Here is a 144,179-nt window from a genome sequence, read left to right as displayed (position 1 = left end):
ACCAGCCACAGCAAAGCTGTGATGTGAGTGGGGTTCAGATGGACTTGTTATCTGACACTTTCCCAAACACAAATGCTTTTCCCTTTCCTGCACTGAGAATATATGCTTTTGTAACCCTAAGATGTATCATATCTTTAAAACTTGGCATTAGCAAACAGGGTTTTTTTCATCAGCCATAATAATTTTTTTTTAATTCTGTTTTTTGTTGGGGTTTTTTTGTTTTTTTAATCCAAGTATGGTTCTCATGGTGTAGTAAATGACATTAGGCTTTTGTAAATTCTTGCAGAATATAACAGATCATTGATTTTATAACACAGTCACTGCTTTTGCATTCTGATGAGATTATTAGTAGCAGCCTAGAATACAACATCCCTGCATACTGTTAGTTAAAAAAAATAAAAGTTTACTAAATGGTCTCTTGTCAACTGTATCTGAAAATCATTATAGTTTCTCTAGTTTCCTTTACATGGAGGGCTTCTTCTGTGAGCTGTTGGGTTACATCAGTATGAAGTTACAGATTATTGCAGGGATGCTGTTTATTTCTCTTTAGTTGTTTGTTTTTCTTCAGAAAACCAGTTTTTTAAAGTATTTGTAAATTGATTGTAAAAATTGTTCACGTGTTCAAGACATGCAATATTGTATCTGAGCTCAGTAAACATATTTTTCCTTTCATACTTTAACTGAAATTACATTAGACATTTTTATCTCATGTCAAAGCAAAAACAAATCAAGCCATATTCTGATCTTTTCACACATCCTGTGTTGTAGCCTTCATTTGTCAATGAAGACATGAACCACCTGATTTTTTCAGGCCAAATTCCCTGTCTTCCACCCTGCATTGCAGCTCCCTGTTGTATATCCAGTGTGTACCTGCCCCCAGCTGTGTGCTGGTGACCCACACGTAACACCTACACAGGGCTATGCTTCAAATCCTGCTCACTGGGCTCAGAGGAAGGAAGGACTTAAGCTTGGATATATTTTTAACAGGTTAAAATGCTGGAATTAAAATCCAGCTACTGGCATGCAGCATTTTCTCTGCTTCCATACTGTTATTAACATACATCTGTATTAACACCATGACAGTCCACCCTACAAATTGATACAATACCAAATAAAGAGCCTGCACTGTGCACTGTAATGACTCTACAGGAGCCATTACATCTGATGTAGTCAATATTATACATTTTTTAAAAATGTATGAATGCATATTTAACTGAGAGATCTGATCTGCTCCAGCAGTTCTGGTCTATCAGAAACATAATATGCATTTTAAAAACTGCTTGCATACATTTTACGTTTTTACCTGAGAAGCTGAATGCAGGGATGTATTTTATTTTCTGTGTCTGCCCATGACATGTTTGTTTCAAAGCAGAACAAAAAGAAGCGGAAAAGCTGATGTAGACTGGGCTTTGTTGCCTCATAGTGCCACCTCCAGTGTCCCCATTCCCTTTGCATCTCTCTCCAGCAGGTTTGCTCCATGTCCCCGTGGGTACATTTGCTGTTTGAACAGGTGTGAGCATCTCAGCGGAGCACCAGTGAGCCTCTGCTGTTTTACCCCACTGCAGCTGGAGGCTGTGCCACCAGCCCAGGGTGGCACCCACATACCTGCGCACTGGCAGCAGGGTGTGTTGGGGTGCCACCAGCACTCACAGGCCACCTGAGCTGCTCGGGGAGAGGGTCAGAGGGAGGGGACCTCAGCTGTAAAATCCTGGTGGATACACCACTCTCTTGAATGGGGTCATACCCCATGTTTTGCAGACAGACCAAATGCTGCCATGGCCCCACATTCATGGAGCAGGAGCAAACTGACCTGGGGAGCTGATTTTAGGATGCCACAAACATCAGCCCAGGTTGGGGTCTGGGCTTGAGCACAGGGCCACTGGAGGTTTCCCCTCTGTTCTGCAGACATTGCTTGAGGGAGGCATTGAACAACCCCAGCTCTTCTGAGCGTGCTGCAGTTCCCTCCTGCAGCTGCTGGCCCTGCCTGACCTGTTTTGTGTGTTGGGACCAGAGGATACACAGATTCAGCCATGCTCACCATGAGACACGGAGTGCAAAGAAGGCAAGAGAAAAGACACCTACATATTTCTATTTTTGAAAAGTGACCTTTGCTCTCATCACTATCATGCAAATATTTACATATTAAAAAAAACAAGCAAGCAGCCTCATTGTCTTTCCCAGCTGTGTCTGCATGAATAGGTGCCCCCATACCCTCACCAGGCTAATGCAGAACAGGACTGAAGTCTGAGAATTCCTGGGGACTTGCAGGCACTCTTTGTCACCAGAAAACATTTCCCCTCTCTCACCGTTGCAGCTCTCTTTGACTTCCTCCTTTACACCTTTACAGAGCTCTGACATTCACACACACGTGCATGAAAGAACTAAGTAGTGCAATCCATAGAGGAGAATACCTTATTAATTACTCCTATTCATCCATGGAGAGGAATGTAGTTTTGAGGCTAAATATAGCTTGCCCACATAGCGAGGATTTGGACTGCAATGTCACCAACGCCTCCAGCCCTGTGGCAAATCTTGCTCGTAGATTTTCCCTGGAAACATTCATTCCTGGATTTGGGTGGTGATGTGAGCAGATACGGCTTCTAAACAAAAGCTGGTTTCTGTCACATGCATCTGTAGTTTGAAAACATGTAGCTGAAAGGCTCTGGCATTGCAGTATTTGGAGTCAGATCTGCTTAGTTGTGTCTGTAGTTGTGGTTCTTTTATCAGGCATCGTGTGGAGGGGTGCAAGTGCACACTTTAAGGGACATGTGGAAGCCAAGTGTATGCTGTGGGCAAAGTAGGTTGGGTACCAAGCCTGGAGAGCAAAGGCAGCTCTAAGTGTTTCAGAGACTGTGGGTAAATCTGGATTTCAGGGAAGCAATCAGTGACAGTAGGGGGTTTGGGACAGTTTTAAGTGGAAAGGCAGTTTCTTGTACCCTGCACTTCTTTGCTTCTTGGGTGAGAGGGCCTGGGTGTAGAGTACTGTTAATAATGTCCTACGTTAATAATAAAATTTAAAAGTACTGAGCGCTTGCTCAGTGCTGTTTAGGACTAAAATACGATTACCCTTCACTGAGAGAACTTCAGCTTGGAGATGAACATTAGCTTAAACAAGCAAAAATTCAGGACAGCACGGAAGAAAAATATTTTACAAACAGTCCCTGACCTTAGAGTTATCTTCCTTTCTCTTATCAGAAGGGAAATTCACTGTGCAAATATTATTAAAAAAGAAATGTATGAAATAATGAGGAATCATTTCTGTCAAATGGATATAAGATGCTAATTGGTGATATGCTGAATCCCAGAGATGCTTGACATTCAAAAAGTGAGTGAAGTACGGCAGAGCATTTGTATAGGCCATCTGGAGATGTACACCATACTCTACACTTGATGAGAAAGTGGCATCAAACTGAAATTGCTGATTCCAAGACCTAAATATGCATCAATCCAGGCTTCAAATTTCATAGATTGCTGGGAAGATCACGGATAAACAGCAATCTGGCACATTTCTGACTAGAACGAGAAAAATGCTTTCTGCTTCCCTCCTTTCAAAATTATTAAAGCTTTAGATGCAAAAAAGTTTGGAGATCATATTCCCATTTACATATATTTCTGTCTCTTGGGGTACAGAGATATCCAAAACTCCATGTCAGCAAACAACGGCACTGTTACAGAAGAAATATCAGGCACAGCACAGTCAGCAACATCACATGAACCCACATGGTGATGCCCTCCAAGTTTTTCCAAGACTTCAGGATTTCTCTGAATAGAGAACAAAACCAATGTAAAAATAGGTAGTAGCAGTAGCTGCTGAACATCCCCTTCTCTGTTTTTTGTCCCTAACACAGGGCACTAAAGAATTTTTTTTCTTGCTACAAGTAGTTGTTATAAGGCACTTATACAGCTTATTAAAGCTTAAGATAATCCAGATGGTAGTGTCAGAGACATTACTTTGCAGAAGCATACATTGCTACTTATTTCACACATTTCCATCAGATCTTAGCAGTGCTGGCAGCCCTACAGGCTATATATGTCCTGAACCCAGGGTGTTTGATGCTGCCCCAACAGAGAGCTATGAGTGAATCACAGCCCAGAGAGCCTGCAAGCCAAGAAGAGAGAGTCAGCACATGGCTGGAGGGTGCATAGAGGGGGGCTTTCAGATACAGGCAAGGCAGGGCACTCAGCACAGCACCTGTAGAACCGGTGCCAATTTTTATAGGTACCTGGGAAGGAAAAAAAACAACAAAAAAAAAAAAAACCCAACAAAAAAAACCCCAAAAAACACCAAAAAACAAAACAGAACAACTTAAAGAAAACAAAGTGAGTCTGTGGATGTTGTCATAACTCTCTCCCCACTCTTGAAGAATAGCAACAGAGAAAGTGAGGTAGAGATTGCTCAGATGGGGCAGCTGGGTGGGTGGAGCTCCTCTGATGGGCCAGAGACCAGTCAACATCTCACAGGGCCAGGGACATACAGGACGTCGTGGCATTTTTTGGGAAGCAGAAATTTTGAGAAAATTACGTGAATACAATTTTAGATATGGCATTGGTACATATAAAAAGAGCTATGTCAAAGCTGGCCCAGGCCATAATGACCAACATTTTGATGATGGTGTAGATAAAAAGCAGAGAAAGCAGGAAGGCATTTGAAGGAAACAATATGACCACTGTTTTTGTCATCTGAGCCTTGAACTGGTGGCTAGTTATCCTTAAGGAGACAGCGAAAGAGCAGGCAGTATGAAGGATCTGGCATAGAGATGTATGAAGGACTGAAAGACAAATTTGTTTGGGCAGGAAAGTGATCATCTGAGAGGGACAATGAACTTTTAGATGACGTCTGGAAGAAGAAAGAGAGCAAAGGCAAAGGAGACTGCAATGAAAGCAGAGGAGATGAAGGAGAATTCAGGATAGTGCAGTTAAAACTGCTGCCTGAAAATGGGACCAAAATCTCCTTATTTACTTATTATTTTGGTTACTTCCTAGCCAAAATAATCTTGTCTCTCCACATCCAACAGTCTGTCATGCTGGCTGGGGAACAGTGTGGGCTTTCACCCTTTGTGCACTCTTGCTGCCCTCACTGTGGCACAGGGGTCATGTCAACTCACAGGGGTGAGGTGTGGGACTAGACAATAAAAGGCTGGGGAAGGAACAGACCTTAAGCAGCTTAATCAAGTTACTTCTTTCAGCTGTAAATAACTACTGTAAGTAACAGAGTATAGAGTATGTATATGAAACTATAAGTAATAGAGCACAGCTGTCAGTAAAACAATCTTGCGCAAGGTAAGAGTAAACAATATAAACACACAGCAGACAGAATGTGCTATTTTCAGGTTTATCTGAAGTTGCTCCAGAGTGTTCCTGCTTAGCCAATCACCCTTTCACTGTCCCCTCTCATTGTCTTGCAAGCTTCCTCAGCAAGGTCTGTATCTTAGATGCATTCTGCCTTACAGAATGGCTTTGCACGAGATGAAGATACAGAAAAAAATAATTTGCACCATTTGCACTGATTCCCAGGGACAGAAATCCAACATTCCAGCACAGTCTTAGATAAACATATTAAAAACATGGCATGAGACCTTTGTTAGTCCATGCAGATCTCTAGAAGCAATATGCAGAAAGGACAGTGTATTTCTTTTCTAGCTTAGCTGGTAGCCCAGGACAAAGTGCTCAGGTCTTTTCACTTGTGTTTAGGCATGCTGGGGATCTTTGCCTCACAGGCTAGAAGTACTTTTCCTGGTATATATTGAATACATATATATTCTGGGTATGTACGAAATGATTAGTACATCAGCAGCAGAACGCTGCACACTCCCCCCTAAGGCTCTGGTACTGTCCATGTGTTGATGATGTCCAGCTCTCTCCCAGTTTGCTAGATCAAGGTCCTTTTCTACACACAGGTCTGCTATTTGCCAGGTCTGTAGGAGCACAGCTGCAGACATCACCTTGCCTGTTCCTCTGACACAACCAGAAAAAAAAATCAGAAAATTTTCCTGACCTCTTCTTTAAAATTCTTCAGTGGCAGCAACTCCATAATTTACTTGAACAATTTGTGAGCACATTTCACTGCTCTTGTTTCCAGAAAGATTTTTCCCAATGTCTCAATATAGTTGTTATTAATACCTGTTGAATTTAACACTTCCTGTCCTACCAATTAGGCTATACCCTTAGCAATAGGCTTTGATCATTTATTGTTAACACAGATTTCAATGGATTTATAGAGTTGTCAGACACGGTATTCGTGAACAGCTTTCAATTGGGTAATTAATCATTGCCTCTGTTTTCTGTTATTGTGATTCCAATTCTGCATGTGTATACATGATTGATTTTTAGACACACAAATGGTGCCATTAAAGACAATGACACTTGTGGATTTACAGCTGAGCACGTACTTATAATTTTGCAGACTCAGGATATGGTAGTAACCATGTTGTTCCATAAAAATCCTCTAATTTCAGTCCTGGAATTCAGTTATCTCAGGTCATAGGTAGTCCTTAAAACTAGAAGTGCTAGAAAGTCACTATTGTCATTCACTGCCTTTCAAAGTCTGTAACTGGCTTATGGCTACACCATAATTATTATAGTGAAGATATTGTCTTGACAGACCATGTTGTTATACCCAGGATAGCATGTGCAAAAATAACTTGCAAAGTATTTGTACCTCTAAATTATTTTTTATAAATATTATCTAGTAGAGATTTTAAATATTGTTTCATAGTAATTGCAAATTATAGTAATTTTTTTGAAAATAAATATATTAATAAAGACTGGTTTGACCAAGACACATACAATATTAGGTTACGACCTGAAATTAGCACTTCAAAGTGTTTGACTTAGAAATATGCATTATTTTGCCCATTCCATGGGTTTTATTTAAGAAATATTCAGGTTATTTAGGTGTTGCTGAGAGAAGTTATTATAAAACCATTCTCTTGCTGTTTGAGCAAAGACTACTGCCCTATAATGAAATTGCACTAACTGAATAATCTATTTATTATCCTTTGTTAAAATCTGATCAGAAATTTTTAATTTCCTAAGAATCCTTAAGTTCTTATTTCTGGTGAAATTTGTTTAATTTAAAATTTTGTGATGGATGCTATGAATACTTACAAGATTAGACGAGGGGCAGATCCCTTGCTCCTAGCATGAGGATATAAGGGTTAAACTCCATAGGGGAAAATAAAATCCTGGAGAACAGTGGGCATGTACCCGAAAACAGCCCTGATTATCCTTGTAGTGGGCTCAGTGACTCCTCAGAAAATGCAGACCCTCAGATTAGAAAATTGGTAGAAAGGTCAAAGAACTGTTGATCTGAAGGCTGGTTTATGCAGAACTTGGGAGATAACTCAGAAGTTCAATGAGTGAAGATGTCTGCCAGTACAGACAAGAAGCTACAAGAATTTGTGCTTCTGCTGCTTTTCACTTCTCTGGTTTAAAATTCGGGAGAAACCCTTGCCAGCAAGAAGGGGCAACACCACAGCGTGCAGCAAAGTGCCAGATCAGGTTAGTGAGGTGAGAGCACATGGTTCAGTGTTGTTTTCTCCACTTTAAGGATGGGCAGCTGCAGTGGCTCTTGTGCTGAGGAGCTGCTCTCTTCTGCTCAGCCTCAGCTCCCAGGAAGCCAAGGGCACCAGGCAAAAGGTACTGTGCATTTCCCTGATTTTCAGGATGTATCTCTGCTGGTGCACTGACATGTGTGTGTGTGTGCCTGTGCTTTAGAAAGCTCACTAACAGACTTTGCTATTTGTCTCTCGGAGCCCCAGTGCACAGCAGCATCATGGCACAAAAGCACCTCACTACTCTCCTGCAGCTCCAGGATGCTCCCACCAGGCAAAAATGCCACAGCCCTTAGCTATGAATGGGGTTAAATATATCACTGAGGCTAAGGAACTAGAAGGACTGACTGCTGCCCTCCTCTTTGTGCAGCACTGACGATGGCTGCAGGACATGCTGAATCTGCTGCAGTGTAGCTTGGGCTGAGCTCTTCACTTTCCTGACAATTAGACTGGAAACCATACTATGCTGATCATCTGCTCCCCTGATTACCTCACTGCAGGAAAGAGCTGAGGTGTGAGGGAGAAAATGCCATTTTTCTGTGGCCCTTCTCTACCCCAGAGGTACTCCGTGACTTCTCACCACTGTCAGGCAGGAGAGGATACTGCCCTGCCAAGTTGATCTACCCATGCAAAATACTAAAGAAAGGCCATGTTTGCTTCTGTACCACCTTAGCACTAAATGCTCTTGTTCTGGCCGAATGACTTCGCTCTTGTAAGCCTCTGGTGCTACTTGGAGGTTGCAGCATCTTAGGTTTCCTTCTGAGCTCAGTAGAACCACAAGCAATGATTCTCCATGCTCTTACAAGCCTAAAGGAGTGAAATAACACGATGTGTTGCACAGTGTTTGGTAGAGCCTGTGTCCTCCCATGGGCTGTCTGCCAGTGGGGAGTGGGTCTGCCAGCATCTCCCAGCTCACCAGCTCAGCTGCAGGACTCTGCTTCCACCACAATCACTGCACAAAATCACATGGGATGCACAAATGCCATGGGGGCTGCTAAGTACAATAGAAGTCCCTCGACTGTCCCCTGCATCCAGGAAAGCACTGCCCCAGCAGCACTGAAAGTACCTGCCAGTCCTGTCTGCTCTGCAGCAATGCCAACCCCATGGGAATATCCCTTGCACTGCTTGCCAGAGAGATGTCCTAATCCCACTCTGACATTTGCTATCTTGCATTTATCCATAACTTTCAATGATGAGGTGGCCATGACTGCTGCCTCTGTCTCCCTCAGCAACATGCCATCTTAGCTTTCCATAGTCTGATGCTGAGCTAACATCTCCCTGTGAAAGAGGGGTAAGGCTTGGGGGAAAAAGCAGGCATGAAATGGAGAAGGATAACTGGTATTGCCTATTAAGAAGGATAACATGCAAAACTACATGAATGCAACACTGAAGGTGTGAATGAAAAAGGGTAGGTAGTATGGAAGTTAGACCCCTCACTTTTAAACAAGCAATAAATAATGAATTAATTTGCAGAGTGGTGATACAAAATATTCTGTGTGACATAACTTCATTTCATGGGTTACTTTGGTACTCGTAGTTGGGGCCAGAAAGAAAATCACTTGGAGATCTCTGTTAAAATGTCTTCTTTTTTCACCATTGCTTTATCTGCTTTTACTCTGATGTCATTTATACCTGTCTATTTCTGGGCTATAGTGACACATCATCCATACAAGGCGCAAAAGCAAAACAGTCTCCCAACTTTAGATACCAATGCTCACTAATAAACAGCAGAGATTTTTAAAGTGAGTTTCACAGTACTGTGTGCTTCATTTGGATATGTTGGATCCAATCTTGCTTTGGTTAAAAAGGTGTTTAATTAAAAGGACAACATGTTAGCAATTCAGTAAATAGCACATTAATTTAAAATCATGTCATTACTAAATGTGCATTAATGAAAGATTCATAAATTGCACTCATAGTTGTTATTTTAAAGATTGCTTAGCTCTTATGAATGATTATGCAGTGGTTACAGCTTTTCTTACTTTGCAGAGGCTGCCCTGCTCAATAGCAGCCATCACAGTGCAGCATCTGGGGCACAGCAGCCCCTCCACTCAGGCTGCCATTTACACCTGGGCACTGCAGTGCTGCCGTGCTTCCTGCAGCATTCCCAGGCAGCCTGCAGGACCCTCCCGAGCGCGCCAGCCGCACTCCCGGTGCTCCCAGCATTGTGGAGACAGTGTTGTGAGCAGTGGAAATGGCTGCTGGTGAGGACAGGATCCTGAAGATGCTAGGAGTGGCATCACAAAGAGTGTGAGGCACTTATATATGGGTTTCTTAATGCTGCTCTTCTGGAAAAATCTGATATAGTGATGCCTCTGTCCACACGGCATTTACATCACCCTATGACATCTTAGAAGAAGTGTGAGCTATAAATGCTGCTTGGTTCAATAGGTTAGCTCTTCAGTTCTCCAAAATTTAAATCATTCTCTAGTAAATCCCATCTGTTATTCAGGACAATTTTTTTGAATCCCATTGGTTTCACCCCTATTATCTTCTCCAAGTTCCACTGCTCATGGTGAGTCAGCATGGTGTAAAAGGCTGAGTGCGAAGAGCCAGAAATGAGACATTTTTCCAGGAGGAAAAGTACATAAGCAGGATGTCCTTTCCAGATGCTGAGTTAAGGAATTTCATCTCACTTAGCTAAATTCCCTTTGCAGTTTCTGGTAGGTGCAAAATTTTTCTTTATGTTCTGTCATAAACTCCTCTTCTGTTCTGCACTGCTGAGTACTTACCTCCAGCTCCAGGTTGCATTTCAGTGGCAAGCAGAGTCCTACTGGTTTCTGTTTCTTTGTGTTTGTAAATGCTTGGAGGTCGCTGTCCATAAAAGGTGCTGCATAAAGTGTAAACTATATTTTAGTATTATGAGCACCATCACTTGCAGGGGAAGCTCTAAATATATTTCACACTCGTTGTAGCCTATCAAATTAATGTAATGATGAACATTAAGGCCTTTTAGAAATCAGCTGAAGGATGTAATTTTTTTTCTAAAATTCTTAGAGAATGGAGTAAATCCATATGCAGAGATAGCCCAAAAAGCCCCATCTTTGTCTCCCGAAGATCTCTCTCGAAGATTTGTGTTGCTTTTTTAAAATTTTCCTTACAAAGTATGAACAGAAAGGTAGCTGTGCTACTAGATTTACACTGTGGCAAGGTTGATAGCAGAAAAAGTAATCTCTGGAATTCCTCAGTACAGTTTTCAAAGGTGGAGACATGGTGTTGGGCTTGGGGGAGGCAGTGATGTTTGTAAACTGGTTTTTTTGAAGTCTATACAATTTGGATAAAAAAGCGATCTCATCATTCATACATTAAGAAGATGGAGCTGGTCTCTTATATCAGTGCACGGGGAGAGAGCAAGAGAAAATAGGTTGAAAATATGACATTGTCGCACTGATACAAGGAGGAGAATTTCCAGAGGAACACACTGAGGCAGTGCCACAGGCTGCCCAGGGGGCTTGTACAGTTCCCATTCTTGGAGCTTTGCAAGATTTGGCAACAGAAATCTCCAAGCAGCTGATCTGAGCAGCTGAGTCTGCTTGAGGATGGTTGAGTGAGGACCATGCTGAGGTCCATTCTGAACTGAATTATCCTGTGACTAAGTAGAAATCCTCCTGGCAGAAGTAGCAGCAACTGCATTAATAGTTATGGCTAAACAGACTGCCACATCACATTTACAAAAAAATATTTCCTGGGATTGGGAAGATTTCTGAATACAGTAATTTCATGATTATAAGCCGCACTGAGTATAAGTCACACTTCCTGGTGCCAGCAACTTTTCCTTCCTTGTCCATACATAAGCCACACCTGATAATAGGCCGCACATTACAATACAGAGTGTGATAAAAGGTATCTATTCTATCACCATCTGTTGAGGGTGGGGGCAGTGATCCTTATCTCAACGGCAGATATTCGGCTAATGGGCCATCCATTGAAACCAGGAAGGGCATTGTTCTTTATCTTTTCACAACCCATCCTTCCTCCAGCGAGTCATTTTCTGCTAATGGCCCATTGAGTCCCAGTGATAAAATTACTGCATCCCACTGGGAGTTGCTCCAGCCAGGGGGAAGAGCCCAACATTTCTTACAAGATAAAAACAGAGGTTTCGGGACACTAAGGTAACCCTTTCTCCACTGGACTCCAGAGGAAAACTGGATTTCTCCACATCACCACTGGACCTTGGGAGGGAAAATGCACCTTCTACAGGAGCACTGCTTCAACTGAGCCACATCTGTCTCTGCAAGGGGACTGCAACCACCATTTAATGGGACTGTTACCAACACCCTGCCTGATGGGGTGTCAGGTTGTACTCTGATTTTGTCAGGGTTTGGAGTTTGTTTCTTTGTAGTACGGTATTTCTATTTTAATTTCCCTAGTAAAGAACTGTTATTCCTAATTCCCATATTTTTGCCTGAAAACCCCTTGATTTCAAAATTATAATAATTTGGAGGGAAGGGGTTTACATTCTCCATTTCAAAGAGAAGTTCCTGTCTTTCTCAGCAGACACCTGTCCTCCAAACTAAAACAGCAACTTTTCATTCTTTGTCCATATATAAGCCGCACCTGATTATAAGACGCACTTTGGGTTCGGACCAAAATTTTAGTCAAAATGGTGTGGCTTATAATCGTGAAATTACTGTAATTTTATTTCTAAAATTCTTTGCTGCAACTTGTCCAAACTTGCTAAGAAAAAAAGTTTTCTTATGGTCTGAAAAAGAAACTGTTAGGAAATTGGTTTGCATCGAAAGAGGGGGGCAGCTAGAAGAAAATCAAACATCGGGTGCTCAGCAGGTACTAATTGGGTGGTTAGTTGTGAAGAAACTGTTTCCCTCAGGTACTGAGATAAGGCAGCACACAAATGACTTGAAATATGGATGTGACCCAATACCTCCCTTTTAATTCAATCTTTTTCCAGCCCATCGCTGGAATTTACACAACGTTTTATTGACTATGGTATCAGAAGCTATCAATTTGCTGCAGCCTCATAAAAATAAAATAGTGATACAGAAGAGAAACTGCTGTGTCAGACACACTTCAGCTATTCCCAGCTTTCCTCACCCCTTCATCTACCCTCTCATCATAAACATCACTATTCTGTTTGCCTCTTGCTTCTTCTAACCATTAAAACAGGGAACCAAAACCACAACCCATAGGCTGTTAACATAAGATCCAGAAATGTGTCAAATATTTGGTGTCTGAAATATTTCTTGGCTCCAACCAGTAGAAAGGAGCAAACAAGAAAGCAAATAGCATAAAATCAGGTGTGTCTGTGGGCAAGACAGAGATAAAAGCAGGGCTATATATTTAGAATGGAGCAAGAGTGTTTTCTCACACCATGATTGCTATGGTAATTACCCATTTTAACGCATATTAGTGCAAACAGCTGTGCAAAATTCATATAAGTGGTGGAACATAAGTAATACTCTTTAATTAAAAAATTACAAGGGTTGGTTTTTTTTTTCAATGAGTTAAATGCATTTTGCTTATTCTGCTTGATCCCTTTTGACATTAATATTTTCCAGGATGCACAGTAATAATCCACCTCTTGATTTAATTCCATGCGTATGAAAAATACCTTTGTTTGGTGAATTCAGCAGTAATTTTTTTTAATTAATGCCTTTGTTTTGGTCCTGAAAATCATATACTTTCAGCAATATTGATGCTGTTTACTGCACATCATGCATGGTCACACGTCAAAGACAGAGCATTTAATAAAAAAGTAAGATGGTTTGGGGTAGTTATAGTGCTTCTGTTGTGGCTCTGATAAAATATATCTAGTAGCAGGAGCTGTGGGTATTTGGACAAAAATTATGGCCCTGTGTGTCTTGAAGCCACGAGGAACCACGACATATTGTTTTCCATAAAGAGACAAAATGTTTAGGACAAAACACAAGATGAGATCCTAAAACTGCAATCTTCCCCAGGAAGTTTCAAGTCATTCACTATGGCATTTGCTGACAAGAATTGTTGCCATAAGTATATGCCCAAAGAGATAAACTTTATGCTGTATGCCAACTTTATGATGTGATAAAAGTTTGTGTTTGAGGCACCTTACTGATTATCTATTAGGTGGAAGAAAAAGAATAAAACAACCAATTAAACAGTAGCTCTTATATCTGTATCTTAGCTAACCTGGTAATTGAAAAACAGCCCAAATTTTTTTCCCTCCCCCACCCATTTCCATGTAGCATTTCAAGAACTCTGTCCAAGAATATCACTATATGGAAAAAAAACCATCATCTCAAAATTATTAAAATCTCTGTGGGAATTCATGATTAATTTTAAGGCCTGGCAGATTAAAATACATTATTATGTACACTCTAGTGCATCCTTTCAGATATTTTCAGAATCTGATTTTGCTCTCTTGATACACACCAATGATTCTACATGTATCTAGTAGATTGCAAGGAATAGATTAGCATTAAAGAGGCAGTATTGTGTTGTTAGGTTGTTATGTGTAACTTGTGCTCATACATTAAGAAAAATGTAGCTGGCATTCCCTTGGACATGACCAGACCCCTTAAAAAAAGGAGAGAATTATTAGTAGTTGGTTGTAATGCATTTGTAGAGCACTTCTGAAATTCTGACCTTTAGTACATTAACTGGCTGTTTTTACCCAACTCCAGGCAGAGTAAGATCTACAGTACCCTTTTTAGGGAATGGAAATAATGGATTTATTAGTAGGATTTGATAAAATTTCGATTCCTGAACATTCTACCTTTAGCTCTGGAATAGCTTTCCAATGATTCTATTGTACTAAACAGCAAAATCAAAAGCATTCAGCATCAAGAAGACAGAAGGAGGTGGGTTTTATTTGGGACAGACTGTTTGCTCATTAGTGCAAAGCCATTCATTCACAGTTTAGCTTCATGAATGTTAAGGTTCCCTCTTTGGCGCCCGCAGCTGTTGTATTTCTGACTAGAAATCTGAAGATCCATTTAGCATCAATGTTCCATCATTCAGAGACATCTTTTTCTACCATCCTGGCCAGGTAAGTAGAAGTTATCTCATGTAATTCTAATGTAATTATCTTTGATACTCTTCCACATTCCACCTACAGCTTGGCCTCAACCTGTGTGAGTTGTGGGCACATAGACAGGACAAAAGACTCTGACAGCCTTGTGGCTGACACTGCAGTCTCCTGTTTATATGCTCAGACATCACACAGGATTCAGGATCAGACCAGCTGACTTGTCATCACAATTCCCATCTTTTTCCCTAGCTCTGTCATGAAGATATTCCCTCCCTTTCAAGTATTTCCCCCCTAGGTACTGCATATATGGTTTTGCTGAAATTACTGGTGTTTTGCACCCATTGTCCCATCAATCAGACCCTCCTGCAGCAGAGATCTCTGCAGGTCATTATTTAACATGGCCACAAATGTCACGCCATCTGCAAACCCTTTCGTAATGATTTTATCTTTTCTTCCATGTCACTGATAATGTTAAAGGATAGACAGCCAAGAACCAATACCTGCAGAACCCTACTAGCAACCACAAACACAGGCAGTGGTGATTGTTCTTTATAACTACATATTGAGACATATCTTTTAACTAGCTTTAATGCACTTAACATGAGCCACACTAGTTTTCTGTTGCTGTACTGCATTACTTTGAATAAACAAGTGAAATACTTTACAAAACTTCATGTATACTACCTCAATATAATTATCAATTAAATTAGCAATCTCATAAACATCTTAGGAAGTTAATTTTACAAGAAGAGTTCTCTATAAAACCATGTTAATTGTCACTAGTTAAACTACATTATCCATCAATCAAATTTTCTGTCAATAGTCCCATTTCAGAACTCAGGACTAACATCAGACTGAGAGGCCTGGAGATAATGGGACCACAGTATCTTCTCTTCTTTAGACACTGGCAAAATGCTGTCTTTCTATTTCTCCTCTTCAACCTCTGTCTTGTTTCAAAAATTACTGAAAATCAATCTAAAGGAACAAATCTAAATAAAACAACTAAATAATCTACATAAAACATCTGATGATTTTAAATATTTAGCTTTCAGAATGCCTGTGTATCATGTGTTACACATTGCTGGGAATGCTGGAAAACAGTTCAGCAACAGTTTCCTATCATTTGGATATAGATCCATTTTTTTCCCCCTAAATGATAAAGAGACAACTTTTGAATGTTCCCACCATTTTGTATGATAAGTGTTTATTCTAATAGTTTAATCTTCATTACAAACACCCTTCAATCAAAATGATTTTTATTCTTTTCAGTGTAAAAAGATTCTTCTTTTGTTTTTCTTTGAATTTTTTCACTAGTTTGGATTCTGGAGTTTTTTAAGTTTTCTGCTTAATGTATGTTCATTAATATTGGCATCTCATTTTATAACTTTTTCCTTTTTGTTTCAGTGTTTATAGTGCTTATATTTCCATGCTTTCTTAACTCATATAGCCTTTTTTTCTGGACTTATGTGAATTTGGTGAGATAACGATTTCTCAAACAGTTCACATATTTTTCTGCTTAAATTACACAGCTCAGATATTTTAGGCTGTGTAAAATACACCTTTTCTAAAGCAATAAACAGATGTATTGGGGGGTTGGGCTGTATTCTGTTTTCACATAACAAACACAGCCAATTTACAATCCTGAGCAGTTGTCAGATTTTATTTCAGACATAAATTTCTCTTCTTCTATTAGATGAATTCCGGTATGACTTTCACCATGTTGGATACAACCAACATAGGGTTTTTTGTTTATCCGGAAGTTATGAAGCTGTCATCTATGCTTTTAAAAAATTCCAAGTATATTTTAGTTCTAGCAGCCAGATACTTCCTGCACATGTCAGTCACATTGAGGTCTGTACACGTAATACAGCTTTTTTCCTCCTATATCTTATATAAAGAAAGATGTTTAAAGGAATGGTGATCCTCTTTCCATGTGTGATTTGGAAGCCCAAAGAAGTTGTCAATTGTCACTTCATCTTATTCCTCATCTGCTATACTTTTGATCATAAGCATTTGAGATAATTTCCTTCAGAGCTGCCAATGACTCAGAAGCAAGTAGTGGTGTAGTTGATGCAGAGTGCTTTTCTTCCTGTTTCTTTGCTCATCTGGTTCTTCCTAGAAAACAAACAAACCAAAAAATACCCCAACAAACCAAACCAAAACACCACGAAAGAATTTGAACAACAACACAAACAAACAAACAAACAAACAAACAAACAAACAAAACTGAAACAAACAAAAACAACCAAAAAAACCTACCAAAAAAATCCTTATCAAACCAGGCAGGATTTTTTTGTTTTTTATTTCATAATAAACACTCTGTCAAATAAAAAAGTTATTCAGGTTTAAAAATCTCAGTTGCTTTATTGATTCACAGAAACATTTTTAGATAGCATTACTTATAAAGCCAGGACATTCCCAAGCCAGGGGACTGTCTAACTTGTGCTTTCATCTCACTGCAGAAAGACATAAGCAATAGGAAAATTCAAGACAGTGCAGAATCAGGCTAAAATGCGGGTAAATTACACCCACCGTTGTTTTCGAAGGTGGCTCCCTCTCCAAGTGCCTGAGCAACATGAGAGCATCTGCACTACCAGAGGCACCACACATCCCATTCCTACTGTAACTTGCTAAGATCTCTGGAGTTCATTCCCTCGTCTTTCAGCCTTAGGTGCCTCTGAGGTAGAAGTCAAGCATTGGCCATGTGGGCTGCTCCTCCAGTTCCTACTCATGAGCCCAAATTAGATAGTGTTTTTGCTGGTGTGGCTATTTTCTTCCCTACACTTCAAGGCACCTGCTTCTATGATACAGAAATGGTTAGAATAGTGGGTGTGGAGAGAAAATTCTGTGAGGGCTCGGACACCCTAAGGGACATAAGCTGTAAAAACATGATTATGGAAAATGCTTCTGCAGCTCCAGTGGTACCTTCTGAAGAATGTATTGTGTTGCTTGCTGTGAAGGTCAGGAGCACTGATGAAACTTAGCATCTTGTAGGCACTGATCTATTGTCAAATATTACTTGTTTTTTGTTTCTTAGTTAGTGCAGCTCTGAAGAAAACCTCTCCTTCTTCCACCACTTTTCTTGTTGCCTGAATCTCAGAGTTCAGTTGGGCAGCCTCAGGATTTCCAACAATCCCCACAGCTAAGAAGGCAGAGCAACTTTATGTCCTGTCACCCTCCATAATGACTGGGATGGCTGCATGGACAGAGGGAAATAACATGCACCTCCTCAATCAGAGAAAAATTGCATGTATCTTTAAATAAGAGTTGGAGAAACTATTCTGCAAGGCATCAGATATTGGGTTAGAACAAATTTGTGACACTTGCTCACTGCTCAATCCGAGACTTGCATCCCTACTACAGCTGTTAAATTAAAAACTAAAGAGCAGGTTGATGGGCTGGTGCAGTATCTTGCACCACAGGGCTCATCTCTTCACCAGCAACCTCAGGAGAAATAGAGAATGAGGAAAAACAATGAAATTGCGGAGCGGTTATAAAAGATCAGTCTAGACACAGGAGGGAAAATAAAATCAACAGAGATAGTGGTCACTTCCTGACATGAATCTGAAGGTCTGTTTTGGAGGTAAACTTCAAAATAACTGGAAAGCTCTTCCCTTTCTTTTTATTTTCTTGGTTATGTGAGTCAGAGACTGAAGAAATGCATACAAGAAAGCAAGGCAAAACTGAATGCAATTAGTCACAAAATGGATATGAAGATTTAGAAAATAATCATGTGAGAATGAGTCAATAATGTTTAAAATCACTTTAATTTCTAAAAAACCCCTGGTATTGGTGCGTATTTTACTGCCTTTGACACGCTTTTTGGCTACAAAAATCAGAAAAAACCCCTACAAGAACTCAGGCAATTTGCAGTCTGCATTCTTTCCTCAACAATATAAATGGCAGACTTTTTCCTGTGTAGAAAAACCCAAACCATCTCACTGCACCATATCTGTCCACTGTACCTCAACAGCAGGACTATCTCCATTTCAGAGAGACCTCCTCTTCCTGCCAAACACGTGAGACCACAGCTTCTCCACCAAGCTGTCCATACCTGGGTGGGAGGTACCATTACTTTGTGCTGCTGCTTTGCACCAAAACTGAACCTCATTTTTGTCTGCCAGGTGGGAAGAAGATTAAACATACAGCATCTGCAGTGACTCAATGGGCACATTTAGTGCTTAGCAGCTTAAATATCTCCACAAGGAGTTTCATCCTGGGTACTTACCTGCCAGTGACCCAAATGGCCTAAGGAGGAGGAACTTGGGCATGGAAGTCAGGGTGTGGAAGTACTCATGTCGGAAGGTGATCAGAAAGCTGATGCTGTGCACTTTCCTACTCCTCAGTGAACTGATTCACTCTGAATGGTTCATTTATTTATGTGACCATCTAGGGGGAAAAAGTCTTTAATTGCAGGCTCCATAATGTGTTCTTCACATTAAATTCCAAAGTGCTGATTTCAGTGGATTCTGTTTAGAGGTCCATATAGTTTTGTTGGTGAACTGTGCTCATTCTTTAACTCTCTTGGTTTTGTTGACATTATATTTTTTATAACATTATAAATCATTGGAAGGCAGCTGACAGTTACTAGCCCCTTTGTGCAGAGGAAGAACAAGTTATGACACTAAAACCCGTAACATACATTTGCCCCAGTGCAATCCATGTAGGGATAAAGTATACCTAAATGTAGAAATGAGAAGTGAATTCCATATTTTGAAGTAAAGACCACCTTCTTAAACCCTAGGGTTCATATTTTGGTAAAGGTAGATGTATTTCTTTCGCTCAGCTCTCTTTCAGCCTTTCAGCAAGTTGGATTTTTTGCCTCCAAAGACATTATCTTTCCATGTCTTCTGACTGCTTTTGTAGCTGTCCTTACAATAAACAGAAACAACAGTGCAAAAAAAAGGCCATCCAAATGTTTACTGTCTTTCACTGCATCCAGAGATCAGGCTCAAGAGTGCAGACACCTTCATGAGGCCTAAAACAAGAAGATCAGTCTTGGAAGTCAGCTTTTTCAAATGTTAGAGATTAGTTCCTCAGGAAATAAAGTCCTGCCAATGATTTCTCTGACAAAAGTGTGTTCATTAAATTAAGTAAATTTGCTCACATCTCTTTTCCAGAAATCTGGGTGTTGTGTATGACACACGACTCATCCTCTAGGTTGTGAACTACATTTTAACCCTCTTTCAGAGAGGCTAAACTCAAGGATGATGCTGAAAAACACTAAGGTGAACTTGCCTTGCAGCCAAGATTTTAAAAGCATAATAACTCTACTTTTTAGATAGTCAGAACTTAGTGAACCATTGAAAGTGACCCAGTTCATTGAGCACAGCCCAACAGATGGAATTCCAGCCTTGCCATGCTTGGGTGACTGTCTGAACAATACAAAATCTTCCTTCAAATCTGTCTCCACCAAACTTCCTGCCTCATGCACATAATATTTGGGTATGTTTTGGTCACTTTGCTTTGGGATAGAGTAGGTGACAAATTATTGGCCTATTTTTGGGTTTTTTTTCCTTAGAGCTTCTAAAAATTTTGGCTGTTTTGTTTCAGGCTTTAAAAAATAAACAGCAAAAGGATCCTGTAGCATGGTCTTTGCTGGAAAATGTCTCACCAGGTTCTGGTCCCTGAAATGCAGTGGCTATTTTCCCTTTTTTAGTTTGACTTTCCTACCACTGAATGCTGACAAAACATATTTACTGCACTTTTGTGATTTACAGCAAGCTCCCTGCTCAGCAGCTCTAAAGGACATGGTGGCCCTGTGGCCACCAAAGAAAAACCACCAGTACTACCTGTGAGCTACCTGCTGCAGCAGGGAATGAGGGGGAAGATAGAGTAATTATGGCAAAAATAAGCATAAATACAGTCAGAAGGCTGCCATCACTTCCTATGGGGCAAGAGCAGACAAAGATGAAGGATGGAAGGCTTAGGGTAAAGTGCTGATTTGCTAAATCAGTGCTGAGCATGGAAGAGAGCTTCTCCTGGAGCCTGAATATTGTTTATTTTCCTAAGAGCAAACTGTCCAGGGCTCTAGTGCTCATGGGCTGACAGCAATGAGCAAGCCTGAGTGAGGTGGGCTTCAAGCTAACTGCAGGAACCTGTGCTCAGAAGTACTGTGGGGTATAAATCTTCCACCATGTCTGAACACCTTAGAAAAAGATCCCCATTTCAATTTCATTTAAAAGTATCTTTAGCAAGCTCCCTACTCCTCTTGCTCAAAAAAAGTAGTAGAATCTCAGTGTTTGTTTCTTTTATGGTGAACTGGGAGTTGATTGAATAGATACTGCTTGGTGTCCTGGTTTTGTCTGGGATAGAGTTTCTTTTTTCTCAGTAGCTGGTACAGTGATCTGTTTAGAATTCAGTATGATAATAATGCTGATGTTTTAGTTGTGGTTAAGTAGTGCTTACCTTAAGCACTTAGTTACCAGTTGGGGTTAAACCATGAAACTTGGGAAAAGGACCCATACTAGTACATCAAAGGGTGACTAAAAAAAAACAGTCTGCTGGAGGCATTCAGCCTGGGCTGTATCAGATCACACAGCTGCAGCATGAATAGGGAAATACTCATCCACTGTGCAAGGAAAAGGCATCATCTGAAAGAGAGAGGTGACTAAAACGCGAGAAAAGGAACATGGTCTGGGCAGGCACAGAGAAGGGCTGGAAGGCTCAGGGGAATGAAGATCTCTTTCCATGCGAGACCACAGGGTATTTATTTTGTGTAAAAAACAAAGCCTTTGCAGAGACATTTCCCCTCTTCCCCATAAGGCAAGTAAAAACATAAACACGGGGATGGAGAAGAGTCTACAGGACAGTGTAGGCAGAAGCACACACATGGGTACAGGCTGATTAGGACGGCTTCTACTCCGCTAGGAGATGGCTCTGAAACACCTGAAGAAAGCTCACTGGCTTCCTGCTAAACTAGGGTAAGCAAGACCAAGCAGAGCTCAGTGGCTATGTCTGGCATAGCTTCATGTAAGGAGGGGCTCCCCAACCCAGGGGTCATTTCCTCAAGTAAAGATGCCTGAACCTGTAACTAGCACCTGGTATTTATCCTAGGAGAGACATCTATCATATTTAAAGACAAAATCTTTCCTATTTTCCAGATTGGTGTGATGATCCTCTCCCAAGGCAATGTTGCCAGGTTTGTCATCTACCTTTGCTATAGCCATTTAGCAAATGAAGGGCTGTTATTCAAATGCTTTCCACCTGCACCTTGTTCACTGTCTTTTCTTTAAGAACACATCCCTGAAGCCTCTCTGTGTGGTAATGGGGGGCCAGTAGAGACACCTGTAATCTATTAACCCCAGCAACAATAACAATGGCCATAACATGGTCCTTGGCATGTGGGCAAGTCTCTATCTTCCTGAAAGGTTTTAACCAACTGGTACAAGCACCTCCCTCTTCTGTTCTTCTGTGTGTGTGTACACCAGTTACCTAACTGGTTACAGATAGCTCTGCTGCATGCAAATGGCTGCAGCCCCACCTGTGATGGCCCTGTTCAACACAGCCTTGGTCAGCAGCCCCTCCTCAGCCATCCAGTGCTGAGTCATGAGCACATCTGCTCCTTTTCAGGGAGCTGGCACAGATACCTGCTGTATTACCTCCTGGGTGAACCAAGAAGGGAAATAAAATGCAAAGAACTTACCGATCATCAAAAATAGCAACTCACAGGAGTTCTTCTCTGGTAGCGGTCACCTCAGGCTATAAAATGCATGAGGATGCTCCAGTGGCTGGGTGAGGTTTATATCCATCCCCTGAATTCTCCAAGTACTCCTGTTTGGGGTACTCTGGGGTTTACTAACACTAGGTGAGCCACACCACAGCCCTGAGGTAGGCAAAGATCACACAGGTTTGTCACCATACATGGACCAGGTGGGATGCTGGGGTAGCCTGACTATTGCCTCACAGAACCATTTTCTATCCTGTCTCAACTGGGGCAATTGCTAGCAGGCTCTCCTGGCTCCATGCAGCCCCTGAACCTTGCAGCAGGTAGCCTGGAGTCCAGGGGCAGCCATCCCCTGGCCCCCCACCATCAGCACAGAGGGGTTTGACTCACTGGCTCATAATGCCTTTGATGGCACTGCCAACCCCCCTGGTCTGGAGCACCTTCCCCTCTTGGTAGGGTGCATATTCTCTGCTGAAGGCAAATAATCTTTGTTAAGCCTCTGCCCTAGCCACAGTGGCATCCATTTAACCCATAGAGAGAGGCAAAAAGCAATAATCTTGTGTGATCCAGCGGGAAGCTGGACAAGGAGAAACTATTCACAGTATATTAATGCCTGGCTTGAGCCTAGTAAGTGTTATAATTAGGTGGCATTAATTAGTGCTGGAAAAGACTGTCACATTTTATACCAAACCTTCGTCTAAAAGATAGGAGCAGAATACTTTTATCGAAAAACATTCCATGTATATTTTCTTGTTTTACTAGTAGGGATTTTTAATCAGTTGAATGAACTTGTATGTACTAGTTAACTTTGCTGGAGTTTAGTGGTTGTATTTAAAGCAGATTTTATCCTAGAATGATATTAATTTGATAGGATCCCTGATCTGTAAAACCATTGGTTATCTTGGTCTCTCCTGATAAGAAAAAAAAAAGTGCCGAGGTTTTCCAGTTGGTGAGCACATTTGGGCAGAATCTTTCACACGTCACAAATTGCAGATGGGAGGCAGTGATCTCGAACATGCAGTCACATTGCGTGACCATCTGACACCTTCCATTTAGAAAAATAATACTTTCCTCACAGCATACGCTCCCTGCTGCAACCAGCACCAAAAATTATGCCTGGGAGAGCTGTTCCTCCTAGACTAAGGTCTTAAATATTTCTTAGGCTGCTTTTAAAAGATTCATGCAGCAGCACCACCTCACTCACATCCTGCTAAACCAGAGAAAATACTGAAATTCTTCCCCAGATGGTGTTAATCACAAAATAGCTGAAAAGAACAAAAGGGGGGGAAAAGACAGCAGGAAAATTATATACTCACACTAGCAGAGTGAACAATGGAAGGCTCTTGTTGTACGTGTAATTCAAACATGTCCATGTAAAACACCGCATGGAGTTACTTCCTATTGCTACCCGTTTCTCAGCTGCATAAAATCCCATCACTTTGTGGAAGTTCAGCTTTCAAATGCCCTGGTTTTGTGGATAATTCCTTTTGACAATGTGGTGTACTGATGTTCATTCATTTGAAACAGCAATGACCATTTCAGGGTGTCCTTTGCTATATATTGAGGTGTCAGTAGTGATAAAAAAAATCTTTACTGTGTAAGGACAAAGCCCTGGGAATTTAAAGGGTGACATCTCACACTAGCCTATTGTGTCCTCTTTGTTACAATGTCCCAGCAAAAAACAAGAATAAAAATTAACCAACACTCATTCTTTCTACCCAAATTACAAGGGTGGCTAGGAACACATATATTAACCCATGTTATTATCAGCTGTAGCTTGGTGTGACCTGAACCAGGAGACAGCTCCTTCTGTTCTGCCTGAAGAGTATAATCTTAAGGACTTGACCATGTTTTCCTATTCATCTGCCTAGCAGATGTGCCCCATAGCCACACCAGCCAAGTACTTCATTTCTGCAGTGTGTTTCTTCCTCATCACACCATCTCCATTTCAGTCTCTGAGTGCCACCAAGATCTGTGAAGAGAAGGGTGCCTGTTTAGCTGTCAAAATGCTGGTGTTTTCCTAGAAGGAGGGGCACTGGTTGTTGTACTGGTGATATTTACCAAATTGATAGGAGGGCAAACATCTCACCTTGTTTTGTACAGGCATATGTCACTCTGACTGCTGTGCATGTAATGTGAGCCACAGAAAATCCCTGCAAGGACCTCTCACATCTACCTAGCAGGCTGAGTCAGGACTCAGCAGGAACTCCTCCAGCCTCCAGCAGTTTTATTGGTAGTTTTGTGTCACTGCAGATTTTTGGCTGTTTTGGCCATCCTGAATCCCCCATGTAGAAATATGGGTGTTGCAAACACCCATCATGCAGAAATAACCATCAGTGTCTGCCACCATGGGCCAAGTGAGAATTCATGGACCAGAGAAGAAAGGCTCTGTCTTCTTTCCTGTCTTCTGGAAGGTGTGCCAGCAGCACTGGTGAGGCCACACCTCGGCACTGAGGTCAGGTTGCACCTTGAGGGCTCTCTCCAGATGTGGGTGCTCACTACAGAAAGGTCAGTGATGTGTTGGAGTGTGTCCAGAGAAGGGCAGTGAAGCTGGTGAAGGGTCTAGAGAGTGTCATGTGAGAGAGATGGGGTTGTTTATCCTGGAGAAAAGGATGCTCAGGGGAGACTTTCCTGCTCTCTACCTCAGCCTGAAAGGAGGCTGTAGTTGGGGGGGATCAGTCTCATCCCACTGCAAGCAACAGGTTGAGAGGACATAGCCTCACACTGGACCAGCATGGGCTCAGGTTGAACATCAGGAAAGGGTGGTTAAGCACTACAATGGGCAGTGTAGGCAGTTGGAGTCACCATCCCTGGAAGCTGTCAAGAAATAACAGGATATGGCATTTAGTGCTGTGGTTTAGTTAGCATGGTCGTGTTCAATCAAAGGCTGGACTCGATCTTGGAGATCTTTTCCAACCTTAATGGTTCTATGACTCCACGATCTTTTCAATGCCCCAAGCCCTAAACTGGCTCTTTGAGAGCCTGTATGAAACATTAAATTCTCCAAGCTCCTATCTTGTACTTTCCAGCTCTGGCCTCCACAGACTTCCTCCTTCCCACAGCATCCTCTCCTGCAAGCTCTTCCTTGCTATGCTGCAGCCATGTGAAGGCTCTGTGCTGCTTTCACAAGGCACACATGACTTCTGGTCATAGCGTTAGCCACTGCCTCTCTCCTGGAAGAAGAAGGTTACTCCATCTGCCCATGTGGTCAGGGTCTGCCTTGTACAGTGTTATGGAGAGAAGGGGTTGCAGTTTTAGGGTGTTGCAGGACTGGTTCATTTTGGGTACAAAGACAATTTTTCCCCTTGGACCAAAAAAATATCTGATTATGAAGTATCTCCCTCTTGGGATTATTTAAGCAGATTATGGACTTAAACCTTGCATTTTAGCATTTTATAGGCACCTATATATGTCACCACAAACTGTGAATGTTGCCTTGTAAGAAACACAAGTCTCAGGTTCTCTTCCCAAAAGCAAAGATCAAGTGGTGGTTCTAATGTCCATCAGAGGAAGAAAAAAAACCTCATGACTTTCCAGAATAAACTCTCCTCTCCAGTGGTAGTACTGCCTGCAGGGTGAAGCCTGGGTGTGCTCAGAATGGGAGCCAAGCTCTCCCTGTAGCTCAGGACAGCCTACATTATTTTGGGGCAGACGGCTGGATACCCACAGCCCAGACTTTTCTGCCTTGAATCCCATTTTTCTGACCTATTAGATTAAAAGTTGCGACCTGCCTCTTATATCTCATCCTTGTGCCTGCCAGGAGTCATCACTGTGTGGATCAGTAAGGCTGAGCCAACTGGTGAACTTGTCTCATTATCTCCTTGCCGAAAACTTACAAGCGTTACTTATTCTTGGATACTTGTAATTTTTATGCTTTTCCTACCCAGAAGATTAGCTCAGGCATAGCAGAGCTCAGAGCACAAACCCATCTTTTGGCATTAACTTATCCTGGGCTGGCTGTCATTTTACAGTACTTGCACAAAAAGACTAACTAGCAACAGCACTTACAAATCATAGATTATATTGTATTGGTTTAGCTCATATTGTTTGCCTTAAATTTATATTGTGCTTTAAATGTCACCCATTAAAATTATTAGGGCAAGGTTTGCCCTCAGTTTACAGCCCCTCTCCCCAGCAGCTCATAAGAAAAGCTGCTGCACAGTTGTCCTCACCTCATTTTAATCGTGCTGTAGAAGTCAGAGAGGGTGTCCAGAGAGTTGTAACACAGCTTTGAGCTGTTTCACTCCCAGAGATTTCAGTTTGTAAACCCAGGTACCAAACTAGGCAAAGTGTCTTAGAAAGATGCATTTCCTTTCATTTGCCCCCACCCTAAATTCTTGACTTCTGTTTGGGTGCAGTAATGCAAAAGTGAACAAGGGACCAAAAAACCCCACCTTGCCTTTGCCAACAGGTTTTTCTGAGTTCCCATCTAAGCCTAAGGAAGGCCATTTCTTTTTTAGGAGAACACTTTAATCAATGTATTCCTTCTGACTGTTGTTATTCTGTCTCGTGTTGCTTTGCATTTTTCTGTCTGTCCTCATGTTTCCTCTAAAACACAGTTCTTAAATAGCTTCAGCCATGCATACAGAACTTTCCGTGGATGTTCTTAATCTGTGAAAACGAGATCTGTAGCAGAGACAGTAATGCAGCCCTAAGCACAGAGATGCCAGTGACACTTCTTCAGTGCCTTCAGACTGGTGAATGTGATCTTATTTTGGCTAGTGACAAATCCCAGTGATGAAATGTCAGCAGTGTTTACACAGAAGTCAGACAGTGCAAAATTAACCCTTTCCAACATTGCTTTCAGGGCAGAACAAAGCTCTCGTTTCCTTCTGTGAGGATGAGGCTGGCAGGAAATAAAGAAACTGGTATGGAAGAATTGCCAAAGGCCAGTCTGGAGGGTTAGCAGAAACCATGCAAGCTGGCCATGCTCAGTGTGACAAACTGAACAAGCCATGAATTTCTTTTGAGTTGTCCTGGGCAGGGTTTTCCTGACACAATTTATGAGAGCAACATCACAATTTGTGGAGATTTTCTGATGGGAGTTTGAACCAAAATCACAGCTATCTTCCAAGATCACTTTTCCCATTACATACATGATGCCCTGGTCTCTCAGCTTTTGTAGGATGCTTTAGATGTGATACAAAGGTAGACAAAGTTTAAGTGAGAAACTGGAAATATCTTGCCCTGTAACCCTACGATTGCTCATTAACAGCATAGGTAAAGCCTTGTGCAAACCTGATGTTTTATTGTTGCTAACCAAAATAGCTGTAAAGCTGAACTGAAGGAATAGGTCAACTTTGAATTTATGTGCACAGCAATACACAAAAGATTATAAACTGTTGCTTTCTTGTTTGCTTTGTTTGGAGCAAAGAGTAGTGCTAGCTGTGCCTGAGAATCTGTAGGGTTCCCAGCACTGGTAAGGGAGCAAAGTGAGGAAAAAATTATTTAGTCAGAGCTATTAACCTGTCTCTTTCAGAGATTTTATTACAGCAGCAACACCTTTCTTCTTCCAGATGTGCTGAGCAATTCTACTTCCCCTGGAAGTTAGGTAGGTGCTTTGGAAATTATATTGTGTCATACTCCCCCTGTGAGCTCAATCCTTAAAATGCTGCTTGGAAGCAACTACCCTATGGCTCTTGATTCTGAAATGTAAGCTGAATTAAACATAATCATCAAAGGACAGACTTACTATGGCCTTTGTCTCAACTCATGCTTCGGCAAAATGCAGGCACCTCTTACACACAGACAAGTAAGATTAGGCATAAATCCTCACATCTGATGTGATATACACTGAAAAGCCAAAAAACAGTGAGAAGAAAGAAAAATAGCAGGAGGGGTCTGAATGTTTGCTTCCTGGCATAGTTTTCTCTTTTAAGGAATTTGATTTAGGTTTCAAATGCCCCTTACAGAGAAGGAAATGGCAGTCTTGCTCCCAAGGCTTTAGAGTAGCCAGACTCCTCTCTCCTTTCTTTTTGGTCATTGGTTGTGCTCCTCAGAGTGCATTTCATCATGTTGTAAGGTAAGACAAGAGTGTGACCCAGATTCTGTTCTCTTGGGTGCTGTGGCTCAGCTGTATATACTAATGTTGCTTGGGGTTTCACTGTTTCCACCCTTCCTACTGTTCAGGTAAATTTGATTTCCCACTGCAACACATAAAGAGCAACAATACATGCTCCAAGGCATCATCTCACACCTCTTTGTCCTCAGCCATGAGAAAAAGTCCCTTTTAAAGGCACTTTGCTTGCATTCATCTGGCTTCTGCTCTTCTTTATATTATGTAATATTTTCATTGTGTTTTCCTATGATTCTTTCCCCAAGATCTTAGATAAACCGCAGAACACTAAACAGACTTGCAGTTACTTCCCAGAGCAATAAAAGCCAAGGGTCAAATGAAGGAGAAAACATGACTTCAAGGTAGGCCTATAAAACCTCATTCATTTCAGGGGCAGCATGGGAGTCTGCAGAAGAAATGTCTGCCTAACAGCTGGTTCTCATGTCCTACAAACACTTTTTCTGCTGGAAACACATTGAAGGCATTTTAAGAGCAGTTCCAGTTAAGGAGAGTCAGCTCAAAAATCAGCATGGAAAGATCATTGGAGTCCTGAGTGCAGAATAATTCCCAAAGCATCCTTTTATATTTCATGTGACATAGTATTCTTCAGAGTTTCATAGTGCCTTAATCAAACAACTCCTGTGCATGTGGTGGTGTTCCTTTTTCACTGGCTCCTCAGAGGCTCCTCCCTGTCCCTCTAGACTTGGCAAACAACTGGAATCACATATGCCTCACACTTGTCAACTGAAAGAACACATTATTGACTGCACCTCTTGCTGGTTACTTATGGAATGGGGAGAATAAAACAAGCACGGCTTGAGAGGAAAACCCCCCTCTTTGGAGATGTGGCCAACTTACTTATTGTGATGAAAGACAATAACAACACTAAAAATAAAACAAATGTAGTGCTGACAACTTTGTTCCTGAGAAAGGGATAAAGGGTTTGAAAAGATTCTGAAGTATTTTCCAAAGAGATCACTTTGCCCATGACAGAAAAGACAGAAACAGAGATGGTAGCACACTAGAGCTGGGGAATAACAGCTCACTGCTTAATTCTGGTGTCTGAAAGGGGCACAGGATCATCTCATGCCATTTCAGCAAATCATCTTCTATCCGAAGCTTGTGCCTGTTTGTTGTTCCTTTCTTAGCAGCAGAAGAGATGCTTCTGAATGTGCGCGTCTGCCCTACACTAGTATTTTTTAAAGGCTTTAAGTTCTACGCTTGACATCGTCTCTGTGTGAAGTCCCTTTCTTCAGACAACTCAAGAATACTTTGCAAATATTTTTTTTATTGTGATTCTGGTGGCCACAGCATAGGGAGCATTCAGAAGGATTCAGCTCAGTGGACTGGAGCAATGGGGAGGGTGGAATTCAGCCCCCTGCACGCTCCACCAGGCTGTGCCCTGCCAAGCTTTCTCCTGCCTTGCCTCCTTGGAGCTGCCCTGTGCTGGTGAGTTAAAAGAAAACTGCAGCCATATCATGGGGGCCAACAACGTGGAGCTACAGTGTGAGAAGCACTTGTCACCATGAATAAACATTGAAACGTATTTTTTTTAAAGTTGCTAATTCCGCTTGGCATTTCTGAGCCCGGCACTGAAAGCATCCATCTTGTTAAAAGTGATGTCATTTGTGACAGTAGTAGTATTAGAAGAGACTGCAAACGAGTTTCCAACCCACTTTAATAATGATTTAACAACCAGGAAAGTAATCAATAGTTTAGGGATAAAATTTCTACTGTGCCTTTAGTAGACTCCATTTTTGCCCATACAGAATCGTGTCTACAGATCTGCTGGGGAAAATATCTGAGTGTATGTGTCAAAAATGTACACGGGAAATAATACACCTGCAACACTTACAGCCCAGCACTGAGTTTATCCTGGGAATTCATAAAGTGAATTTAAAATCCCTTTGTCTTTACCCAGTGTCTGATAAAACCAATCCTATCTATCTCTCTGATGAATCTATAAAATTAATTTTATCCCTGTTTTCTCTTAAATATTCTCATGTTTAAAAGCAGCCCAAAAAAGCTGGGGAGTTTTGATACAGTGCAATGTCTAGTACAAGGTACCAAAATGTCATTTACTGATAGAATTGGATGACATTTGAATTTCACATCCTGGTCACAAAATGAGATTATGGCATTCTAAAGTGCTTGGGTAATTGATGCGCAGATGCTTTTTTTTAAAAAATTGGATTATCCAAACTGAATGGTTTATATAGGGGGAAAAAAAAAGGTAAGAAGCTCAGTTTTCTTTGTTTTTAATGCTGATTCATTCTGTAGCTATGCTACTAAAACCAGAAGCATTTCAAATGGCTTTGGGGTCTTGTTTGTTTGCTTGTTTTGGCTGAGTGAATTGTTTTTACACAATTTCACTCCTACATAAGAAATATTCTTATAAGACTATTTAATCAGAGAGAAAGTTCCTGAAAAGGTAGGTGTGAAATCTATATCCTCCCTTCTTGTGAGAAATAGACTAATATTTTCTGGACTAGGTAATAATTAGATTAGTTAGTCTTAAATTAGTCAATATTTTAACTGAAAATGCTCTGAAGTTTCTAAACCTGAGTCACTCAAAATTACTAAAAAATATTGAAGCAAAATTCTCTGTATGGCCCCATTTCCCTGAGGTTCTTTTTAATATATTCCCAAGATAGATAAATGTTCACATTATTATTTATAGTAAGTCATACTAATGCTAATAGTAGCATAATGAACTTTGGTTGGTTTATAAGAAGCTTAAAAAGAAGCTAAGATGATCTTTTAGATAATTAGAAAATAATTAGACACAGAATATCCAAAGGGTTGGTTTCTTGTTTCATGTATGTTCAATTCATTAAGTCACATTCCCACTTTGAAGTTAATGGGCGTCTTTTTCCCTACAGCACCAAAGGATTTGACCCAAGGTCATGGATGCCACTATACTGATAAATAATTTTTCCAGCTTTTTCTCACAAATAAAATCCTTGTGGATATTTGGCCAGTGAATGACTTGTGGTGACAATGTTTAAAATTTTGTTTATGTCTAGCAAGAATAATAACTACAGTAATTTCACAATTACAAGCCGCACTGACTATAAGCCGCATCTCCGGGTGTCGGCAACATTTCGTTCTTTGTCCATACATAAGCCGCACCTGATTATAAACCGCTCTGTCGTTCGCAGCAAGGACCCGTGTGCAACAAAGTTGCCAAATAGTAATAGAATCACGGGATCACAGGGTTTACTGGCTCGGCTTGGGCCGTGTGGGCTCGGCCCGCTCAGGGCTGGCCGCTGCTGTTGCTGGGCTCGCTCGCCCCGGCCCGGCACCACCCCGCGGTGGCAGGCGGGCACGGAGCCCACCAGCACACACACTGGCAGCAGGAGGTGATGGAGCCCCCTCGCTCCCAAGGCAGCAGGTGGAGGCAGGAGCCTCCCGCCTCCCTCCCCAGGCCACAGGGATGGCAGCACGGAGCCCCCCCGCCTCTCCCCAGGCTGCGCTGCCTGAAGGAGGGAGCCCCCCACCTCCCCCACACGGACCTCGCCTCCACCCGCCGCGCAACAGAGTAACCAATTTGTAACTATCACGCAATCTTGGGTTTTACTGGCAGGTGCTTGGCTCGGCATCTCAGCTGCACTTCTGGGGTTGGAAATTTCAGAAAATTTTTCACATATTAGCTGCTCCTGAGTGTAAGCCACATTTCCGGGGTGGGAGCAAAATTTTAGTCAAAATGGTGCGGTTTATAATCGTGAAATTACTGTACATTTTCATTTTAGAGCACATGTGATAAACACACCTTTGGAAACCATGCTCAGCTCACCTGGAGCTGGATTCGGGTCTATTTTCAGTGCCAAGGCCATTGGATTATTCCATGCACGGGATGGTCTGAACCTCAAAACTTGACATCATGCACAATTTTACAAGTGTAAAAGAACCAAATTACTTCTCCTTTTTATTTTAATTCAGACATTTTCAATCTAGAGGTGGCCCAGCTGTCATAGAATACAACATGGGAAGCCAAGACAGCAGGGATGGGTTTATGTTGTGGAGACTGGGAGGGCAGGGACAGGATGGGAGAACTGCTGGAGTCCCCACCTGAGCAGAAAGGCTGGCCCAGAGACCAAACTGCAGGTGTGCAGTCCTGGGTCAGGTGTGATGGAAAGTGCTGCATGTGACAGGAAAGGGATGTGGCTGTGCGTGGTGCTGTGCACCCCTGCTACTGCATGGTGCTCAGCTCTGTGAGGGGAGAAGGGGGTCCCTCACCTGCAGGACAGATGTCAGGTGGAGCAGCATTTCCTAGCAAGTGGCAGGAATTACTAGGGAGGTGGTGAACAGCTGTGGATAGAGCACAACATGAAATGGAGTCACATCGCAAGGGACAAAAAGGGAAAACTGGGAATTCCCAACACTGGCACGTTTTGCTTAAATGATATGCTGTGAGGGATCTGAGATGGAAGTTGACATCAAGAGTCCCAGAAAGCTGAACATTTCCTTTCCTCTGGTCTTTACCCTAAACTTATCTCAGATTTGACTAGAAACTACACCTCTATGAAAAAGACAATCCATTTTTTTACTACCATTCACTAATCTTCATAGAACAATGGCTATGACCTTACTAGTCATTCCAGATATTACTGACTTGGAGGATCTGTGTGTCCATAAAAGCATATGCACTTGTGTAAGAAGGATGCACTTGTGTAAGAAGGTATGTGAGTTTTTACTCCCATCTCCAGTGCAAAAAGCACCAGCTCAAGATTTCTTAGCTGATCAACTCTGAAATCTGTGAACTAGAGGAAATACTTCTTTGGGCATGGTGCAGAGAGACCCTTTTGGGAAGTAGAAAGGTTTAGGCAGGATGACACAGATATGAAGACAAATGTTTCAGTTGTCTATATGAGTATATTTTGAGTAATTTGAGTGAGTGTCTATGTGTACTTGCAAAATAAAGCCTTCAGTGAAGCAGACAATGGTACTTGCACCTTTCAAAGAGGATGGTGCAGCTTCTGGGAGGTGCAAAAAGTCCGTGCAGGCTTCAGCGTGGTGTATTTTTCTCCTACCAATCAGTCAGGCTCAGCAGCCAAGCAGGTGCAGCAGTGCATCCCAGGGCATCCATGCTGGGAAGTGAGATGGCTTGGGAAGCCTTGGTCATCTGTGATGCTGAGGAAGCTCCAGCTTCCCACTGAGTGGGAGAGCAATGCCAGGCATAAGGTGTTGCACTGGTGAGTCATTTAGGAAACAAAAGGGAAAAGAGAATGAAATCTTGACTCTCCATACTGGGCTGGTGTGGCTATCCAGTAAACTTAACAATGGAGGTATGAGGTTCCAGTCGGCTGGAGTCTTATTCTTCCCCTGAAAAGCCCTGGAAAAAAGTTATATTGAAATAAACCTTACCAGATCATATGCTAGAAAGGGTTTCCACTGGAATATATTACTCCTATGACTTGATATCTTCTTACAAAAAATATCCTAGAGGTTTTCACTAGCTTCCCCACTTTATTTTCTGAACATGTGAACCCAGATCCTCCCAAAACTATCCATTTGCCCATGTTCTCTCAGTCTACCAAGCAAAACATTTGCAAAGAACTTTGCTAAACTGAAATTTTAACAAATTTCTCTTCTGTCTGAAATGAAACAACACAATCCTACACCCAAGCAAGCACACTAGTTTGGAAATTTTAATTTTTATTTTGAATAGGAAATATTTTGAATATGTAAGGAAGCAAACAAAGATATTTCAAATGTTTCTATTAGTAACATTTCTACCATGTGTGTGTTCTTAGACAGGAAGAGGAGTGGGTACAAAGAGAAGTATCCTCACACAGACCTAGGGGGTCACTGAAGGGCGAAGAGCACTGTGAAGAGGAGAGAGCCACAGGACTATACAAACATACACCATTAATTACAGGCTGCAACATTCATGATGGGTTCCTGTTTGATTTTGTGGAAGGTATGCTCAGCCTTTGAAAGCCTGAAAAGTGCAGGAGCAGGGGGTGACAAGTGGATTAACAATTACAGGATGGTACAACCACGTCACATACTCTTGGTCCTTGGTCTGACCCAACTCCTGACCTGTTACACAACTGCAAGCAAATTCTTTAACTGTTCCAGTCCAAATCCTGCAGTCTGCATCCAGGCACAACAGTCCTTGCAATAAAGTTCTGTCTTGCTGAATGCTTTATGGGTAACCACTTCCCTTCCTCTTGCCCACAGCAAAATCTTCTGGTACCACAGTCCCCTGAGGGACAAGGCTAAATGTGCCATGATTTGGCAACAGGCTGTGATCAAAATCAAATCTAACACCAGCATATAGCAGTGGTGACCCACTTTCACTCTTTATTTCCTCCTCTCCTCTGTGGTTCTCAAAAATCACTTGCCTCTAGCATTGTCACTTCTTTAACTCCCAGCCTAGAAGATCTGCTGTGCCAGAGCACCCCATGACTCAGAGAGATCCAAAAAGCCTGAGCTTAGCAGCATGCCTACTGAACTGAGACAAATAAGATGAGCAGGTCAGTCTGACGAGCTAATCAGAACTCTCCTCTAGGAAAGATTATGCTTCCAGGACATACTCCACATATTGCAGAAAGCATGTGGAATAGTGCCAAGGCAGAGATACCAACTCCAGCATAACCCACGTTCCCTCAGTCTTGCACATCCTCAAGGACAGTTTGTCTTTTGACCTAAAATTACAAAGCTTTAGAAGTATAAAATATTTTCCCTTTCTTCTCAGTGGGGGAGCGTTTCTCATCCCATCGTTTTATCTGGTCCCAACACTGAGGATTTTTCAGGTACTAAAAAAATATCTCCAAGTGCCCAAGACAGAGTAGGTACAAGGCAGGCCCACTGATATTCCTTAGCTCTCCATGTGAGCCCACAAGGCCTATATTTGTGACCCTAGTGAGTCTTGGAAGGTTGCTTAGCTATGGCAATAGAACTGAAGTTATTACTTCCCTGTCTCAGGCAGGAAGAGCACATGCTGTGACAGAAGAGCTGCAGACGGCACCTATTGAGTCTCTACAGCTTCATGAGCATCATTTCAACTTCAATTCCAGTAACATTACCTAAACAAACATTCTCAAGCCTCAAACTGATCGTTCCTCTGTCTGTTTTTTTTCTTAATCACCCTATGGCACATTTCTCAGTCTTGAAAGCACAACAGAAGATCATTGTTGAAAGAGCAAATAAACTGCTGATTTACACTCCCATGTTTTCTAATCTGAGCTTGTCTTACCTAGATAACCATACAATGCTTACTGTTTATCAGTAGTCCTGTTCAAATATAGAAAACACATCATATTGGCTAAATGGTGCTCTGAGACTGACCCACTGTTCATATCTAGCAGTGGTCATATCTGTTCTGTGCATGGTCTGGCCTTGTGTGGCTTTGGGAAAATGGCAGAGAACTGATGAAAAGCAGCCCCCCTCTCTACAGTGCATACTGATCCACATACTGCTGGCTAACACATTTTGGAACCCCTTTGGAAACCAGAAATTACACAGCCCTTCTAAGAACAGCCATTCAATGACATAGCAAGATCTTGTTTTGCTTTGCTTCCCTTATGTTTTGCTTCAGAGAATTAGTGCTTAGTCTCCATTCCAGAATTTTGAAGATTGTTATTTTGCTTTGGGCCACAAATGAAACAGCCATTTTTAGTTCCACTCTTCTTCATAATTTTTGAACTGGACAGGAATAGTAAGACCTCACATACTGATACCCACATGCTAAGGACAGATCTGTAAGAAGAATAATGCTGCTCTTACCTGCAATATGGCTTTTTAAAAAGACTCACCTACCACTGTTTTTCGGTTGTTGTTGCACCAAATTTACATGCAGGTCTAACACTGAAAATAAATAAGCAGTGGCTCGTGTGTGTGTGTGGTGTGTATAGCGTAGCAGATACTGGGGCACATCGTCAGCTGGTGTAAATCAGCCTAGGTCCATTGACTTTAATGGAAACTTGCCAACTTACCCCAGCTGAGAATCTGATTATTGTTTTGCAAGTTCTTGCATTAAAGATAAGCATTCACACTTTGCTCTATTACACTGGTGTAAATGGGAGTAACTTCACTGAAGACTCTGCAGTCTTGCTACATGTACCTTACCTGTAAAGCAGAACTCAGTTCAAAATTTTAATGACAGTTAAACCAGTCTTTAGCTATACTTGATTTAATCTCTCCCCCTTTTCCTAAAAAAAAAAAAAAAAAAAAAAAGGAAAAAAATTTAAGAAGGAAAAATACCAATCTGTCATGGAAAATCTCAAGTAAACCCTTTTTTTCCCTCTGACTCTCATTTCCAGGCTTTGTGCAAATAGTTTATTTGATTTGACACCTACTGCACAAAAGGTTGCCCCTTCTGTTCTATCAAAGCTGGTATCAAGAAAAGAGAGAGAAAAATCGCACAGCTGGTAATACAGAGAACCCAAAAATATACAAAGATGTACCAGAGGGAATAGTCATCAACATAAAGTGAACAAGCACCCAGACTATTGATTACATGCTGCTCACAGAACACTAGGCATTTCTGCCAACTTCTTTCCACTCTTACGCTGAGCTGCAGACAGCATGTTGTACTTTGCATCATCAGTTTTGATGAATAATGCACTGATAAACACTGCAGCCAATATTCTGGAGGAGCTGAGAAGCCAGATGTCATCTGGACCTCCAATAGTTTTAACCCTGGGTCTCTGACAGGCACTGAAATAAACACTAGACATGCACTGCAGAATGGGCGATGCCCAAATGTGAGGTTAGGCACAATATTACACTGGTGTGGAAAATGAAGGGACACTGTAATCCTTTCTCTAACAACTTCCCGAGGCACTGAGATAGTGAGAAGGCAGCACCCTGGTGTGAGCTGCTCACTGGAAACACCTGCCAGGTGCAGCAACCCTGTGTGAGTAGGGATGCCTGGACAAAAGGAATGCCATCATCTGCATCAGCTTGGCCCTGCAAGACACTGCTGGCTCCTCACTGAAGGGACTGAGCAGGGGGCTCAGCAGACTTAGCCCCTTGAGGAAGCAGGATCCTCGAAACAAGGATGAGTTCCTCCCATGGCTGCAGGCTGGGTGTGCGAGGTTAGGATGGCAGTCAGCTGGGCATCTTAGTAATGCTCCAGAGTCTTTCTGGTCACAGGCTGCGACATGCAGCAAGGGTTCTCAAGCCCTTAAGCTTTATTTGGTATTTATTTTACCTGCATCCTCACCAGCGAGGCTCAACTGTTTTAAGCAACAAGCCCCTTAGCTCCTCCCTCACAGGGCAAATGTTCAGGGGACCTTGAGACCTGTGAAGGTTTTGTTTCACTGAGTCTCAGCAGCACCAGGCTCCATTTAAAATCACACACAGTTTAACAATATCAGCAGTGAGATTATGCAGTTTTGGAAGTAAACTATTCTACCCACCCACCTCAATAATCTGAGATCTCAGAATGCCATGTAAAATATACTTTTTTAAATAAATGAGGAGAAAGGCTCTCTCAGAATTACAGTGTAAGGGCTGATTGCAACCTCGAAATTCTGTTTAAGGAAGATCTGCTTATATAAAAAGCCAAATTAGGCTCTCAAAGGCTGAGTGTATGCCTAAGCAATGGAAGAGTGGTTTCTCTCTGCTGGCACTGCAACACCGCTAGGGTCAGGAAGCCCCCTCATGGTTTGCTCACCAGGAGGAGGGTTTTATTATTTGAGGCATCCTAAATGTTCTGTTTTATTTTACCGCCAGAATTTTCCAAGAAAAACTGCCTATTGAAAAGAATATATGTGGCTTAAATATGGAACTGTTTTCCCTTTATTTACGTTCACCTCTTTCTTTTGCACCCGAGTAACCATAGTTGGCAAATTCACTAAGACATGCCCTATTCCCACATTGAGGGGAAATCCAAAAATAGGTAAAGTGCTCCTTATAATGCTGTTTCTTTTCCATTCAGCTTGTCAAATAATTGACAAATATGAAGCATGAATAAGGACCTCTTCAAGGTATGAAACAATCCAAAAAGAAAACTGGCATGCATGTGAGAAGTGGTTACAACAAAGTATTAGATCAGGAAACACTTACATAGATAAGGGGTAAGCTGTAAAAAGGCAGAGGCAGTGACTACAGTGGAATTTCAATTATACTGACATTGATGGGCATAGCAGTAGTGGAGTCATTAAGGATGGATGCGTGCTTCTGAGTGCAGTACCAAACAGTTTTTCGGTTTGAGGAGCAATCAACAAGACCAGGGGCTATTTTGGACTTAGTCCAAGGAAATGAGACTAGGTGAAATGAATAATGTGGAAGATAATAAACCCTTAGGGCTAGGTTATAATATCATCACATTGGAAGCACTTCTGAAAATATTTGTGAATGGTTATAAAAGTACAATAATTCTGAGGACAGAATGAGTTGTAGAAACTTGATTGGAATCAACTGTTTGTGGACAATAATGGAAAAGCATGCAGTATTTAAGAAATGGAGAGACTGCTATTTCTATTCAGTTTATTAAAATCAAAGTCAAAATGATAGCAAAAACAAGCTAATGTGGCCTCAAAAAATGTAATAAAGGTATCAAAATGCTTTCCTTATTTAAAAGGCCAGGCATCCTTGAAAAATGGGAAGGTTTGGCAGTTTTAAAATGAATGAGAACAACATCGAGAGAATACCGACAATGAATAATATCCATTAAATATTTCAATCAAGACTGAAGCCAAGTTGCTCAACTGTATGCATGCAATGTAAATGGCAAAGAAGAAGAAGGGGAAAAAAAAAAAAAAGATGAAAGTGAAACACGGAGCACTCATTTGTATCTATTTCCACAAACAAAAGGACCAGTGCTCAGCCTTTCATTCTGAGAGTAGCTCCCATGGCTGTGGCAGAGAGAGGACATGAGCTGGGTCTGAAGCTGCTGGCAGTGGGAAACCAGGTTAACTACTTTCATACAGAAAGGTCTGATCCCACTCTTGTAGTGCTCAAGACCACTTAAAAGTGGATGCATAACACTTGGCACAGGGTCTGCCCTGGCAATATGGTGACTATTCTCACTTGCCCTGACAACATGGAAGATGCAAGAAGTGTATCTTGATGCATACAAATTGCTCCAAATGGTTAAATGGTCAGAGATGTGGTTCAAGCACACACATTTCATTTCACAGAGATGCAGCCAGGTACTGTGCCTCTCCTTGGATGGCCACTGCATCCAGGTGACCAGCGCTGCAACCTTTCCCAGTAAGCCAACTCAGCCCTTCCCAGTTTACCTATGCTTTCAGCTGCCATTTCTGAGCAAAGTGGATCTTCTCCTGAATACCACAGGAAGGTCCCATTTCCTTCTGCTCAACTAGCAGTGGGAGGGTCAGAGTCATATGGTTAAGTGTTACTCTGGGAAAGAATGGGAAGTTGTTGCCTGACAAGAGACCCAGTAGAGAGATGGACAGACAGGACAGACATGTGAAGACAGGAGGCTGTGTGGTGGCTAAAGGGGAATGTGCTGAGGGAGGTACTTTGACTCTTCCTGAGGAGAAACAGGGTGCCCTTGGTGAGAGCATGCTGCAGTCAGCAGAGAGCCTGGCCAGGCAGAGCCTGGGCTGGTCATGCTTGGCTAAGCAGCACTTCGTGCCCCTGTAGGGATGTGTTGTTCAGCTGGCAGCATCTCCTGCTGCTGTACACAGACAGTGACAGGGGCTGCTGCTTCTCCCTGGGGAGGTACCAGAGCCTTCCTTCTTCCTTCCCCACAGTCATGTATTTGTCAGCCCACATCACCAGCCACCTACACCATGCAGTTAAACTCCAACCTTCTCCAGTATCCAGAAAGGCTGGAATTACCTCTTTCAGTTCAAATTCGCAAAGTGGAGAGCTCAAGATGCCAGGATGCATATTAGATCCCAGATTTTGAAGCAGGCCTCATGGCTAGCACCCAAGCTCCAAGACTACTCTTCTGGTTTTACAGTGTGCTTAAGCTGAGGACAAAATGGTGACTTTTCCTCTGCTGCACTGATGCCTGTAAAACAGACTCAGACTCTAAAAAAAAAAAAAACCAAAAACAATTTAGTTGTGTGTTTTTTCCTTCACTTACAAATTCTGGCCTCCATGCTTTCCAAGTACCTTCAGAACAAAGGACTATCATGTTGTTTCCAATATAAAGATGAAAAGTGGTTGACTTTGTCCAGTTACACGTTGTAGTAGTGAGCCAAGCACAAATTAAGCTTGCCAAGTCCCCAGGTAGATTGGGACCTTTTAGTTTTGTGTTGGGGTGTGAAATGTGTCCAGATATGAGCAAAGATCATTCCTTTGTGTGATATCCTTCACCCATCTCCTGGGAGAGAGGGGATGGCAGGGTGTGGAACTAGAGTTTATTGCATGAATCCTCTCCCCCCAAGCCCTTTGGCACCTATCAAGCATTGAGCATCCCCCACCTCTCCCCACAGCCTCCTCTCCCTGCAGCTGCTGCACCACTGATTCAAATGCCTCACTGGAGCTTGCAGGACCCCTACTAGCCTCTACTGTAAGCTGGCCTGAGGAGATGGTTCACACTGTGCTCACAAAACCCACAAAACTCAGTGGAAATTTCAGCCCTGAGATAATGATCCAAATTTCCATGAGCCCATAAAGCACTCTAAAAAATTAGCAGGGAGAGTACAAGATCATGCATACCTGTGCAGAATTACTTGTCACCTAGGCAGGGAAGCAGAGAGGAGGATGTTAAAGGAGGAGGTTAGTGCAACAGCAGGGCTACATTTCTTTCTTTGGAAAATTCAGAGCTATGGAGATGCAAACAACTGTTCCCAAAGAAAATGGATACCTTTGTTTATAAGTAAAGTCTGGAGAAAACAAGACTGGCAGTGATCCATGAGACCCTGGAAAGCTCCAATCAGGATGTCCTCCTTTTCTGAAAGCATCCATATAAATGAGAAACAAAGAAAGGATTGCATAAGTGTGGAAACCAAACTAAATTATTATTTCAATTTTTGAAAAATTCTACTGCACAGTCTGACCATGAAGAAGAGCAAGCCCCAGCCTTTGTGGCAGTAGAACCTGCCACATATTTGCCCTGGGTAATGAGCTCAGAGGAGGAGATTTGAAAGAAGACTTTGCATTGTTCGAGGAGGCTCTGGAGCAGAGGGAGGGTGGAATTCCATCTGTTCACTTCCGTGCGGTTCAGTGAGCTGCTTCACTTTTAATGGTTCACTAGGCTGTGACACTTAGCAGAAATTACGGTAAATGTTTTTTAAAACCTTTACATTATCATTTAAGAAGCCGCATGACAAGATCACTGAAAAGCTAACCCTTTGATCTCTGTCTCTTGTGAGGTTTTTTTGTCTGATAATGGAGACAATGTACCATGTGCTATTGAGGCTGGATAATGTGTTGATGTGCAAACGTTCACTTTGTCCCCTATCCTAATGACATTCTCTATGGGTTTGGGTTTTTTTCATGCCAGTCCAAAAATAAAAGCAGATTTTTTCCCCTTTTAATCTATAGCCACCTCGGCAGTTCCCATGTAGCTTTTGGCATGTTAGGAGAGCTGACAAACAGCTCGCACTCCAGCTCAGATGGGAAGTACCCCATGTTACTGACCAGGTGGAATTCCACTTTGCCTGCTTGAGTGACTCTGTGAACAATGTAAATCATTAAGTAAGTCTTTGAAACAGTGCAGAAAGGTGATGGGGGAAGGGAGCTCTGTATCTAGTGCTTGTTCAATGCAATTTCACAGGAGGACTGTTTATTTTTCATAAACCTTAGAAAAAGACCAAGTAGTAGTCAAGAAACTCAGTTTGACTTGAACACTGGTACACGAAATCATGGTAAATGTTTCTACTCTTCTGTATTTAATCAGCATTTAGGACATTTTTTTTCTCCTTACGTTTTCTCCTCTCCATCAGAGTTTTCAGCACTTTATTGATCTTTTCCATCTGGAGAAAAGTCTATGGAGTGCCTGGAAGACTTGGAGCAGCCATTTGGATGTCTTCACTGCTGTAGAAATTGGCTAGAAGTACCAAGAGAAAATCCTTATCTTTTTGCAAAGAAGGGAAACAAGTACAAAATGAAGTCAGGCTCCCCACAGATCCATGGCTGACAAAGCTCTCTGCTGCCCAAGCCAGAGGAAAAGGCTCACAGGCAATGCTCTTTAGACAGACAACACTCCCCAATCAACTGGATAGGCAGCATGTCTCAATAACAGGCAGCCTGAAAAACAAATATAAGCTACAAATTCCAGACCTCGGAGATCATTCTTATGTCTCCAGACCTCTAAGAATTAAATTTTAAAGGCTATGTTGGTGTTGGGGACAACTATGTGCAGATTCAGAGACACTTTTTTGCTTTTGTCAGTTTTGTCTGATCCAAGTCATGGGCACGAGTTCATAGCATGAGTTCAAGCCTTCCACTATGTGAAGATATTCCATAGGAAACAGAGATCTCTGAGATACGGATTCTGCACAGGGATGGTGCCCACAATACTGACTTCATTCTGTTCACATTTTACCAAGGAGCATGGCTGTCAGCACACTTTACAAGTAGGAACTTGGCCATCACAAGGGAAAATTCTGCAGCAAAATACAGTTAAACGAACACAGTGAATTCTTTCTATATCTCTGCTACTTTGTTGACCCTCTTGATGAAAAACACCCATTTTCCTCCTACAAGCGGGAATATGCCTGAAAACCAAAATGATGTTCAGACCACTAATGAAAATCCTGATAACGATTTGCTGAGAAGAGACAAAAAAAGGTCACCAGAGAGGGAGAAGGAGAAGGAAGCAAGGACTGCAGCTGAATTTCAGGTGGAAGAATATGATACTTTGGATAAGCCAGTAGTAAGGAGAGGGAAGGAAGGAGACGGGCTAGTCGGGATTCCAGCTATGAGTATCTTAATATCGTTCCCTCTAGCTTTGACTTGAGTAAGGTACTAGTGACCTTGAGAATTTCACTACCATCTAAAGCAGCACAAACAGATTAAACAGGAGCAAGCAGCTCAATGTTGGCACCACAGGTCTGTTTTGTATTGCCTCCTGCATCACCTCTGTGGTGTCCTTTGCCCCTGACCAGAGATCAAGCACACGTCTCAGGAGCATCCAGCCTGGGGAAGCTCCACACAGCTCTGCTCATAACATGGTTGCTTCTGGCTGCCTCTAATTTGTCTCAAGAGGGCACAGACAACAAGAGACCCCCATCTACTTTCCCTCAACTGTGCTGAAATGTAATTTCAAATATTTCTTTTCAAGAAGTCATCAAGTCTTTTTTTTTCTCCTTCCCATCCTGGGGATTTACAAAAGTTCACTTGAACCCCAGTGTCTCTGTGTTGGTGCAGTGGCCAGTGAATGTTTTATTTTACAGGGACATGCTGCCTCTCAAAATAAATGTGGAATCCTTCCTGCAGAAATATCCCTATCTCATGAAATTGGAAAAGCATGGCCAATATAGAACAAATAAATCTATCTGCATGTGGACTTTGACTGGTATCAAACTGACTCATTTATTGCCACAACTCTTTGCTGGGAGATTTTTGTTCTGCTGTAGAGCTGCTAAATTCCCCTTGAGTACTATTAGTGTTGCTGCTTTTTATGTCTCTCTCCATGACACTACTCAGTGCAAGTTATAATTAACTCAGAGAAAGTAGAAGGGGATGGACTCTGTCTGTTTAGGGGGAGATGAGTACAGATTGGGATGAGATAATGCCAAATAACCTTTGAGCTTTCTAGTATCCCCTGAACCTCAATTACTTTTAGACCTCACCTTTCTACTGAGACACAGCCAAAAGTCTGTTGTCTGCTGCAGACTACAGCAATCAGGAATGATTTTCAGGGCTGAGGGAGGACTCAACTTGGCTGGGAAGACCTTTGTACTGGCCTTTTGCACAAGACTAGTTTTTAGCACTGGAGAAACACAGACACCACCCCTGGCTGAGATCTTAGTATCAAAGGTGAAAATGTGTCCATTTTCCAGTAACACTGGACAGTCTGGAGAACAATTTACTGCTTAATTATTAAAGATTTAAATACCAAATGCAGAACCTACACTAAGCACATACAAGCTGAAGGGCTCATATACAGCTGAGGGGTGCAAAGGCAGGCTGAGAGAGGGTAGCACAGGATTCCTGAAGGTGCATGCACATAAAGAGGAGTCTAGCAAAGTTTCTTGCATTTCTTAAAGTACTGAATTGTGGAATAAGAAAAGGATAGAAAAACTAGCACACTAGTGATCATGTATGGACACAGAAATTATTCCCCTGGCAGCAAACAGTGAATGTTAACATGGTCTTTGTGCTCAGCTCACAGAATCTTTGGAAGCTGACAAGGAAAAATAAAGTGTCTTTACTGACTCTGACATCTCACCTGCAGGTAAATTCAGCCATAAGCAACTTTATATAGTTAAGTAAACCCACCAAGTTCAGCAGGACCACTTTCATGTGCACATTACTCACACAGGCCTCAGTAATGCACACTCATAGTCTAAATGGTTGATACTTTTGAACTATTCAAAAAAGTGAGTTTCTGAACCAAGAAGCAATTTGAATAACTAGTGTGCTATTTTGATCTGCATTCTAATTTGAAAGCTCATCATTATTTACATGATAAATATAAACGGTGCATTTGGAGTTGTTATAGTCCATCATGTAAATCCGTATTTAAGCATTATGAAAAAGAGGATTTGTGACTCAGTAGATCATATTAGCTCTAGGGCAGTTATTCCTGTTGATCAAATCTATTTTCTTACTGCCCATTGTGCATCAAGTCCATGTGATAAAAAATCCTTATGACATATTTACTGCTGTGTGAAATGATGTGGTCATTTTTAATTTCTTTGACTTTTTTTCCCTGTAATATTCTAAGTAGACTGGCATTCCAGAGGAGAGCAGCACTCTTACTCTAGGTGCCCTACTTTGATCTCAGCTAGATGACCATGAGTGATTAGGTCCCATAGGTTAAACAGATTCTTAGAAATATTTTACCCCTCACTCAATGATGCCTCTGATGCCTCCTTCCCACGAAAAATAACATGCTCACTCCAAATACTCCTTTCCCAGCCATAAAACATCACGTGTCTACTCTCAATTCCCTTGTTTTGTGCCATTATCCAACTGATCCACCAACCTTGTTCACCCCAATAGCCTGGTAGCACTCAGAGCTGGTCTCCTTGCACTGCAGCAGTTTTGTGAAACTGATTCAGTAGCAATGAGCTTGGTGGTCTCCTGTCCCCACTGCTCCCTGGGGCACTTGTTTCACCTTCCAGCACTGACTCTACAGCAGTGGCTCACACAAACACTGGGCCTGCACTACCAGAGGGATAGGCAGTCGAGAGGCACACCCATTTTCCTTCTGTTCCTCCCAGGCAGGCAGATGAAGGTATTTCCCACATGCTGGAAAATCTCCACAGCTGGTGCTGAAGGGAAGGACAATTTCTTCTAGCTGGTGCACAGCACTACACACTTTTCTTGCTACATGCTGGGTCAAAAGGACCAATTCTGTTCTTCTCGCTGCTGCTGTTGACGTGGCATCAAGCACATGTGCATTCACGGGAGGCTTTCAGTGTAAACCAGAGAGATCAGCTTTAGCATTTGACCATTCCTTCCTATTTCCACCCCAAGGGCAATCAGAAGATACCTGCAATTTCTGTGACTTTATTTATATGGCACAAAGCTTTTAGGGACCGCTAATGAGCTAATGTTTTTGGGATAATCTTAACTGCCATTATTTTGTGTACACTCTCCTTGCTTGAAGGGGGAAGTGAGACAGATTTTTGTCCCCTAAGCCTCCTGCAGCAGAAGGACCCTCTGTTCTTTCCACTGTCTCCAGTTTAAGGCTTGTTTTCTTGTTTTGCCAACTAAGGGATAACAAACTTCAGTCCAGATCATCAAAGATTTCTAGAAACCTACACACTTCAGAAAGCCAATGCTTTGTAATTAAAATTGAGATTACCTTTACAAAGCCCCAGTGGTTGCTGCTGATAGCCAAAGCTTGTAAAAGACCCTCAGAAAGCCTGCTTCCTTCTGATATGAGGGCAGCTAACAGTGGGGCCACACCCCATGCACCCCTGGGCATTTTGACCTTCTTGAGTAAAATCTGAAGTAATCTGAAGCTGGGAGATGGGTCCGAGAACACTGAAGGAAAATGGAAAAGGTAAAAAAATGAAGTGCTAGAATAAGGGCAACATTTTGATTAACAGATGTCTGGTATTCCCAGTCTTGTTACCTTTGTTTAAATATTTGAGTCAACATTCTTAGTTTAATAAACAAAACAGATGCAAAATCTGCAGCTAAGTGCTAGGAGTGTATGTCAAGACACAGCCTTCATCTCCACTGAGACTGTGTTTTTTTGGTCCAGGATGGGAAACTTATTGTTAAAACTATTCCCAGATTATATCCCACTGGCCCTGATTACCTTGATGTTGGGAAAATGTCTCAAGGGATGTAAATTGCCTGGAATCATTTGCAACAGCTGCCAGCAACTGCAATTCTATGTTATTACAAAAGCAATCTCCTTTCCTGGGAATTTGATTTGCAAAAATAGAAGAATTAATAGAAATAGAAATAGAAAGAAAGGTTTTAAAATAAGATCAGTTTCCAAAAACCAGGCACCCTTTTTGACACAAGTATCCCTTATGCTCTCAAATGGGAATAATTATAGAAATGACTGTCACAAGATGGTACCTGCTTATGAAAAATAAATCTCTCCCTTGAATTTAGGCAGGCTCGAGTCAATATTTCTTGCAGAAGAAATCTCTCTTTTAAGCTCAGTATATTTTCTGGAACAATGGATATTGAATTGTGTCTGTTAATATAATCACTTGATATCTACCATTTTGTATATTTCGTGTTCCAGTGAAACCTTCTCTGTATTGCTAATGAAATAATTTTTTTATGTTCTCAATAATCATTATTCTCTTTAATGAAAAGTTAGGGCAGATCTTTCAGTCCTTACATGTGGGAATAATTTCTACCCTCACATTGCTTTCTTGAGTTACTTAAACTGACTTGAGCAAATTAAAGTTTTGTAGGGATGGCTTGTTCATAACTTAAGTGCTAATTGACATCTATTTCAGAACATGACATCCTGGAATAAACCCTACTTTAAGACGCCATTACAATTATGGTTTTTATAACAATTAGTGGAATTATGTTTGGGATAGTAAGTCATTGCAGTGGAATGTGAGGCAATGTCTTCTGTCAGCTGTCTTTGAAAATATTCTGTCAGAGACAGTGAGAAGATCTGTCCTGAGTCACATAAAACATCTCCCACAAATATGGTGAAATGAAAGGAGACACAAGACTTCTGTCTATTAATTTTGAGGAACAATTAATTCTTGGAAATTTCAGAGTTCTGTTATCACATATGAAACACATTGTTTCATTTCAGTGCCTTTGCATCAGAAAAAGAGCCAGGTCCAGATACAGTGGTCAGTATAACGAGTAATTGGATGGATAAAGTGAGCCACTAGTACTTCAATTCTTGTCCCCTGCTCTGCCTCCTCTTTAACACCCAGGTAACTGTCAGAAGGGGACCCAGCTATTACAGATGACAAGGGGTAAATGCCTTCATGTTGTCCTCCAAAGGTTAAGGTTTACCAACCCCACTTGGAAGCCACAATCTCCAATAACCATTAATCCACTAAACTCCAGTATGAGCGAACATATTTATGGCTGCAGTCACTAAAGGGTGAAATAAAGATTAGTTTTTAGTTAGGAACGCAAAGCTTTTTAGATCAATACAGACCCACTGCTGAAATCAATCTAAAGTTTGGAATTTTTAAGTAAAGATTTACTGGGCTTCCTTGTACAGTTAATTTTCCAAAGGGAGAATAGTCTCAGCAATGTTACATAGTAATCAAATTGAGTAAACACTAGTCAGTTCGTAAACTGACCCCAGTTATGCGCATAGCAAATGAGTGTACAGCAATAAAAATACCCATAATGTGGATAGTAAACTTGCCAATAAACAGGTAAAGCCAAAATGCACATATAGACTAACAGGATAAAATATTAGTAGCTACATTTGCCTATTCGAAAACATAAATAATCAATAGACATTAATAATGAAGTTGTTCATGCATTTCTTTATTACTGTGCATATTAAGTGTTTCAATTATTTCTACTTAGTTTGATAGATAAATGTATATGTACATTTTGTGCCTTGAAAAGAACATAGGATTACTCTTCAAAACAACAGCTACTGTTTAGATGAAAGAACAAGTGGACTGGAAATACACAGCTTGTTATACCCCTCTGCTGTTCATGTTTGATGCATGTATACAATTTATTATGCAATTTCTTGAGATTTGACAAAGTAATTGTCTGGCAAACCATAGCTTTAATGATGGTTTTTCTGCTTCAGACAAAAGGTCTGAAGGTACTGCAGGAAAATGATTTAATAGATCAGTGTCTATAAATGCTGTTAATCTGTGTTTTATATATATATTTGCAATGGTAACCCAAGTTATTTTCTGAGTTACCGCACAATATGTTGTGAGATTCCATGTGGTAAATTCATTTTTGTCATCAGAGCTACTGCATGAAATCTTGTATGTTGAGCTGTAACTTCCAAAATAACTCGGGTCACTGCCCTAGTTTTAGTCTGGGTGTCTGTCACTGGGAGTTCTTGACAGTGGACCTGAGGCTGTGAAAAAGCCTGGATGTTATGGTAGTTCCACAGTGGCTTAAAAAAGACAGAATTTCCATTGTTAACCCCATTTTAAGGGGTTTGTCACTTGGCCCTTAAAATCCATTCAGGTCTGAAACAAAAGTCAAGGAGCAATAAATAAATTTCCTTTTAATCTTATTCATTTGTAATCATCATAGCTATTCCTGAGACAAGCACCACAGAAATCCTAAGTTTTTATTGTTTTGAACAATTTTGCAATCTTTTGTAAATAAAATATGTCTAATTTTAAAAAAAAATTCTCAGCAAAGGGATGTTCTTCATTTTGCCTGTCTCTCACTTTTATCAAAGTTAAAATAGTAGTAGGTCAGATTCTCAGACTGTGTGAGCAATCACTGGGTCCACCAGGATTGTCTCTTTATATCAGCAATGAACTGTTTGCTGATGAGCTGTATCCAAAAGTTAAAATGGAAGTTAAAATGGAAGCCTTTTTTCATTTTTCCCCAGTGTTATTTCTCAGCTCTAGAATTTTTGGGATGTTTGTTTATATCTTGGTGTAAATGAATATGAGGCATTGGGCAGACAGGAAGATGTTATCTTGTGAGTAATAGGTACCTGAGAATCACTCAGGCAACTTGAGCTTAAGAAAAAAATTTTAAAAAGAGATTCAATTTTCATGACTGGGCTCCAACATCAAATATTGCTTTGTTCTATTTCATCACCATTTTTTAGAATTAATGATATCTACCTTCACACCTGCTTTTTTAACCTTCGATACAGAGCTCATGAATGAGCTTGTTGATATCAGAGAAAAACTACAGTCTCCTCTTAATCCTTTGGTACAACAGAAATAGAGCTACTGTAGATTTCCTCACCTTTCCCATCTGACACTATGGAAATCTTTCAAAAGGTACAGGGGAACAATTACCGGCTGTGAATGGCTGGGGTATCCTTCCTGACAAAGCAGACCATAGATGATCTGCTTGTATTCCAAGGCAATGTCACTCAGAGCCAAATATAAGGATATTTTTATTATGTGAACTAGATGCTGGGCTGAAACAGCTGGCTGGTGACACACAGAGCCCTGCCAGCCTTTCAGTGATGACTTCTTTTGGTTTCTACTGCCTGGGCCAGATTTGAACCAGAGAGAGCTGGGCACAACTTCCCACTTTGCTGAAAAGCAGAGAAACACTTGAGCAAAGGAAAGGGATTATTTTATTTCTCATAATTTTCCCCCAGATTATATGCTACCAAATTTATATAATCCCTGACCAACAAAAAAAAATCACCCTCACCAACTAGTGAGGGTCAACACCAGTTAGGGGAATAACTCTTGACCTTCACGGACTACATAAAGTTAAAGATTACCTGGTTTTAATCTCACGAAGCTCTGTCTCTATGTTTTGTGTTTGTGTTTTTTTCTCTCAGCAAACCTGAGGTCTTTAATACAGTTTGGGAAATGGCAGAAGCTGCACATTGACTGTTTCACAATGGTGCTAAGTCTGGTTACTGAGAAAGCAATGACACCTGATCTCCACAGAGAGATCAAGAGATCTCACCTCTTCTCCTGTGCAGCAGAACAAGACTGTAATATTTAAGCACAGTCCTAGTTTTCAAGTAGCATGGTCAGAAGGTGTTCTGTGTAGTCTTAGGAACACGGAGAAAGCCAAGTGAAAACCAAAAGTCTCAACCCACCTTTCCTTTTCTTCTTTACACATATGTCTCCAAAACTGTTAATAAATAAACATCTTGGTGGTCGAAGCTAACGCCACATTTTATTTAATGTCATTATTTCTACATGAGGGGCTGGACATCCAGTGAATCCTCTCTGCCACATCCAAAAGGAGAAGTCAATCCTGGGGCAGTTAAAATGGAGCACCATGGGAAAGACTTCAGTCCCCAGAGCACTTAGACTGATGGAGAACAAAACTCTTCGTCAGCAGATTTTGCATGAAAGGGATTAAAAAAAATTTTTGCAATTCCTCTCTCCCTTAAAAACCGATAGTGCTCTCTTGGGGCTTATGAGAGTCACATTAAACCTACGGATTATATATCTCTTCATTACAAAAATGTACTCTTGCCACTGCAATCCAGTTAGTTCCTGTTGCTCTGAAGCTTGCCCTTTCCCCCACGAGTCTCAAAATGCTGCCTCAAGAAACCAAGCAACTGGGATGAAATACTTAAAAAGCCTGGCTGTGACTTTGGAGCAATCAACAGTGTCAGTTGCCACCAATGCATCCTCCTCTTAGTTTTGGAATGAGTCCTGTGTGCACCAGGCTGGGAAAACTCAGCCAAACTGACTGGCAAATGCAGACACATATCCCACAACAGGAAGGCATTCCCTTACAAGAGAGTACTTAAGAATATGGTTTAAGAAATGCTTAAATGCTTTCCTGAACAGAAATGGACTTAAGCACAAGAGAGTATCCCTTAATTGGGAGTACACTGCAGACACAATCACTAAAGCTCGTATTATATGCCTGAAAATCGAGTCCCAGAGCGTAAGCTTTTCCAAGTGATGGTTAGAGGGTTCCTAGTTGTAGCATGGTTCTGTACAGAAGGATTTGCTTAATCCACCTTGCTTTTAGATTGCAATTTCCCCAAGCTTAGCTGCTTCTTTTAACAGTTCTGAGTTCTGCCTCCCCCCAAGTTATTTTAATAACTCTTTCAGAGGAAATACCTTGTATTTTGATATTTCAGAAGCTACTGGTTTTCTACAAACTTTATTCATGTCATCTTGATTGCACAGCGTTGCATTAAGTAACTTTTTTTTTTTTTTTAATGTGGTCTACTCTATTGCCTTTTTGTGGACTGTGAGAGGAGGAACAACTTGATTTTCAATGCTCTTAGGATCACTGATTTAGGGTACTATGTAGCAGCATCCAGTCCACCCCCATCAGAGTTTTGGTTAAACAGGGCAAAAGTCTGAATACTTACTGGTATTTTGACTCTTTGTTACAGTAAAATTTCTGTTTTGCATACATTCAGGCATAGAAACAATATTTCACAATGTATCTGTGAGTGTAAATAGAACCAGTCAGTACTCCTGTAGGAATCTCAAAGCACTAGGCAAGCATGGATTAACCAGGACACCTCACAGGCAATCAGGATGCCTGTGACACCTCGGGGCCCAGTTGTGCCACTCTCTACAGCCACACAGCTGCAGTAGCCACTGGCATCCCAACTGTGATAGTAAACATTCAGAAATACCCAGCTGGGTGTGAAGCTGGGCAGATATGCTCAGCAGGGCTGAGGAACCACAAGCTGGGAGAGGCTTGGACTGCACTAATGAAAACCCTTTTTAGCACTTGCTAACTGAAGCACAGAGATGTTAAAGAATGCACCTGGGTCAAGGTTGTTACATCTATATTATTAGACCCAAGACAACTTTTTATTCTCTTGCCCTCCCAGCTCCTTGCAATGCCTCACATCGCCTTGGTTTCCAAGGAAATGGTTTCCTCAGAGAACAACAAGGCACTTAGGAGCTTTGAGTGGTTCCCAGGTGCTAAACTAAAATGTGCAAGCCAGCATAGGTGCAATCACTGTGTGCTAGTGGTGGGAATCCAGATGTCCAGAATCATGAGTCTAACAACCACCACCATGGCCCCCTGAAATCTTCCACTCCTGCCCTGCTCCATCACTGGCACTACCAGTGATGAAGTGAGTAGTTAATCTGTACTCCAGGAACAGTGCACTAGGATGCCAGGTCTGCCTTCAGAAGTGTGAGCTTACAGACCTCCATGCCAGAAGCTTCAGGGTGGATTATAGAGCACCATTCAGCAAGAGTAGCAATGTCATTGGAACTGCCAGCACTGCTCTTGTTCGTCTGTCTGTACAGCACTTGTACCTCAACAGGGACCTGTGTACTCAAATCCGTCCAAACAATTAGCATGGCTTGTTGCCCAACAAAAACCACCCAGCCCACCTATAGCCTTTACCTTTCTGGAAGGCCCCTGGAAAGAACTTTCTTTACCTGTGGTGGCATATCCCATCCACATCCAGGTGGATCTGGTTCTGACTCCAGAATCTCTGTTCCACCATTTGAAATGCAACAGTGGCAAAAATGCAGACTGTTGAGAGAGTTCAGCAGGCCAGATGACTTGCACAAAAGACAAATCCTGTGCCCCAGAGAGGGGAGGCAGCTGAAGCTCTGTTTCTGACAGCAATCTCAATGACAAAAGGGCAGGTGTTCAGAATTGACACTTATTTTGGTTCTTAATAATAAAGATGCTGTGCATGTAACTTGATTTCTGAGATGTAGCAGGATACCAGTATGAATCACAACAAAATCTGCAAAAAAACCCCCCATAAAACATCAGTTGTGCAGAAATATATTTTATATTACAAGCACAGACAATAAAGGCATTTCTCTTTTTAATAAAATTAATCTTACTGAAATGTATTTACCTTGTTTATTTACTGAGTTTGTTCTCTAGGATTTCAATGACTGTACCTTATCCTGTCTTGATATAAGCCTCTTCTGCACCAGGACCATGGCAAGGTGTGATTTGGAGATTGTAGTATTGACCTCCCAACCACAAGCCTCTGCAATCAGACTTTGATAAACCAAGGAATCTGCAGGGATGGAAAGAGCTGAGGAAAGGGATGATGAGTAAAAGCGTATCACCTCCAAACCCCTGAATTTGAAAAAAATGAATGCATGGGCCACTGCCCACTGTTCTTTGGAAATCCAGTTTAGGAACAGAGTCCTATAGCTCTGATAGGGAAGGCTTCAGGGTTCTTTAGTGTTCAGTGCCTCAGCGGAGATGGTCATTGCTTCCAGTGGTTTCCCTGAAGCCTGTGACTGTTTTAGGTATATAAATTAGAGATGTGAAATCCCCGCTTAAACCAAGTGTCAAGTGCATTTACTTTTGCTCCAATGGAAAAAAAAACCTGATAATTTTACATGGTGCAGGTCTGGGAGTAACAGAAGAAAGTAAGCACACAATATTTTCTGCCAATAGCTGCCATCAGTAAGAGATGAACTTTAATTTTCAACTTTGAAATCAAGCATCCAACTTAGAAATTTTGAAGCTTCCCTTCAAAATATTTAAGGCCATTTAGAAAATACCATATCCAGAACTTTTGGAAATATTTCTCCAATGTAATTCATAAGTGACCACAAATCATACATACAAAGTTAAGTCTGAACTTTATTTCAACCCAAGTTAGTGTAGCAAAGTTAAATAAAAATTAACCAGGTCTTTTCACTAAAGAGCAAAACATACCAGTATGCTAGTCCAAGAAACTTGCTACCAGGACTTATGTTGTCAGCTTACAGCAGTATAAGTGTGTGCGACACATCAGTCAGTGCAAACTGATACAAAACCCATGGGATTTATGTACAGCCATTACGGCAGCAAAATTCAGCATAAAATGTGTGATATAAAAATCATCCTTCCCATCTACTTCAGTTGGGAGACATCACTGAAGACACCAGCTACTACCAAAATACTATCAAAGTGGAGGTATCTTGTAATTCACACTTCTCTTCATCTCAATAGGGTCAAAATCTGTGTGGCCAACAGGATCCAGCAGGGAGGAAGCCACAACTGGAGCAAATAAAAGAACATGTTTTTAGAAACAGCATAGGATGGTGTCACTGTAGGAGGAATACCATGCCCCACAACACCAGCTGCCTTACCTCTCTTGGAAATTTCTTGCAGAAATAATTGACATCCAAGGGAGGGGGAAGGGATCTATCTGGCAAGGAAAAAGAGAGAGGTATGGCAGAACTTCTTTATTAAGGTCACCAGAAAATAAATAAAAGCAAAAACTGCCTTGATGCCTTTCAGTTCCACTCCTTTGCATTCCTGAGCAATCTGACTCCAGCTCTGTAAATGCATTGGCATCCTTGGCCAAGTCAAAGAGAAAGACCATGAGACCTGGCATTCAAAGTCCCACTCCTGGTGTGTGTTTTAATTAACAGGAGCCTGAGCATCATCTGTGAAAGGGGATGGGGCTCGAGGCTTTCACACCAGGTAAAACTTTCTGTGAGTGCTGCTTGTTCCAGTCTCCTTTCACATGCATTTCATTCAAGGGCACACATTCCGCCTTTTTTTTCTTTTTTTTTGACAATTGGAGGTTTGACAACAGAAGAACAGAGCCATAAATGTGAGGGTACAATATATCATGATATAAAGTATGGAGAACATATCCTCTACCAAAATGTCCCTTGGTGGAAAGAAAAAGCCCAAAATGTCTAGAATAAGATTTCCCTCTGCTTCTTACAACTATAAAGGAGCAAAAACCAAAACAAAGGCCCAACCCATGGGCTGTGCTATGCACGTTTCTAGGGTATCAGCTCTGGCAGAAAGTTGAAAGGTTATGTTTGTAAAATAGCAGCTGCTTTCCTGCCATTTGGTTCAGGCTTCTGCTTTGCAAAGTCTCGAAACCGAAAGACAAATCTGACAATATGCTAATCTTCCAATAAAAAAATGTGACTTCTGAACCTTTATCTGTTGAAGAGCTGACAGTGAAGTTCAGAGACGGTTGTCTAACCAGAAAAAACGATAGAGAAAATATGCCTTCAAACAAGATCATAAATCTTGAACAGTGCAGGGGAACAAATGTAAAAGGAACATTTTACCACTAACACCATTTAGTAGCCTCACTTTCTCTCCCTTCCACCCCTCCAGCCTCATCATACTTGCAAGGAAGGAGGATGTATCCTCTCAAAGCAATAATATGAATACAAGGTGATGGGGGGTGACAATGTATCGGCTACTGAAACCAGACATCATTTTCATCACTCCTGGGGTGTGGGGGGAGAGCAGAAATATAAAACAAATACTGTGCAACCTGAATACAAGACTTGCTCCCCCCCCGCTCCCCCCCCAGCAACACACACACAAAAAAGTTTGCATATTGCACAGGGCCCTTGAAGATCATAAATCTATGCATGAGAAAGATGTAGTGGAAATTTTTGGGGGGATTAGAGTTTATTTTTGTCATCTCTGTGAGACAGCTACTCATTCATCCAGATCACAGCTAAGAAAAAAGCTGGTCACAGAAATTAGCAGTTTCAGCTCAGCAGCAAAGTCGCCAGCCTGTGAAGGCAGAGAGAAATTGACTAATTAGCAATGCGCACTAAAACTTGACGGTTCTTTATAGAGAGAGAGAAGAGAGAGGGAGAGCGAGAGGGAGGGAGGCGGGGGGGGCTCGCTTTTTCCCCTTCTTTCTTCCAAAGATGTTTGAAATCGCAGTCATTTACGCTCGACAATTTTTACAATAGCCTTGAGCCATAATTTTGCGAGTCTCTCCAGCATCCATCCCCCTGTATGGTCTCTCTCCACTGGCCATGCACGACCGTTTCTCTCCCCAACCGTGGATTTCCTATTACTCTCGTTACGACTCACTGAGCCCCAGGCCCAAGGATAATGATGTGTTGTTTCTTGGTAGCATAATTTGTCACACGTACATTTTTTCTTCTTCTTCTCTTGCAGAAAGCTCTGCGCTCTCTCTCTCTCTTTCTCTCTCTCTCCTTCTCTCTCTCTCGTACATTTTCTTGCTGTTGCTAATTCATGGTGATCAAATGATGTACGACAAAATAAATTGTAAAGAGTGACTGCTCCGAGTTGGGAACCAGAAGGTTTTTTCTTTCTTTCTTTCTTTCTTTCTCTTCTCTCTCTCTCTCTTTTTTTTTTTTTTTTTTTTTTTTTTTTTTTTTTTTTTAAGGAGCGAGCAAACCTTTAAAAAGGAAGGACAATTGATTTTTTTGGGGGGGAGCTTAAGTGAACCTTTACTTTGGCAGCTGGTTGTGGAGCAGGTAAGTTTCTGGCCTTGTGTCTAACCGTCTCCGTGCATTTTCTAGTGCCTCCTGATTTGTTTGTTGCTGGGGGAGAGGAGAGGGGTGTTTGTGTGCGCGGGGTGGGGGGGCAGTTGTGTAACGAAAGCGTTTGCAGAATAAACTCCGATTGCAAGAAATGGGCAAAACGAGAAAGAAAGAAGGGGAGGGAGAAGAGGAGGAGTGTGTGTGTCTGTGTATGTGTGTGCATGTATGTATGCGTGTGTGTGTGTGTGTGCGCGGTGGGGAGGGGGGGATTGACCGGGTCCACTTAAAGGGAGAGGCTCTGGGAGGTTTCTGTAGCCGCCGGCGGGGCGCGGAGCGGGGCTGAGCGGCGCCGGGGCAGGGGAAGCGGCTGGAGGGAGCCCCTCGCTGTGCCGATAAATGGGGCGAGGCGGGGGTGAAGGGAGGCAGAGGAAGCCCGGTACTGGCGAGAAGCGACTGAGCGCGCTGCAATGGCAGGAGCAGGTCTCGGCGGGATCCCGCTGAGGAGGAGGAGGAGGAAGAGCGGCGGCGGCGCTCCGCGGGGCGGGATGCGGTCAGCGCGGGTCGGTGGCTGCGCAGCCTCCGCAGGTGCGGCCGCGGCTCGGGGCAGCCTCGCCGACCCCCTCCCCTCGCCGGGCCGGGCACGGGGCCGGGCCTGGGGGGCGCGGCGGGGTCCGGCCGGGCCGGGGGGCCGCCGGGCATGGCCCCGCTCCCCGCCGCCCACTCCCGCCTCCCTCGTCCTTCCCCCAACTTGAACTTCACGTAGTTACCGGAGTTACGGCCGCGGCGCCGTCTGCTGCCAGGAGAAGCGAGCCGGGCAGGACAGCGCCGGGCGGCCCCTGGCCGGGCCCGGGGCTGCCGCTTCCATTGCCCCCGTCCCCGCTCCGGGGTGCGAAGTCTCGCACCCCCCGCGCTGGGCCGAGGAGTGGGGCTCAACTTCGGGGCCGGCCAGTGCCGGGGCCCCGCTGCGGGCACGCCGCCCCCGGGAGGAAGCGGGTCCTGGCGCCGCCGAGTTGCCAAAGCGGCCGGAGGGCACCGGGGGCTGGCGGCGAGCGGGGCGGGCAGGGCTGCTCGCCTGCCCGGCAGAGTTTCAGTCACTTGGTAGTTTCTCTGGGCGTCGCGGAGTTGGGGGGTAAGGGTGGGGAGTGGGGTGGTGGTGTTATTTGGGGTGTGTTTGATTGCTTGGGTGTTTGGGAAGGGGGGACCTGGCCGGGTGGCTCAGCTTTGAAAATGTCCCCGGCTTCCTTGCTCCTCCCCTGGAGAACTGCCCGGTTTGCACCGGGAGGGAGGAAGACGGGGGCGGGGGGTGAAGGGAGGAGAGGCAAGAAAAAAAAAAAATCTCCACTAGCCCTCCCAAGTTGCAGCCCCTCCGAGCGAGCCCGTCCGTGTCCCGGGCAGAGGGGGCGGCTCGGCTCGGCGGGCAGAGGGGAGCCCGTCCCCCGGCTGCGCCCCCCGCCACCCTTGCGCACACAGCCGGGATGCGCCCTCCGGGCCTCTAAAGCTCTGTGTTTATTGTTGTGTCGTCCCGTGTGTCCCCCCACCCCGCTCTCCTCCCCACCCCTCTGCCCAGGTTGGAGGAGGGTTTAAAAGGCAGGTGTGCCGGAGGCCGCTCGCCATGTCCAGATCCGGGGACAGGACCTCCACCTTCGACCCCAGCCACAGCGACAACCTGCTGCACGGCCTCAACCTGCTGTGGAGGAAGCAGCTCTTCTGCGACGTGACCCTGACGGCCCAGGGCCAGCAGTTCCACTGCCACAAGGCCGTGCTGGCCTCCTGCTCCCAGTACTTCCGATCCCTGTTCTCCAGCGGCGGCGGGAGCGGCGGGCACCCCCACGCCCTGGGGCTGGGGCCCGGCGCCCAGGACGGGCTGGGAGGTCCGCCGAAGGAGCCGCCGCCGCCGCAGACGCAGGAGGAGCCCGGCACCCCATCCTCCTCCCCGGAGGACAAGCTGCTGGCCAGCCCGCGGGCCATCAACAACCTGGTGCTGCAGGGCTGCTCGTCCATCGGGCTGCGGCTGGTGCTGGAGTACCTGTACACGGCCAACGTGACCCTCTCGCTGGACACGGTGGAGGAGGTGCTGTCGGTCAGCAAGATCCTGCACATCCCGCAGGTCACCAAGCTGTGCGTGCAGTTCCTCAACGACCAGATCTCGGTGCAGAACTACAAGCAGGTGTGCAAGATCGCCGCGCTGCACGGCCTGGAGGAGACCAAGAAGCTGGCCAACAAGTACTTGGTGGAGGACGTGCTGCTGCTCAACTTCGAGGAGATGCGCGCCCTCCTCGACTCGCTGCCCCCCCCCGTCGAGTCGGAGCTGGCGCTCTTCCAGATGTCCGTGCTCTGGCTGGAGCACGACCGGGAGACCCGCATGCAGTACGCCCCGGACCTGATGAAGCGCCTCCGCTTCGCCCTCATCCCGGCGCCGGAGCTGGTGGAGCGCGTCCAGTCGGTGGATTTCATGCGCACCGACCCCGTGTGCCAGAAGCTGCTGCTGGACGCCATGAACTACCACCTGATGCCCTTCAGGCAGCACTGCCGGCAGAGCCTGGCCAGCAGGTGAGCGGCGGGGACGGGGCTGCGGGAGCGGGCAGTCCCGGCGGGCACCGACCCCCGCGGGCCGGGGCGGCTGGAGGGGGGCGGCGGCGGGGCCGAGCCGCCCGCCCCCTGCACCACCAAACTTTTCGTCCCCTCCCCTCGGCCCTCTGGGCGCCTGCACCTTGGGAATCTGGGTTTGGGTTTTTTGGGGTTTTTTTGACCATAATTAATTTTTTTTTCTCCCACGATGTTATTCCTTAACAAGGAGTTATGTTTTAAACTGTAATAGCTAAGTCCCAAATCTGTTATTTTCATTAATAACTGCATCATCTGTACACACCCTGATATTGCTGATGGTGGGGTGATGTCCCTGTTTGTGCGCGGAAACTTGTGACTTCATAGTCCTTACATCTATGACATGTCAGTTATTTTCATTTAATAAGGTAATGAATCATGATGTCAAAGATTGACGATATGAAGTTGGTGTTAGGAAGTGAATGCACAGCACATAGTTTAACAAGGAGTAAACATATCCAAAATTTATTTATCTTCTTTTAAAACATGTTTGTACTTCATTCACAGATCTTCTAGTGTTGGTATAATACAGTTGTGTGGTAGCACAGAAATCAAATCACACTTTGTATTATTCAGCTTATTATAAGCTTTTTAACTAATAGGTGCATGTTACTAATGATTTGACAGCAGCAAAAAAGAAACTAGTACATTAATAATGATTTTAGATAATGCACTCGATTAGCATTAATGCAAAGGATTCTTTATACTCTATGTAATGGGCACTCAGATGGTTTAACTTTGGAGATGGTGTACCCTCTTTTATTATTTCTGGCTAGCGCACTGTTAGTGTTCTGTCATGCTTATCACCTTGTTGTCTAACTGATTCTCACTCTGAAATCAAAAACATCGAATACAACTATTCTGCAGCATAAAGTGTTTCTGAGATGCCACTGTCGTAAGTTGGTGTCTGCCCTTTGCATTTCAACACTCAAAAGTGATGACTTTCAAAAATGCAAACCCCACAAACTCCTCAGGCAAGATTCTGCACCGGGGGCAAGCTGATGCTCGTGTCCTGGTGGATTGCTGAGATACCAGCCGGCTTGGTTCAGTGAAGATACCTTTCCAGCTTCAGTGGTCCATGTCATTTGAAGGATATGTAGTGGTGTTCTAACCACTGAATTCTTACAAGTGTCATGGATGCTGCAAGAATCTGATACTGCTGGTGCTGGGAGCTGGCTTTCCCTGTAAGCGGGAGCATACACAAAGGGATTGCACTGTAGGTAGTCCTAGGTGAGAGTCTAAGTTGCACTTAATGACTTACAAGAGACTCCAAATACCACAAATACTACTTTTTTTTGTTTGTAATAGGTCTGTATGTCTGTGCAGAGACGTGTATTTCAGAGACCCTTAACCACAGTGGGTGAAAGCATGTTGCCACTTTCCGAACTGGAATGTTTGTCTAATAACAGTCTTGTAACTAGCTTCTCTTGATTGGGTTCTTTAGTGGCAGTGAAATGGGAGCAAAGCCATTCAGATTTATTTATAAGCAGGCATTAGAACTTACTCCAAATGTTAAAGTGTTGGAGATGTTGAAATGCTCAGTAATGCAGAATGAAATTGTTATATTTTCATTTTTGGTCTTGGACAATATTCCTGGAAATTCATAAAGGTCACGAAGGCCCATCTTTGAATCTTAAATCACTTTAAGATTTTACCAGGCTGCCTAAGTACAAATGCCTTCTTAAACATGAAGGAGAAAAAAACCAAAACATTCAGTACTACAGAGATTTCCAGATTTGTCCTCTTTGTTACTCATAATTTCTCTAAAGTAGCAGTTTTACCAGGTTGACATTCATTCAATAAAATTTTATTTTAAGGAAGAAAATCTGTGAAGAGTTCCTTAAGTAACTAATTTGCAGAAGGAAATCTTAAAAGTAACTAACAGTGAAGTACATGTGCAAATACTTGCTACACAGAAAAAGGCTTCAAAACTCTGATTACTTTTTTTCTGTGAGTAATGGTGACTTTGGTAATTTGGAATTTAATGAAAGGTCATTTGCCAAAGATTCACATGTCTTTAGAAAGAGATTAACTGTTCCTCTTGTGCAGAGTAATAGCTCCTGCACAGTACAGTAAGGGCTGGTGAGAAATGCAAGCAGCCCAGTGCCATAGCCACCTGCTTCCTGCATGCTCAAGAAATGAGAATTGCACTCAGTATGAGAATTTGCCAATAACTTTTTTGCATTTAAAAAATATTTTCTTTATTTTTTCTTTTTTTTTTCTGTAACAAACAACTTTTAAAAAAGGACCCATGTTACATATCCATATGCACACTTGGACTGCATTAGCATCAGGGCTACTTCTGTTTCTTAATGGAAATTAATGTATTGGGAAGCTCAAAATATGCTGATTCTCCTCTGAAATGTAACTATAAAGTTAATCCTGTGGTCAGGGCTGGAGGAAAGATTTGGGCTCACATGAACCAGTCTGTGCTCTATTGGCAAAGGTATTTATAATGTTTGTGCCACAAATGCAGATCCTGCAGTGCAAGTGATGCTGGGGCTAGGAAGTACCTGAGTTGCCTTTTGTGCTGCAGTGAAAAACACTGTTTACCTCCAGAGTGAGTAGGGTTTTTTCATGAAATTTCCTCAGAGAAGTAATGTTTCACCCTCCAGATGTATTTTTGGAAAATTAATATTCAAGGTACAACAATTAAATGATCAGAATTTAAAAAGTTGAGGAATTACATTCCTGACTTGTGAGCCTTGCTGTGCACTCTGAGGACTTCACCACAGGGGATGGGTGTTTTGGCTTTGATTTGACATTTAATCAGGTGCTCAACTCTAAGCAAAGTTAGTAACAGTGTTGGCTCAGTTATCCTCACCCTGACCAGGGCCCCAGCATACAAGCTGCTGTTAAAGCCACTGGAGACACAGTCAGTTTTGATGTCACTAGGAAAAATCATAGTTGATTTCAACTTGGAGTGGGGTGAGTGACCCTGAACATTAGGCTTAAATTATGTTTGTCTGTCCCTGAAAGAGACATGTAGCTCTGTGCTGTATCGTCTTCTGTAGTTCTGGGAAGAAGATGCATTTAGAGAGAGGAAAGTTCATATTTCAGACATTTATTTGACTCTCAGATCTTCAGCAGAGTATCGAGTTGATTAAAATGTTAAAATGTTTCTGTGCTTTATTGTGTAATATAATGTATTTTATATAAATACGTGGTATGTTTTTTCAATTTTTTTAAAAGTTTGAGGCTAGAGCATTACCACCTGCAGCTCCTGTCACCAGCAAAGGGTGTTTGGGCTGGTCTGCCCCTCCCAGGATCTGCTGGCAGAGCAGCGAATACAGCTGCCTACCTGAAGGCAGAGGGGACTGAAGGGAGTAAAACTGGGAGAGGGGGAAATTCAGAAAAAGAAAGGGGTTGAGACACCCCAGGGGAGAAGTGGGATATAAGTAGTGGAAGCAGGAAGGTACAAATGAAGGAAGAGGTGAGAGAAGGATAGTTTTGAAGGGAGAAAAATGTAAGAATAGGATACCAGACAGGAAAGGAAACTAGCAAAACAAAAAAGACCCTGGCAGATAAAAAGAAGATAGGGAATGAAACAAAAGGGGTAACACTAATTCTTGGCAGAAACAGCATCTGTTGTCAATAACAGCTGAGTATTGCAGTTTCTGGAAAAGGTTTTTCAGGTTTGGGGGAGGAAAAATGGATGGGGATCAACCATCTGAACGTAAGGTAGAAATAGTCCTAGGCAGAAAATACAGAATTAAAGAGCACAAGAGAAAAGTGAGAAATAAGGAGACAAAGAGATAAGAAAGCTAAGCCTGCCCGTGCTGTTTTATGGGTTCTGCAAAGTCCCAGCATGTACAGACCCTGCTGTTTTTTTATACTTTTGTTCCCTGGACTACTAGACCTTGGGGAGATTAGAAGTGCAAATTCTGGTCCTGCTAAAGCTAATTGTAGAGGTGATTTGGTTTGCTGTTTGGTTTTTCATTTTCTTAAAATTTAATTTAGTGGAGAGAGGGTGTCATCCAGACTGTGTGGTGGTAGGCAATATTCCTGAAAGTGATAGCAAATTAAACAGTGACAGGTGATGAAGATGATATGAACAGTTTTCATTCAGTAGGAAGATGATAACTGTTGATGAAGGAGGAAAATGTAAGGTGCTGAACAGAATGAGACAGTGGCATTTATGTGGAAGACATATATGCCTGGTCTGATTTACTTTCTACAGAGGAGATTAAAAATTTGAAGAAGCCAGTGACATCCCTTGGCAATTAAATAATTTCCTTCTTGCATACACTATTTGTCTCCAAATCTCACAGACCGTAGTTCAATTTGACTTCTTTTTCTACTGAGATTTTTGTAGAATCTTGGCAGGACATGTTTGGTGGTTGTAAAAATGTGCGTGTTTTTTCATTGAAATGTACTCTGTGTTCTAGTTACAACCACCTACTTGTCCCTTTGTGATCATAACAGAAATATTTGGATTTTTAACTAATATTCTTATTCATGATTAATTGTGAGAAATACCACAGATCTCGAATTTGCATCCTGATAAGAAAAACATATCTTAAAATGTATGTGAATTACTAATTTTTGCGTTACAGTATGGATGAAGAGGATGTGAGGCTCTGGTTTATTTTAGTAAGCTTTGGATCAGTTTTTATGTGCCTGAATTAATATCAGGAAATTGTACATGTGCCAGGAGTCTCTCAGCTGAGCTGCAGAAGGGAGACTGACACATTAGAGGCTGTGGGGTAGTGAACCACAGACCTGTAGTCAGTTTAATCCTAGTTAGTCTCACCTACTTTCCTTACTTGCCTCACATGCATTCATTTGCCATTGGAGACCAGCTCATGCTGAAGTGTAAGTGGAGAGATGTGGAATTTCCTAAAAGGTGGGAGGCCTGGGGCTCACATTAAGGACAGAGGAAACACCACTGTCCTAAAAGGACTGCTGTGGGTCAGGAAAGATACATATGTCCTGGCTGGTAAAATCCTTGAGAGCTACAGAGGCATAGGTGATAGCTATTTTTTTTTTTGCTCAGTTACAGTATTTGCTGGGAGAAACATTATTCATGTAGAACATTTAATGGCCTTTATTATGGACAACCATCTTTCCAACAGCTGCAGGTGAGGAAGGGTTGCCAGGCATGTTGTGCAGGTACTTGCCCTCCCAGCCAGTTTCCCAGTCAGAGGGACTACCTGGAATAGCGTCCTTTGTGAACTGGAATAGTATCCTGATTTATATCGTAGGGCTCTTCCTCAGCTACCGAACTCCATCTGTCCCCTCTCTGGAATCTTCTGTTACCCCAACTCCTGAATGCCCCTTTCACCAGGCTCCCAGCCTCACACACACCAATCCCCACTGCTCCAGAACTGTGCTCCTCCTTGGCTTTGTCACCCTGCCTTTTTATCACTTGAAGCAGCTTCAAATACCTGCATCTGCGTCTCCAAACTCTTTTTCTGAGGGGGAATCTTTCACTGGATTTCAGAACAGCTTGTTCCAAAGGGAAAATTAAACTAAGTTTAAAAACAAGTAATCCTACTAAGCCACTCAAACTGTTTACAAAGTGCCTTTGAAAATGGGAACTTCTTCCTCTAATGCTGGAGCAAAAATGCCCCTTTCCACCACCTGTGACAGTTTGTACAGCAGCTTTACAAGTCATGCAGGTTCCTAAAAGCAGGGCTGTCCTCCATGAGCTCCTGCGCTGCTCTTGCCCATCTTTTGGCAACAATCCATTTCTGTCCTGTTGGGAAGTACATAGGTCATGAGTGGTGCAGAGCCTTTTAGACAAGGAAATCCCATTTCAGATAAAAATCTTCCTGAAATTATTTACCTTTTACTAATGGGGTGCTGTAGGGTCATGGTGAGAATCAGACATGTATGTCTTGGCCACTGTTCTGAGATTTTTCTGTTCACTCTTTGCCTGATGTGGAGAGAAGAGATAGAAAGGAGAGGGTCTTAGAGGGCGTGTTGTAGCCTGGGGTCACTATAGTTTTTTCTTTATAGCAGAGGAATATGGAGGTTCTGAGTCTGTAACTGCTGAGCAGTAAATGGAACAGAACTGTGATGGTGTAATTGTTCGGATTTTTACTTGAAGAGAAAGCACAGGAAGCCTTGGGGGCAAGGGGAGGAGAGCTAACGTAAAACACAAAATCAACAGAAAATAGTTTTCCAGGGAAAAGCTTTGGTTCTGTTAAACTCGTGTTATGAAAAAATCCTGTATAATCTGTAAAAATACTGTTTCATCTTTTCAAACAACTCCTGCATTTTAAAAATCCAGGATGTTTTCTAAATCAGAGCAAGGTTTGTTATTATCATTTGCTCAGCATGGCCTAAAACGATTGAGCAGGGAATAGGAATCCTAAAAGGGTTTGAGCTGGACTTCCCTGCTCTACACATCTCTCATGTTGGTTTTGTTGAAACAGATTCTGTCTGGTATTACTCGTTTACCAAAGGACCATCTAAAGAAATTGAAGACTATGAAAAGTTGAAAACTATTGGTAGATACTTCCTGGCATAATTTTTCATATTTGCTGCCTCCCTGAAATTTTCTTTAAAGACCGTCATGCCTAGTACTTAGTAGTCAACACTTGCTGTATTCTTGGAAAGCAGACAATAAACTGAGCAAATATTGTCAGCTGCCAAGTTCAATGGAAGCAGACGGTTTGCAGTGAAGCTGGAAGTAAATAGAAGTTGGTGCCACAGTTGGTTCTTCCTGCCATTCCCCAACTGATGCCTTCTTTCAGTAAAAAAACAAGCAAACAAACAAACCAGTGGAAAAGGTAACAAGTCATACCTTGAGTGAGCTGGCAGCAGGGTGTGTTTCTTTCCTTTGGCTTCCTGAGAAAAAGGAGCCTCAGCTGGAGAGAACACAGCCTGTGATGCAGACCTTCTGTTGACATGGACATCAGACACAGAATCAAACAAAAAAAGGACTTTCTTGGCTTTCCACTGTCTGAAAATCAAAAAGTAAGAGTTAGTTGGAATTTCCTAGGGGAAAAGAATTAAAAATATGATTTGATGACTTTGAAGCATTCTATAAAGCATTTCCATTTTACAGCCTCTGTCAGACCAAAAAATTGGAACTGGCCAACAAACCAAACCCAAAAAAGGCCAAACAAAATGAGGTGAGGAAGGAAAAGCAATTTTCAAAAGAACTTAGCTTTGACATTTTCTTTATTTTTTGTATTCAGGATAAAGGGAAGTACCTAAAGGTTTTTTAGAACTTCCACCAGTGAGGAAAATATGTTGTTTGAGTAGTTTTACCAAGATCCACGACACAGGAGGTTTTGTGTCTCATTTACCAATTTGCTTTGCTAGTAACATTCCTTTGAATTCACCTCCCTTACAAAGGTCCAGATACTCAGTGGCTAGCAAGGATATCTTTAGCATTCAGATCTGGTAGTGCAAGAAGGCAAAGATGAGAAGGACACTCACTCCTCTGTGTTCTTCCCAAAGGAGCAGTGGATGGGTGTCACTCTTCTAGGACATTTGTTACTGCTAAGCTGCCTATTACATCAGAGGCTTTTACCCCAAAGAGGAAGGGACACTGAATTTTAAAAATCTTCCAGCCAAAAGCTGGAAGCTAATTTTTAAATATAAACTTAGAGATCAACACTAGTGGGATTGGTTTCATAAACAAAAATGGAGTTTTCAGAGCTTCAAACAGATTCTAAGTTATTTTAATACAGGGGATGAAAAATTGTCTGACAACTTTAGAAATAAAGAAACCTTTGACTTGTAAGGTAACTTTGTAACAGTTAAAGTGGCCGGCCAGATAAAATATTCACTTACCCTTAGACGTCTGCTTTTAGAAGGAAAAGCGATGATTACTGTTAAAGCAAACATTAACTAATTCTTTTCTATGCTTTTTTTTTTAAGTATTGGACAAAAAAAATCTAGTAGATTCAGAGAAGAAAACCAGCAATCAGTGTTTGCAGCAAATAATTCTCAGCTTAGTATTTGTCATCCTAAACTTCATTTGGTTGGTGGTCAGCAGCATGTATTAAATGAGCAATCATCTTCAGTGAACATTACTGGGAGCTCTGCTGCAATGAAAACTGGTGCTTGGGGCCTTCTGCCAAGCATGCCTACATGGAGAATGAAAAGATGAAAACTAAAATCTTCATGATAAGACTGGTTTCCAGGTTTTTAAGTATTTCTAGAAAGTTTTTTTGCATTCTTTCTAGTGTTCCTGGGGCAATATATGCAAATTTGAAGAGGCAAAAAATATCCATTCATAAAGCAACTTCCGTACATTCAGCAAATTTTTAAACGTTCTTTGAACTGAACAACTAAACCTATTATTGGCCATAATTTGCAAGAGACTCGATTGTGCTTTATATTTTGACAAAATCAGGATATTCTTAATGTCTGTACTTTTTCCATAAGGAGAAAGACATTATGCAGGACTTGGTCTGTTGACTTTGAGAACTCAGGTCCTTCCCCTAGCAGTGCTGGGGGGCTAGGAATAAATTCCCAATGCCTATTCACCTATAGGTTGTGATGTTTGTTAATTCATTTTATGTGATAACAAAACCTCATAAAATTCCTTTGTCCAAAATAAATTTTACATTGTACCTTATGGCTTTCATTGAGTTCATAGTTAAAGTCCCGGATAATTAGATTTCCTCTCTATTAAACATGTGTTACTAATCATGGCTATCTTTGCAGTCAACTATGGAAGCCAAAATCCATTGAAATAAGCAGTTTTCATATGACACTTTTGTTGCACTGAAATGCCCATCCAGGAACTGGGAAGGTAATTGTTGAAGATCACATCCCATGCTCTCAAATGGCAAAACATTTTTTTCAGTCACAGGAAAATTGATGCTTGCAACATTTGTTCGGTTTTGCAGACTGCAACTAGGTTGTCAAGTACATTTTTGTTGGACTTAGCACCCTTCTGATGTCTTTTGAGAAGGCATCCTGGTTTCTGAAGATAAAATTAAGTTTTTGGTGCTAACAAACAGAAGGTCTGCAACTGAAATTTTGATTGAGATAGTATGTATCTCTTTTTCTGTTACCTGTAGGTTGGTATGTAAACCTCTGGGAAATAATTTGTCTCTGCTGCAGGTTAATACAGCCCACTTTTCTCAGATTCTTGCTACTTATTTTGATAGTATCACTGACAGACTGCAGTCTCTAAAATCCTTTGATGTAATGATATATGAGGATGTCGGTAAAACTCACCTGGGTCTGTGCTGGTCTTATGGTTGGTTTTGTTTGTGCCTGAGTTCAGTGGCAAACACCAGAGTTCAGCTTTGTGCTGTGTTTGAGGTCAGTGCTGGAGCAGGAGCAAGGATGCCATCATATCTGTCAAGTACCTGCTCTGAAGAGCTACCCGGCTCTCTCCAAACTCAAAGCCATGATGATAGCCTGTATGAAAAGATAATTAATGATCCAGGCTTCTGGGTTTACTGTAGCTCTGAGTTAAGAGAATAGTTGAACACTCTTTTTTTCGATGATAACCATGATCACTTGTATGTCTTAAGATGCATTTCTCTTCCTGATGTGTAACACCACACTGGATGCATTAGGAACCAAAGGATTGCTACTTCATGGTTGTATGCTTTCCTTTTATTTGCATTCCCTAATGCAGAGAGCAGGGCCTTAGTGCATTGTTTAAAAGCTGGAAGAGTCTGGAGCAAACCTGTTGTTGAGGTTTGTTTTCTTGCCAGCTTTTGCAGAATGAACTTCTACTAATTGCCCGGATAAGGAAAACTCACCAGTGCAAGATTGATGGATATGTTAATAAAGAAAAACAATGTACAAGAAGAGTATTTCCCATTCATGCATTTTCTATTAACATGAGGCTATCGAGATTGCAAAAGAGTAGGAGTGGTTGTCAGGAGCCTTGAGTCTCTTACAGCCTTTTCTACTGATCTCTTGTAAGTCTGTAAACTCTCTTGGGCTCAGCCTCTTGCCGTGAATATTCCTGGTTAGTTTAGACCATGGGCTGGTGATCTGAGTTTTAGAGCTGATGGGCATCTGCTGCTACTTTTCAAGTGAGTAGGATTTAGTTATGTTCACAGGTATCTCTGAAAATGAAGCCATTCAAATTCCTGGGTTTGTGTGCCTGAGGGGAACTACACAAGTTTGAAAATGTTGACTTTGAAATATACTTTGGGTTCCAGCCTTGTAAGTAGACAAAATAAATTTCACACCACATGAGGTACCCAGGAACTTAATTAAGGTGAATTAAGTGTTTTAAAATCTTAGCCGAACAGAAACTGCAAAGTGTGTGCAGAATAATAACAACACATGCATGTTCATCAGTGAGAACTAGAGTTCTGGAGCCTAAGTAATGCTTTCAAGATAACATGTGGATAAATTTATCTCAACTTTTTTGCCATGACATCAGCCTGCCTGTCCAGAGTTTAGCCTTCCCTGACCAAGACCCACTACTGTTAACAGAACACAAGGTGATCATAAAATCCTTGCTGGGGACATTGTGAACCACAGCATGTAACTGAATTGTATATTAGACTGTAAAATAAGGATTGTGAAAAAAAAGTGTGTGTCAGATATAATGAAGAACATTTCACTTTGTAATCCTGAGTTATCCAAATAGCAAATATGTAATAATACAAGAAAGGGGGAAGCTTTATCTTGCTCAATGTATTAGATATATTTTTTAATTCTGTCTTCATCATAGTGTTCCACTGAATTGCATTTTTATTAATATTTGGAAAGGCCTTCTACGTATAAGCAGTGGTCATTTACAGGTTTTTCGTATTTTAGAATGCATTGTAAGACTCTAACACTACTGCTTAGTGCGGTATGAAACATAAATATGACATAATAAAGAAAATCTTTTTTCAAAACCTAAATTGCAACATTTCACATTAGAACTTAAAAACTAGATTTGGCTCCAAGGAAACATATCAATTTGAAACCTGCATGTCTTTAGCCACTGCATTATCTTTACTTGGTTCATTGGAAGAGCTCTCAATGCAGACTAATTAGATATTTTGAGTATAAGTACCCATCTCTTCTTTTCCATTTGAAATTTCCCTGTGCTTTTGGTAGAGACTTTGCTGCCTATTAAGTTCTTACTAAACTTTTAGTAAAAGTCTCTGTTCTTGCTACTTCCCATTTTAAACATATTTTAAAAATTAGTATTTTTAAAGCATACCCATATAGCACTGGTGCTCTTTCTCCAGAAACAGTAGCTTCTCAGGCTGTTTAGCTGAAAAAGTAATGTTAAGGATAGTTGCAACTGCCAAAGTCTGGAAACTCAGAGTTATATCTGACATTTCATTCTTCACCTTAACTATTGAGCCTTGGCCATTCATTGGATTTTCACAGTGCTTTGGAGTTAGAAGGGAGTTTTACAGATGAAAGATGAAAATCAAAATAAACTCCTTTATCAAGTAAACCTTGCAAGGGCATTCTGAATCTTACAATGCATGGGGAGTTGATTGTGATATAACATACAACACAGGAGGGTTGGAATAAACAATTTATTCTCTATCGTTAGGGATGGCCATGCATAACTGACTTATGGCTCTGGTTTGCTCTGCCACTTGTTACGTGTGCAGTCATCCCTAACTCATACCAAAACCAGTTTATCATACTCCCATGTTGCATAGTTTTTATAAAATGTTCTCTCATTAAAAACTTTACTGGGGAGACTGAACGTTTGAAGATGCTGGCAGTGCTTTAGTGAGCTTTCCCCGGAGCTTGGTCTCGCTATGGAATCTGTGCTGACAATGATCATGAGATGGTTCCTGCTATCCAGCACAGCCACAGTCTGCTGGGCAGGTAACAGTCCTCATTTGGCAGCACATAGCAGGTACAGTGCAGGCATCAAAGGCTGGCTTGTCAGAAAGATTGAAGGACTGCAGGGGCTCTCCCTGAGTCAGGAGAGAATCAGGGAGTAGGACAGCATGGGACAGTGTCACTGCCCCCATGGCTTAACTCTTACTCATGCACTGAGGGTTTTGTTTTGTTTACTGTCAATTAATGACCTTCTCTGAGCCCTAAATTTGTTTAAAAAACAGATAAGGCCATATGCCAGATAAGTCCCTGGCCATCCTTGTCATCGATGTATGTGTAGTCTATAGCTGTCTTTGGGAGAGCTGTTGGACAAGTCTTGTTCTGGAGCATTGTGTGGATCAAGCCCTCAGCTGTGTGTTCCCTTCCTGAAGGATTTTCCTTGTGGTTGGTGCATGTCTATAGCACAATCTAGTTCATTTTGCTCATTCCTCTCAAGAGAAGATGCAGTCCTGCCACCAATGTAAATCATTGGCTCACCAACACACATTCTAGGCAGCAGCTGGAGTGAAGCCATGAGTGTGCCTTGGTCATGAAGCTCCCACTGTTGGAGTGCACTGCTGAGGTTGGAGCTCCTGGGTGGTGCTTTGACCCCACCATGAGCATCTCTAGTGGTAGGCTTTGGTTCGTGGTGTTCTGTGCCTTCCTTGCCCAGGGTGTTTGCTGCAGACTGACACACAGAGTGCTACACAGGTGTTATCATGCCTGGAAAAATGGTGTTTGGCAAGGGTGCTTTCCATCAAATGCATGGTCCTGCTGCACAGTCATTCATATGGATGGATGTTTTCCAGGCTACGTCACCTTCCTACCTAACAGGAGCATTTTGAGCCTAGACCTTTATTTCAGTGTTATCTCACCCAAGCTAAGTATAAATGGTGAAAGTTCAATTATATGCAAAGTGACTATTAAAGCATCAGGGCTCATCTGGGGGTCTGGGCCTCCCCTCCAGTTTTCACTTACAATTGTGCTAAATCCCTTAATGCTGCAGAGAAATTGTACGTTCATCAGGTGGGGCATTGGAGGCCAGGGTGCAGATAACCACTTTTACTGCAGATGAGACATTGCAGTCCTGTTCTTAAGAACTGCCAGGCAGATTGGGAATCACGGTCACGGTTAATAGCAGCGAATTGCCAGCTCTTGATGGGTGGGTAGTCACTCCTTTCAGTGGTTGCCCCCTGGGGGAGAAGGTAGAAAAACAGAGGGAGGGAATTAGAGTGACTTTGCACAGTTGAGCAGGTTCATGCCGCTGGATCAGTGGCAAGCATTGGCAGGGCTCCACTCTGGGGAGGCTCACAACAACATCACAGTCTCATTTTTACCAATTGGTGTTGCTATAGCCAGTGGTGCACAGGGGGAGAGCAAAGACGAGGGGGGGAGCCGGGGGGGAGAATGAAAGCAAGAGTCTGGACTAAATTAAACAAACAAAAGTGCTTGTAAGTAGCATTTAACCCATAACCATTAGCCCAGTGCTGCTAATTGTACTAAACTGTATATCTGAAGTTCAGTGTGTGATTAAAGAGTTGGCTCACAAACTCTCTGCATAACCTTAATTTTTTCAAGGTTCTTTGAGTGTAGAATGGCTTATAATAATGATTTTGACTAATACGATTTTTGACATGCAACTTTAATGTTTAACCTTAGTACAACTCCAGAGCATTTCATGTGTATTCAGCTGTAAAGAGTGATGATTTAAAGGGATAATATAAGAAAAAGGTCGTTCTAGAATGAACCTCTAACAAATTGCATAAAGGAAGCTTATTATTCCATGAGTAGAGAGATACGCAGCTTTTCTGATCATTTTTCTGCTTGGTTCAAGAAATTGTTGAGACATGATTGGGAAAAGAAACACAAAAAAATGAAATAGAAAACTGCAAGCAGTGAACATTCTTTTGATGGTTATGATTTTGTTGCCACTAAAAATGCTCCTCAGTAATGTGGTTGTTCATCTTTCCTCTTGTTTTGGGTGAAGAATTCGTTCCAATAAGAAAATGCTGTTATTGGTTGGAGGATTGCCTCCCGGACCTGACCGGCTACCCAGCAATTTGGTTCAGTATTATGATGATGAAAAGAAGACGTGGAAAATACTGACAAGTAAGTGGTTTATTTTTGTACAGTTGTCTTGATGAATTTAAAAACATGGTTAATCAAATTAGACACTTTATTGATTTGTTTCTCTTCAGAGATTTGTTTATGTATCACAAGGGGCTTCACAATGGAGCAATAAATTGAGATTGCAGAAGATGCTAATTTTATAATAGGATAGGCCTAAATTAACATTGGCTTAAAATCATTCCAGTAAGTTTTTTTTTAAGTAAACTTGTAAGTCTTTCAAGCTGCAACATGAACCCATGCATATTTATGTATATATGAAAAAAATCTGGTTTAGGAAAAAAAAAGGCAGTTTTTTCAAGACATTTTTCTCAAGAGTCAGATCCCTGGTAAGCCATAGTACTAGAGCACACCTTTGATTCTCTTTTGCATTTTCATTTCCTTCTTCCAGCTTTATCTGTTGTCCACAATCATTAAAGAAAGGTTTCCTCTGTACTACCCTGCGTCCATTGCTGACAGAAGCATTGGTGGAATATATCAGCTACAATAAACAGTGCATGGAGGCTGCTATCACAAAATTCTTTCCCAGCTTCTTTTAATAGTGGATTGGTTTTAGAGTAAGTATTTTGCCTCGAGCATCGAGATTTGGAACTTATTGTTATGTTGGTTGTGATTCCCACTCTGACTTGGTCATGGAATCAAATCATAGCTTCTTGAGTGCAGCAGGCTGTGTGTGCATTAGTCCCCTTGTGGCTAAACTGGCTGCATTGGTCAATAAAACTAAATTTTAACTGTCAAAATTGCCCAAAGCAGTATAGATAAAATAATAAATGAGCAATTTTGATCCATAAATCAAAACCATACTTCTAAAACTGGACAACTGGTAAAACCTGGATTTCCTATTAGACCTGTTGGTTTTTTTTTTCCACAGTAAAATACATTTTACAGAATTTTGTTCTTCTCCCTTATTCAAAGCCCTATAATGGCATACATCCACATTATTATTATTACATGCATAGATTAGGATGAAAAAAAAATTAAATTGTTATAATGCAGGGCTTGAAATAATGCCCTTGCAGGCTGCATTTTCCCATGGAAGATTTAGGAGCCTTTCACAAAGTGTTGCCACCTAAAGACTGTTTAGGTATAGATGGCCTGGACTAATAGTTGAGTGTGTTGTGTGAGAATGACAATTACAAAAGGTTATATGAAGTGTACGTTATAAAAGTTTACAGCATCTGTGCTAGGGAATATATTATGCTTCACATTTTTCAGAATAATGAGTTATGATACCCACCTCTGTATACTACTTCTAAGAAAATTCTGAAGATGGTAAGTCAGTGAAAAAAATCAATGATACTGCCTAAGGCAGAATTGTCCAGGTGTTTTTTTCATTTGCTGTGTCTAATCCAGTGGCTCAACAGGAGAGGCAGGAGTTGATCTCTTGCTTCAAGATCTGAACTCTCAACTGAATTAAAGTAAAAAAACTTTTTTCTGAATCCTAACTACATGTAGCTTGTCAGATTTTGTAAGAATGAAATTTACTCAACTCTTGGTTATATACATTGTGTTGCAGCCTCCAGGACTGGGGGAAACTACCCAGAGGCAGGATACCTTAATGCTCTACTTAAATGTCCACCTCTGGTGTTGGAGTAATACTGTCTATGATGGTGTTGAGAGATGCTTCAGAATATAGAGAATTATATATTATATATATTATATGGAGAATTTAATCTTTTCTCTGTTACCTTTAGAAATAGGGAAGAAAAGTTATCTTTCCATTATGGTAGTGCACATAACATCCTATGCTGTGGTTAAAAACAAATTACAGTTGTCTTACAGTTACAGTCCTGGCCAGCTCAGGTTCCAAAGTACTTGCTGCTCAGCAATGAAAGTCCTGAAGGTCCCAGGGTCTGTCTCAGTGCTGGCTGAGACAACAGCTGTCAAATACACAACCCTCTCTTAACATGAGTAATCCTGTTCTTGCAAATCCTGCCAGAAAAGGATGCCCTCTTGGCCTGGGCTAAAGTTTGAACACCTGCCTTTTCACACTGAAAAAGACAAAACATTAACAAGCATTATTTCTTAGAAAATATTTTACTACTCCCAAAATGGTAGCAATAACTATTAAAAAAACCCCCAACAAAATAGGAGTTTCAAGTGTCCCCTTTTTTTCCTAATTTAGGAGAGAATGGGAGGTAAGTCCAGGTAGATCTGTCCTTTCCATGAAACACTGAAGAACTACAGCATAGGAGTGCAGGGACTTGAAGAGCTGTGATTCAAAAGTCTTAGGGAAGACAACAAGCTGTACAAGCTTAAAACATAGTGGTAGTTCAGTGCAGCTGTGGTGTGGCATCAACATACTATGATATTTGGGGGGGTGTGAATGTGAGGACATAGTTCTATCTTTATCATATTCTTTTGTAATTTAGGAAGGAGTTTTCTTTCTTTAGCCTTTTACCTGTCTCTCAGTCCACTGTTGTTAACAGAGATACTCAATCAGCAGCAAAGGCAGAAGATTTTTCTTCTGTTTACTTACTTAGATAGTGCTTTCAGTCCTGACATTGCAGTTCATTCTCAACTTGTCAGTGCAAATGAGGAGTTTGCTCCTTAGTGAATAGGGACAGAGCAAAAGCTATGTCCTGCTCATGAGGTTCTGTGATGGGAAGAATTTCAATTCCTGTTGTCTGGTATTGCAAGATGTTCTGTTTTATTATTGCCTTAGGTGTATTTGATTTCCTCCTGTTACAAAGCTTTTTCTTTAACCTTCTGGCCACCAATAGGCTCCCCCACACAACAACAAAATGCCACATTTTGCACTTAGAGGCTTACTGATCCACTGTAAGCTTGCACAGATACTCCCCCTCTCTTTTTCCAAACCCATTTACATTCCTTGTTTTCTGCTCTCCGTGCCAGAGGCATTTGGGCATAGGGATGGTGGGAAAGGAGCAAACACTCAATCCTGGGTGCAGTGGCAGGGCCATTGAGGAGGAGGTGGATGAGAGGAGCCTGAATCTCCTCTTGTCACTCTCCACTGAGAGGAGCCCCAGCAGTTACTCTTGGGGTTTGCAGCCCCGTTTGAGAGGGAGCTGCTTTCCCTGTTTCCTTTTTCCTTCTCAGCACAGAGAGTGGCTCACTTCTCAGCACTCAGTTGCTTAGGGCTCTGTGTCCTGCCTTGTGTGATGCATAAGGAACAGGAGAAGATCAACCATCAGGAACTACTGACTCCATGGCACTGCAGTTGGAGCTGCAAGGACGGGTGCAGGTGGAACAGCACAAGCTATCAAGTATGACAGCTCAGCAGAGGAGCAATCTCATTTTGTTCCCTAGACAAGACTAGATCTATTGGCAGGGGATCCTGCCCACCTCTCTCTGCCTGGATAGCCAAAGCACCAAATGCATCAGTACTAATGGGAGTAATTCTAAAGGTATCAGGAAAACAACTTGCCTTGTTCATAGACCCAGGAGAGGAGGGGAAGCATGCACCCATTTCCAATTTTTTAATGTCATCATCTATAGGCAAGAATGTTATGGCTCAGGGGATCGGTAGATTTTTCACAGTCTAGTATTACTGTGTATTTTTCCTATCTGGTATTTCTCAGAGAGTTATTGTTTATATGTTGACAACATAGAGGTAGAATAAAGAGGGGGGAAAAAGGAGTAAGTGGCATTCTACAAACATTTTTTGCCACCTAATTTTGCTTGATATGGGCACAGTCCTAATCTGAGATTATAAATAATATTATGCACATCATGATGCGCATGTAGGTGTTTAATTTGAAACATTTATTGCACAGCTGTGCCTGAGCAAAGTCGAGGCTTTTAGACACTTTATGGCAAAGTACAGCAAATATCTTCACTGCATGGTTTCTTTTCCAGTTTGCCTACGTGTGCACAAACACCAGTTCACTTTTTAACTCGGTGCTACTTAGGTCACGTAGCAGCAACAGGCTATCATTGCCCAGTGACAGAAATGGAACAGCTGATGGGTGTGTGGCAATCCTCAGTAACAGCAAAAGTTCTGCTCTTTTAATGGATTTTCATTATTCCATGATATTTTGTAGTCTTCATTATTTACTGGATGTGGGGCAGTGGAGAGATCTCTGTGTCACCACCTCATGCCTCACTGCTTAGAACCAGCTGCTGCTGCTTGGGTTTTAATTACCAGTTATGGTCCTGCCAGGAGTCCGTGTTTAATTCTAGAACTCCTTTGGTTGTTTGTTTTAGCTGCAACGTTTAAGTTTAATTAAACTTTAAGGAAGTGAAGCAGTGTTTTGCCTGTTAGAATTATTCTATAATAATTGCAAAATCCAGAGCCTATAAAGATTTTTTGTGTTCAGAACTGCATAGCTTTCCCAAAAACCCTACTGCTAAGGCAATGATGTATTACTTTCACTTTCATTATATGTTTTTAATCAGAGCGTGACTTCACACTAGACAAAGCGATGCTTTATGCATGGTCTCCCTTGTTTTTTGCTAAAATCTTTTGACATGATTAATTTTACTTTAATGCTTTTGTCTTGTTGTAATGGTAAGGATGATGGGTATAAACCAGGGCACAAAAATACATGCTTTTCTGTCATAATGCTTCTAAGCATTTAAAAATATATTAAATGAAAGAAAAAAGTATCACAAGAGAATGATCTAACTGGAATTAAATTTCTTGCTATGTGAACAGAGAATGCAAGAAATAAATAAAAATGATGCAGTCATTGTTTTAGGTGAGATTTTTTCTGTTTTTTCTATAGCAATTTATCCATCTGTCTGATTAGAAGCAATGACTAGAAGAGAAATTGTGTCTTACAGGTTTCTAGATATACAGCAATTCCTTGCTTCGATCTAAAATTCCTTTTTCTCTGAAGCACAAAAGGTAAAATGTTGGAAGCACTACTGAACTCTTATATGGCATGTTCCATCCAGGTGAAGCTGTAGCTGCAGCAGATAACTGTTTTCATATCAGTATTTTGTTTTTCAATAAGATGCTAATTGTAACATTGTTTAACTTGCCTGGTTCACCACATCATCTGAGTAAACTACAGAGAGAATTCAGTGAATGTCACAATAATGACAAATATATGTATAGGTCATAATGCATTTATGCTTAGGGATTGCACTAGGTTTGGATTTTAATCCAGTATAAAGGCCAACATCATTGTCCAATGAGAACTGTCGCATATTTTTTTGGGAAAGATAGGGAAATGTCCAGAAAGCTGCCAGACTGGAGAGTTTAGACAGGATGACCAGCATCTCTTTAGAGGTTTCTTTTTCTCCTAGTTATCCCTTAGTCTTTTTTTTTCAGTTTGCCTTGGCCTTGCCACCTTTTGCTGGGTATGTTTAAATCGGCTGTGTTTGGTCAATGTGTAAAGACAAACAATGAAGCAGGCACTTTTATTTCCTTCCCAATCCCTCTCCTTTCTGCCAGCAGCAATCACACAGTGTTAAAGAGTTATCATCTTCACCTGATTCCCTGACCATAATGACCAGCCAGAAACATTTCCATCCTTGATACTCTGTTAAAAGCAATCCAGCTTTTCCTTCTTTCCCCAGGTTGGCTGTGCTTTCATTTTTACACGAAGCAGTCCTCTGCAGGTAGTCTGGTCTGAATACAGCATATGTTATTTCTGTCCTTTTGACTTTTTAAATTTCCCTTGACTATGTTCTATGACAGTGCAGCAGTCCTCCATCTTCAGTAATAATATTTTTGCGTGTCAGCCAGCGTTTAGACATACTGATGGTTCTCAAAACCCTTTGAACATTGTTATTTATGTACTTTATCCAAAGGGAAGTCAAGTAAAAGGCAGATAGAATGGTTTACTTCAAAGCCAGCATCAGAGAACCCAGGTCACTCCAGTCCCCAGCCTGCATTGTTTCTGCTGGAATAGGTTATATTTCTTTCCTCCATGTTTTCTTTGGCAGTTCTATGGTGCTCAGTTGTATCAGCCTTTCCTGTTCTGAATGATACTTTGCCTTTCCTGAGCAAATTAATAACAAAACTCATGTTCCTCTTTTTCTGAAATGTCTTTGGAGTCTCTGAGAACTTGTCAATCCTTCATGTGTTGAAGTGTTTTATCCAGTTTTCTATTTTCCAGGTTGGCTACTTATAAGACAAACAGTATGATTATAGCACACATTGGAGGTTCTTGGGAGAAATTTTCAAAGGCTTAAGTGTCAGCTTGAGTACTACTAGATGCCTAGTACACATTGTGCCTTTGGAAATGTGATGTCTCTGAAGTAAATACATTCATCTGCTGTAACGCTTTTTCTTTTTTGAAGAATGATAGTGTGTTAGAAGTGAAGTTTCCTACTTCAATTTACCCCACAACAATTGGTAACTGAATAAAAAAGTATGTTTGCAAAAAATGATTGAGATCAGATGGAGAGGTTGTCTTGATAAACACTTACTCTAATTTCTTCATCCCTTCCTTTTTTTTTTTTTTTGTACTTGTGAGAATAGTGCACTTATGTTAGTCAAAAAATGTGTCTTGATGAGCACTTCTTGGCAGCCCTGATGAATTTCATCTCTCTTACTCCATTTATCCAGCAGTTGGGGATGCTGCAGCTTCTGCTTCAGTGCCGTGTCAAGGATGGTTTCAGCACCGCTTTGAAAAGCTTGAGCGGGCATTAGCATATTGCTAAGCCAGTAGTCTTTATATTACCCACTAGACAGGTTTAATAAATGTGGTAGATGTATGTAGAAGTTGTACATGTACATGTATGCACATGCTTCTAGGTATGTTCCTTAAAGAAACACATGGATTGCACTGGAAGCTAATTTTAAACATAAATTCCATCTATATTTTTCATCCTTATACTTAAACCCTTTCAAAAGGTTCAGAAGCAGGAAAATACAGTTGCAAAGGAAGAAAGATTCACACACAGAGACCTTGGCTGATTGGTATGACTATCCAGCTTTAAGCCTGGATTTAGGAGATTAATTCAAGGTGGTCATACGCACTTCCAATAAGCCACATGTCTTACACCTGCAGGGAAGTAAGAATATAGATGTGAGGAACAGAAATAGAGTGAAGAGCATTTTTTTACATGTGACATAGCAGAGGTTAACCACAACTCCCATTCTGAGGATGATGTGTGGGAGTTCAACAGTGTAAGTGCCATTAATGGCACACGCCTGCATGTCTAAGAGCAAGGCAGAAGTCTGAGAATGAGTAAAACATAGCAGGTGAAAACGTAGCAGGTTCTCACAATGATTGCTTTATTTATGTGTTAAATGTTATTTTCTTCTGCACTGCCATTTGAGGTAACTTTCAAGTGTCAGCCCTCTTTGTGCACATTTTTATTTTTGATTACAATGTTGTCAGCTTCTCTGCTTACACAAGGTGTTACTTGATGGTTTCTTCTATTCCCTGTGCCTTACTTGTAAATGTGGTGTGTTGTAAATTCTGGATAGCTTTCTATTCCTGTGTTCCCAGTCCCTACACATCTTGCTGTGGTCTGTCTTTGAAACAACTCTTTTCACTGCATTCAGTCGGTTTGCGCTAAAGCTTTCAACAGTCTTTCAGCTTCTCTCGGCTACTCTCTATCTTTTGTTATGAAATTGTGAACACACTCCTCTGTGGAAACCAGGCTGTTCATTTCCTCTTGCATATACAAATATGTCTGAATCTACCTACTCATCTTCATCCTCAAAAATGCCATTGGCAAGCAGTTACTTCCAGAGGCAGTCCAGCGGTGTGACCTGAATGTCCTGTTCCCTGCCTGTGCTCAGCCAGGATCCTTTGTGGTTGAAAACCTGAGTGGAGTGAGAGAAGAGGGCACAACCCCCTTCCAAAACACTGGAGGTTCCCCTTCCTCAGGCACAGCACTGAGTCAGTGGAGAGCTGAGTAAGAAGGCAGCAGGTGTAAGACAGATGAGTTACCCCATGATCAGTGCCATTTTCAAGCAGATGCTGATGTCAGGCTGCTGTGGGGACATCTTACAAAGAAAGGTGCTGGCTCTTAGAGATGCTACCCCTTGCTACATCCTTGCAAGGGCATCAGAACCTTTGACTCAAAGCCTTCTTCCTGGATCACAGTTTACCTTTTTCCAAGTCATCTTTTGAGTTACATATCTTTACATGCTTAAAGATGACAGTTCCATTTTGCACCAACTTCTACTGCTTAGTTCTAAAGCAAAATGAAAAAAAAATTCAAATGTTTTGACAAAACCATAATCACATCACAATGTCTCTTCTCAATCTCTCTTGTGAAGGAAGGTTGTACTTAGAGCACAGTTTTTTAGCTTGTGAATTCTTCATGTCCCAAGGGGTATTTCACAGCTCCACCAAAGAAAGTTTTATCAAACTTTGCAAGGGCTGACTGCAAACCAGAAACTGCCTAGCTACAAATGACAAGTTGCTATGACTTCACCAGGTGATCAACAGAATGTAGATATATGGGCTTAATGCCGTAGCAACATTTTGAGTCCAACTCAGCCTGTGGGCATTGTCTGTCTCCTGTGTACACACATCTGGTCCAGTAGGAACTGGGTGCTGTGTTCTCCTGTCTTTTGTCCAAAGCAAGTGTCTTACCTGGCTAGATACAGAGTCCAATAATGTTGCAACCAGACCTGTTTGTGTAGGTCCCTCGATACTATTTCGCCAATGTCTCTAAAAAATCAACTATCTGGAATACTTTAAACACAAAATTATGTCACTGTGCAAATTCAGTCCTCCTTGCAAACATTGCTTTCTGCTTTTTAGATGATTCCAGGTAAAATCTGTGTGTTTATTCTTACCTACTTGCTCTGGGATTTATGTAGCAGGAGCTAGGCACATACAGAGATGAAAATGAAGGTGTGTTTCTAGTTTCTTACTTTGGAAAGCATTCTCTTTTCCAGTGGCTAATGTGGCATTTATGTAAAATGGGTTGCAAACAGGGTGGCAGAACACTGCTAGCTGGTAAAATGTAATAATAAAAAACTCTCATTGAAATCCTCCGATTTCTTTGAGAAATTGGTACATTTTATGAATTTTCTCATCTCAAATGTTCTTAAAAGGTACTTTCCTTCTCAGAAGTGTTTTGTACACAATTATTTGCAATACAGATTCCTGAAGCCTGCCTTAGCTCTCTCCATTTTTCTAAGTTTTAGTAGTAAGAAGTGAACATTTTGCATCCTTGACTTTATTTGCAGTTGTATGTTCTTACTGTGTTGTAGAGGCTCATTGTTTATAGGAAGTCATTCTCTTTTCAATTTTCTCTTTTCTCAGCTTAAGTTCCTTTCAACCTTCCCTTCCCCATCCCTTTCTCCTTCCCTACTGCCCCCCACCTTCCCTCTGTTGAAGACAGAAATGAAATTTATTACATACTTGAAAAGGGTTTTTTCTAAGCTTTCTGTCTCATACCAGGTGGTGTATGAGCTACTGCTTTGATTTAACTCAATGCTGGAGTATCTGCAGGAACAGTCTAATATGTCTTTACAGGGATGGGTTTTGGTATGTTATTTTGTCATATTTATATATTGTGATTCTATTCCCAAATGGGGATTGTGCTACTATACAGGGTATGCAACTGCAGAATGACTGTTCACACCGAGAAAAAAAGTGTTAACAAATTGAATAGTAATGAATTAACCTGCAGAAAAAGCATTTTGCCCTAGTACACAGAAACCCTGCATAACTAGAGCATATAATTTCAAATGAAGCAGGCTCTAGGAATGCCTCAATGGATGTGATGTCGACAGTAGCTCATAATTCATGGATATGAATTATGGCTGAATATCAGGAAAAAACTTCCTGACATTGAGATCTATTAGGTTGTGGAATAATCTCCCATGGGAAATGGTGGAAGTCCCATTGCTTATGATCAGACTGAGCACTGGGAAAGGGACAAATCCTGGCCTGGCCTCGATCTTTTAGGGCAAATTAATGAATTGCTTTAACATATGCCTTCCCATCAGTCTAGGCAAGTGGTCTCTTTTGGTATTTGCCAGGCAGGAACAACAAAGGCAGCTGCCCTTCCTTGCCCCACAGCTATGCTGCCTCTGCTTGTGAGTAGACCACCCCCAGGCTGAAAAAAGGGGTGCCTTTGAGCCCCTCCAGAGCTGTTCTGGAGAATTGCTCTGATGGCTTCTTCTTGGGGGCCAAACATGAAATAAACTGGGCTATGCTTTTGGCATGGAGTGGTAGCTGGTTTCCTGCTGCAGTGCCTTGGACTGACCTGCATGTGAGGGTGTAGGGGGTGAGCAAGCCCTCCTGAGAGATCCCACTCAGGATCTTTAAGACCACGAAAGGGAATAGGAATGTTTTCCACAGCAAACACCTGTTTTTCATGAAGTGGGCAAGCCTACCTGAACATTCCCTGGGCTCAGCGAACACTCAGAGCGGCCAGTGGCTGATGCGAGCCTGTCGTTTGCAGCAACAAATTATCTGTGACTGAATCATTTTAAAAATTCCCATTTTATTACAAGTAGATAATGTATTTAATGCACACAATTTAGCTTTAATTTGGAGGGGGGAAGGTCTTCAACTCTTGAGATGTCTGTGGCTAAAACTGTTATATCAAGCTTGTTTCCTTGTGAGCAGAAACTGCAAGTAAATGCAAGTGATGGTTCTGCAGTGATTACATTAATGTATATGAGTAGGCCAATGCTTTGAGTTCTGATTATTTTAAATATATATATGGATTGAAAAAGAGGTTTGAGTCCAAAACTTACTAGAAGATGGTAAATGTTCCTCCTAGGTACATTTACCTAAGCAGCAAAGGAAAAATTGAGGGAGAGATGTGCTTGCATCACTTTGAGGTGGGGAGGCTTGGCGAATTATGTTGTTAGAAATCATTAAAATATATTTAAATAGAATTACCATGATGAGTGATGTAAGTGCCATGTTTCTTCTCTTCTCCTCCCTCCCCCCCCAGTTTTACATGCAGAATAACAAAGTGTGTGGCTCCAGTCTGTACTCAACAGCAGCTGCTTGCTTGCTGGTCAAGAATTGCAGCTGCTGTGTGTGCACAGCCTTAACCAACATATACACCATATGTAAAAGATACTTTTCTGATGGAAGTGACATGAAAGGAATGTCAAAGAGCTGCAGGATCAGAAAGAAAGAACCAGATTTGGTTTTTTTCTTTGATTATAGACTAACAAAAAAGTCCAATTAAAAAGAAGTCTTCTGCCCTCATGCATATGAAAGGCATTGTGCAGGCATAAGTAGGCAGAATTTGACTCCCAAATTAACTCATTTGCTGGATGCAAAACTGAAAGAAAATCCTTATGTCCAGTTTATAAGTGTATATAATGAAAAACTGCAACAGCAGAAAAATGTATTCATATTATATCTCTAATTCAGCAAAGTATTAATCACACTGATGTTCAGCAGCCTGTTTAAATACATGCTTAAGTACTTTACTAAGTACTGCCTGTAAACAACTCTATATGATGGTGCATTAACACAGGACAGAGTTTATCTATATACTCTCTCCAGAGGACTGCAATTATTTTAAGTACCATGGCAGCCAGTAGCACAGAGCTGGATGATCCGTGGTGTCCAAATCCCAGCCTTCTGGCTAGTCCCTGTGCAGCCCTTGTCTCCCAGCTGCATTGCCACTAATGTCTGCACAAGCTCGTTTAAACTTTGTTTTATTCAGCAGAATCACGGCTGCTGGAATCAGCTGGGCATTTACTGGCTCCCATTAACTTCAGCTCCAGGAAAGAGAGACATGTTCATGGCAGAGATGTCCCATGTAAGGGTTTATCCAGTATTCAAGCCTCCAGCTTAAGTCCTGTTAATGTGCAGGATCTTTTAGGGGCTTTCTGCACCAGGACATATTTCACCCAGCAAGATTGGAGCCACTGTCCTTCTGTCAGCTCCCATGCTGTCTCTAGCACTGCTCCAAGAAATGATCACTTCAGCACTCAGAAATTTGATTTTTCTTAACTGCAAAGATTTACAACATCAATAAAGCCCTGACATAGCATCCGTTTTCCTGAAGCCATGATTTGGCTTCACTCCAGCAGCTTTATTTTAGCAGCCTGGCTTTTCCTCAGAGAGGCAAGGCTGCCGTGTAAAGGGGATCCCCCCAGGTAAAGCATTGGTGCCCACCTGAAGTAGTTGTAGTCACCTCAGAGCTTTCATTTGAAACTTTCAGTATCAGAATAATGATTCATTGTCATCAGAGAAAATAATGGAGGGAAAAGCGTTCTGGCTTTACATGGCACAAAGCAGTGCTGTTCAGTGGGAATGAAGCTACATCTTGACATCATGTATTTTTACCTCTTCTTCTGAAGTCCCTAATTACCTTTTAGCAGTACACAAAAAATGTTCTTGAGGGCTCTGTGTTTTCCCTGAGGCTCAGAGGTTTTGCAGGGTGTTGCAGGGTCGGGTCTCAGTGGCTGCTGGAGTGGCCCAGGGGTGCAAAGTCAGGGGTGGTAATCCTCTTCCTCTTCACAAAAACAAGGCTGCAAAAGAAGCACCAAAGTGGGAAATGAATGATTACACACAAGCTTTGGGTGTCAGGAGCCCTACAGAGGGCGCAGCTGGGGTTGAGGAGTGACTGGTTTTGGTTGGTTGGGTTGGACAATGAGGGCAGACACCAGAGCTTCTCGCTAGTCCATAGCTGGAATCCTTCTTGGGTGGCCTCCAGAGGCTGATGCAAAAATGTCAGGCAAGTGTAGCAAGAAAAAAGGACAACACAAGCAAAGGAGAATCTGGGCTATTAGAGGTAGGCAAAGAGAACAATGTGGACCAAATTCATATCACTCTGTGAAATCTATGGGTGAAATGTAATAAGAATTTAATGTCTGTTCTACTTACAAATTATTTAATCTAATAGAGCAACCCACAGACAGATACTAAAAAGTGGGAAGAAATAACCAATTTACCCATTTTTGATAATTTATATATGCCTTTTTAATGCATTTTTTTCCTGTTATTGGTGGATACAGTACCTACTGAACTTGGGCCCTAGAGCAACTGGGACCTTTAAAACAAAGGAGAACTTGAGAGCACACCAATTGGGGCTAGGTCAGTAACATGAAGTTAGTTCAGTTATCACTATGCCACACCACAACAATTTCAGTACTCACAGTTCTACCCTGGGACTGTCCCCTCAGAGCACAACAATAATGCTTTCCTTTGTCATGTGCCCAAATAAAGTGTAATTGAGTACCTAGTTCTGATTACTTCAGGGAATTTACTGCAAAGTTACATTAGATGTGCTGCCAACAACTTTATCTCTGATCTTGCACATTTAGTGTATTAAGACAAAGCTGTGTGATTCAACTGATTGTTTTCAAATCTGAGTTTTTGATCTTATGGCTGAAAATTAAAAATCAATTGAAAGCAAATTGAGAAAAGTAAATTGAAGGGGCATCAAGCATATGTAGTGTCTTGGATATAGTGGTCTGGCTTGTAATTTTTGAAAATGTTTTGGGTTATCAGCACTTGTACTGTGGAGTAGAGAACGAATAACTAAGCCTGCAAGGTAATATGATTTGAAGACAAAAATTTTGCTTAGTATTAGTTTTTACCAAAACTATGTTTATTCACCCTGGTGTTGCAATAGGAATGAATTTATTTATGAAGATCCAGTGAAATGGATCTCAGCAAGTGTCCCAAAAAGGTTTTTGCAGTCATTCAGATGTTCCACATTTTGCAGAACACCAAAAAGTACTTTATGTCAGAAAACAAAATAAATCAGAGGATATACCATTTGAAAGCTTACATAGAGCTGATCATATGGAGCTTTTTTTGCAGGCTTAATGGCTAAAGTTTGTCTTTAAGGACTCTATAGAATTTTAACAAAGTTATTAGTGCAATAAATGTTCCATACTGTTTCTTGGGGTATGTCAGTGCAAAATTTCAGAGTTTTAGTACTGTGTAAGTAGGGTACACTGGCATAAAGAATAGGTTGCTTTCATCAGCTAATTTTGCAGGTGGCTGCTATTTTATTTCTTTTTGTTTGTTTGTTTGTCATCTGTGAAAGTTTATTGAGTCTGGATCTTTTGTAATTCTGTTGTGGCCAAAGGATTGCAGGAGATCCAGCTGATCTGCTTTTCCCCAAGGTAGCACCCGGTAGTTGAGCCGCAATGCCTGCTAGTGCTCGTGTTCCTAAGTGGTTACAAATGTGAGGTAATATGTGCTCATTTAAACAATGTAATCAGTGCTTAAGGTAGTTTAAGCTAGTGGCTTCTTCTAATTGTAAAAGGCGATTACCAGAGCCCAGCTGATAAGTGGTGACTTCCTCAAGCAGTGCTGCACCAAAGCAATAGTGTTGATCATCTGTTCATGCTCTGTAGTATGAACCACAACTGTTTGTATCAGTAGTAACCTAATTTGTGTAAAAACACATTTATTTTAGCCAGATGTGGATCAGCAGTTTCCATATTAATATATATGATCAAATGCACGGCACTTGGGATTGTATTTTGTCTATTAATTTATATAAAGACTGCAAACTCCTTAGGCAGGATCGGTCTGCATTAATGTCCAGGAGTGATGCACTGCACGTTTTATCAGCATTTCTGCAATGACTTAAAAAAACAACAGCTCAAATGCACTTTCTTATTTCCTTTGTATTTCTTTTTCTGCCACATTTTTCTGTATTCTTTTTTCAATTATTACAGAATCAATTATTTTGTATTTCTTTTTCTGCCACATCTGCTTCTCTTTGTGGAAGTCCAAATTTATCGGGAATGGAAGTGAAATTGAGTTTTCACCTGCAGGGTATGTGACAGGACACACTGTTGGGCAGGCACTTACCTGTCTGCCTGTGCTCCTCTCCCAGTTCACAGCTCAAGTGCAATCCTGCCAAATCCAAGTGCTGCACTGCCACTTGGGTGTACCCCTGCATGTGAGTCTTTCAAGGGGGTTTTGGAGACACTTGCAGGGAAATCAGATTGCGCAGAATTATCTGTGACATTGTAAAATTCAAGTTGTTCCATTGCTGGGGTAAAGAGGAGAATGGAGGGTGTGGTTACCCCTGCCTGTACTGCTGCCCTGTGTTAGGAGCATCCCCAGCAGCTTCTCTAATGTAGTCTCTGCTGTGCAGGAGTACTTTCCCCATTCATACCATACAAGGAAAAGACTGACTTCAAAATCATCCTGGCTTTTTGCTCTCCTCTTGGCCATGGAGAATGGTCAGTAGGAGCTTACAAGGCCAGGCTAGGTCATGAGAGGGTACTGTGCAGGGGATCTGGGATGTGGGTATTTTTGTGGGAAGCTGGAAGAAGCTGGATGTTGGGAAGGAGTGTTTGGTTGTATTTTGTAGTCAGGTTTAATATAAATATTATTGGGATGGATGGTGCCTTCAGAAGGACAATTCTTCATGTAGGCTGCTGGGGAGAGTGAGAGAAGGCATAACTCAGCAGCGGTGAAAGTGTAGGTAAATACAAGTCCCTTTGCTCCTTCCTGGATGGACTAGACATGCTTCAGCTTCATCATGCCTTCCCCAAAAGATCATTCTTCATTCAGGAACATGATAAAAGAGTTGTAATCTGGCCACCATTATGCGGTTCAGCTGGGGACTAACTGTTTTTCCATTGGAAAGGACTGACTCTTTTAGAAAGGATTTTTTTTTCCCTTAAATTCAGTAGTTATCTTTTTGTGTCACAGTTTCCTCACGTCCTCTTTCCTCTTCTTTACCCCTGTACTGAGGGAGCACGCTCTTTGCTAAAAGCGAGCATGTTGTTTTTACCCAGCTTCGAGATCACTACTAAGAGAGAGAGACAGGGAGAGATTTGGCGGCGTATTGGTGGGGACGGGAACTGTGCCTGCTGTATTTCACTGGGAGTAGAAAAGCAGATGTGTGTGGACTGCCGAGGAATCGCTGAGCGATCCTTGCGCAGTCTGGGTTCGAGGAGCTGAGACAAGACGAGGCAGAGCAGGTATGACTGATAGCCGTGCCAAAGCCTGAGCACCTGCCGTGCCCATGGCAGGCAGCGGGAGCGGCGGGGGCTCCGCATCCGCCAGGATTGATGCACCGAGCATCCCCGGGGCGTTGTGCACTCCGTTTGATTTCTTCCCTTTCACGCCGAACACGAGGAACAAGCAGAAGTTAACTGCTTGGGAGGAAGCTGGCTGTGCCTGTTTTCTGTGCTGCGTTTCACCTCTTTTGTTTTTTGGTTGGCTGCAAAACCTGAAGCCAAGAGATGCTGGAAACGCCTCTCCCCGGGGACGGGGGGAGCCGAGCAGAGCGCACCCCATCTAGCGGCTCAGTCTCACACTGCGGGAGGGAAGGGAATGCGGCAGCAGCAGGACATGGAGGAGGAAGAGGAGGAGGAGGGCTCCTGCAGCTCCGGCCACGGGCTTCGTGTAGGCTTCGGACTCCTCGGCACCTCCGTGGGTGCTGCGGAGATGCTGAGGCAGCAGGAAGGTGTGAGCTGTCTGTCAGAGCTGGGGAATCGCACACCAGGGACTCGCACCCAGCTTGGAGAGAGTGTTAGACAGACGGCGATACTAAGCCTCTGGAGTTAAGAAATGTGAGAATTAAGCTGCCTCTGCAACCTTAATTCGGCCTCTGTTTGCATAAGCACTAAGATAAAATCTCCAGTGATATCACACACTATTCTTTGTCACACGTCAGTGCACAGAAGGGACTGCGCTGAATTTCTGCTCACAGCATTTCTCCTCTGCTGTTCAGCAAGTAGATCCTGTCTGTCACATGCTTCTGAAATGTTCTTTGGAAGACAATTCTTTCACAAGGTTTTCTTCACAGACTTCACAACAACAGAGGCCGACTGATTCATGGGCATTGATTTTGGTATTTTTGTGAGGAGCATGGTCTACCATAGTTCCCATTTGGCAGGTGAGGAACAGAGGTGCAATATGATTAACGTAAAAGATGTCCTTTATTTTGGGGTGCCTATTTCAAGATCCCTCAGACCATGCTTTCCAGATGGCCTCTACCACCTACTTCTGTTACAGCAGTGAGCACAGAGCGTTCCTGTGTATCGGGCACAGGGATCAAATCAGGCTCTCACAGATAATTAGTGTTCTCAGAACAGGAGAAATAGGTAGCTGTAGAAAACAAAAACCAGCTTAAATTAAAATTAAAATATACTTTCTTCTTTTCAGGATCATTTTTCTGCCAGATTCTTGCTTTGAAAGGATTCACTGGTGGGTTCTGAGGAGAGACTGTGCTAGCATGAGAAGTGGCCTGGATTGCCTGGGCTGTAAGAGGAACAGGGCCACAGCAACCCTGGGTTAAACCCATTTCAGTGGTTTGGTGTTATGTGCTAAGGTTGTCATTTCACAACCATTACAAGCTGATCCAAACTGGTGCTGCTGCTAATGCATCAGTCCTTCCCTTCCTCTAGTGGCCTCACACTCCTGCTCACTCCAATTTGTGTGGCCTGGCAGGGAAGCCCAGTGAAGAACAGATCAGGTTTAAATTCAATGCACCTTAAAAAAAATAATGTGGTTTCTCACTTGTTTATTTCTTGGCTTCATGCGTGCACGGGCCATCACAAGGAATGATGGATCCTGAGAGAAGAAAGGGCTGAAGTGTTTTCTACAATGGCAGTTTCCACAGACCTCTGCTGTGCATGGGTCTGGACCTTCAGGAACAAGGTTCTCCTGGGAACCAGGAGGTATAAACATGACTGGGTTCCACCCAGATGTGCAGACAGCAGGGGAATGTGAAGACTGCAGGACTTAAGAGTTCTGGATCAGTATGTGCTGCTGTGTTTGCAGATTTTGCTGTCTCTTCCTTCAGTCCAGTACTTTTGCTGTGTCCCCTCTGACCTGTCCTGACCCATCCCTCCCCTTTTCAGTTTCATTCCCTTCTTCAATTCGGTTTCCACCAAAATCTGGTCCAAGTCATGTTTACTAGCACAGCGAGTCCCAGTTTCGTTCATGCAGACTCTGTGTTTCAGTCCTCACTTTCCTTCACCTAACTAACTGAAAATTCTACCTACTCAACAACTGTCTTTGCAAAATAAATGTCTTCAACAAAAGACGCAAACCATTTGAGGATACTTGCATTAGATGTATTATTATATTGTAAAATACATTATTATACTATAAAATACACAGTTAAGTATATTTTAAGTCTTTGGGATTGGTCACAACAGCTTTACTTCAGTCTACTGTCTGTGATGAATCCGGCAGTGCCAGCATGGCCAGTGATTTGAATTTACATGACCTTTCATCCTGTTTGTCAGCAGTCCATGACCATGTACTGGTGTGTGATTTGTGAATTATTTGTGATTCTGTGTGAACGTGGTTCAGCCCATGAATTTTGACACCTCTTGATTTAAATAGCAGCTACTTGTGCTATGATACTCAGCTTGGTCTTCAGTTTTGAGAAATGTGGTTTTCTCTCTGTTTCCTGACTGGATGCTTTCTAAATCCACGAAAGGTTTTTGAGAACACAGGGGAATAAGCACTTATACAAAGTGAATTTTTCGGATTGTTATGAGTAGGCTTCACAACACATTTTTCACAGCTATTTTTTAATGAAAATATTAAACAGTACTGTTTTCATAAAAAGCACAAGAAAATTAACATAAATTTAGTCCACATCTATTAATGGATTTTTTCAGCAGTTCATTCTGATTTTGTCTTCTGTGTACAGATTAACAAAGTAAATCTGTGCAAATTTTACTCAAGTATGTGGGGTTTTGCTGCCTAGGTAGTTTCCTTCCCTGAATTTGATAATTTTTGTGGGTCTGTCTCTCCCTTAGGAGCTCAGCTGTAGAGAGAGGTCTGGGAGAGAAACATTTCTGCCTTGTTTCTGTTGGAGAAACCAGTCCTTGGTGTTACCTAATTTATGTGGTTCAGTTCCTGTGCTTACTTCTGTATTTGCATTTGTCTAGCTACTATGTGGACAGTCCTGCTTCTGCATGCTGGGATTGGGCATGCTGCAAGTTAGGCATGTTGGAATTTCAGGATTTTCTTCAGATACCCATATGAAGTATATATCTTCTGGGAAAGGAAGATTTTTTTCCTGATGATAGTCATTGGACAGATCCTTTCACCATCTTCTGCTTTAGGTCTAGTGCTTTAGGTATGGACTGGACTTTCTTGTAAACAAAACCTTTCATTATCAAATACTGAAGTATTTAAAATGAAAACTTGAAAAACCTGTAGCAGTGAATTTTAGCAGGGAATTCCATTTTATCTGTTATGAATGAACTTAGGTGTATCAAAACTGCTTTTTTAATAGGGTGAAATGTGGGTATATCCTTCCTCCATGCAGAGTTTTCCAAATGGAAAATGACATTCTTCTTTCCCTGGAATGACTTTGAGAGTTAGTGGAAAGAAACAAAACCCTAAATAACTCCAAAATAGTATGTCAGTCAAGAGCTGAGAGCAGAGTAGGAAGCAGCGAGACTGAGAGAGGAGATTGTGGAAGATTTGAATTTTGGGGCAATAGGGGCCAAGTAAGATACTGCTGCGTGTGATGAATGCCTTTAAAGACATGAATCCCTGAGGAGCATCAACAGGATCCAGCCAGGGAAACACAAGGAGGGGCTGTGATTGTTCCAAGCTTGGGAGGTTGCCTTCAGAGGAGACCAGGAGAATGTGTGCATCTCAAGGTCAGGTCAGAAATTGGGCCATAAATGGTCACAAGCATTTGGGCATTAACACACCGCTCCTGGCTACAGTTTTCTGCCCCGTGGCACTGTTGGAGAAGGGATTGCATGTCCTTGAGCTGACATCTTGGAGAATCTAAAAGCCCCCAGTGGGAAAAAGTAGTATTTCTTTCCAGAGCTTTCTAGCAACTCTGCAGTGGTTTTCTCCCATCAGGGACTATTCATCATTTCGTCCATGAGAAGCTTTTGTTGTGCAAAATGTCACATCATGAGACTGTTATAATGTGACGAGATGTCATTTCCCAGGAATACATGTTGGGCTCCACTTCAGCGATTGTAAACCCAGGCCTGAGTAGGTACACAAGATATTCTACTGGGGAGCAACCATCACTGAGGTAACATTGCATAATTCATGGTGGTGGACAAGGGTCTCTTGATAAATGGTCTGTGGAAATATGTGGGGCATCTGAATGGCAAGGGGCAACCTTCAGCAGGTAGGTGGGTAAGGAGGGAGTAATAAAACAAGAAAAATTGTCACTTTGAGCCCTTCCACATGCATTACAACCTCTTCTCCAAGTTGTGCCTAGAGTTTTGGTGTATTCACTTGTGTGAGCTTCTCAGACCTGCATCAGCAGCTCAGCAGCATGGAGTCATTCCTGTGGGGAAAGCAGCAGGGTAGCACAGCAGAGTGTGTATAGGTTTTCTATGCACTTCATGGGGAAGATTGTGTCAGGTTTTTAATACAGGAACATCAGTTTTTAAGGTGGGAGTGTTGTATTTATCTAACTTATTTAAACACTGTTGATCCAAGTAGGCAGCTTTATTAAAATGAAATACAAATGGGTTCTTGCAGCTTTGAAAATGTGTGGATAAAATTTGCTCCTGCAAACAACCCAATACATATGTTGCTGAAAACCCAATAGAACATTCTGCCATAGGATGAATTTCACCCACAGAACAGACAGGTCTGCACTCAGAGCTTCCATCCAAGTAACTTTAAAGCAATTTATCTCAGGAGGGAGCTGAGCATGCCAGCTATTCCTGATGTTATATTTGCCTGATCTGGTGTGTCAGCATGAATTTAAGTGTCTTATTTTAGATGCTCACATATGAAAATTCTAGCTCACTAAAACAACTAAACCAAGAAACTCCCTGACCTCTGGAAAAACCTGTCTGGTTTTACTCCAGAGAATGTATAAAAGAATAACTCTTGGCATTTGAATGAAAAAACAAAATTTTTCATTAAGAAATATTGTAATTAATATGAAATATCATTCACTGTGTTGTGAATGGACTTTGATCTGCTCAGGTAACTTTTTCTTGGTGCGTATGTTATCCTGTAGCCTCAGTAGTAGCATGGACAGTATCCTAGATGAACTCAGCAGCTCTGTGCCCATCCTATTTGTGATGGCTTGAATGAAGTTGCCACAAAGCTGGCATGGGAAGGAAGAGGTGGTGAAGTTTCCAGCTGAGCTGATGATGTTGTCAGTGGTGCAGCTGGAACAGAGCTGTATCAGTCATATTCTCTCAAAGGTGACTTTGAGGAACAGTGCTTCATCATAAGACTTTCTGCTTATGGTAGCTGGCTTCCCCCAATGAGTTGAGCTCAGACTCAATTGATATGTTACTAGAACAAAACATTTTGCATGTATTTCCTTGAATTTGAGGTGACAGAAAGCAGTTTGACCAGGAATATTAACAGAGGTATTTTCCATCTATGTTGATCATTCTCTTAACTTTCTTTCATTATCTTTTGAGCAGAAAATACCAGTGGACGAATTTGATGCCTTTAAATCCAGTGCAAAACTACTACCATGTTCACCGAGGCTAGAATTTGATACTTGTTGTGGTCAGGCTTTCCCCACAGTTATTAAATAACAAACAATTTAAGAGAACAATTCGCAGAGAAATTGTAGTGTTTATTTATATAACCTCCTTGGTGAGAAATAACAAGTAACATTCTGTAATAAATGCGTAGTCTTTCTGCAAATGATGTATGAAACACAGAAAGGTGAACGGTATCTGATATTTTGTTCTCAGGAAATAATGGGACCAGCTGTGCTCTGCCCAGCATTTTGCCCATAGGTTTAGGAATGAAATTAATATTGTGTCTCTGCATGAATATTGCATTTCTGCCATGAGCAAATCAGAGTCTCCTAAAGTGAGTCTGTAGGTGCCTTCTGTAGTGGAAAGAGACATCTCTCATTGCACTGCCCTCTTCAGAGGGGTAGAAATAACCAGTTTCCAAGAAGCAGTAGTTGAATATTATGTAGTCAACAGGATAGGCTGTTTATATTGTAGAAGGTCATTATTGAATCCATATGTCCTCTGATAATGACATCATTGTTCTGGAAACACACTCTTGCGTCATATGCACAGGTCATTAGAGATGCTGAGCATGACTTCTCAGTGTGTACTGAGTCTTGAAGGGGCTACACTCAAGCTGTGCAGTAGCTGAGGAAGAGATTTCTTGGCTTTCCTTAAAGTACCTCCTGTATCTCAAGCCGTTGACTGCTTCAGGGCAGTGAAAAATCTGTGGACTTGGGTTTTTTGTTGCTGTTGTGGTTTGGTTTTGAGGTTTTGGGTTTTTTTAATTGGTTTTGGGGTTTTTTTGGTGGGGGTTTCTGAGTAGAGGAATCAAGCAGAATTTCCAAAAGGAGTTCTTAGCAGAGCAGGGGAATGGCTATAGCCTGTATCACAGATTTCAGATCTCCTGGGACCAGACTCATTCTCCTTCTGTGTTGAGAAGTGCTATTCCAGTTTTCCCTTCTTCCCTTGTAGTCAGTGTTGAAGCAACAACAGACAGGCGAAGGTGTAAGGAGGAGGAGGAACTGATGACCCTTTGATTAATTTATGGAGAACAACCAGATGCTGTTTCCTGAAAGTGCAATAAGTGGCAGAAACTAAACAAAATGGGGTAAGACAAGGAGCACACGTTGCTAGTTAGGTGAGTGAGGTGTATCACAGAGGTGCCTTTGAAGCGTCATTGCATCTGGTTGACCTCACAGGCTTCATAGTTGAGAGTGTTTGATTTCATGAACATTTGGCTATAACCTGTAGTCTCTGATTTTGAAAGTAGGTCCCAGAACATTGTCTGGTACTTTTTATTAGCTGAACTTTGACATATGTGAGTAATTTCTTTTTGGGGTGTCTACCCTGATATGCAGTGCTACTGTGTCTTCCACCTGCATCTGTATCTGAAGAACAACTGAGTGTAACCTCCTGCACAATGTCACTGATGGTTGTGTAGTGAAGTATTTCTTTCAAACACCACTGCAGTCTTCCACACTGCCTTCCAGATCATTCTCAAGTATAAATCTTCCATTTGGTTTTGACCTAGACAGCTTTGCATGTTACATGTACCTGAGAAATTTCCTCCCACCTTACCAAGCCTACAATCATACATCAAATGCATGGGAAGGAGGCTGGTGGTAGTGCTGTCTTCAGCACTTGGACTTGTTTGTGCTCTTGGTGCAGGAAAGCATGGGCATCCTGAATTTTGGGAAATGTGTGTGAGGGGCAGGGACTTAGGAGAGGTGGTTTCTGCCCACTCCAACTACTCTATCTATATCTGTCTATCTCACATATTTCCCTGGCACCTATCACCTTGGCAGATTTCTCAGATGACCATGGCTTTTTTTATCTCTTTTTAACAGCGATTTTGCCTTCTTTTTAAATCAGTCTTTAATAAAGTTAAGAATTTTTGCACAGGGTTTTATAAACATGTGTTATTAAATTTTAAATCTGTTTTGAAAGTGCCTCTATCCTACTCCCTCCTAGTAAAGTGACCTTTTTAAATGGAGGGAAGTGGGTTTAGATGACAGTCATGATAAATGCGGTCATGTTCACTCAATAAAATAAGGCCCAGTGCATTTGAGGATAAATCAGTGAAATGTACAGCCCCACCTGTCTGTCTCCATCATTCATTTCCACTGTCACTTTCACAGTGGCTGATGGATCACAGTTGCTGTAAAATTAGACAGCCTTTAATCTCATTTCATCCTGATTAGCTTCTCCTTACCCTTTCCCTCTAACTCACTGACTGACACGCTAAAAACTCACGCCGGGCTGTGTTTGAGCGTGGCGTACAAACTTCTCTTCAAATACCCTTTTTGTGGGGCAGGCAGGTGTTCCAATGAGTTGAAATAAAAAAATGAGAAGATGGCATTTTCATGGTATTAAAACCAAACAGCAGACAAAGACTCATATAAAATTAATGAAAGCAGCAGCCTGGCTAGACTGTGTGGTGGGCCAAATTCTTCCTGTTACACCCTGGCAAGCCCAGCGAGTTTGAGAAGATTGCTTCTACCACATACTGAACTTAGCGTGCTCATTGCCATGTAATTTTGATTTGTCTGTGAAAAATTAGGTCTTATTTGGATGTATGTTCACAAGAATCATGGTTTTTAGTGGAAGTTTTCTGTGCTCTCAAGGGACATTTTATAGCAGAAAGAAAAAGTGTTCATTCATGTAGTTTTGATTTTTTTTTATAACTCCTGATTCTGAGGGGTCAAGGGAAAAGATTGTGAGGTGGTTGAAGAGTCCCTTCCCTCTTAGATGTTCACAGTGCTGCTCCATCCTCCCTGTTTTATCCAGCTCCCTTCAGCCCCATGGGTAGATTCATGAGACTAAGAACAGAGTTTCCCCCAAAGCTCTGAGAGAAACAAAGGTCACAGTAAAGGTCTGCAGTGTTTTATTGCAGTCACCTTTCTTTCTGAAGGCCAAACACTACTCTCCTTTCTAAGGCAAGCTTCCTTTTAGCTTTTAGAGTTATGGATGGTAGTTTGGGTCATTTGGGCTCAATCCTGTATCAGTGGGAATGTTGCCATCAATTTCAGTAGGAGCCAGGATTAAGCCATTAGTTTTCAAGGTTTAATTATCATAATAATTACAGGAGTCTTATTGCATACCTTATATGCATGGGAACAGCAGAAAAGCTTAAAGCAGAATTTCTTCCTCTACTGACCCTCTTTGTGTCAATATGGTGAATAAATAAACACAAATGTTTGCAAAAGTAAAACTGCAACATGAAAAATATTGATGTGTGCTACCTGCAGACAGTTTTTTCTATAAATGCTGGAGCTCTCCAAATCATACTGACTAACAGAAGAGATTGAGAGTGCAACCACCAACTTGGACCTAATTGGAAACTATAATAGAGCACTGTATTACTTAAGTCTTGAAGCCCTTACAGACTGATAGACTGATCCTGGGGAGTCTCTTCTTGAGAGGAAGGGTCCCAAAAAGCATCTAAGGAAGGCAGCAAATTTCCTAGGGGAGAACAAATTCCTTGTTTACTACAAGCATCCGCAAAATCAAGAAAAGATCTGTGGTTTTGAGAGAGAAGATTTTAAAATAGGAAAATGTTTAAGACGAAGGAGTGAGATAATGATGATATGGTGTCTCAAAAGATAGCAAAAACGGACTTTGTTCTTTCATCCTACTGTAGGATTCTCTAGGTAGTATAAAATCTTTTACAGTGTCTAGTGTGAGATTAGTTCCCAGTTAATATAAATTGAATCAGTAACAAATAACCTTAATTAATGAACTTTCACTGTACCTGGCTGCCTAATTTACGAACTGCTTCACTTACATAACTTGTAAGAGCACAGACTATGAAAAAGATATTCAACCTTTACTAGAAACTAAAAACATTCCTTATTTATTCATCATTGCCTAGGCAAAAACTTCAGTAAGAAGCTTAAATGAGCCCACTTGATCTTTAAGAAAATGTGTCCTAAATAGCAAAGCTGTGCGTATTTCTTCTTATTATTATTTGCATATGCTGTACTGCACAGCTGCATTCTGAGAAAAATAAAAGATAATAAAACAAATGAAATGAGAGATATATCACCCAAAATAATCCAAGTGTGAGATAGGCTGCCTCTCTCTTTTTTTTTTTTTTTTTGGCATTGGCAAAAGAGCACAAAGTAAGAGCTGGCCCTGAGTCATATTGATTTCCCACTGCACTGGTTTCCTAAGTGCTCTGTTGATCCGTGTCAAGCAATAAGTTCCCTGCCTGTACATGCACATCACCTCCCCATTTGTCCTCACCTAGATTTAAGGTGCCCATATGATGAGCTGAACAAGGACATCATTTTTCCTACTGGTGTCACTGGGCCAAAACTACTCTATGTGGTATAGAAACTAATGCCATATAAGTTTACATTTTCCATGTAATATCATTATAGTGGGTATGGCACACTGCAACGATATGTGTGTATTATGTGCATGTAATCTTTGTATTTGTGTTTTAGTATTTTCAGTGGATAATGCAAATTTTAAGAAATAGATGCTTGCACAGTAATCACAATACCACCCCCCTAAAAAAGGGACATTGCAAACCTAATGCCACAGTTTTGATCTTTGTTAACAAAGGGCTTCCTGATTAGATGAATAGAAGATGTGTGATTGTGCTGCTAATGACATTGTACAGGAAATTAAGCGTATACATTTGGAAAAGGCATTAAATCAGCAGGACCTTAATTTAAAAACTTAAAACTGTATGGAAATGCAGCTTGTTCATTGCTGTGTAATAGAAAGCTACTGAACATACTGACTCTTCTTGTGGAAACATTACCAGCAGAACAAAGCTGGGCTGAGGTTTTTTTTAATGTTTTCTAGCATACTAGGATTCCTAGCATCTGCTTATTTTCTGGGAAATATCATGCAACTTCACCCCTTTTTACAAGTTGTTTTTTTTTAATCATCATGTATGGTACTTGGGCAGGTGAGGGGGCACTGAGGGACCAGAATTCCTGATTTTTTCCTTAATTATTTGCAGAATTGAATTGCTTAAGTTTTCTAATAAGTGTCTTTGTCTGCTGCTAAGTCAGTGTTTGCATATGCCTGGGGTGACTCGTTCTTGTATTATTTCATGCAGATGGTGAAGAGGAAATATTTGATAAAATCAGTATCCTGAGCTGACAAAGAATTCTTGCTTTTCTTGCAGTTATGCCATACAACAGTGCCCATCACTGTGTCGTGGAAGTGGAAAACTTCTTGTTTGTGCTGGGAGGAGAAGACCAGTGGAACCCTAATGGTATGTATAGAATATTAAAAGGCAAAGGGAGCATCTGCCTTTCTGTGCCTTCCTGTCTGTCAGGTCAGCTGATGTAGTGATTAGCAAGGGATTTTGAGGACCTTCAGCCTAATTGTTGAACCTAGTAAAGGCTACTCTTCGGTATTGTTGTAATAAATATCTGGTACTTTAGCATTAGCATCTCTGTCATTCATCAGCTCCCACATCCCTTGAGAAATGCCACAGGCAGCAGCACAAACTCTTTCAAGTGCATACACCAGGCAGCAGCTGTTAAGAATTTTAACCTTCATTTCCAGGCTCCTTCCAGTCATAATATAATAATGCAATTGCAGTAGATGAATGCTTCTTTTCTATTGTCAAACAAGATACTAGCAGCTCAAGTTGTTAATGTGTTAATTATCTAGACTTCGAGATTCTTAAACTGATCCTTTTTTCAGTCTTGTGCAAGAGCTTCTCGTATAGATTATCTGCTGCTACCTTCTTTGATTTGATTACTTCATAAATTTACCGCAAAGAGAAATTAAACAATTTAACAGGCTTCTGAGCAAAGCAAAAGGAAAATACCATGCCTTGCAAAATTCACAGAATTGTCAAGACATTGTTAAAAAGCTTGCACATGAAGAAAGAGTTGTAGTTGTAGCAGTCTGTGTAACAGAGATAATTATGACTGAGAAACCATAAAACAGCTTGCAGGTACACATTTTTACTTTAAAACACCAGAGGATCCAACTGAAATTACATATACTGCATATATTTTATTGTGAATGCCCCATTTCAGCATCTGCACTAAACCAAATTATAGAAAATTGTTACATCTGTTCACTCCCTAAAACCTGAGACAAACAATCCAGGCCACCCTATAAGCATGTTTCTGGTGTAGTTAAGAATATCACTATGTGTCTTAGGAGAAAGGCCCCTTAGTTCTATTGTTGAATGTCCTGTATTTGAAGCAGGAGACAGCGCAGTATCACTAATGACAATTTCTTTTAGGATCATTGGCCACATCCATCCAGTGAGGGCCCCTGTTGTATTTGGTGGTAGGCATATATGGATAAGCAGATCTTGTTCCAGACAGTTTATAATTAAATGGCCATGTCACCTGAAGGGTAAAAGAAAAGAAGTATAATTACCAACATTTTAAAGATGTGGAAACCAACTTGCAAGGTGATGGAGAGATGGTAGAAGGGGTCCATATCTTGCGTCAGAGATAAGAGTCGAACACATACATGTATGTACATTACATGTTTGTGAGATGAATAGTACCTAAGGCCTGAGATTGCCTAGATCTGGATCCACTCCTGGGCTGAAGATGTTGCTGAAGACATCTACCAATTTCCCTGTCCTGTGAATACCAGTGCTGGTATTTTTTTCCATAGAGAAGATAGCAATAAAAAAGGTATGAGCATTGCTGTACTGATCTCCTTCTCAAATGGATCTTAGTTGTCACTGAAAGTGGACCTGTAATCATAAACTACAGCCTCTGCTACTGCTGGGTGTATTCTTTCTTGACACCACTTTGCTCTAAATGTGCAACTACATGAGAGCAGCTCACACGTGCCCACTTGAATTTATGTAAAGACCCTTGTCTGCTATCCTCGGGGCACAGGAGGGTCTTCAGATGGACCTACCTGGAACCATCTTGCCAAGGCTGTACAAAGCTTCTGCTTCAAATGAGAATGTTCCAGGTGTTTTTTCGTGTAAAGAATTACCTTGGAAATGGTGACAATGGAAAGACATTGCCTTAGCCATCAGACTGTCTGATTCTTGAGAAAATGCATGGACCCCAAGGAGTGCTCATGCCTCCTTCATGCTCCTCTGACTTCCTGACAACCCTGAAAGTATGGGAGACATTTTTTTCTCTTCTTTATGTCCTCCAGTAGCTATGCCTTTCCAGTCACAAGGGGTTCTTGCATGAGTAAACACTGATGAAAACAGGGTGCACAGCATAGGCATGGATTTAAGACCAACCTTCATAACCTTCAGAGCCCATCACCTTTTATCATGGCTGCAGAGCAGAGAACAGTATCTGCCTCCTTTTGTCCCATCATCCTGATTTGCTAATCCTGATTTTTGTTCGCTTGTCTCAGGTTCTGTGTTGTGACAGAACAGGTGCATCCTGACATGTGCAATCTCCTGACTGATGAGCAAGACAAAACATAGGTAGAGTTCTCTTTCAAACTGAAGTCCAGACTTAAACTGCAGTCAAACCAGTTACACCAGGCAGATTAAGTAGGTCATCAAGTCCTTGTCCTGCAATCACAGGCATCATATAGTCCCATTTTGTGAATTTTCTAAGCTACATTTGAAAAGCAGTTGGATTTCTAGCCCCCAGTACTCCTGTTGGAAAGCTGTTACAGAATCCAATTGCTCTAAATGACTAGGAGCCTTATTCTGATATCCAGTAAAATGTATTCTTTCACTGTCTAAATCACCTCATTCTCATGCCAAGGCTGGCCTTTAGTTTAACAGTTTTTCCCCTCCTGGAGATTTGTTCCTCTAAAGTATTACAGACAGCACTCCTATCCCCTTTCAGCTTTTGTGTTTCTAGGTGCAACAGGCCAAGTTCTTTGTCTCCTGCCATAAGGTAAACTTTCTCTTTTTCCTGTTGCCATAGTAGCTCTTCTCTGTGCCTGTTCCAGTTTGATTTCATCACTCTTCCTGTGAAGGACCCATATTTGTATCCTACATTCCCATTCTAGGCTCACTTAACCCTTCTTCTGCCCTACACTTTACAATCTTCTGCATACATGGTGTTTGTATTCAGTATGTGTCTAATACTTGTTAGGTAGCCAAATTACAGATTTGTATGATAACGTGAACAAGCTGCTGTATAACTAATGAGCACTAAAGGCCCAGTAACTCTCAATGATGTAGTGAATACAGCAGCATTAAAGCCTAAATAAAAATAAATAGAAGCTTAAACTTAAGATCAATATTTATATTATTTTGAATTCCTACTTTTTGAAATACAAATAGATTAGTGAATGTCTTAGACAGTGAAACCTAGAGCCTGTTCAGGCTTGTTGTTACTGTTTTACTGCTTTTTGAATCTATAGCTCTCGATGCCTCTTTTTCTAAATTGTCTGTGTAGACTAAAGGAATCCAGATAAGGACCAAAAGCAAAGCCTCACTGCACTAAGCCCAGTGGCAGAATGACCAGTTGCCCTTTCAGTATGGGAATCTCACTCTGTGAGATGGTGCTGAGATAGTCATGTCTTTGAGTGGTGCTCAGCGTAGTCCTCACTAGGCACCACGCTGGATTTGAAGGGAAATGCTGCTTTACTCATCAGTCTTCTGCTTTACCCTCCTCATATAGAGCGTGCTTTTAACATGGCGAGGAAATCAGTTTACTTCCAGAGCGGTCAGTGTGGTTTCTTTCTCTGTTTTCTGGTAGAACATGATCTTAAATTATTAGGAATACAAATTCTAGCTGTATTGTTATTCTTCTCTACAGTCTTGATGGTCTATTTACACATGCTGAAGTAAGTGTGGAATGAAGCAGGCAAAGCAAGCCAATCCTGTAGAGGTTTGTCTGATGCAAAAATATTCACCTTGTAGAATGCCCAGTGACCATTTATAGAACTGTGACATACACAGTTAGGTTATTCTGCTGGCCTGTGAAGCCTCTAATTCAATTTTTTAGTCACACATACATAAACAAAGGTTTCTGTTTTCAAAATGCTCATCTATTGAAGTCTCAGGTGTTACAGGAAATTGCCATGCACTCTCTTGCTTCAGTTTTCTTGCTTTGGTGTCAATCTGCATGTAAAATAAGGTGAAATCTTAATATCGTGAAGACGTGAACACAGTTCTTGGGCTTGACAGCAGGGAGAAGCTAGTTAGCTGGTGTATGTTGCTCATGCTTCATATTTTAGCTAACACAGTTGGAATAAAACTCTTAAGAGTGTATTCTCCCTTCGATGCACATCTGTAATTCCTTCTAACTTACACTGAAAGTACATGGTAGGATAAACCATCTAGTGCAAACACTGCATACCCCATGCTGATGGCTTGTGCAGCTCCTGGTTATTTGCACAATGGGTTTTTGCCATGTTCCACACAGAAATGATGTAAGGAGGAAGAAAAGGACGTGTTCTCCCTTTAATTTTTTTACCTGACAAAATTCTAGTCATAAAAATACTGTGGGGATGCCCTCTTTGGGCAGCAATTTTGTTTAGTGCTGTGATTTATTGTGGCTGTGAAAACACCACAGCATATATAAGTAAATTTAAATACACATTTTCAAGATCTTATTACAAAGACCAAGAATAATCGCTATCTGCTTTTACTGCTAGTGACTGCTAATTCCAGCCTTGCAGTGCCCCATTTGTTGAATTATTACTGTACACATAGCATAATCATACATTGTTGTAAAAGGGGGAACCCTTCATAAAAGGTGTCGACTTGTGAAGTATATGTAATATATATTACAATCATGATGTTAAATACATGAAATAGCTGAGTGTCAAAATAATCTATCTTTACAGGGAAACACAGTACAAACTTTGTTAGCCGATACGATCCCAGGTTTAACAGCTGGATACAACTTCCACCCATGCAAGAGAGGTAAAAACTTGCTATGTGTTTTTCAATTTCTGTTTTCTCATCCTAGGAGCAGCTGAGGTTTGGCTTAGTTCTGGGAGTCAGGAGGCCTATAGAAGCATTGAAAACACAGATAAAACTGCAGCATGCAGTTGTGTCCCATTTGTCTCCTAATTTTTAAAACTTTACGAATTCAGAACTCCAGATGCCAAGTCCTACAGTGCTAACTCATGCAAAATAGCCATGGACTTTATGCAATTACTGGTTGCCTGAGTACGGTCTGAAGGATTTTCCTGAAGTCTCCATAGTGTCCTGTCATGTTCCCTGACTGAAGTGTCACGATGAGTTTGCAGTAAACAAGCAATAATTACAGTCAGATATCTTATAGGGAACTGAAACGTTCTCATGTTGACTCCATCCTGTTCCACCACACCAGCTATGAAAAGCTCTCCTGAACATGTCTCCACTTGTCAGAGGACTCTTAATCCTAGGTGGTCTTTGAGTGAAGTTGCTGTCAGTGAATGCATATTAGAATAGCTCATGTTTTAATCTTGCTGTGTGCCAAAGAGCAAAGGTGGATGTGGACTTGAGCAATGACTTGTAAAAACTTAACTGTGGATCCCAAATCCTACCCTGACAGGAAAAAAAGCCCTAAACCTGAACAGAATTGTGCATGTTTCGTAAGAAGAATCTCAAAGGCAGAAGACCCAAAGTTACAATGTTATTTGAAGAAATTATTCAGTATCATTCCTTCAGTTCAACATCCATCTTCTCATGGATCCCATGTACAAAAGATCTCACAGTGTCTCCCTGAAATGCTTTCTTTATTCCATGTCAGTATTACAGTTCTTTTTTTGTTGACTGTCTACACTATAAGTCTGGCAGTCTTAAATATATTGAATTCAGTGCAGCCTTGTGATTCAAGGTGTGTCTTATGAGATGCTTGGAAATATGACTGTCTTTTCAAATTTCCAGGGGTAGAAAGTGAGTCTGCAAAATTTTTGAAGGACCTTTGTTCAGGAATCAGTTTGACTGACCTAAGTCCCTGTTTTGGCAGCGCCTAGCCTTCTCCCTCATTCCCACCAACACTGTGGGATAATTTTCACAGCTCTGGTTGTTCACTTGAAAACAGAGGGACACCTTCCCCTCTAGTTCAGCTTCCTAGAGTGAGTCACTGCTAGTTGAGGTGTTGGCATGGAGGAGACAGGAGGTGAGCATCAGATTGGGCATCACCATGCAAGTCATCCTTGCTGAGCTGGGAGACTGACTAGAGACCAACTGGTGTTTGTATGGAGCCTGGACCAGTTCTGTGGAGCCTAATCTGAGTCCTGATTAGGCCCTCTGGGTATCTCCAAGCCAAATTCCTGAGGGGTGTTGGCAGCTGACTGAGCAGTTAGGTTTATTTGGCTGACAAACTACAGAATGCAGAAGGAGGCAGCTGAGGGTTGGAGAAAGGAGGCAGTAGGAATTTTTCCTCCTCCACATCGGCTAGTTGTGTTTCCCTGGAAAACCATGTGGCAGGTGACTGGCCTTGTGCTCTGGTGGAAGCTGCTGCCTTCAGCCAAAAGGCCAAAACTCAGCTGTGCCCTGCGCTCCTGCCCGTAATAAACTGTAATGTATGAACACCACAGCTCCTTACAGAGGGACTGAAACACTTACATAGTTCTTTCTGCAAGGAGCTTTGCTATGACAACATTAATTGTCACCTCTTTTGTTCAGGATACATAGCTCATAGGCTTGCCCCGTGTATTTCTTTAAAGGCTCCTAAGCATTAGGGCTACTGTTGGAAAAAGATTTTACACTCACTTTGTAAAATTTTGTTTTGTTTTGTTTTGTTTTTTTGCTCAGTCCTAATGACTTTCTCGGAGTTGTTGCAGCTTTCACTGGTATAGACTGGCCCAGTTTGTAGAAGATCATACAAATAAGAGAGAGCTTTTATGCAGTTTTCTTTCCCAGGTCCTTTAGTGAGATAAAGTTCCCATTAAAGTCAACAGGCTGTTTTCCCCCTGCTAGGAGTACAGGGTCATGCCCTGTCTCTGCTGGCATAATGCAGGCACCATTGACAAGACAGACTGTTAAATGGGTTTTTCTGAGTCATTATGGTCCATCAAGTCAAAACCTATTTAAGAATTTTAGTCTGAGAATAATTGGCTGGATAGACTATAATAGCTCCATGGAAATGACTGCCAGGTAAATGTGGGACTCGTTCACAGGCAGTATATTCTCAAGTCAAAAATCTGTATGAAATATTTGATAAGTAAACTTTTATCTCACATGCCAAAATCCATATCTGATTGATTTTACCGTGTGAGCTATAAAGAAAAGTCTAATCCCATTATAGATTCAATGTCACCAATGTATTTTCTTTAAAGCAAAGTTTGGTTCCTTTCACTCGAAGAACATCTCAAATATAGATGGTTTTGAAAGGTTTGTACTATTTTCAGGAGTTTATTGTTCAGAGAACCAGAAAGTGACTCATAAGCTTTGGAAATACACATCTGCCTGATGATTCCATAACAACTGGAAGGTTTTTGGAGAACAGATCAGTTAGACTATGATGGCTACTGAAGGAGCAGTCTTTGTAGCAGTTGTTTCTGAACTTGTGGTGTGAGCTTCAGCTGGACACCTCAGTCAGAACTGTTGCGCCTTGCCAGCTCAACACAGAGCTTTTCAAGATGTTTGGAGGAAAACAGCATTTTAAACAACTTGCTTTTTTTTTTATTCTGAGTTAAAAATTTTTGTTTGAAGACCAGAAAAAAGCATGGCATTGTACCAGGTTCTGAAGAAGCACAAGTAGAAGTAGGAAGTGAGCAGGTCAAGCATACTCTCTGAGGCTGAGTGAGCTGAGAAAAGGCACAGAAAAAGAGATTTTAAAAAAATTCACATTTTATTTTGTCTTTGACTTTAATAATAGTAATGTCAGCAACTATTAAGATTATTTATTTTTTTAAAAGCAAAGCATGCACTCTGTAAGTGACTCTGAAATCAGGTCCAGATATTGCAACAATCAGTAACAGCATTGGTAACTTTTTAAACCTCAGACTGGCAGTTCTATTTCGCGTTCCAGGGCATAAATTCATCATGTGTGAAAATCATGAGGAAAATCTTCCCTTTTATATGTGTGTACTTGAAAGAAGGAGTAGGTTGGGTTGATGGTTGGGTGAAGGGGTGTGAAAGAAAAGCATTTAGGAGACCAGTGAACATTGAGTACTTTCAAGTCCTGAGGAAAATCACGAAATTATTGTCTTGTTGTCCATATTTAGATCCTGAGGTACATTCTAGTTATCTGAGTAGAATGGATAGTGTCTTCTCAGTATTGAGGGGAAAGTTGACATGCAAAGACTGCTGTATTATAGTTTAATCTGAATCATATTTTACAGCAGTTTAAAAGTCATCACTTGACAGCATGCCTTTGCAGACTGTAACAGCATGCACTTGCACATTGTATCATTGAAAATGAAAAAAACCCAAAAAGCTTAAAATATTTGTGACAGAAGCTACCCAGTGACTGTTCACATCCAAGCAGAAGAATGAAGTATGCTGATGCTTTCATTTTTGCTCCTTATAGTGACACTGTGTGGATGAAACCAGGAGTACATGTACAGAATATCATCAGTGAAATTCTAGTTAAGAGAATAATGCGTGCAGGTTGTGTCTACCTCTGTTTATTAAACCTGAACTAAAAAGGAAAAAAAAAAAAGCAAAACATGCTGAGAGGTTTGTTAATGGGTTCACGAGAGAAGGTGCACAAGGACAGACAAGTGGATCTGGGAGCACTAACAAAAGGCACCCTCTGGTTTTGTGGCTTGTGGTTGCCCGACACAGGAGGGTTGAAAAATATGTACCTGCCTATGCAGGCTCTCTCATGTGTAATAGGAGGTGACCTCTGGAGCTTTTCCTACTTTTGGGGCAACTGTGGGCTGTGTTGCTTCAGGCCCATCACATATTCTCAGAAAGCTTATACACACTTGATTGTAACACCTATAGCCTCTGTCAAATTAGAGTGAAATCAGTCAGCAGGGGGTTTTTTTAGGAGACAACAGTAGGCAGACATGGGTACATGTACAGTGTAATCAAATTAGCTTTGTTTCCATAGAATATCAGGCTAAAAACATAGATGCACAATTTGCTGCCCGACCATGCGGAGCAAAATATGTCATCAACTTCTGTCTGCCCACTGACAGATAAATTAAATGGTCTTTTTAAATTCATCAGTTGATCTGGAGGCACTTGCCGGTATTTCTGTCCTCCTATTTCCACGTTGTTTTTTCTGAAGTCTTCCCTGGGGTGGAGTTCCCAGCCCCACTCTGAAAGGGGTTCTGTCCCACACCATCCAAGCTGCCCTCGTGCAGGCAGGGTGAAAGCAAAGAAGTGAACAGGCGGTGTTCAGTGACCCTGGCTGGTGAGGAGCTCTGTCAGGTGGGCACCAAATCCAAAAAATAAGGTCTGAAACTGGCAGTGATGCATCAAATCTGTTTCCTGAATGCCCAGCCAGCCCTGCTGTTTCCATGGCTGTATCTCTTGGTGTCTGGCTGACTTCTCTTCCAACTTATAAACCACCAGCCAGTCTCAGACACCTTTAACTTAGAGGGAGATTTTTCCAAAATGTTAAAGGCTGCTACAAATTTTGTAAAAATGGGTAGTTGTGTGAAAGAACAAGATCTTATTCCTGCCTTCACTGAAGGAAATGCTCCTGAACATGCCTGGCCAGATGTCAGGTTAGGGACAGGGCAACCAGACTTTGCTAGCTCACCTGGTCATGGGATGGCTCTCAGGAAGCCCAGGAAGGAGCTGGATGTACCAAAGCTGTTCATTGAGGATGCTGTGCTCTGTGTGTACCACTGCTCATCCAAATGCTTTGCAGTGGTCTGCAGGTTCAAGTCCTTGATGGTGCAGGTGACCATCAAGGCCCCAAGATTTAGCGCATGATTCAGGAGTGAAATATGCAGCTGCTCCCAGATTCAAATTAAGGCATTTGGGTAGGAACCAGAGTGCATTGAATCAACCACAGAGCAGGGTTTGGCAAGCTACAGCCACACTCCAGAGTGCCTGCTTTGCAGGAGCTGTCAGAGCTGCACTTTGCTGTGCCTGGCCTGCCTGCTCATTTCTGGGATCCCACGTCATTCTGGTTTCACCCAGGAGAAAATTTTATGCTGGGGTCTGACGACTTCTGTCATTCAATATTTTGTACGGCTCTTCATCCTAGCCCAGCTGTGCTCTTTTGCAATTTTCTTTCTCATGTTATTGCAGCTTGAAATTAAAGGACTCTACTCTAGCAAACCTTCCTGCTCCTGAGTATTCCAGGGAGCTTTCCCTGAGAGTGGATTACACCAAATAAGGTCTCTCAAAATCGTCTAGTGCTCAATTTTTACTTCAGCAACAAACACTCACCATTAATTTTGGAGGCACAAAGAAGACAAACTAATATATGCTTGACAGTCCTGGCCAGAAAATTTAATTCTTTTCCTACACACCTGAGTTGCATGTAAAAGCAGACAGGAGGCTAAAACTTTTCTCAGGGTTAGTTGGATGGAGACAGACTTCATTTGAGCTAAAGGGTGGAAATGTAGTGTTGTGGCTAGTGTAAGGAAAGTTGTTCTATTTGCAGTACTGCAGAAGGAAGAAAAAAATGATAATTGAAGAAAAATTTTGATGATGTGGTTCTCTTAGTAAATTGGGAACAATGACCCTTGAAGGACCATAAAGAAAGTGAATGTCAAGATAATTTATTATTGTTACATTATCTACCTCATTTTTCACTTTGTCTTACTGAGTTGTTACATCCCTTACAAGGTAATGCCCCATACATTAATGAGCACCTTTTTATCTTTCATGGGTGTGAAAAGGCAACAAACAGCTTTGAAAAGGGGTATTTTCTGGCAGTTTTATGTGTGCCTAATTGTTTTGACACAATTTTTTTTTTTTTATGTGGAGTATTCTGTATTTGATTAACAAAGCAGCCACAGTCTCTAGGATAGCTGTAAGCATGTGAAGCTCCTGGACACTTGTTTCTGATTCAGCATTTGAAGGAGCAGTTCTCTTAGTTCAGGGAGTCAACTGGAGAGGAGAAAGAAATGTTTGACATGGCTAATTGGTTTGTTGTTGGCATGTTTTGCTCTGTTCTGCCCTGTCCTCCAGGAGAGCCAGTTTCTACGCCTGCCGCCTTGACAAGAACTTGTATGTCATCGGTGGAAGAAATGAAACTGGCTACTTGTCCAGCGTTGAGTGCTACAACCTGGAGACAAACGAGTGGCGTTACGTCTCTTCCTTACCACAACCCCTGGCAGCCCACGCAGGAGCTGTTCACAATGGCAAGATATATATTTCAGGCCAGTGTCTTGAATAATTCCTGCTGTATGACAAGAAAACCAACCCAAAACCACCATTAAAAAATGCAGAGCCCCAAAACTAAAGAGCCAAATTCCTGCTGCAGCACAATGTCTTTATTTCTATTAATTAACTGATGTGTATTTACTTTGCAGGAGGTGTTCACAATGGAGAATATGTCCCCTGGCTGTACTGCTATGACCCTGTGATGGATGTCTGGGCCCGAAAACAGGACATGAACACAAAACGAGCAATCCACACTCTGGCTGTAATGAATGATCGACTGTATGCAATTGGAGGAAACCATTTGAAAGGTCACATTTTGAACAGCGAAAAAGTGTCCCACATCTCTGATAAAGAACATTTTTGTTAGACATTCACTGTTAAATACATTAAAAGCCAAGCAACACAATTTAACAGGACACTTGAGCCAGCAATTTTAAAAACATTTTATGCAAATTATTTTAAAATTATAGCAGTACATTAAATATATGAGTAATGAATGCTTTAGATAATAAAAATGGGAGCTTCCATTACTCAAAGGCATGGACAATTTGTCACTACCAAGAATTCAATGAAACAAACAGATTATTCTTTGACCCGAAAGTACCAGCAATATTTTTCTCTGTAAATCATTTTCCAAAATGTGCAGTTAAAGAGAGCTTTATTCAGAGCAACACACAAAAACAAGCTCCTGATTTAATGAAGAGAAGAAAAAAAAAAAAAAAAGAAAACTTCCAGCCATTAAATATTAGGACTAGGCTCTTTAAATCCCTTTTTAGTATTAAATGTAGCTTGTTTATTATAATTCTTTTTTAGAAGACTTTTGAAAAGGTCTCATATTAAAATAACTATTGCTTAGGCATCTAGTATTTTTATCTTAATACCTGTATGTCATTGCTGTTAAAGATGCTTCTTAATCCAGCCACTTAGACAAAAAGCACACCTCCTGCTCCTTAATCCCATAATAATATTTGATAATTTATATTCACTTTTTTCTTCTTTCTTCTTTAACGTTTAAAACAAAAAACAAAACAAAAAACAAAAAAAACCACCCAAAAAACCCCAAAAACAAACAAAAAAGACTGCCAACCACAAAAAAGAAAATCATAATATAGACGAAAAAGTAAAAAAATGTGTTAGCTTCCAGTAAGAGCAGGTCATGTCTGACTCCAGTCCCTTGGTCCCCATGACACTGCAAAGCCACATGCTGCTTTTGGACATCTCAGTGTCTGTGGAGCATGCAGGGACGAAGTCCCACGTGTAAGTGTTCCCTGATAAATACTACTGGTGCATAGACCCTGCAGGCAGGTTCTGTGCTGCTGTGCCTCCACTCCCCACCCACAGCTGGGATGGCTGTTCATGGACTGGAGCCTGTCAGGTGAAGAGGGCAAAAGCTGCTTGCACATGAACACCTGTGAATTTTGTAATTTCAGTGCTTCACAGTGTTGGCTTTTCCTCCTACAAAACTAAAACCTGTCACAGCTCTCCTCGAGCTAAAGCATATGCTCTGGTTTGCAGAGGCTTGAATTGCTTCTATTCTGCCACCTTCTTTTTTTTTTTTCCCCACACTTTTAATAAGCCTTGCATTTTTGCCTCTATGGTTGTTGTCCTGGGTGCCTTTGTTATGCTGGAATTGCTCACTGTTGTGAGAGGTGTTTAACATCCAGGCTTCTGGAAAGATGTGGCTGTCTGCTAAAAGGACTTCTTGGAAAAAATGGTTTCTCCTGTGCAGTGAAACAAAAGGAAGAACTGGAAGGACAGGGAGGAGGGAAGGGACTGAAGTGTGGATGAAATGTTACAAATTCTCCACCTGCAGGGAATAGCAGGGCTCCATGGCAAAGCCCTCCTTTGTGAAGCTGAACTGGGTAGTAGTGTTAGCTGTGCATTTACCAAATCACAGCTGGTCATGTGCATACTGCAGTTTGTTACTGAGCTTTTGACAGGTTTTGGCTGCCCAACAGTGGCCTTTCTATGGCCCCTTGAAAACCTCGAAGCAGCAAATAATTAATTCATATTATTATGAATTATTTCATATTATTTCATACTCATTCCAGACATAAATAATATTTGAGCAAGCAGCTCCCTGGTGAAGTGCCAATATCACCAAATATCCTTTTTACAGAAAATCTTAATTCTCTTTGCTGTCATACCTTGAAGAGAAGACAGAAGGGTTAAGAAAAGCACTTCAGCATATTAAGAAAGCCATACTTCTACTGCAGTGCTCTGAAAAAGAAGGTAGTTTGAAATAGGGAATGGCCTAAATATTAGAGCAAGAATCAGGACTCCTGTGTTCAATGTCTGTGTTCAGCTCACTTAATTCATATTAACTAATACAGCTTGAGAATCTTGAGCTGAGACACCTCTGCCCTTTGGTGATCAAACAGCAGCAGTCACTTGGAGCATTTTTTCGCCTACCAGGGAAAGATGGGACCACCATTATTGTGGTTACATTTTTTGTTTCCTTAAAGACTTTATTCCAGCTGTGTGCTTTAGGGTACACCTTAAATCAGCTGGAAAATTGAAACTGGTCCTGCACATCATGTCCATCATCGTAAGCACTTTGTCCCTCTAGAACCAAGTGGCATCAGTTGTCTAAGGTCTCCCTGGACTTGTTAGACATTGATTTCTGAGCAAAATTCAGTCTGTTCAATTTTGAATAGATTGGATCTGCTGAATTTTGAGACATTCAGAACAGTCTTTTCCTACATATTCAAACTTGTATTAGCACTGATAGACAAGGGAGAATTCTGTTTGAATCTGCTTGTGTCACTGATAGGTTATTACTGACTGTTTCCTGATGTGGTCAAGTTTTATATGGACTCAGGATTTGTAGAAAACTGTAGAACTAATGGTGAAAACCTTCCACAGATTTATTTGAACAGAAATAACACAGCATTAATTAGTTACAGAAGCTGGCTTAAATGTATATGAAAATATTTTCTAGAATAATGTTTAACAGTTATAATTGTAATGACATAATTGTAACTTTAATAAATTTAACAATAAAATAAATAATACAGCAGTATGTCATAACACATGTTCTTTTTTCTTAATGCCCTCATCCAGGTTTCTCCCATCTCGATGTAATGCTTGTGGAATGCTACGATCCAAAAGGTGACCAGTGGAATATCCTCCAGACTCCTATTCTGGAGGGTCGCAGTGGCCCTGGCTGTGCAGTCCTTGATGACAGTATTTACCTTGTAGGAGGCTACAGCTGGAGTATGGTGTGTACCTGCTTGTCTGTGTATCTGTATCTGTGTAGAACAACCTTTCTATTCCTTCTGAATTCTTGTGGCAGTCCATATAGTGTGCAAATAGGATGGAGAGGAGATGACAGGGAATTAGCTACAGGGGCAGGTTGGGGTTGGTTTTCAGCTCATGGAGAACATGGAGTGGTTTTTCACCTTTGTGCTTCTCTATTCAACTAAGTTACTATTACACTCTATTCGCTGATATGGAATTTAAAAATCAGAAGGAATTTTGAAAAAGTGATTGATGGGACTATATCCTTACAGCTGTGCTTATGAGGTGCTTGTAAAGGAGACTGATTTTCAGAGGCAGGGTACTGAAAAAACCAAAACCTCTTGAAGAGCTTCTAAGTTAGAGTGACCCTGAGTCACTTCAAAATATTTTTAGAGCTGATGCACAACTTGGATTTTACCAAAGCCGCATTTAAATATGACATTTTGTTTGACTACAGGGAGCATACAAATCTTCTACTATTTGCTACAGTCCTGAGAAAGGGACTTGGACAGAACTGGAAGGTGACGTTGCGGAGCCCCTTGCAGGACCTGCGTGCTCAACTGTGGTATTGCCGGCCTGCGTTCCGTACAACAAGTGATGGGCCAGGAGCACTGACACGAACACTGAGTGCATTTTGGGAAAATAATGACGGGTGACGTAAATATTTTATTAGAACAGAATTCCTGTTAAAACAAAGCTACCATGATTGACCCCTCATTCCATGTTTATGCTTTAGGAGCAAACTAAAAGAAAAGAAAAACCAAGCGTTGTCCCATCTCAGATAGGTGCCAGTGTCTTATGAAGCAAGAAGCTAAAACACACCGAACATTACATGCTGACAGACTGCCATTTCAGACTGATTTAAACTTTTCGTGCTGCGGAGACACTCCTCACATCAAATTTAACTTTAAAAAAAATGATGGCTAACTGTTCAAATAGCGCCTGAAGAGACAAGATCAGTATTGTGCATTGTATCTACCTGCATGTGATCTGTGTTGAAGTCATGAGGATGTTGTTTTCATGAATGTTTCAGAATTCAGATAGTGAGAAGCTCACACTGCATTGCAGAATTGTCTCCTCCTCTGTAATCCTAACCTACAACTACTTCATATGCTCTGCAAGCAACACAGCATCAGAAGATTATAAAAGGTAAAGAAATATTGTTCAGTTTTTGCACAGCTTGGCAACTAATACACTCTGCCTTCGAAGTCCCCATGTGCAAGTGCAGCAGAAAGCAGACTACAAAGAAAGCTATGCTTTACAGAGCATTTCTTGCAATAGCAGCTTAGGGATTAGGATCAAATTCTTCTAATCACACTTCTGTAAAGTCAGAGTAATTTCACTGGAATCACATGAAATGACTGGTTCTACATTAGTATAACAGAATTTGGATCCTACAACTTAGAATCTGGTTTTGTAAAGTTATTTCTATGACCACTTAATGAAGCACCAGAAACCTTACTTCCTTTTCACTAATCTGTTAGATATCAGCATCTTTGCAATTTCTTTCCAAAGATAAGAAGACAGCATTTAATCATAAATTTATTGCTTTGGACTCTGAAATGCTTATGCACATTTTTGGAGAGACATTGGTAAGTAGTTAAAGGAGTCCTGTGTGGTTGATCTTAACTGAGAGAGTTTTACTATTGATCCAAAGTAATATAAGGCTAGACTGTCCACTGCCTTACAGCCTGTGTAATTATTTACACAATGCAAAGCAAGTTTCAGAATTCTCCCACACAGGACCAGTAGCATTTAGGACTTGCTTCATGAAGTCATAGTAGCTTGCACAAATCAGACTGTCTATGTGTTAAGCTTATGTCTTTCTGTCCCGGCTTTGCAAAAGCAGTGACAAAATCTCAGCCTGATTCTTCACCACCTTGCAGTTAACAGACATAATCATGTGCACCTCATTAAAGTATATGCATAGTTATTCCACTGTGGTTTACTAGTGCTGCATCCATTACTCTCAGGACCATCCTCTTTACTGGTGTAAACTGACATTGCTCCATTGAAGCCAATGGATGTACTTTATGTCAGCTAAATATCTAGCCTTTAATTTGCCTAGTTGTAGCTGGCTGCACCAGATAAAAGGCAAAGGACACTCCAATCCTGCATTTTCAGCCCTACACATCTTTCATGACAGGACTTAATGCTAGTGCATTAAGCAAGGAGCAGGCAGCTACTAGAGGTTGGTTTCTGCTGCAGAAGCAATAGATGGGAGAAAGAGTTCATTATTTGCTTTGTAAAATAGAAAAAGGGTGAATGTACACAGAAATTACACTATATATTGATGCTTGAGAGCAATATAAATAACAGAGAGCAAATATCATGGAACTGTTTCTCTCTGGCATCAGTCCAGTTTCACTGCAACTCCCTTGCTTGCAGCAGAATTACACAACTTGTAAAATTGGAGTAATGCAGTAATGACAGGTACCACACAAATGCAACAATCCAATTGATGAGGTAGCTGCATGCCAGGAAAAAATGTTTAAACAAAATAATTTTCTGAAGATGCTAATATTTGAATGTGTCCTTGGGGAGTTTTCCAGTGAGCATCACTAAGGAACGCATAAAGGTGGAGTGTATATCCTGAAATCTCAATCCATTTCTCCTACATAGTGCAATCTTAGTTGGTTTTGTATTTATTTATATTGTTCAGATCCAAGGGATCCCTTGTAAAATATATTTGGTGCAATCATGACTTTTTTTTTTCCCTTTCCTGTTGAAAGTATATAGATATAAATATATATAAAAAAGGAAACTGTTAAGATAATAAATGAGGAAACCTTGTATGACATTTAAAAGGTCTGCCACTGAACACTGACTGTCACCTGTCTCTACTAAAACGTACCATTTTTAAAGGATACTTCTTGTCCTTTTAAATGGTTCCTTTTTTTTTACTAAGATAATTTGAAGATTTATGAGGACTGTATCTAAATCTTTCTATCTATCAGGAAGGCATGACCAAGGAAAAAATGCTAACTAAATAAGTCACACAAAGAATGTAAATTTTGTACAGTACTAGACTGTGTAAATGAAGCTTGCTTGTAGGGGGGAAACTTTAAATAAAACTTTATGTACTAATTCAACTGTCTGCCATATTCCTACTTATAAAGTGTATGTATAAATAATATCTACATTAAATTCTTTGGAACTTTTTTTATCATGCAGATGTGTGAACTTCCTTTATTTTCTGGTGTTACACAACAGCCTCATTGTTTGCCAGGTGTCATTACTCAATGCTTGTCAGTGCAGTGACCGCAGTAAAACACAGCTCTGTAGTGAGTCGGTCTTCCCCTGAGCTTAGTGCCTGGCCTGGGAAAGCAGCACCTTTTTCCAGCAGGGAAAGCTCCACCCCTGTGCCTGCTCTCACTGGAGAAGACACTGCATGCCTGTGAAATGCCTCTGCCTTGTGCTGCTTTCTCTGTTCCTCAGTCCCATAGCAAGGGAAAAAGACCCTGTTTTGTTAAACCCAGTCTTGCTTTGGGAAATTTAGTGCTTGTTGTGGAAACTTCATACCTCTTCAAAATGTTCCTACTGGGGTAACTGACCCTGCTAACTATGGGGTATTTCAGTTCTTGGAGGGGAAGTGCTATATGGGCATGCCCTAGAGGAGCTGGGACAAGAGGTATTGCCCGGCTGAGAAGACAAGGTAAAATTTAGCAGGAGGTTCTACCAGGAAACAGAAGCATCATCAATGCCAGTTACTATCCATGTACTGTTTATTCACGCCTACAAACCTTTGTCAGGGACCAGAACCTGCCTAGGCAAACCAGGGAGGGGCGCTGAGCAAACTGGCCAAACTTAAAGCAGGTGTAGACTGTACTGGATAGCACTAAGATAGCACAATAAATAGAATTGTTTCATTAAGGAGTTTGTTTCGGCAGAGGAAGGAAGGGAGATTCATGTTGGTTTTTTTTAAGTAACGTGGGAGAAGGATGAAGAGAAGAAACTGTAAGCAATGGGCAGATGTAGAAAGAAAGAGAACAAAGAAAACTAAAGGAAAAATTAGAAAATAGAAAACTGTGAGAGGAGAGGTGGGAACTTTTTGAGGATCAAGAGCACAGAAAAAATCAGGATTGATGAGGAAAGCCAAGATGTTTTTTAAGAAGCACATATCAAAGCAAGGCTGGAAAAGAATCAGAGGAAAGGCAATACAAAAGGCATAAGGGAAACATAAGAAAATTCAGTAGAAGACAACATGAGATAAACATGAAACTAAATAAGCCCTTGGGTGATGGTATTCAGCTAATCATTTTCAGTGGTCTAGCTGTCAAGCAGAAGGATAAATCATCAGAGTACTTAGGTGTTGCATTGTTCAAGCTTTAATGCACAGACTTCAGCACAACAAAACCTATCAAAGAGATGCCCAGTGACACCTCTCTGCAGGGCCTGGGCTGTGGCAAACACCCAATCACAGCCAGCACCTGTGACAAGGGAGCAGAGCAGATGCTGGCAGTGAGAACACAACAAGAGCAGATGAGCCACAATCCCTGGTCCCAGCTGCATTGGAGGGAAAAGCCCTTTCTATTTCTGATTCTCTGATGAGAGTCATCTTTGGGAGCTGGAAACATGGACTGTCCCATAGTTCTCTTTCTCTGCTGTCGTTCCTGCCAAACCTCAATTTTCTCCATTTCATCCTCAGCATGACAAACTTGCCCAGGTACTTTTGCAGAGTGGGACCTGGAAAACAACAGATTGGTGACTGAAGATATTTCCCTGACCTTGAGCTATGGTCCCATCCCCTGGTCAAGAAGTGTGAGAAGACTGATTTGCTGGTGACTTGCAACCTGTACCCATGCCCTTAAGAATGACAAAGAGGGCATTTGAAAAATAGGATTTTCATTAATTACAGTGCTGTCTTCAAAGGTACTCTGCACCCACCTCCCAAAAGCTGGCATTGCTTTCCCTGTTGTGTTTGTCCCCTTTTCTGCTTTTAATACCACGATTTCCTTGGCTAGCTGCATCTGTGAGCCAATTTCTGAGAAAAATCCATGCCAAACCTCATTATATATACTGGTTTCTATTGTATTATAATCGTTCATCAATAAAGTACTCTACTTCCCTTGCTTTTAAGGGAGAGACCATATTTCAATTTAAATAGAGCTTTCTGGTACAGACAAAGGAGAGAGAAATCCCAAACAGTGCTAAAAGGCCAAGGTAAGTGGCAATGCACACACTCCAGGGCAGTTTTAAGATACACATTTAATTCCTGTTATTAGTGCAGCAGTGGAAAGGAGTCAGTGTTTCAGCCTCTCGGGTCCAGTCCAAGGAAGCAGTGACGGCAGCACTGGAGGTCAGAGCGGTTTACAAGAAGGGAAAGCACACTAATGAATTCTGGAGGGCTTGTAATGCCATAAAAGATTCAGTTAATCTGCAACATAGATGTTGATCAGCGAAACTGAACCTAACTCTCTGGACCTTGTCAGATGTATTCTGTGCATGTCAGTGTTCCACACCAATTACAGATTTTAGAAGATGCTCTCATGCAAAACTATGCACCCTAATATATAAGCCAGCTCAGATGTAACTAAAATTAAAATCTGACTGTGGCAAATCTCTGTGATCCTGATATATGAAAATCCAAATAAATGATTTGTTCCCAGAAATGAAAAATAACTTCAGCAGGAAATTTCAAAATTACTTATGCAGGATTAATCCAGTTCAATGAATGCATCTTGCGTTGATTAATAAAGCAATCCTGAATTGCAAACTAAAACGAGAGGAGACTTCTGGTGCTGATATATTTGTGTATTTCTGAAGCTGGAGAGAAATGCGCACTTGCGAGAGATGTGGTCAACCAGTGTAAACAGAGATTAAATACAAATAGTGATTTTCTAATTGTCTGTCTTCTCCCTGCAGCAGAAAACTACCTTTTTTGTCATTGATCTCTTCTTGAAGAACATAGGTACTATGTTACCTGCCACATACTGAATGAGAACAGGGCATCTAACATGATTGTACAATGACTCCAATTAGTATCCAAATAACATTTTCAGTTCTATATAGCAAAAAAAAAAAAAAAAAAAGACAAAAAACCACAAACAAACTTGAACTACTTTCTGCTGATTTTCTTGCCACACAGACTAGAAATTTTGTTCTTGTAGCAATAGCTTTTGTGATCTGCTGCCCTTGAATTTAATTGGGCTTAGAGGTGAACAGATACAAGGAACCTATTTGGAAAGTGAAAACAAGGGAAGGAGATTTAAATGAATGTAATGTTTTCCCGAAATTTTCATCAACATGTACACAGACAAAAAAGAAAAATTGTTGTATTTTTTTAAAGGGGTCTCATGATTAGATCTAAAACCTGTTCTTCAGTTTGGAGAATTACCTTCAATCACTGCAGTGCTTTAAAAAAGAGTAGTTATGAATGGTTGAGGTACTTGGCAAAATATCATTTAAATCCTTATGGTTTTATATTTATAAAATGGTTTCTCATGTCACCCTTAAACATCTTCCAGAAAATCACACCTGCAGGATCAGACTTGTAAAGCTTCCTTAGTATCTTGGCATGTTGTGTGATATTCAGTTCTTGATCTTTGCAAACTCATTTGCTTTTGTGCATAATAATTCAGTTTTCAAAAAACTTTGGCTGACCAAGACTATTTTGTATGAATAGAGGCTGAACTTAAAAGGTACTTCACTGTGAATAGTGAATACCAAGACTGATAATCCTTTTCACAAACACTAACAGAAAAAAATTGCTGCTTCCTGTGTATGTAGGGGTTTTGCAAAATGTATACAAATAAACACGCACATTTGCACCCAAAAAATGACAAGTTCATAGGCCATAGCAAGGACTGCTGTGCCATTGTTTTTGCTAAAACTGTTAACTCAGTAGCAGCACTGAAACTTGGATGTTTTTCTTTAAAAACCACCTCTTTAACTGCAAAGATGCCATTAGTCACAGCAGGGAGCATAACCAGAAGGAGGATGTCTGTAACTATAGCAAGAGAGCACATTAAACTGTAGGTCAAAATCACGACTGACTGATTACCTTCAGGGTGAAAGTAAATCTTCAGAGTTGCCGGAGTGAGAGGGAGCAGGACTGGCTGGGGCTTGCCAAGGTCATCCATCCCTGGCTCCCCACCAGCACGGCGGGGCCGCGATGTCCGGCGCGCTCCCAGCAGACATTTGCTGACTCGCCTAACCTTCGTAGCCATGTGTGACGGGATGGAGTCACCGCCATCATCAGAAAATGCTTCCTAATGTCCAGCTTAAATGTCTCATTAGTTTGAAGAGGTGATTCCTGGAAAAAAAACCCTAAAATAGAAAACAAATGTTTTTCAAAAAATTTAGGTCCATAATTAAATAATCTAAAACTTTCACAACGGACAGAATCTTCACAGCTGCTTTTTCTTCTCCTACTTTCAGTGGAATAAACAGGAGAACTGTTTATTCCCACTCTGCAACAGCTTTTTTTACAAACCCAAAGACTGCCAGTCTTCAGTCTTCTCTAAGCCTGTGACTCAATCTCTCCTTGACTATGGAATTTATATCCACCAGCAGTTCTGGCTTTTCCTTTTTAGCTGATCTCCACTTGACTCACATCTTCTCCTGCACAGTGACCAGGAGGTTTCTGTCTAACTTACAGAAATGCAGCCCAGGGTTGCAATGGACTGAAGCTTTGCAATAAAGCCTTTCCATCCCTAGGAAACCTCCCTATAACTTGCCCAGGTCACAACTGATCAGACTGATATTTAGGCACTATTCAAGACAAAACATTCCCCTCTTACCAGTGCTTCCACAGCTAGTAAGGATGAAAGCTGTCATCTGGCTGTGTGAGATTCAGGTAGGGAATCCAATAAAGTTTAGTGAATGGAGTTTACATACAGGACTGTGATCAACTAACATGCTGTAAGAAACTGTGTCACTTTAATCAGTGGCTGGCCACTCAGGAAAAAAAATTACTGATATCTTTTAAGCTCTTTTGCTTCTTCTAGTGGAATGAAATGAAAGATATTGGTGAAGAATTATGTCTGGCACATCATCACCTCTTGTGAATTATTCTCCAAGCATTCACTTTTGCCATGATATATTCCAATGGTTTCAAGAGCTGCTGAGCACTTCCAGTACCTGAACTGAAAAGATATATTTCTCCAACAATGGTCTGTTTTCACTAGCACAAGGTGTCGTGCTCTGGATCGCCTGCTCCTGTTTTTAGGCAGTTGCTCAGGGCAATTATTTTCATAGATAGATGTTTTCATGCTTCCGAAAAACACCAGCTTTCCTGCTTGTCCTGCAGAAAATGCTATTAGACATCAACTTCAGTTGATTCCAGTGTGGATACTTACTCCAGACCTGGCCCTGTAGTTCAGAGTTTAATCAGAAAATCTTTTGTTGCAATCCTTAATGATACTGGGTCTAGTAACTAAGTCTTTGCAATCAGGCTTGCAACAGCATTGGCCATTCCTCTTACAGTTGGGGGAAAAACAACCCAAAGACCTGTAGCCTTGGTCTGCAAAGTGAACTGTGTATTAGACTCCATGCCTAGTCCAACCCACAACATCAATAAATATAGTCTTGGAGTAGCCCACACCCCAGTCACTACAAACATCACATTTCCATGCCAGCCCATCAGGCAGGCCACGGGTTGTGTGGCTTCACTCCCTCCTCTCTCCTCCATTCCCTTGATTTAAGCAACAGCTCTTCCAAATGCCCCCTCCCTGGTGTTACTCCTGGCATTCCCCAGGCTGTGCCCAGCCCTCGTATTCCCCAGGGCCCACTGTCACTCACGGATGGGCAGCAGGGCTGGCATTGGCCATGTGTCAGGGACTGCCACTGTGCCTTGACCGTGTCCCTGTTTCAGATGAAGTAATTAAACTATGTTGCTTTGGGGAATTAACTATGCAAACATTTTTGGACCCAGATGCAGAACAGAACTGACACCCTCCTACTTCACCAGAGGGCACTTATTGGTAGCTATGGAGAGAACTCACAAAATCATTTTTAAGACCTGAACAACACTTAACAGATGAGAAAAAGAGTCATCATTCTGTACTTACTGGTTCCAATTAGAGGATGAACTATCCTCTATTTTCCAAAGCATGTTTAATTTTGAATGGGTTTCTCATGAGCAGTGGGCTACCATAGGCAAATCTCATTTTGACAAGTACTAATTACGGACAACGCAGTGGCAGACTGTAATCTCTGTCATGAGAGCTATCAACAGGGATGCAGCGAAGGCTTTAACAGTGGGTGGCAGTACTCTGGGTCAAATTAATCACCACCATAATGACAATGAAATCAGTAGAGCTTTAGGATGTTAAGTTTGATAAAAGAAGCCATTCTGTTCTCTGTCTGGCTATTTACATTAAAGCCTGGCCTCAGCTTGAGCTAATCCTTTGTCACAGTGTTCAGGGCTGGATTTTTTTGGCATGGGGGAGAGAGAACAAAGAGCAGTCCTCCTTGCAGAAGAAATGTTTTCATGTCCAGGTCTCAGTGGCTGAAAATGGATTACCTAAGTCTGAAGGAGACAGCCCCAGATTTGAACAGGCTGCTGTTTTGAGGCACGTGAAAGGACTCAAAATTATAAGTGGGATTTTTGGGGGCACAGCATTGGAAGTGCTGATGTGTGTGAAGGCAGTGCCGTTTGGCTTTGGATTCTTGTGAAAGAGCTTTAGGAAGGTCTGTTTTCCTCCTTTGCCTCCCTTTGCCATGGCCACAGGTTGAGGTCTGAGCGAGCACCCCTCTGGAGCACGATGTAGGCAACAGCCAGACAAAGAGAGATGCAGTGAGTGCAGACACAGCTGAAAAAAATGATTCTAGGAATAACCAGGTGAGACAATTCTGCATGTAATGATGCTACACTAAACTGCGTCAAATCTGAACCCAAGTCAGCCTTGCCCTACAGCTATGGACTTGCTCACCATGAGTGCTTCATAGTGCTTAATTCTGCTTTAGATACATGTTCCATGCTCTGCTGCTAATGGCAGTTTCTATAATACCGAGCCTTGGAACATTCCTTAGCAATCTTCCATGTACCAATGTGTACCAATGCACAGCTCCCTCCTGACCCACAGGAAGGGCACATGCAGGGGCTGGGCAGGATCTGCTGCCTTCCCTGACAGCTCTTCAGGCTTCACATCCTGGGAAGTGGGGCCTGAGGCGCTGTTCAGTGAATTCCAACAGGTCCATGTGGACACAGGCACAGCGATGGCCTGTGCTGCTTGTGTTCTGCTGTGGCACAAACACGGAACACCTCCTTGTTGAGCCACACAGGCCTCCCCACCCCCTGTCCTGTCCCCCTCAGGGTTAGTGCTCCATGTTCTCTGCCAACTTAACAAATACTGCTTTGATGAGGGTGGTGTAGCCCAGCTTTTTGTCTGGGGATACAATAGAGAATTTTCATTCCTACATCCCCAGTCCCATAAAAATAGAACAATCAAATGTAAAACAGTGTCTTTCCATTCATCTATTTAGTACCAGACTGGTTACAAAAATATATAAGTACCCTAAAATCCAAATAAACTGACAACCATTCGTTTTGCATCCATTTTGTAACTGTGCAGAATAATCTGTTCTTTTATTAGAGTGGTTAAAGGAGATTTAGAGGGAGGAAAGAGCATGGTGACTTCCAAGGGAAGAGTGAGTGATTCAGTGCAAAAAGGGTAAATTTCATCTGCACATTCTTAACTGCGAGGACATTCTGCACATCTCAGGAGTGCACTAAGTGGTGCAGTAAACCAGTAAATTAGAAGAATGTAAATTCTTTAGTAGGAATTGCACGCAAGGGAAAAATGCTTCCTCATGCTCATATTTGTTTTCATGAAAATAATGTACACTCTTCCTAAAATCATACTGGTACAGAGCTGAGTAAGACATCAAAACCAGTAATAGATATTACACTGGACTAAGAAATGGCAATGACACAATTATCTTCTATGTTTCTGATGATCACTGTGATAAAGCCAGAAGCTGGAGTACTTGGAGCCAGCTTGTAGCCTTGTAGCTCCCTTTCCCTCTCACTCTGTCTGTCTTATTTATCTCTCATTAAACTAAATTGTATTCTTATTGGCTGACTGACCTCTGATACTGTTATTAATTGATTTATGTAGTGCCTTTTGCAAGCCTCAAGGCACTTCAGAGAATTGAAAATATATATAAGGATCACTTCACCAATCGCCTCAGTGCAGCCACCTCTGGGCTGGAAACTGGCGGCCACCGCAGTGGCACTGAGAAGAGTTTGGGTTAGAAAAGGTGGCAGGGCTGTGGAACCAGCACTTTGGCAGTTCTACAGCCAAGCTGCTGCCTTGCTATCAGACTGGAAGAGTCAAAAAACTTTAAGAAAAAATACTGCTTCTGGCAAATAATGAGGCAACAGAATATGTTCAAAAGCAAGCTTGAGGCAAAATATTTTAATGGCGAATTCAGTGCCCAAGGGCAGTGGTAAGGCCTGTGTTTTTTCAGGAGGTCCTGAAGACCACAGAAGCCCCCTGGGCATCACTTCCTCAGAACTTCTGCCCAGCATTGACCCAGTTCCCCACTGGCTCCCACGTGCAGTGTGTCCCCACAAGCCTCACTGTGCTCAAAGAGCTGCTGTGGGTGCTGCCATGAATAAATGTCCTGAACAGTTACTGGGAACCAGATCTGGTGCCTCCTCCTCTCACCATGTCAGGGATTTTGGAAACTGACAGGAATTTCAGAGCAGAGACTGAGGTTTCCTGGCCATCTGAGCCCTGTTTAGCTCAGGACTTCAAGCACAGTTTAGTCAGACAAAACAATCCTTCTCCAGCCTGAGAACCAAGGACACCATTGCAGCTTCAGGCCCAAATGTGTAAACAACAGCAAATTGAGGAGACTAATCTGGGAGGATGGGACTTTAGAACCTGAAGCTGTAACTGGACAATTAACCCAAATAAGTAAATGGACCAAAACTTATAAAAGTGTGAAAACCCATGACATGCTGTCCATCTTGGGTGGAGCCACAGCTGGGCTCCTGTACTGCCCAAGGTGTATCCTTTGAAGGCCTTTTAATAAATACCTACTTTATTCCTTTAACACTATCTAGCTTCTGTTCCAGGTAGCCTCTCTAGGCATCATAATGAAGGAAAAAATGTAAAAACTGGCAAACACATACACAGTGGGTGGCCACCCTGACAGGAAGGGATGACAGACACCAAAAAAAGGATGCAGATCTCCACAGAAATGCACCCAAACCTCTTTCCCTTACCCTCAGTGGTGAATCCCAACACCACAGCAGAACACACCTGTGGTCCCTGTCAGCATTGATGCTGACTTCTCAAATGTAGCAAGGCTGTAATTTTTCTGTATAATAACTTGAGCATTCACAATAAACATTTTTAATACTATCCCATCAATCACAGATGAGAAGGCTTTGTGTTTTTTCACAATATTATAGTTTTGTCTTCATTTGAAACATCTGAATGCCTCTAATTAAAAAAAAAGGTTAAAAAAAAAAAAAAAGAAAGAAATCTTTCTGAAGGGGCAAACATAACAGAGAATATCAGAAATCTCCTTGATTATGTTAGGATATTAAAGCTACTTAGTGAAATGCTTTGTTTAGATCTGAAGGTTTTGAACCCTTCCCCATTAAAATGAACCCTGAACATAAAAATGTGCACCCCTTTCCTGAGCAGAATTAATTTCGCTAACTCCATTAACAAGCAGGTCTGCTCTCCTCTTATCTTTCAAGAATTCTCTACCTGATTGCATTTATGTTCTCATTTAGCATCTCAAAATGGGCACTTTCCCTCAAGAAGGGTTAGTGCATGACTCACCCGCTTAGTTAATCTGACTAATTAGCATACAGTCACCCATTAACAGCATTAGAACAACAACTGCAGCTCTCACTACCTCACTGTCTGGAAAACAGACCTCTTTTAGTTTGCAAGGACATTGGTTGCTCCCTGTCTTTTGACAAGTGTGGGGTTATTTATCACACCAGCATAGGATTTGCAGATAGCTCTGGAAAGGGTGATATAATTCTTAATATCCTGCAAAAACCCTCAGCCCATAATCTTTCATAGCAACTTATTGAAAATTATTCTAAAATTAAGTCCTTAAGTCTGCAAAAACCCTCTCTGACACCCAAGCTGCTCCCATGCACCTCTTCCAACTTCAATGAAAAAAAACAGTGGTGGAAATTAAATAAGTTTTTCTGATGTGCGATAAGTAACAATAAATGCATCAATATTAAAATCGTCCATATTTCAAACATTCACAGTGGTCTTGGACTTATTTCCCACAGCTATTCTAGATGTATCAAGACAGAAGTAAGATTTGTAGGTGCTTAGAAGAGTAATTTTCTGGGAAGCGTGCCTTGCAAACCAGGAACATTTTTATTCATGGAGGTGCTGCTGGGAACAGCAGGTTAAAAGACTGAACTAGGGAGGCAAAGCCAACAACTGCCAGATCTCCTCAAGAAAATCACAGAGTGCCCAAGGCACTCAAGGAGATTTACACACCCAATTTCAGCCTGCCCCAAATAGTCTGAAAAGCTGTAGGACCCAGATAGGTGTGAATTTCTATTATTTATTTCGAAGGATTGCTCACGGGAAGCCTAATTTGGTCACTTAAATGCCAGGACAGTTAATCTTTCCACTGCTGCTCACCACACCAGAAATACCTACCATCTAACAGACTTTCCCTGTGCCACCAGCACACAGGTGAAACCCACCAGTGCTTTCACATATCTTCACACCCAAGGAATAAACCTGCAACCTGCTGTGCTTCGTTGGCTGCCTTAGAGCCAGTTCTGGTGCTTGCAAGACCTTGAGGTTTTGTAACCTCTGTACCACGCCTCCTCCTCAGCCCGCAGTGAGAAGCAGCAGACATAATAGTAGAAAACATGGGTATTCACAAACTTTAGAAATCTTAAATCCTTGGTGGACCTGCAGGTTTTATCTGATGGCAATGTCACTGTTCACTGTCAACAGCAAATCCAATCTTTGGGCAGGCTCAGACTGGACGGTGCCAGAAGTCATGCTGAGTGAAGTTTCTATCTGCTTTGAGAAAAAGCTGAGCCACAGATCCCCTGACCAAAGACTCCTCACAGAAGGTGGTGATGCTGCTTGTACCCCCTCCTGCTGCCCAGCCATGCCATGCCACTTGTAATGACTGTCCCTGCACCAGCTGGGACTGAAAAGCAAAAGCTCCTAGCACAGATGGAACAACACCAACGTCCCAGGAATCGCAGTCAAATTTTGGTTTCAAAGTGCCCCTGATGGTACCAACAAAGATTTTGTCCAACTTACATTAGCAGTTAAACTAGTTTCAGGACCAGTGGAGGGCAATATTGCTTTGGCTTCTTTGAATAAAGGGATTGAGGCACCAGCTAGAGCTGCTGTTTGCAAGGCAAAGCCCTTACTCTGGGCACAGGATGACACTTTTTGCTCCACAAGAACCAGCCCCCAGTGTGTACAGCCTCTAGAGTACCAGCACTGCCTTGTCGAATGCCTCACTTGCTGAACACCAGATTGCTGTAGAAATTGATGCTTTTGAACAGATACCATTTCCCCAGACTCGTACACAGGGAAAGACAGAGGTGGAAGCAGCTCCAGGGTGAAACAGATTCTCAGTACATATCAGTCCTATTATGACTTCAGCTGTTTTCCTCATTAGGAGCTTGACTCAGCATTCAAAAACGTCCCAGTTCTGCATTTGCAATTTCATGTCTAAGTAAATATATAAAGGAGGCCAAAAAACAGTACTTAGGCTGTATTTTGTGGAAATACAGTCTAGTTAATGCAGGACATTAAGTACTTCTGGATTTGAGCAAAACATTCAGAAATTGAAGTCAGCAAGTCTGCAAAGGTAGCATGTGACTTAAAATGTTTGCCCTTTTTAACAGTAGTTCCTTAGACCCCATTCGTAATTTCAGATTGCTTATTTTAACTTTAAGAGGGAACATTCATATTTTGTGTTGCCTCTCTTAACATTTTCAACCAATCTTGCACTTGTATGGCTTATTCTGCTATAATTTCCCTCCCTGGAAAGAAGAGCTTTCTACCTGTACTCAGCGAAGAGCCGTGGCATTCCTCCTTTTCCATCTTTGGTGTCTGTGGCAAGTGATGGCTGCTTGTTGGCAATGACAGAGCAGGTGGCTGCTGGGTGACTGCTGCTGCCGGGGTGGTGAGTGGGCTTTCTAGAAAGATGGGATTAGAGCAAGAGGGCTGAAGCCTGGTTGGCAGAGATGGCAGGACATTGTCCAAACGAGGGACAAAAGCTGGGGCATCTGAGGTTAAACTAAAGCCTGATGGAATTTGCAGGCTAGATGTAGGATTTGTGGGGGAAGATTTGAAGCTTTTTTTCCTTCTATCTCCTCACTCACTGGCTGCTGCCACATCCCTGCCTTTTCCTGTTTCCCCTGTGTCTGGGAGGACCACAGTGCCCACAAAGGGTCCCACAGCAGTTGCCAGCACAGTCTCAGCACAGACCACCAGCAAACCCTGACAAGTCCTGCTGCCCAGGCTGCAGTGGGGCAAATTATATTTTCTGGTTAGACCCATTACTTGGTTATAAAACCACAGAAAAGCTTCCTAGCTTATTTTATCTGCAGAGACATTTGTGCCCGAAAACATGTTTTTTCCCAGCTATATCAGTTATTCCAAGAAAAAAAGTGTAATTTCTTAATGCTGTCTGTGTCTATCATATCTGCAGATGTGTATCACAGCCATATCATGATTCAGAATTTAGTATGTGCCATTCAGTGTGAGCTGCAGATCTGTGCCTGCTGAAATGCTGACCAAGATCCACAAGTGCACCTCAAACCATTTTTTAATTGCAACCTATATATGTTCAACCTTACCTTTACAGACACCAGAAGTTATTTACACAGAATGGAATGTGGTAGAAGATTGGAACAGAAACCTGGAGAGCCTTAATATGCTATTAGGATTCCTTTTTGCATGAGAGAAGCACCCATATTTTTTACATACAACTATTACATATAACATATAGCTAATGGTAAGATAGCAGCAAAGATAAGTGACTCAGTGGAGGCTAGGTACTTTCTCAAAAGCCATGGATTGACAGAAAATATTTGCATTTCACCTTTAACATGTGACTGAAAAGAACAGGTTGGCAATGCAAAAATCATTCCTCTTATTGGTGTTAAACAATCATGTTTCTGAGAGTTTTGACGTTAAAACTATTGTCAAAAGTTTTAATGAAGACCTGAAATAATCACTAAATAGATCCTTCAAAAACCTGGAATCTATCTGAAGTTTGCACTTTTTGTCTTGTGATTCCACCAGGGACACAGTGGAACCATGAAGGTTCAGCTGCTTTTTTCTTCCTTCTTGTGGTACTTCTGCCCCAGGGAGCTCTATATTATTGCATTATATGTACAACATTTCTGGCTCCAGAAGACAGGAAAGCACCCAGTTCATACAATTATACATGCATGCAATTATATTCAATTCACAATCCTGTTGGCTTTTAACACAAGATCACAGGGAAGGGCACCATATATCCTCAGGTTGTCATCTGACATGTCTACATTTCTCAGCAAAGGTGACTCTAACAAAAGAATCACTAAACTTTTGGCAGATAAGAAAGTCACAGAGAGAGAAGAATTTATCATTTGTCAGGAGTGACATCTTAATCTTCTGCAAAACTGGCAAAATCTTCTCAAATAAGTGAGCTTTAGATCAAAAAAGCTTTGTTCCTTTCGTCTTGTTTAGAGGAAAATAAAGAAAATTTCCAAATCCACCTTCCTTCCTTCATCTTCATCTTTCTTTAAGTGCTATAAGAGTTCAAAACTGGGCATCATTTTCCAGCTGAACACCACACCTGCACTGAGCAGAAGAAGAAAACTTCATCTACATAGCATTTTTAAAGGCATTTTTAAAAATACATTTCAGTACAATATTTGCCTTTTTGCCATATCATTAACTCCTATTCACTGTAACTTCCAGATCTTCTCCATGGTTTTTATGTTGTTGCAGATATTTCCAGGTTTGTGGGGTTTGAAATGTAGGTTCTCATTTCTGAGTGTAGGGTTTCTCCTTATGAACTCACACAGTGGTTTTTTCTTACCTCTTTCTCCAAGACACCAAGAATAGTCTAGATCCTAACTCTGTCCTGAAAACCGTGTGCAGCTAGCCCTCTTAGCTTGGTGTTTGCTGCAAATTTATTAAAGATGCTATTTACTTCATCAGCCATTTTTCACTGAAATTTACTCTGAATGAATATTCAACACTAATACCAGGTCCATGACAGATCTCTGGGACATTGTCTCTTGAAACATGCTTCAGTCTGACAGTGATCTACTAATTATTCCCTTTAGTTTTTGAAGTGGCTTAGGACTGATGTACCCAGAGTGTATTTTCCTTGCATGCCTGTGGGAATTCCATGTGTAACCATGACAAAAATCTCCCGAAGTTGTGATTTACAGACTCTTATTCCTTCTTCCCTAATCCACAAGGTCTGTTATCCTGTCACAGAAAGAAATTAGGCTGGTTTAATACAATTTGTACTTGACAAATCCCATTTGTCCTTGAAGCTTGTTTGATTATTTGTTCCTTTAGTCTCTGGCTCTTCCTTTCCCAGCTTTCTAAAGATAAGCTCTACATTTATCATTTTCCAGGCTTATCCTGTGTAACTTATCTGGCACACATTTCATTGCTTGTTTTCATCTCCAGCTTCCTCTGAAGGTGAGATTTGGTCAACTTCAGCAGTCATCAAGCAGCACTCTTTTAAGCTGACACACTCCTGTGCACTTTGTAATGTGCATGATCAATGGCTCCAGAAGAGCTTTGGAGCACTCCCTCAGTGCTAACTATCCTTATTTCACAGGAGATATCAGTGCTCACGCTTGTGGATAAACTACAGCCACAGCTGCCTTAGTCTCCACAACCACAGCACCACTTATCTGCTCTGCTTTGCTTAGCCACAGCCTGCAGTAGCCCATAGTAATTTTGTTCCTCCACTTTAACCACAAAGTCCAAATTTCAAAGTCATCACTAAGGTAGGCCACTTCTTGGATTTTGGTGTAATTTAAAAAACGCCTTGCTACCAGTATAGCACAAACAATTGTGGTTTGTGAAGGACGGAAGTTACACAATCTGCTTCAATCTTCTAACAGCTCACCAGATCCTGTGTCTCACATCCTGGCTCTTCTCACCTTTTTGGTCTTTCCATTTCACCAGGCTCTACCTTGTGAAGCACAATGTTAGAGAAATATGCAAGGTGAAAAACCCAGATGATGGATGAGACAGCTGTGAAAAGAGTTGTATGGAACATCTGTGGTGGTGCATTCCACCCACAGCCCACCTCCATGTGGCCCTGTCCCCTCTATTCAATTTCTGTTGCAGCATGAAGCAGAATTCAGGAAGTCATAGTTGATTTGAAAAAATGACAGACTGTCTCCAGAACCATTGGTTTCATCTGAAAACAAGATGGGAAATGATGACTTACTACAGATTATTGGTGCTTAAATACCAATACAGCCTCACTAACAGCTGCAGTACCCAATGCTGCAAATCCAGCAGCCATGCTACAGGTAGCCACACATCCATGGATGACAGCACCAGACAGAAAATATATGACATTTATAGTCTCCTTACAGGAAGACAATAAAGATAAATTTGCTTTTACTTGGGAAGGTGTACAAAGCAGACTCCCATGGGAGTCTCCCATGATTGCTCATGCTGTGCTTGCTGAACTTGTTGAACTTTAACAGACAGTCTCACTTCCTCAAGATGTGAAATTACGTTAATATAGATGATATTGTAATTGCAGGAGATTCACCTAAAAAGATGGGGAAGCATCAGTAACAGTGCAAGCACTGCATAAAGAAGGTGAGATCCTACCAGAAAAATATGTCAAGGGCCAAGTGAAAAAACAAAGATTCTGGGTACTTGGTGGATGGCAGGCAGTGCAGTAATTTTTCCAGACACCATAAGAAAAACAGAACAGCTCCAGACATCCTAACCTAGGAAAGAATTACAAAAGCTAATGAGAGTTCTAGGATATGGGAAAAAACAAGTGGTTGGATTTTCTACCACTGCTTGCACATTATATTAGCTTTTATGAATGGGAAAACTGCAGAGTTGGAATTTGGAACATGAAGAGGCAGTCAAAACCTTAATACAGGAATTAAAACCATCAATCACTGGGACCAGTATACCCCCATGACCCTGTCATACCAGAATGGGGATTTGCTGAACAGGATACTTCCAGTAACCTATTTCAAAGTGTTTTACTGATGCTTCAGCAAAAAAAGATAAATGCCAATGTAAGGCTGCTGCCCTAAACATTAACAGTGGCAAACAAATAATAGAAGAAGGTGAAGGTAGTACACAAGTAGGAAAACTAAGGACAGTTACTTTGCCAGAACAAAATGGAGGAAAAATTATATATGTGGACTCCTGTGCTGTGTAGGTAGGCACCACACAATGGTTCAGTCAATGGAAATATCTGAACAGGGAAGTAGGCAGATCTTCAGTTTGGGGAACTCATCCACCTTTAAATGGACCTAAAGGGGACATAATTTTGACAATACTTTGGGATATACTATAAAGTAAATCATTGTGATGGGATTAAATCAGCATGAAACTATATCTGATAGAACATAGACTATGGGGTCAACAAAATGGGCACAAAGCTGTTGATGTTGGTGCATGTGCTGTTCAGAAACAACAGGGACTTATTTGTGAAAAGTAATACCCTTACATTGACCCAAGACATTTATTTGACACTGAACAAATTGTTTGTCATTTTTGAATGTATCCTGATGCAACCTCAAAATTGTACTTGTATATGTTGGAATTGGATTTGGGATACTTTGAGAACTCTTTGTGATTCTATACTCACAGATAACACCACCATAGAGACAAGCAATCGGTCAAATATCTGTATCAATAATTTTACCAAATTGGGATGCAATTTTAACCATTCATCTCCTGTCACAACCTACCAATTGTTGCAAATTAACTGCATCTCACATCAAGATTTACCACATACCCCCACTGGCATGAATTTTACCTTGGTGAAGAAACCACTAGAAAACAATGACTTGAATCAAAAAACACAACATACATGTCGAAAAACATGGACATAGAACTCGAAACACTGATCATTAAGACATGGAAGATATACATCCAGTCCTAAAAAGAGCAAAGAAGGACAGAGACCATCACTAGTGTGATACTTCATTTGGGTGGTTCTCATCACCAACAGGAGCTCTAAATTGAATTCTATTATAATTTTATTTATTTATATATTATGTCATATTATTGTTATTTAACAGAGTGTGGAAAATAGCTAGATGGGTGGCACAATTGCAAAGTCCTCCTTATATATGTAATCCTACTCAATTATGTTTAATAAAACCTAAATAATTATGTAACAACCAAAAATTTCCCTCAAATTGCAACTGGAATATGGCATGAATCTCTTTATAGGCCTAGAGGCAAGAATTGACCCCCTCACCACCCTGTGGAGCAAGACAAATTGCCTTTGAGTCATGGGGTGGGTTGTGGTGGTGCATTTCCCACATCCTCATACCCCCCTTGGACCTGTTCTGTGACTTCAGCAATTGCCATTAAGCCTTGACTATACCAGCTGGGCAGTGAGGCATCCCTTGACTGTACGATTTGGGCAATCAAGCCTTCCTTGACCATATAGGAACTCTTGAATTGCACAGTTGGGAGTGGCACTACTCATACTCAGGACATCCATCTCCTGACCAAGGTGGAGAACAAGGGATAATCAATTATTCCCTGACAGCATTGGAACATTACTTAGCTGAATTGCAGCCCAAGTGAAATGGTACTATTGTTATCAGACGTTTGAAAAACTTGAGTAGCTACCGACTTGGGATGTGGCCAGGATTATGGCTGTAATGATTAAAGTCGGTCATTTTATGACCCTGTAAACAGAGGATCTAGGTGAGGTCCTTTAAACTATGATGGACTGTGACAGTACCTCTGTCTGAGAGGGATGCCTCTCAGAGCCCTCTCAAGTTTGTGGTACTTGAAGGATCATCTTCAGAAGCTGATGAAGCATTGGCTGATACCCTCCACTGTTCTGATGCTCAGCCCTCACCCTTTGAGAAATGTATAGACATTCAACAGCAGTATTTCACTCAACTCAAGGGTAATTTTTAACAGGTACATATACATATACATATACATATACATATACATATACATATACATATACATATACATATACATATACATATACATATACACACACCCCTCTGCATCTGTGTGAATGCAGATGTGAATTTCCATTTGTTAATTGATTCAAACGCACTCTAGCATTTGTAGTATGAATGCTGGCATCCAAAGCCCTTTAGGAAGAAATAGTTGGCCAAATATGGGACTTAGCTTGGACTTGGCGACATCTAGGATCTCTCAGGAGTTCAGAAAGCAAGAGGGTCCTCTTTGAACTTTGTGACTTAACAGAAGGATCTCCCTTAGCCTTTTTCACTCTTACCCTTTTGTATCCTCAGTCTCAGTTTAAATCATTATAAACTGATTCTAAACTGACTTTCCTTTGTATTCTTCTTTTCTGTAATAATAGAGCGAACCTTGCCATTGAACTCTGTTAAGCCACACTTTCGCAAATTCGTATTAAAACCTGTTTTTGCTAATTCATTGGTGATGATTTTTTTTAGTGGCCTAAACTACTCATTTTCAAGAGTAGAATATGGAGAAAATGCTCTGTGTATGGCACAGTGGGCAGCACAACATCAGCTTCCTCAGCCATGCTCCTTTAAAACGTCCTGGCAGTGACTTCAAAACATCTGGTGTGCAAATAACCAGAGAAGGTTAGCAACAATAATATTGAGCAGAATGCTGCTCCCCAAGAAAGCACCAATTTCATACAGGTGAATTGTTCTGCAGCAATATTAAAGGCTTCCAGCCAAACTGTGAACATGAAATGTTTCAGAAGTGCAAAATTGATAAGGCACTTCCTGCTGGAATGGAAGAGAGCTTGATATGCAGATGTACAACCTGTGTGTCCCACTGCAGGAGTCTGTTTTGCTAAACAAGACACATATGGCCTTTCTCAACAATTTTTTACTCTCTCTCCAAATAACTTTCAACTGCTTGATCAATATTTCAAAGGATGTGCACAATCACTCCTTCACCTTCGTGTGTGTGGGGACCTGGATGAAAGTTTGGGGTTTTTTTTTTACTGTAAAGCAAAGAAAATGTTCTTGATTTAGACATCACTTTTACTTAAGGGAGGTATGCCCTTAAGAAGGTTAGACTAAGTTAGAAGAGAGCATTGATTATTTCATACCTTTGTGGCAAAACTGCACCTTCTGTTTTTTCTCTCTTCAGTTGGTATTAAGCATTCATGTTTCATATAGCTTCCCTCCCTTGCATACCACCCTCAAGGCATTTTTAATTTTTTTCAGACAGGAAGGGTAAGATACCATCCCTGTTGCTTAGGAAGCTGTAGAGACCAAAGGGTAATTTATTTTATTCTTTCTTGTTTTACAGTTATTGTTCTAATAATTCATCAGAGGGTGTGATTACATTAATTACATTTCACTTTCACCAAGTGTTTTATCTCAAAGGACAGCACAAGAATGCTAATACCCAAAATAAGGCTTGTGCACCAATGATGTCATCCAACAATAAAACATGAGATAAACCATCAAATTTTATCAGGTATCTTCTACCCTGAAGGTGCATTTCAGGCCCTCTGGCTCCAGATTCCCAAGGAGCAGTGCCAATCACAAGCTGATGTTGGGTATCAGTGGTCAGCCTGTTAGCACTGCTGGTCAGACTTCTTGGGTACCTAGCTCATACCAAACATCCTTAACTGTATCCAAATTTTCTTGCAAAAACAATCAAAGTGTAAATGTTTTACGTGGCCTCACGTGGGCAAAAATATTTTTTCCCCAGGGCAACATAGAAGCCATCTACTCCAGCAACAAGCAACTGCATCTGCATAAGTGGCAGCAAGCAGAAAAGGCATTGTGACCACAGCAACCCTCTCAACCTTTACAGAAGCACCACAGGGCTCATCAGTCTGGATCTGGGCCCCAAAGCCTTGGATCCTGACAAAAATTCCAAGCACAAAGAAACCCACTACACTTATGCTGCTCACTTCAGACAATACATCACTACAGAAGATACAAAAAGCTACATTAATTTTTTTTAACTCTCCACATATTTAAGATACTGTTAAGAACTTGTAACCTTAAGTTACCTCATAAATTAAAAAAAAAAAAATCTAAGGCAATAGCTTAATATTTTGAAGTTATCATTTAACAGTTTACAATTTTTAAATACTGTAATTTACTGAATAATTTTATCAGCTTTCAAAAGTAGCCTTAAATAAAAATGCATAAGAACTGAAAAATCACTTTTGTTTCCCTGACAAATACTTATGACTCAAAGTGGTTTCGGTCAAAATGTTATTATATAAGAAATAAATAGACTGTATTTGTTACTACTAAGAAAACATTGTATCAGAAACACTATTTGTCCAAATGGTGCAGACAGTGAAAATAGGGAAAAGGAGAACTTCTCACAGTCAGACTACAAGGGAAACTAGGGAGAAAGGAAGACAGTAGTGAAACAACAAATTAAGAAATAGATAAGGAATTAAATATGCCCCACAAAAATCCTGTGTTTCAAGGGCTGAGGTTCTCACATTTAGAATCACTGCTTCAAACCTGTGAGGAACAAGTGAGGCATATAAGAGAGGGCTGCAGCAGTTAATTTCTGTCTGTCTAGCATATAATAATTTCATTTTTACAGAACAGTCAGGTTCCTCAGCTTCTTCTGTGTTGGTCAAATATACTTCCCTTCAGCTAAATCATGCCGTACAATCCCAATATGTCTTCTTTCCAAGGCTGTTTTCTGCAGCCAGTGCTTTTATGGGACTTAGATGAGGTTTTGGTGATTCATAGAACTTAAACTACTCAAGAGCACTTTTTCAATTGGAAAATTCACTTGAAGTAAATGCATCATCAGCATGATTGTTCATGCATGAAAGAACTACAAGCAAAACAATGAGCACCATTTTTTAAAACCTACACTTAAGCCAAGAAAAACAGTTATCATTAAAGATATTAAAAGACCTTATTTTTCCATTTCCATGAATCTCTCATGGAAAACATGGGTTATCCTTGTCTCTGCATCTCCTATTCTGAGAATCCCAAATTGCAAATGAAAAAAAAATATAATGTACACATTGGTTTAGAGTCATTAACATGATACATAGCAACATAAATTAGATAATCTACAACAGATTAGGGTACTACTGATTCAGCCTTCTGCCAGACTTTCCCAGGAAAAAAAGCCTATAGAATCTAAACATCAAATAATCTTATTATTCCCTACTTTGCTTTCAGAAGGCTAAATATGAATAAAATGCAATTTAAATCTTTTTATGACTAGTGAAAGATGCTCTGGTATCTGGCAAGTACTGTGGATTTGAATAATATGTCAGACACTTAAATGAAAATGGACGCCTGAATTTTTGACATTTATCCCAAGAAAAACATACTCTCTGGGAGTTATGTATGTGCATGTGTCTATGTGGCATTTTCACAGATGATTTGATAGTGATACTTCCAAAATATTTCTACTCCTAATAGCATCAACGCAGTCTTTCACTCTTACTCTATTCTGGAAGTGTTTATTTATTTATTCACTTAAATAGATTTATATGATACATAAAAAAAAGGTCTATCTGCAACTCTGCATGCTTTTGATATATAGAAAGATACAGTCAGACTGGTGAAAACAAGTATAAACCCAGCAACCTCCATTAAATCAGAAAAAAGTCACTGAAAAATAAATTAAAAACCACTGCCTGCTCTAGACAGTCGTTCAGATAACCTCCACTAACCAAAACCATGAGGCCAACTGGAAAAGGCAGCTTCAAATCTTAAGAGCATTTTTAAAATGCCCAGCTCTGAGTGCACCCAGCCCAGCCCCAGCTTTGTGTTCCATAACTAGTGGGGACTGGAGATGGGACTATCAGATCTGAAGGTCAAAGGAATTAGGTGATTTCACAGGGGAGTGGTACAGCCCAGATGAGAGAGCTCCTCACCAGGATGAAAAGGAGAGGATACAAGATCATGTTGCCCTTTTTGTATAGTTTTGGGGTAGTTGGGTGGTTTTGGAATGGATGAAGACTCCTGGCATGGAAAGCTGAATTGTCTGGAGAGCTGCCAGCTACCTTACAGTTTGCTAATCAAGGTTCAGAGGATTATACACCACCATCAGCAACTACTATCACCTCTTCTCCAAAAACACTCCACGAAAGGTACCAGGGCTGTGGTCTCAACTATCAGCGATGTGCTGACAGCCACCTCAAAGCTGGAATAGCAAGTCTGGACATAGAAGAGGAGCACGTGGCATGGGAGTTAGCAGGACTAGAAAAGGCCAGTGGGTGACAGCCAGGGGAAATGAGCTAATACTTACAGGATAGATTGAGCATTTTCACTGGTTTACTCCTCCAGCAACTTTGCTTGGTGAACTTGAACTGAAATATGGATATTTCTACTGAAGGTGATACAGATGTAGCTGTGTATTCTCAGGCTCATCTATAAGTAATCTGCTTGCATGGTTTCCTATTTGTTTCCATCACTGGGTAAAAAAGTAATCGGAAGAGTACATCAAAGCTTACCTTCAAAGATGACTGTCACGGCTGCTTGGCCTTTAGTTTGTGACCTCTCTAAGCCACATACTCCATTTAGATACTCTAAAACTGCTGTAGGAAATCATTCCCATAAATTGTACCTAAAAGCCCCTGTGAGGATGTACTCAGTCCTTCACCTCTACATCTGCTCTAATTTTCTACTCTCCACCCCCCTGATTTGGAGATCAATCATCTCCCTCAGTCCACACTGCTCCTGACATTACAAGTACTAAGAAAAATCAGAATAAGCACACGTACTTAGTGTCTTCCTCTTAGTCCTAACATCTTGATGATAACATTTCTTTCCACTCCTCTTCCTATTACAGGGCTATTTTTGTGATGTTAGGATGCTTCCCAAGTTGGATTTTTTCCAAATAATAGAGATTCTTGTGGCAATTCTTGTGGATGCTGTTTACCAAGGTATCTTCTGCATTGTTTTTGTACAGTCAGGTTTTTGTGAGTGGGGCAGGCCACATGGGTGGTTTATGTAAGAAGCTGCTAAAATCTTTCCCCATGTCCAACAGAGTCAATGCCAGTTTACTCCAAAATGCATCTGCAGCAGGCAAAGGCTGAGCCCATCAGCAATGGCGGTTAATCAGAGAACCACAGGACGGTTTGGGTTGGAAGGGGCCTTAAGAATAATCTTGTTCCAAGCCCTGCCCTGGCAGGGATGTCACTCATTAGACCAGGCTGCTCCTGGCAATAATCCAACCTGGCCTTGAACACTTTCAGATATTGGCCATCCACAACTTCTCTGGACAACCTGTTTCAATGTTTCATTATTCTCTTTTTCCTCCTAACTAACTAGACTTCTGTCAGTTTAAAACCATTACCCCTTGTTCTGTCACTGTCTGCCCATTTAGAAAGTCCCAGTCTCTCCTATTTATAAAGCCTCTTGAGGTACTCGATGATCTCTATGAAGCCTCCTTTTCTCCAGGCTGAACAACCACAGCTCAAGTTTGTACAGGTCAAGAAATGGATGGGGAACCCCTGGGCATCTGCAGCCAGAGAGAGGAGTGAGAATATGTGAGAGCAACAACTCTGCAGACCAGTGCAGCAGAAAGGGGAGGAGGTACTCCAGGCACCACAGAGAGATTCCCCAGCAGCCCATGGTGCAGAACATGGTGAAGCTGTGTCCCTGCAGCCCAAGGAGATCCATGGTGGAGCAAAAATCCACCGACAGCCTGTGGAGGAACCCATGTTGGAGCACATGGATGCCTGAAGCATTCCATGAACCCATGGGAAGTCTGCACTGGAGCAGGCTTCGGGCAGGACTTGTGATCCTACTTCTTTCCCTGTAATATATCAGAATCCTTCTTACTTGTCTTTGTAACTAAAATATTTCTCTTAGCCTCAATTACCTCTCCCTCTGATTACAGAAATCCTCACGTATTTCATTTATTCTCCATGCTGCTCCTCAATCAGCTGAAATTACCTGTTACTGTGACCGCCGCGCTGCCTCTTTCAAGTATATTGAGAAACATGGCTTTGAATCCAGAGATATCAAGGGATACATGAACTGAGGATAATAGCCAAGGCAAAATGTAGTGATGACTTCTACCGTTGAAGAAAGTAAAGTTAAAACCTATTGCAAATCCAAAGTGGATCATGAACAGCTACAAACAATGGGTAACTCATCACAATCACTTTTCAGCAGTTTTTATCAGTAACCACATATTTGAGTAATTCTGATGCAAAAAGACACATCCTGTTCTCCGATGAAATCTTAAAAATTATTTTCTGTTTTGACAGAAAATCCTGTCTCTTAAATAACTAAAATGCTTTACAGTTTGCCCAGAAATTTCATTCAGGGATTAGTGAACCCTGTTTTGCCTATCATGAGTAATTTACCTCAATTTGGTCCATTCAGAAGTGGTTTTATCTTAACAGAAATGAAAGCAGAAAGTTCCACTTTGGTCACTTAAGAGAATCTATTCAGTGAGTAATCTTGACATGAACAGTGACTTAGTACTGAGCATTTTAAATCCAAATTAAGCCTCGCTCTTTCTTCTCATTATCATTTTTAGCTTATATCTCCAGCTCAGGAAAACTTTCATGAATATGCTGCTAATATTTGTAATTGCATTAGTATTCTAATATTCCATCAAAATAATTTCAGATGGAAATACATTGAACCACTCTGCAATATTCTGTAAGCTTTACTTCATTAAGGAGGAAGCTTCATTTATTAAGGAGACTGTGGCATCTGTAACAATGTCATTATGTTTCAAAAGAATGTTTCTTCATCTTTGGTTCACATTTATGTTCTTCTCCTTAACTTTATTTTTTCTATGATGGTTGCTTGCAAGTATGTGCAAAGCAGGCTTAGTGACAAGATTATGCTGCATGGTTTGCATGAAATATTTTGCTGAAGAATTTCTCTGGTTCCTTCCTGCATTCAGAGCACTTTACAGTACTTTCTGTAACTGCAGTGAGGAGTTGTCCCACTTTTGTGCGGGTTTGGCTCTATGAAAAATCAGCTGCTCTATCAACTTATCAGGAGAGATTGGGGCCATATGCTACACTACTGCAAACTAGGAGGTGTGAACAGTTTGAAATCTGAAAAACATGCCATTATCTGCTTTGCTCAAAGCACTCAGAGTAATTTCTAAACCAAATGTTTCAGGTAAGAAGCAAAAATATAAGAATCATATCCATGAGAGCAACTGCAACAATTTTAAAATATTGAAGAAAAATGAATGTGATGTTTTCATAATCTAATGTTTTATAAAATTAAATTATCATAAATCTAGCCATTTTTCTATATGAAAATTCAAAGGATCTCCAACTAAAATTCCATTTAAAACTGACTTTATTATTAATATGATTCATCACATTTTTTGATAGAGTTAAGAAATGTAAGTGAACAATCAAAAAAATTAAATGAGAAGAAAACACATTTTTTTTCCAAAGATATCTCAATAAACATACTGAAAACTTCATTTTGTGCTTCACACTCATTATTTTGTAGCCACAGTCATTATTTTCAACTCATTAGCTTCATTAAACTAACTTTGCTTATGACTAGCTCTGTAAGTAAAGTAATATATACAAAGATCTGGAACTTTTTTGTAAAGCATGAAACATGTATTTTAAAAAATAATTTTCATTCAATGAGTGGTAGTTTTTTAAGGAGCTAACTTTTAAATGGTTTTAGTCGGTGGTAAGAGATGGAAAGACTGTCCCCTTGTGGATAGCAATATGAGGAAAAGTGATACTGTAACTCACTGAGAGCAGCGGTAATCCCGGGTATGTGGAGTCTCATTAGGAATTTGGCTGGAATCCTGCCTTGCGCATGGCTCATAAATCAACACTCAAATGTACAAAATGCTATGGAGAGCCTTTTTATTTAAATTGGTTGGCCTGAAAGACAGCAGAGGGTAAAGACTGAGCTAATGTAGCATCCTTGTTAACACCAGCAGCCCAGGCTAACACGTAAATCTAACTGCTGCAGGCAGCTGCAGCATTGCCTGCATTTGAAGAAAGCTATTTTGAGAAGGACAACCTCAGAGCCGACAGTCGAGAAGGCTCCACAGTAAAGACAAAGCCTTAGGGTGTATCTGTAAAGCAGTGTGCCACCCCCATGCATCTGTCCAACCCGTGCCACAGCACCCATCACAGGACACAGGACCATTGTCCTCGCTCCAGCAGCCACACTCACAGAGAGACCAGAGCAGGACGGACACACCTGGCTGGAGTCACTGTTCTGTGCCTGCTGATGTTACAGTATCTGTGTTGGAGTTTCCCCATACACATCATTGCCTCTGACCCGTGAGAAATACCCATCTTCCCTCAGATCCAAAATAAACAATGGTAACTTCCAACTTCTGCATGAGGAAGCAGAACTTCATGGGGCTGCTGAGATAGCAGGGGATCTTGCTCACAGGAAGTGTTCTGGTTTATGAAATCCAGTCCTTCCCTATTGCAAGCAGTTACAGACCCCCTAACATGTTCTTCTAATTTTGCCTTTATGAAGAATTTTCTCCCAATTACTTCAACTACAAGAATTTTCTGAAATATCATTAGAAGCCTCACAAATTTTGGCTTAGCCATATTCATGGTCAGTGTATATCTACCTATACACAATATTATTCTTCATTTTATGCAGTCCTTTTAGTTGAATCCCTGGCAAAGAATAATGATGTTCCCTCCTAGCCTTTATTTTGTTGAATAAGTAAACCACATGCCTGCTGCTTTATTGTACAGGTCAGGCTCCCAAAACACCCTCATAATGTGATGTGTCACCTGAAAGTGTCCTGTGGGCTCAATTTTTTCCACCAGCAGTCACTCAAGAATGTATAAGACTCATCAATACACAACCTTACTCTGTGAGTAATGGAAACACTTTAACTGATGCATTCTTTTCCAGAGTTGGGTTTTTTATAGTCAGATCTCAGAGGTCACTCCTAAAAATCCCACCAAACTCAGTAACTGATTTCATCTGTTATTTCCTACTCATTATTTCTCAGCTTGTAGCAGAATTCCCATTTTTCCAGCAATTAAGGAAAGTGCACCAATTGAGACACAGGTTGATGACATCCTTTGGAGATTTTCTACCACAAAGTCCTAAAGGTCACCAAGTCCGATATTGGCAAGCTCAGATGCAGGTTGGTGTGAAGGGTGACGAGGACGTAAGCCTGAAATAATATTTGGCCTCTGATAAGAGGACATTTGTGGAATCAGCATCCCTGGAGGTATTTAAGAGGTCTGGATCTGGTGCTGATGATGCTATTTAGTGGTTTAGGAGTTACACTGGCAGTGCTGGGTTGATGATAGGACTGGATGATCCCAAAGGGCTTTTCCAACCTTGATGGTCCTGATTCTGTGATTCTGAATCATGCTAGGTGGAGCACACTGAGCCATAAACTGTCCTCCACGAGTGTGTAACATCTGTGGCTCTGATACATAAATTCATCAAGTTGTTGCTCCAAGGGTTGGAGGTGACAGTGTCAAATCCCATGGGAAGTCATTGCAGGCCTAGATAGACACAAGCATTTACAAAAGTACATTAGCACTTTTCATTCAAATAT

At 41.4% G+C, this 144,179-nt stretch overlaps 1 protein-coding gene and 1 long non-coding RNA gene across 5 annotated transcripts; one reads left to right on the top strand and one right to left on the bottom strand.

Moving 5' to 3' along the window:
* Positions 1-53,906: 53,906 nt before the first annotated feature.
* On the bottom strand, positions 53,907-57,390 carry LOC117004804. Its single transcript, XR_004419682.1, has 3 exons — positions 57,313-57,390; positions 54,416-54,474; positions 53,907-54,323 (listed from the first exon to the last, which is right to left on the bottom strand). It is a non-coding gene; the product is annotated as an uncharacterized LOC117004804 (long non-coding RNA).
* On the top strand, positions 56,451-116,729 carry KLHL14 (kelch like family member 14). 4 transcript variants are annotated; one of them, XR_004419680.1, is made up of 10 exons: positions 56,451-57,130; positions 58,113-59,095; positions 72,852-72,973; positions 99,355-99,444; positions 103,932-104,010; positions 110,125-110,315; positions 110,469-110,627; positions 113,383-113,540; positions 114,017-114,211; positions 114,296-116,729. XR_004419680.1 is itself a non-coding variant. In XM_033075881.2 (9 exons), exons 2-9 carry the CDS (start codon positions 58,158-58,160, stop codon positions 114,155-114,157), a joined length of 1,878 nt encoding a protein of 625 aa, XP_032931772.1. In that variant the 5' UTR covers positions 56,451-56,539; positions 58,113-58,157; the 3' UTR covers positions 114,158-116,729. The 4 variants fall into 4 exon arrangements, 3 of the variants coding, with proteins under 3 accessions (XP_032931772.1, XP_032931763.1, XP_032931781.1); XM_033075881.2 differs by having other exon boundaries at positions 56,451-56,539; positions 114,017-116,729; XM_033075872.1 differs by having other exon boundaries at positions 114,017-116,729.
* Positions 116,730-144,179: the final 27,450 nt, after the last annotated feature.

Source organism: Catharus ustulatus, chromosome 1, assembly GCF_009819885.2.
Source record: "Catharus ustulatus isolate bCatUst1 chromosome 1, bCatUst1.pri.v2, whole genome shotgun sequence".
NCBI lineage: Eukaryota > Metazoa > Chordata > Aves > Passeriformes > Turdidae > Catharus > Catharus ustulatus.
The sequence above is the reverse complement of the archived record's forward strand: the minus strand, read 5'-3'. Positions and strand labels throughout refer to the sequence as shown.

Bases quoted from the DNA above. Each gene is read 5' to 3' on its own strand.
- KLHL14 (XM_033075881.2), top strand. From the start codon at position 58,158: ATGTCCAGATCCGGGGACAGGACCTCCACCTTCGACCCCAGCCACAGC. The intron at 72,974-99,354 runs GTAAGTGGTTTA...CTTTTCTTGCAG, and splicing joins GACGTGGAAAATACTGACAA to TTATGCCATACAACAGTGCC. The intron at 104,011-110,124 runs GTAAAAACTTGC...CCTGTCCTCCAG, and splicing joins CTTCCACCCATGCAAGAGAG to GAGAGCCAGTTTCTACGCCT.